Below are 144,179 nucleotides of genomic sequence, written 5' to 3'. Positions count from 1 at the left end.
CATTTACCAGCGGGGCTCAACCGGGCCAGTTCGCCGCACTGAAGCTCTGCATACCTAAGGGAGAAAAAAGAGACATTTTAAACAAAGGCATGCATGATGGCAACAAAACTAAAGAACAGTAATAAGACCTACCTGAACAATACAAAACGGGCCGGCGTCAGTGAAGTAACTGGACCGCACTCACCAATGAAAGACAACGCGCCCCTGCAAAGAAGGCAGGACTGAGAGCACGCCTAATTCTACCACAAGGCAGAACCTTCCCCGCAGACCACATCAGGGCAAAGCTGAGAAGCATACCAGCGAGTAACCCGGCTGGGTGGCGTCCTTGTGGATACCAGGTGAGCGTAACAGAACGCGAAGCCTCCCATAACAAATCCACCTGGGCGCCATGGAGACATCAGAAATGGACCAATTGGCCCAATTACTAGGAGAGCTTCGTGCTGAGGTTCATTCTGCCCGACAAGAGACTAATGCCCTCCGGAGAGACCTAATAGTGACCAAAGATCGCACTGAAGAGATTAGCAGGCAATACTTGCAATCACAGGCAGGACAGACGCCTCTACCTGGAAGCAATCCTACGATGCAAAACCCCGCCATACCACCCACTCCGGTACAGATCACGTTACCTGGAACAGTGCCCCTGGCACCACCAGAAAGGTTCTCAGGCAACCCACGGAAGTATGCAGCATTCATCAATCAGTGCCGCCTTCATTTTCTTTGTAGGCCTGGAGCATTTCCAAATGACCAAGCTCGGGTAGCTTTTGTCGAATCATACCTGAGTGGTAGTGCAGCAGATTGTTCAGGGTGCCGTTGGTAACCCATGACGATCCTCTATTACATGACTTTGGGGGGTTTCAGAGAGAAATGGAAAATCTTTTTGCTCGCCATACCCAGGAACAAGCAGTAGACAATTAACTCTTGTCCCTCCGACAGGGGAATCAGGACTTGTTAACGTACATTGCTACCTTCAACAGACTGGTTGCCGAAGCTAGGTGTCCAGAAAACAAAAGAACCACGTTATTCCATCAAGGCTTACGAGGCGAATTAAAGGGCGTCTTAGCCCAGGTGGTTGATCTACCCAGATACTGTGCAGAATTCATAAATCTGGTCGTGCAGCTAGACCACCGGTTGCAGGACCGAAAGGCAGACCGGTCTAAGACGGACCCTCGGTCCGTTTATGTTCGACCAAGGGAAAACACACTCCGTGTACCTGAAAATGCTGTAGAACCCATGCAGATTGGAAGGATAGAGCCTCCATTAACAAAACAAGAGTGGGACAAAAGAAGACAACAACAGCTTTGTTTGTATTGTGGGAAACCAGGACATTTCCTGAAGGACTGTCCAGTATAACCCCCAAGAAGAACAGTCGGGGGCACAGAGAAGGATGAAGCTAAGGAATCAGAAATCTACCAAGCTCGACAAACGTAAAGGTCAGTTTGTCGAGTGAGAAGAAAGAGTTGCTGACCTCGCACTTTGCAATACCAGTGATCTTAATTAACCACCAACAGTCGTCAAGAATGCATACCGTTGAAGCATACATCAATAGCGGAGCAAGTGGAAATTATATTGATCAATAACTGGCAGCAGAGATGGGGCTTCCTTTGTGTTCTAAGCCAACTATGGACAAGGTAACCACCGTGGATGGGACAGAAATCGCTTCGGGACCAGTAACCCAGTGCACAGCCAGGGTAACCTTGCTGTGCCAGGACGGACATCGGGAGTCTATTTCATTCGATCTCATCAAGGCACCTCAGTTCAGGCTAATACTAGGGATGCCATGGTTGGTTGCTCACAACCCTTTGATAGACTGGCGGGCACAAAAATTAACCTTCCCTGGTGACTACTCCCCTGCAAGAATGGGGCTAAAGACTTAGCGCCATTCATTACTACCTTGATCAACTCCTCTTTTAAGAACTCTTCCGTGCCCAACAATCTCAAAGAGGCATGGGTCCGACCTTTGCACAAAAAACCCAACCTAGACCCCAACACACTGACTAACTACAGACCCATCACGACTGTCCCCGTTCTCCTGAAAATATTAGACAGAGTGGCATATCTCCAAATACAACAACATTTGGAAGACAACAATCTCATAGGCCTGCGACAATCTGGTTTTAGACCCAGGCATAGGACCAAAACAGCCCTCTTGGACCTAAAAAATCCAAATGGATTAAGCTAAAGATAAGGGCAACCTGGCCATCCTGCTCTTATTGGATCTGTCAGCAGCCTTTGACCTAGTCGACCATCAAATCCTGACCAAACATCTTTCCTCAGCTGCCACATTCTCCCAGAATGCCACCAATTGGATTTGTTCCTTCCTATCTGACATAACGACCAGGGTCTTTGCCCCTTCCACGGCATCTGACCCTGTCCCAACTCAATGTGGAGTTCCCCAAGGTTCTTGTATCTCACCCACCCTTTACAACATCTTCACTAAGCTCCTCTTTGACTGCCTCAATGACTTGGGTGTCACATATACCAACTATGCTGATGATACCCAGGTACTCATTATGCACACTGGGAACTACGAGGAAGATGTTGAAAAACTAAATGAGATCTACCTTGAAATCCAAGCCTGGATGGCTACCCACAGTCTCTGCTTAAATGACGACAAGACGGAACTGCTCATCGTTGGCTCCCAGTCACGTCTCAACAAACTTGACCCCAGGTACCAATCATTCACCATTGACGGTAATGTAATAAAAGTCTCAAAAGAAGTCAAAACGCTGGGCGTGAATCTTGACTCCACACACTCCCTCAAAAAACAAATAAATGCTACTATCTCTTCCATGGCCTATACAAATAAACTTATCAATGCCTGTAAACTGTTTTATCAACGGCCAGTTGCCTTACTTTAGCCAGGGCCTTGGTACTGTCCAGACTGGACTATTGCAACACCCTTTTCATAGGCTCGACTAACCACAATTTGAACAGACCACAGATACTACAAAACAACGCCTTTAGATGTGCGCTTAACCTCCCCCGTAAGGCCCACATCTACACAATCAGAAAGGAAGTTCACTGGCTCCCTATCCGTGATATAATCAAATTTTGCACATTAGTCATTACTCACAAGTGCCTTTCCTTGGCAGCCCCTCGCTACCTATCGGATACATTCTCCAGACATAGCTCCTCTAGACCAACCAGATCCCCGTATCTACACCAACTTAACATCCCAATGTTTAACCTTAAAACAGTGGGGGGATCAAGATTCCCTGTACTCGTAGCAAAATTTTGGAATGCCCTTCCAATGACAATCAGAGCCAATGCATCATTTTGGTCGTTCAGAGCTAAGGTGAAAGAGCTGCTCTTAACTCAGCAATAACGTGCTGGCTACCCACATCATACTCTCGTCCCTCCTAACACTATTATCTACAACTGCGTACCTCTCTGTAACCTGGTCCTTTCTGTCAATTCTGTGCCTCCCTATTGTCAAGGACCATCCTGTAACCCAGTCCCATATGCTATTTTATCTATTGTATCCTGCCTTGTTGTGCAACCTTCTGTAACCATGTTGTTCTAAAAGATTAATGCGCCCATTTATCCCAGGGTTTGGCTGCGCTATACAAATAAACTAAACGAAACTGCTGCAACTAACTGTTGCACCTGTTGGTCCATGTTAGCGGATTACCAGATACCTGACTGTTGTAAGCTGGCGTTGCTAGCTGTAATATTAGTAATGCTTACATGACTGTCCACATTAAACATCAACTGTCAAGATAATTGATAAGCACTAACCTGTCTCTGTGACACATCTTGAGGTTATGAGGATCTACCTGGTCTCCCCTCTATGTCCCAAAAAATATCGTCAGAGAAGAGAGAGGCCGCCAGGGAAACCCTTGTGGGGGAGAAAACCGTGAAGCTGGGGTGCGCATCGGTTAGAGATGTCAGGTAAGTAGTCCAGCATCCTGTGACTCTTTCCTTCAGCTCAGCCTTTCTGTACTGCAACTAAATATACACGTTAAGAAGGGTTTATGGATTGCTCAAGCTCATTCATGTATTGTTTGTAGATTTACCCTGCTTTAGGAGTCCGTTGTTAATTAGAACCAAAGGAAAAAGGATTGACTTGTCTGCTTCTGGTAATTCGTCCTAACGGAAATCGATAAGAGGAAACAGATCCAGGTAAGTGTAAGGAATAGTGAAAGGGATTGGATGTGTCAAAGAATATTTGTAAACCTACGATGAAGAGAATGCCGTTCTGGCCCAATGATGAAGAATGTGTTTGTTAGAGACGCAGAGCAGCGGAGGGTGTTGGGTAATGTAGCCCAGAAATGCACCAGCCGCGTTAGGCTGTAGATAAGACAGAGATTGTGAATAGAAGGGGAATACTGAATGAAAGTGAATCGTAAAGTATATAAGAGTACGTACTTCACAGGACGATAACAGCTCAGAGAGTAGATGGTTCTGAAGGTCGGAAGTGTGTGAGTCGGGGACAGGTAAGGAAGCCGCGCCTAAGGTAGATGAAGTGGACCGATGAGAGAAACAGAAAAAGAGTCCCTATACTAGCTAAGATCCAGGAATCCTATAGTTGGAGGCCAAAACTCACGTAGCGTGGAGACTGTAAGAGTAGCAACGCACTGTTGCTCAGGGCTCGGCTCCTGAAGTACTGCAACTGGAACAAGGGTTGGAGCCACTCCTGCTGGCTCCTTTGCGATGCATGAACCGCTGCACTGGAGATCAGACGACATCTTGTGAGGACCCAATTGTAATCCCAAAACACGGCGCCAACGATGCCACAACAACCACTGTTGACCGGCGTCAAAGCATCACAGGCAGCCAGTTGAGCGGGAGGCAGTGGCTCAGTTGCTGGGAACGGTGAGTGGAGGACAAGTAAGGAGGCAGGCCGGCACATCGCAGTTCACGGCAAAGAGAAAGCACACAGATTGCCCTGGGCGGTGGCAGTGAATAGAAGTGCAGCGGCACGTTTGCAGAACCCCTCTGGTAGGTGGACCCAGGAGTAACTGTCAGTGCGCACCTGCAGCGAGTGGAGCAGAGGCATGAGGGCGCGGTACCCTCCTCTGTGAGAGCCAATGGTTGCTGAGAGACCCTATGCACAAGCCTGGTTAAAAGGCGCAACACAATTGCGCATGAGGACTCGAAACACATCAAGTAAGAGTGGGCCAAGGGAGAGTAAGCCCAGGGAGGGAGCAGTGCCGGCTGCTTTACAGAGTGCCAGCATAGGCTACAGGGCCCAGTGCCCATGTAGAGAGGAAGACTGAGGCAGACAACCACATTAAGGCCTGGAAGACCAGAGAGAGAGGTGTGTGCTGCATGGGAGCAGAAGAAATGGACATGCAATAGGTGATAGAGGGACACCCGGCCAGGCCTGGACATAATACAGAGCCACAGGTGACGGGAAGGAATCGCTGGGCAGCGCAGTAGACATCAACTGCAAAGATGTAGAGAGAGCCTGCCTCACTGTACTCACAGGGGTAGGCTTAAGATGGGGGGGCAGTGCAGGACTGCAAGGGGGAAAATAAAGAGGTGGACGGAAGAAGGGCCCAGCCCCTAGCACATCAAATGGTGCCAGGAAGCCAATGTGCGGCAGCATATAACACAAAATTGTCCCAACAAGAAATTTATTTCAATCCAAAAATAAATTGTTATTTTAAAAGGTATGCTGGTAAATTGGCGTATTCTCTATTTCATGCCTATCTAACAAGACCTTATAATCAATAGATGTTACTTTCAACTGTGGGAATTCATGAGCCTTTTCCCTCTTTCCCTAAATCTCAAATCGTATTCATACATTTGATCAGGTGTACATTTTTTATTATATTTGTCCAAGAAAAAATACAAAATTGTCAAAGTTCTAAAAATGTTCAACATAAAATTTAGAAAACTGATAAAGATTTACTCAGACAAGAGGAACAATCCAAGTATCAATCCAATGTAATCCACTGTCAATGTGCCGCTGTCTAGCTAATTTGGTGATGAAATTAGAAAATCCTGCCCACTTGATAATTTATGGGCTCTGGGGTCAAAGGTGCGGCCAGCGGCATTGGCCGGGCACCACCACAAGGGAAACCAGAGGGACCCAAGCGAGTCACTAGACTGAGGTGCGCCTGAACTCTGGGAATAGTTCCACACGGAAGGGAAGGCACCAGTACAGCAAAGTATGGAGGAGGAAGCACTGCACATGGGGAATTGAGCACTGCTTGGAGGCCATCCCCAGTAAGAGGGGGGGGAAGACATTGCAGGGCAGACTGGCAGTGAGAAGCAGGGTAGACCACCCAACGGAAACACATCCAGGCATAAATAAGCCAACAGAGACAACGCTGCAAGGGGGACATTGCACTCACATGCCAGATGAACAACATAAAGGGAATACCAGGTAGACCAGATTGGAGGCCTTTGAGCGCAAAGGAGAGGGTGGCGATGGAGCAGTACAAGGGCCCGGTAACGCGCAGACGGAGGCTAAAACAGATGAGAACCAAATGCTGAAGGCCATAGCAGCACTCCAGACCACTTTGGAGTTGAAGATAGACGAAGTCATAACGGATGTGGGGATGCTGAGGCAGGATGTCCGGATGCTGGCTGAAAGAGTGCAGACAGTAGAAACCAAAGCGGATGGCACCAAGGAACATATAGCAGGAACCATGTTGGAGGTGCAGGAGCTTAAATTGCAAGTGGTAGCACTGGAAAGTACGGCTGAAGACGCCGAAGGAAGGACACGACAGAATAATATAAGGATTCTGGGCCTGCCGGAGAGAGCAGAGGGAAAGGACCCCACGACGTCATGGAAAATGTGCTGCTACATGAAGTGGGTCCGGGTGCCCTGTCGCAGGGATTCACAGTTGAGTTTGCAGGTCCCTCGCCTGAAAAACCCCACCAGGGGCACCCCCACGACCCCTGATCACAAAAATCCTGAACTACTGACACAGGGAAACAATCCTGGCATTTTCCAAGCAAGGGGGAATCATTGAAAGAGGGTCAGCTGAAATAGTGTACCCAGACTACAGGCTGAAAGTGCAGAAGCAAAGGGCGACATTTGGCCCCATCAAGGACAGACTGCAGCATGCCAACTTCTAAAACATGTTAGTCTACCCTGCAAAGCTCAAAGTGCTACACAATGGCACCTGTCATTTTTTCGACAGGAGGGAGGCAGCACACACCTTGATGGACACGCTGGGGGTGGCCCCCTCTGAGAGAGACAAAACGCATAGACTTGAGGGACGATAGAGGCGCAGAAGCAAACAGCCCTATGAAGACATATAGTGGGGAATAAAGAGCTATGCAAAAGGCAGGGGGAGCAGATAATAGGCGGGGAAGCTGAGACAGTGATAGACTGACACTGCAGCAGCGGGGTTAGAAGTGTCGTCGTTATCACTACTCCTTCCTCACTTTCCCTTTGAGTTCTTTGGGGTGCCAGTTTTTGACACCCATCTGCTGCATGCGAGACCGCTGGTAGGGGGAAGAGAAGAACCAGTGGAGTGTGAGAAGCGGCGGATCCCGAAGGAACTGAAAGCAGTTGGACAATTGTTCGAATGTTGAGGTTTAAAGGGGAGTTTGAAAGTTTAAAGTTGAGTTACTATGCATGCTGACCCGCCGCAAGGCCCACACAAATGCACTGCTACACTGGGCACACACTGGCCGGGGAGTCACTCGAGGGGTGGAGGGCGGTTGAGGAAGCTGGACAGAGTGGAGAAGGTGGCCCGAAGCTGGATGGGGGTGGTCTTCAACCAGGCCTGCAAACTAGTGGGCTGGAGAGAGGGGAAGGGCGAGTGGGACGCCAAAGAGGAGGGGCGTACAGATAACCAGAATGAGCAACATTAAAGTTATCTACTGGAACGTTAGGGGACTCAACAGCTTTGTTAAACGGAGCAGAGTGCACACATATCTGAGGGGGAAGAGGGCACACATAGCCCTCTTACCGGAGACGCATCTCACCACAGCTAGGCAAGTCACAATCATCAAGCAGTGGGGGGTAGGGATTGCATGCATATGGTTTGCCCTATTCCGCGTATGCTCAGGGCACACTTATACGGGTGGCCCCTTCAGTACCCTTCAAGTTGCTGGAATGTAAGTGTGATAATGAGGTCAGGATCGTAGTACTGTATGGGTTGCTAGAGCTGCCGGAGATGGGAGTAGTTTCTTACCTGTAACTCCATTTCTCCAGCATTGGTATCTTTCATGGATTCACATGCTTAGAATATTCCCCGTCGTCAGACTGGGAACCCTCGGTACACATATATAGTCGTTTCCTATAGGAAAGAAAAAAAAAAAAACTTCCGACACTTGTGTGTCCTATCCACATCTACGTCCTCTCTGGGGCCGTCCACGCATGCCCCGTAGGACGTAGTGTTATAAAAGCCCCGCCCCCGCGGGTCCCGTCAGATTTCGGCCCCTCCAAAGTAGAAAGGAGAACCTGCTTATGCATATATCTTGCACGTTGCATTCCGGGGAGGCTGGTGGGCGCATGTGAATCCATGAAAGATACCAATGCTGGAGAAATGGAGTTACAGGTAAGAAACTACTCCCTTCTCCAGCATTGGATCTTTCATGGATTCACATGCTTAGAATAGATTGTATAGCAGTATCCTAAAAGAAGGAGGTGAGAATGCAATGCCACATACACCGCAAAAACACCCCAAAACCTAATTATATAGGCACATAAGCAGCAACATATTTTCCGATATATACATATTCATCATACATACATACATATATATATTTCTACTCAAAACCTACACACTAAAGAACCAGTATAGACAAGGCAAAAGACAAAAGCTTCACCGTTTTTGGCTTACCTCATTGAAACAGATGGCGCAGAACTGCCCTTCCCATCTGTACTTCATCCGCATACTGCCTTTCCAGGCAGTAATGGCGTGTGAACGTGTGTGGGACTGACCATGCCGCCGCCTGGCAGATGTCTGTCAGAGGAATTCCTGCCCACAGCGCCGTGGAAGAGGCTGTCGATCTTGTGGAATGGGCTCTAGGATGCCCTTGTAGGGGTCTCCCGGCCTTGGAGTGACTAAAAGCAATCGCCGACGAGACCCATCAAGCCAGTCCTTGCTTGGAAATTGCCTTTCCTCTCGTCGACGGACCATATGCGATGAACAGCTGTCTGGTAGTTCTGAGTTCTTATGTTCTTTGCAGATAAAATTTCAACGCCCTTTTCACATCTAGAGTATGAAGAGCCTTTTCCGCCGTCGATGACGGGGTCGTAAAGAAAGTAGGGAGGACAATGGTCGAGTGTTTGTGATAGACCGTCTGAACTTTCGGGACGAAAGTAGGATTAGTTGATAGCATCACTTTGTCCTTAAAGAATCTCATATATGGAGGGTCTATGACCAATGCCTGTAGCTCCGATACTCTTCTAGCTGATGTAATGGCAATTAAGAAAGCCAGCTTCCATGATAGGAACGGCATGGATGAAGAGGACATTGGCTCGAAAGGTGGCTTCATTAAAGCCGCCAACACCACATTTAGACTCCATGTTGGTGGGAACCGCTTTGTTGGGGGAAAGGTTCGAAAAAGACCCCTCATGAAATGTTTCACCAGTCTGTCGCTGAATAACGGAGAGGACTGTCTCCTCGTCGTGAACCTTGAGATGGCCGCCAGGTGCACCTTTATGGATGACAAGGATAACCCACTCTCCGCCAGGTGAAGAAGATACGGTAAAACCTGTTCTGGAGTTACTTCTAAAGGCCGTATTTCATGTTGCGTTTGACACCACATACAGAACCTTCGCCACTTGCAGATGTATGACTTGTTGGTGGAAGGAGCCCTAGCCGCCTCTAGAATTCTCCGGCAATCCGACGAAACTTTCAAAGTGCCAAATTCCGAAAAGTCAGGAGCCAGGCCGTCAGGTTGAGGCTGTCCAGATTGTGATGCCACACTGTTCCCTTGTCCCTGGACAGGAGATTCGGAACCTTCTGGAATGTTATTGGTTGTTCCAACGACAGATGCAGCAGGTCGGAAAACCAAGGTTGTCTCGGCCAATACGGTGCCACTATAATGACCCGGCATTTGTATCTGCGTATCCACTGTACTGTTCTCCGTATAAGGGGAAACGGAGGGAAGGCGTACAGGAACTTGTCTGTCCATGGAAATGAGAACGCTTCCCCTAGGGATCCTTTCTGAGGCCATCTGCTCGCGAACTGCTCGCATTTCTTGTTTTCTTTCGTTGCGAAGAGATCCACTGAGGGGTGACCCCATCTTTTGAAGATTTTCTGCAGCTGAATGGTGTCCATCTCCCACTCGTGTATCTGGGCCATGCTTCTGCTTAGGGAATCCGCTTGTACGTTCTTCACTCCTGGAAGATGGTGTGCCACTATAGATATGTTGTGTTTCAAAGCCCAATGCCATACCTTTTGAGCCTCCACGGACAGGGTCCTGGATCTCGTGCCGCCTTGTTTTATCAAGTAGAAAATGGCTGTCGTGTTGTCCGTCAGCACTCTTACTCTCGACCCCTTGATATGTGGGAGGAATGACTTCAAGGCCCATCTTACTGCCCTCAGCTCCAGTACATTGATATGTAAGAGTGATTCGGACGGGGACCATCTGCCCTGGGTTTGGTAGTTGTCCATGTGTGCTCCCCAGCCTGTCAGGGATGCGTCCGTGATGATGGTTCGCTGAAATTCGGGTTCTTGTAGAGGTACCCCTCTGCCCAGGTTGTGAATGCTTTTCCACCATTGGAGGGCTCGGATGATTTCGTCGTCGTCGACGGTTATCCTGTCTGACCACCGACCCGTGGCCTGCTTCCATCTGTCCGCTAGCAATTCCTGAAGTGGCCTCATGAATAATCGACAGTTGGCTACTAGATGGATGCAGGAAGCCATGGAACCTAGGATCGCCACATACTTTCTCACTGAGTTTGTGCAATGTAAACGTAGTTGACGCGTCAGTCGATTGATTTTTGACATTCTGTCTAGGGAAGGTTTCACTATTCCCGACTGGGTTTCGAATTGAGCTCCCAAGAACTTTAAGTTCTTTGATGGCCTTAGAGAGGACTTTCCGAAGTTCACTGCGAACCCAAGTCGTTGCAGAAGCTGTAAGGTGGCCTGTACGCTGTCGTTGGTCGACGCCGAGGAGGATCCCCTCACAAGCCAGTCGTCGAGGTACGGGTATACATGATGCCCTTTCTTTCTCAGCCAGGCTGCCACGGGTGCCAAACATTTTGTGAACGTTCTTGGGGAGGATTTGAGACCAAACGGAAGCACTGCGAATTGGTAGTGTGTCCGACCTACCATGAACCTCAGAAACTTTCTGTGTTTTTGACACATAGGTATGTGGAAGTACGCGTCCTGTAGATCCAGAGACGCCAAAAAATCTCCCACTTGAACAGACCTGATTACTTCCTGCAGCGTGAGCATTTTGAATTTTTGGCTCTGTAAGGTCTTGTTGAGGTCGCGCAGGTCGAGAATGGGACGCCACTTTCTGTTTGGCTTTTTTACCACAAAACACCGTGAGTATACCCCTTGGCCTTTCTGCGATGCAGGAACCAATTCTATGGCACCTTTTTGTAACATAAGTGCTACTTCCTGCAGCAAAACGTTCAGATGTGGTTGGGGTAGGAATAACGGTGGACATTTTGGAGGTTTGCATTTGAATAGTAGAGAATGTCCGTACCTCACTGTGTCCAACACCCACTGATCTGTTGTGATGTCTTCCCATTCTTTGACGCAGTTTGACACTCTTCCTCCCAGAACGGTGCGCTTCCCGTCATTGCTGGTCTTTTTGTTTGTTCGTCGACGAAGGATAGGCCGGTCGTCTCTTGGATGACTGGAAGTTTCTGCACCGGCTTGTGTTTTGAGAGGCGCGTCTATATCCCTGGGATGGGTATGCTGATCTGCCAAAAGATCTATCCCTGGATGCAGAGAATCTTGAATTGCCCGATGCCCCTTTAAAGGGACGAAAAGATCGAAACATTTTTCCACTTTGAAGGGCACCCAACTAGCGTGCCGTATCCGAGTCCTCCTTCATGCCCTTCAGGGCCTCATCCAACTTTTCTCCAAAAAGAAGGTCACCTTCGAAGGGCATGTCCAATACTTTATACTGAACCTCGGGCCTGAAGTTGGTGCACTTAAGCCAAGCCTGGCGTCTAAGAACAACCCCGTTGTTTACTTGCTTAAAGCCCGAATCCGCCAGGTCCACCGCTATGTTAATTGCATGATTCGACGCTTCTTCGCCCTCTCGTACCAGAGACATAGCCGCTTTTCTATGTTCCTCCGGAAGGTGGTCCAGTATAGGGGCTAGTCTGTGCCACATTTTCCCTGTCGTACCTGGCGACAATAGCCAAAGAGTTGGCTGCCTTCACAGTTGTAGCACCCACGGATAGTACCTTCTTACCAAACACATCTTGGCGCCTTGCCTCATTATCCGGAGGGGTAGAGCACTTGTGTTGGGCCCTCGCTTTCCTTGTCGCTGACGCCGACACCACTGAGTCAGGTGTAGGTTGGGACGAAAGACATTTCGGGGTAGAGTCTGGCGCTTTAAACTTCTTTTCAATGCGGCCTTTGACGGCCGCTTCAGAAAACGGGTGACGCATGGTTTGAACACCCTCTTTCCAGACATGATCTAAAATGGGTATTGAGAATACTGAACGCCTATTCTTACCCATATGGTCGAACAGAAAACAGTCCTTTTTCTCCTCCTGCTGCACCAGGCCAAATTCCTTGCATGCCCTTTCCATCATTGAATGAAACGCGCCAACATCGTCTGGTGGAGACGGGTGAGTGGGGCTCTTTGGTGTTTCCAATTCAACATCCGACACCCAGGATGGATCCCTAGATGGAGACAGGGAGATATCCGATACTGATCCTTGGTCAGATACAGAGTCCGACAGCTCACCCTCCTTGTGGACCACTAAAGTCACTGGAACTCTGGTCGTTTGGGTTGGACGATGTGACGGGCCTGGCTCGTCGACGGGAGGCGTTGACGGGTTCACTGGTAGAAGCCTTTCATCTAACGATTTCAGCAGCGAGTGCAATGAGGACAGAACCTCCATGGACAGGGCCGATTGTGAGCTTGAAAACTGGGTAAACACCTGAGAGCAGGTTGCTCCTGATGGTGACTTGGCTCGAAGCCCAAGATCTTCCGGGCCCGCAATCCTGAAGCCGTCGTCTTCCTTCGAGGAAATCGACACTGCCTGTTCCTGCAGTAACGAGTCCGGCAACACCAGATCAAAAACCTCTGGTCTCCAGGCCTGAACTTCGGTCGACGAGGACATCGTCGCCGTCGTCGTCAGCGGGTTGAGGATGGGGGAAACCAACTGCGTTAGCGGCAGTGAGGCCACTGACTGGTTCGTCGTCGTCGACGGTGGGCCTGCAGGTGGCTTAGGCGGTCCCGCCTTCACAGAGCTCTCCCTGCGCTTTTCCGACTCTCTACTCGTGGCAGATCTATGAGGATCGCCCGAGGAGGATTTTTGCCTTTCCTTTCCATGTTTTTTCAACGATGATGACTTTTTTGAAGATTCTTTTGAAGAGTCTTTGGAAGAGTGGCTTCGTGGAACATCCTTTTCCGCCGGTCGAGTTTTCTTTGCCGGTAGTTCCGACGAGGCTGAACGGCGCGGGGCCCCCGATGTTTTCGTTGAGGCCACGCAGCGCACGGAGCCAACCTCCGACTGAGGATATGCTCCCGCCCCGTCATTTAACCACGACACCAGCCGCCGACTCCGATCTTTCAGGGTTTTCTGGGAAAAACCTTTACATATTTCGCACTGGTCTGCCGAATGGTGAGGGTGGATGCAATATATACAATCTAGATGGCCGTCCCCCTCGTAAACCTTTTTCAATCCGCACGTGGCGCACGGGCGGAAGAGCGGTTTGCCTGACATCCTGGTAAGACCAATAACCTTTCGATCAAAAACGAGTAATTTCAACAATAAACCTAGAAAGTAGAGACTACGCGAGGAGATGCCACTATCTTTGGAGACGGTTGAAATCTGACGGGACCCGCGCGGGCGGGGCTTTTATACCACTACGTCCTACGGGGCATGCGTGGACGGCCCCAGAGAAGACGTAGATGTGGATAGGACACACAAGTGTCGGAAGTTTTTTTTTTTTTTTCCTTTTCCTATAGGAAACGACTATATATGTGTACCGAGGGTTCCCAGTCTGACGACGGGGAATATTCTAAGCATGTGAATCCATGAAAGATCCAATGCTGGAGAACTGTATTATCAATACTTATGCCTCTAACCACAAGGCAACCGTCAACTTCAAGGCATTAGTTCCCAGACTGGCACCGTATAGAGGCACCATGTGGATATTGGGAGTATTGGGGTGGGGATTTTAACTGCACACTTGACCCTGCACTAGATAGATTTGATGATGGACACAAGAAACGGGCACCAGCAGCTAAAGTGCTATGCGCCTTATTGCAGGAGCTGGGATTGAGAGACATATGGAGGCATCTGCATAGGGAAGAGAGGGTTTACTCCTACTATTCGAGCCCGCAATGGGTGCACACACGTATAGATTACATGCTTATGGACAATAAAGCATTAGTCAAATTGGTTATAACTTAGTGCAAAGCAAGGGTCCTTTTGGACCACGCACCGCTGGTTGTGACGTGATAGAGGCCGCGCGTTGGCCCCCAATACTGATATGGAGGCACTAGTGGACGAGCAGTTTAAAGCCCATATGGGGAGAAGATAGCAGAGATTTTTGCCCAGAACTCTGGGAAGGTGGACCGCACAGGGACCCTGAGGGAAACCTTCAAGGTAGTGATGAGAGCCAAGGCGATTGGAAAAAATGGGGGGCATACGGAGGGAATTGTTGTGCAGCATCACCAACATAGAGGCACGGATGGAGGCATTGGTAGAAGTGAAGGAACAACCTGGGAGGTTTGAGGGGGAGCTCACTGGGCTCTGTCAGACTTTTATTTGGCACTAGAAGTAGTGTGCTCCGGTGATCGCTTTGCTGAAAAAACCTTCCCTTGACCCTCTGGTTCCTTCAAATTTTCACCCCATATCGCTCCTCCAGTTTTTCATGAAGCTGTTGGAACCATTAGTCACTCCTTTGCTTGGCCAGTTTTGTGAAGATACTTCTTGGTTTGATACGTTTCAGTCTGATTTTAGACCAGGTCGAGGTACAAAGACGCTTTTGTTCTCAGTGCTTAATGACCTAACGATGATATCTGATCAGGGTGGAGTGATGGCTTTGATCCTTCTGGATCTCTCTACCACTTTTGATACTGTCAATCACTCCATCCTGATCAGCCGTCTCTTTGCTGCAGGGATCTCTGGCTCTGTTCTTTCGTGGTTTCACTATTTTCTTTCTGATCATTTACAGATGCTTTCTTTGCAACCTTTTCTCTCTGCTGTTTCTGCCTTGGTATGTGGGGTTTCACAGGGGTCTGCTCTTTTCCCCACCCTATGTAATATTTACATTCAGCCTCTTGTCGCTCTTATCCGCTCCCACGGCTTCAGATGTTACTCTTATGCGGACGATACGCAGATTCTCGTTCGGTGGGACCTTCTCCATCTCGTCCATGCCACTCAGCTGAGTGATTGCCTGCAGGCTGTGGGAAGTTGGATAAGCGACATTTGGCTAAAATTGAATGGGGACAAATCGGAGGTCTTGGTTGTGGGCTCTGCTCTCACTACGTCCCCTTGGATCCCATCACTCTGGCCCTCCTCGTTTGGTTCTTTCCCTGCTGCTGTCCCTGTGTTTAAGAATCTAGGAGTTAAACTGTTTGCTTCCCTGTATGTCATACCAGATCAGCTCAGTGTGTCAAGCTGGTCATTTTCAGCTGATGATTCTCAGGAAGGTACTGAAGTTTATTCCTTCCCATCTTCACGCTCCGGTGGTTGCTGCTTTGGTTCTTAGCCGGATGGATTAGTGTAATTCTCTCTATCTGGCGCAACCTGATTATCTGTTGCATCGCCTCCAGATTCTTCAGAATTCTGCAGCCCGGCTTGCCACTGGTGCTTGTTTCAGGGATCATGTTTCCCTAGTCCTGCGTGCTCTCCATTGGCTTCCCATAATTAAACGTGTGGATTTTAAATCTCTTTGTCTTGTGCACAGGGCGTTTCATGCGGTGGGCCCGAGTATCTGCAGTGGAAATTCCTGCCTTATTTTCTCATTCATTTGCTGTGGTCTAAGGATTGTTTTCTACTCACTCTGCCCAGATTCTGTTGTGCTAGGGTTGGTGGCCGCTCCTTTTCTGTGAGGCCGGCCAAACTATGGAATGCCCTGCTTATTGCTCTTCGTTCCATGGCTGTCATTCTGCAATTTAGAAAGGCCTTAAAGATCTTGCGTTTTTAACTCTCATCTACTAAGGGTTTGTCTCAGTCATTAGCGCCAGGTTGCTTTTTGGTGTCAGTTGCACTGTACCTTGGAATGTAACCTTGATATGAAATGGATAACATAACATAACATGATTATAGCAAGTACTTGGAGACTTCACGAAAGTGGGGACAAGCTCGGGAGTCTATTGGCCTGGCTATGTCGTGCAGAAGAGAAAAGGGAAAACAGCTCCATCAGGGACGAGTGTGGGGAGGAGTGGCGGGCCCAAAGCGAAATCAATGCGACCTTTGGCTGATTCTGCTGGCAGTTATATAGCACAGATGGGGAGGAAAATGCAGTGGAAATAGGAAACCCTGACAGACATAGTACTGTCACGCTTAGAGCAAGAACAGGCACAGATGCTAGATGCACCGCTAACCAAGGAGGAATTGAAGTCGACTGTACTCTCATTGCCTACTGGCAAAACACTGGGGGGCCAATGACGTCCTGTCAACATTTTACAAGGAGTATGTGGGTGAGCTAACACTGCATCTCCTACAGATGCTGGAACAGGCATTTGAGACCGGATTGCTGCCCACAAGTCTGTGAGAGACGACTATTGTGCTGATTCTTAAACCCGGCAAATCGCTGCTTCAATGCAGCTCCTACAGACTACTCTGTCATGATAAACTAGGATTATAAAGTCCTGGACGCGCTCCTAGCGAACAGGCTGCATAGTGTGATCAACGCCTTTGTGCATCATGACCAGACGGGCTATGTTCCAGGAAGGAGCACATCCTGGAATTTGCGCAGACTACACCATATAATTGACAAGACCAACGGACGGGGGAAGAGCATGCCTTGGCTTCGCTAGAGGTAATAAAAGCATTTGACTATGTAAGGTGGTTGCATGCAGTTTTAAGGCACTTCGGGGTAGGCCCGCGATTTTCACTGTCGGTGCGCCTGCTATACAGGAGTCTGATGGCCAGGGGGAGAACAGGGAAGCACATCTGAAAGGCATGGGAATTGAACAAGGGAACCACACAGGAGTGTCCGCTCTCCCCCATGCTATTTATCCTAGCTATGGAACCCCTGGCGGCCCTCCTTAGGGCGGATTTCAAAGAAGCAGGTATACCGGTGGGCGGTAACACGCATGTGGTCTCGCTGTATGCAGACAGCGTGTTGCTATACGTGCAGAACCCAGAGTTCAAATTGCTGTAAATGCTAGAGGTCCAGGATGGGTTCGCAAGGTTGTCCGGCATAACCATCAGCAAGGAGAAGTTGAGGCTATTCCCACTGGCAAGCTTTGCAGGACTGGAGTAAAGGTGCCTACCGAACCTGGGGCTGCAGTGGGCGGTTGATACCTTTTAGGTACCTGGGAGCAGATCTTTATCTTGATAATGGAAAGGAATATGAAATGAACACACAGAGGGCGCTTCATGGGGTCAAAAGACCAATGGAGTTCTGGCGGAGGCTACTGTTGTCTCTGATGGACCGAGCGCCAATACTATAGATGCGTGCCCAACGATATCCTGCACATGCTGCCTGCCCAGCTGAATCCCCTCACCAGTGAGTCTAGTTTACGAAAGAACTGCCCACGCACTACCACCGCCTGCTATACCATTTTGTAAATATACCCTTGGACATCCTTGTGCAGTTATTTCATAAACAATACTCACTGGTGAGGAGGATTCATCTGGGCAGGCAGGAGGTGCAGGATATCATTGGGCATGCTGAGCAGGGATTACAGGGATGGAGGGATCAGACTGCCGCATTTCGAGGCACATTACCTGGCAGCCAACTGCAGTTTGTCATGACATGGTTGGCAGATGAAGGCTCATTAGTTACTGGGCTATTGCAGGGAGAAGTTGGACCGTACTACCTGAAAGAGGTCCTTTGGGTAGGAGACGCTAGTCTGGGGGAGACATCAGAGATCATAGCACTGGGACGAAGACTATGGCGCAGACTGTGGAAGATGGTAGGGAAACGGGACCCGTACTCTGCCAATATACCCCTGACAACAATCTGCGGGAGGAATCTGGGGCAGGTTTGAATCATTCGGCTCCACTCCAAACCAAATGGGATAATTACCTTGGGAGACCTATATCAGGAAGGCGCGTGGGTGAGTTTCCCTGAATTGACAGAGATACGACATTGCAAGAGGCCAGTTCTTGACGTACCATAGACCGATTAAAACAGCGGAGGATAGATGGCCGGGACTGAAGGCATGAGGGAAATAGCATGACTTGGCAGAAGGGGGACATGTGATTTTATGGCTATGAGACATTAGACTCACTCAGGGTGAGGGCCAAGTGGGAAGAAGATGTGGGGCGACCTTTCACAGATGGGGAATGGGCCAAAGTACACCGAAAGCGTCTAAGAGCACTAGATTCAAGCAGATATAACTACACGCCACACACAGGGCATATATGACCCAATATGCCATTTTGCAATTTCCAGTAGTGGGTGAGCAAAGATACCCTGGATGCCCAAGCGTCACGGCAGGGATGCGCCACCTGTTTTGGTTATGCCCTATGATCAGGCCCTTTTGGCAAAATATAGCGGTCAGAGTACAAGGGGTGGGATTCACATGCGGAAGTGCCCACCTGAGAATTGCCTGCTGGGAATGTTTCCACGACGGCGTACAGAAGCACACCTAACCAAGATGAAAGACCTAATCTGCGTCTTGGCCAAGCGCAGGATTGCGCTAGCATGGATGTCGCAGAGGGCCCCCGAATAGGGGCATGGTCAGAGGACTTGAAGAAATGGGTGGAGTCTGAGACAGTGGTGTGTCACAGGGCGTGTACACAGGAAAAAAGGTCAGCAAATACGTGACGGCATGGAACGCACTAGTCCAAATGATGTTTGCAACTTTGGATGATAGACCACCCTGAGATAAACCGTTTTGGATGGAGGGTTAGGGCAGGTGGGGCGGGATGGGGAAGCATGCAAAGTTGGGTTCTATTTGTTACAAAGTGGAAGACTAACAACTAGACATTGCTGGGAGCAACTGGGCCTATGAGGCTTGTGAGGGTTTGGAGGTGTGTGCCAGTAATAAGCACTGGAAGGAACTGTGTGGCAATAATTGTGACAAATCAACTTCTGGGGCACCAGTGGTCCAGAGATGAATATCGATTTCTAAACCATCAATTAACCCCACACCTCTAGTACACCAGAAGGGATCCGAACAGATTAGAATACAAGTAAATTATAAGACCTCCTTGTCCAATTTCTGGTAACATGGACTGAACGGCAGGCTTATCTCTGCAAGGTCGTGGATCGTTGGTTAGTTGCAACACAGCGAAAATATAATTCTTACCCAATGATAAAAGGGACTGTCTAGCCAAGGTTGTATACAAATATCTACTTTATTATTACTACAACAGACAGTTCTAGCAAACTATAATTACAACCCACACTGTAAAGTAGCACAGAGGACAGACAGTTTCACGATGTAAAGGAATTCACTCTGGATACTGACACGAGGGTAGTTGGTAAAGTAATCAGTCGTATAGCTCAAGATTATTTGATTTCAGCATCAAAAGGGCAAAGGGTCGTAACTGTCTCTAGGGGCCTTCGGAGATGTACCATGGAGGCAGAACCACAATGTACCTGGTGCTGAAGAAGTTCCTGATGCTAGACAGCATTGAGGCAGTTCCAGGGCGCTTTGCAGCCCTTGAGACAGAGTTAGTGGCAGGAGACAGCTGCGGGTACCAGGCGGCAGGCAGTTGGGCAAGTGTATTCTGAAACTGAGTGTGGAAGAAAGGGGCCAGTATGAGTGCATGAAGTCTGCTTTGATTGCCAAGTTTGGCAAGCCACCTACCAAATAACTTAAAGGGTTCAGGGAATTTAAGAAAAGAGAGAATGTGTCTTGGGTTGACTGGGTGAGTGCTGCACATATGAACATGATGGGGTGGATTGATGTATACAAGGTGAAAACCTTTGTTTAATTGTCACACCTTTTTGTTTAATGAGCATTTTTCTGAAGTCTGTTCACCAGAGCTGTGTCAGTCTGTTGCTGACCAGAACATTTTAGATCCCTTTAAGCTGGCCAGGCTTGCTGACAAGTGGGTCTCCCACTGGGTGTCCCCTAAGGACTCCAGTGGGAAGGACAATGACAAAGAAAAGGGGACCTCTCAGAAGGCCGAGTCGTCCCAGAAGCATTCACAGTCGAGTAAACCAACATTTTCCTCTCCTAAGACCCAAAAATCTAGTGGGGATAAGTCATCTGTGGGTGGGAATAAGAGTAGTGGTCCACCTGCTGCAAAGCAGGCTCCCGGTGGTTCCAGTACCGTACCCCGCACGCCCGGCACATGTTGGGATTGTGGGGCTCTGGATCACAAGAAGGGTGACCCTAATTGTAAAGGTAAGGCACTTGGAGTCCAAGCTGTCAGCCTGACCTACCCATACCCCATGCCTGAGGTGGAGGCCACTGTCCTGCCCTCCTCTACAGGAATCATATTTGGTGCTCCTGCAGAGATTTCCCTAGTGTCCCTTGGGGCCTGGGATCAGTATGCAGAAGTATTGGCTACAATCCCACCGAGCAACCGTAGGTTTTTGCGAAGTGTCCTCTTGAATGGCCAGCCTTCTACTGGTTTGAGAGACACTGGCATGACAGTGGTGGACAGGACCTTGCTCAAGCCAAAGGACTATGTAGGCGCTCCTCTGAGAACTACCAGGTTAGCTGGTGGGCCTCCCAAATTATCGCCTGTAACCTTAGTCAACATTACGATTGGAGACAAGACAGCAAAGCTTTCTCTCCTGGTTCAGGACAACGTCCCTGCTAACATTTTGTTAGGCAACGATCCAGTGGAGTTAGGGATGATAGCAGATGGTCTCCCCCTGACTGCTTCTGCAGTCACTAGGTCACAGGTGACACCGGGTCTGGCTGTGAGTCAGGTTCATGAGCCAAATGGGCCTGGGCATAATTGTAGGGGGGGGACAGAGGGTTTTGTCCCCCCCAACTTCTGTGGCATGCCTTTTTGTCCCCACATCTTTTGGAGGGAGGGCAGAGGATCCGCAATCATCAATTATGTAATTGGACAGCGCAAGCCCGGCTGGGGTGCTCAGGAAGGCTTGCGCTGTCTCATTACATAATGCAGAGATGCCTGCCAGCCGCGCTGCAACACATTCAGGACTGGATGCCCTGCGTAGCTCAGTCCCTCAGCCTGGCTGGCCTGACACAAAGTCAGCAGCCTGGGTGCTGAACTGGGTGCTGCAGGGCCTGGCGCCTGTGCTGTCACGCTAGCAGCAGCACTTCCGGGGGCCAGCGGCACAGAGCATTGCTTTCCGGCTTCGTGTTCATGCGACACACAGACAGGAACTAGGAAGGTCATTCAGCTACCTGGCTTCTGTCTGGAGGCGCGTGAGTGCGAAGAGGTTAGGTCGGTGTAACATGAGATGTGGCCCGGGCAGCATTTGAAAGCAGAGCAGAGGTACTTTAAAAAAAAAAAGACATGTTTCATTGTGTTTCTGTTTATGTATGTTTGTTGGGGAGCTCTGTCCAAGCCCTATAAGGCAAAATACATGCAAACTTCCTAATTAGTATATGGATTGCACCAACAGAAGTGACTTCGCAGAAAAGGACATTGCAAGTCGCACCATCAGTCTTTGATACTTGGAGGCACCATTGAAGTGATTTTCGAATAAGTTGCCATAAATAAGCCAAGTGACAAATAACGTTGTGGTGCAAAATACCTAAATTGCACTATTGTTATATGTGGAGCAACTCTATAGTCATTAGGCTTTTCCATTATAATAGCATTATACATTAACATAACCTTTGAAGTGAATCAGAACCACTTAGAGAGCTGCAGATTAGGCACAATGTGATTAAATAATTTGCTCAGGATCACACACTTGGTTAAATGATGAAATTGGGATGTGGACAATTTAAGCGACAGTGCACATCTTTCCAGGCTTAGTTAATATAGATATTTATTAAGGTTTTGCTTTACATTTCATGTGCTTATTATTTATATAATACATATAATTATTTATAGTAATTCATTGGAAGCAAACCACATTACATAATAAACCAGCCTTTCATAGTGAACTAACCATACACGATGTACATTGTCAGAGAAATATGTTGAGAAATGGGAGTATGGCTTTAGTTTTATTCTCCCCATTCTGCATGCAAAGTCACAATAGCATCATGCAGAATAATGTGAGCCTAACAAATCCTCCTTGTTTTTTAAAGCCATGGTCATTATTTCATAAAGCATGCAACATTATGCACCCTTTTCACTTCTGGTCACTCCCTCCCATTCACATTTCTAAAGAAACGAACGTCCCTGCTCATAGTAACCCCCTCCCTCCCGTCAGTGCTTAATGACTCACATTGTAATACTCTGTTGATACAGAGCAACGTGAGGACCATCTGCTGCCCAGAACTCAATGGGACATTGTCCTTGCCGCGGGACACCTCTACCATTCGGAACGGGTAAGGTGTCCTGCTGCCAGTACAATGAGTGTGCTGAGCAGGAATTCCTCAGCGCATATTGTCCTGCCAGCGGGACACTTTTACCGTTGGGCACCCTCTTTGAGGTGCCGAATGGGAGAGGTGTCCCAATGACAAATGTCCTGGTCTGGCTCTTTAAAAGATCTACGGGGGGCAGCCTGAACACTGCCTTGCGACTCTCCCGCTTGATGCGCCACTGCTTGGAGCCATTTGCACACAGGAAAACATACCTTAATTTTAATCAGTCAGAATCTTATAGAAAAAATCTATCAGCACGTAGACATATAAGGTATTGTGAAGAACTCAAGTTTGGCGATATATGGCATTTAAAAATCTATACCAATCATACTTGGTCTCCCACTGCTCTGCATTAACCAATGGTTTCTGCCTTTGAATGAAAGGAAAAATCAGGCAAATTGCTGACATTCCAGTGAATCTTGTCCTTTCGGCCATGGCATTATAGTTCAGCTAGGACAAGTCAACGTAGCCCAAAATTTCAGGTATCAGTGGGTGATAACGTCTGGTCTGCTCAATGGACGTTGCACCACTGTTTCCATGTGTTATTGTAAATGTACAGATAAATGTTGTGTGCACTCAGTGTATGTCAGTGGAGATGCTGGGTGCATTTGTGTGTATGTGCAAACATATGTGTGTTGACTTTTATGTCTGAATGAATGATAAATAATGCATTATTTGTATGTTCTAGTGGAATTAAGTTTGTCAATGTTATGTTGTGTCACTGGGTGCATGGCAGGCCGGCTGAAGATGTATGGGGGCCCAATTGAATTTTAAAGAAAGCCACCAGTCTTATGAAAGTTATAACAGAGCATCAGCAATGGACTCTTGTGGTGTAGTAGTTTAGTGTTATCCCCCAGGGATTTAGGTTGTTTGACCGACGTACAAAAACATAGCGGAATTTACCGTAGTAATTTTCGCTGCAAATACGTTTTTACCTTGGTACAAAAAAAACAAACCCATGTTCCCCCAAACCGCCAGTACACCCATAACCACACCACTTACCTTTTCTCTATGCGCTGCATCTCCTGTAGCCTGCAGCATCAGATCCATCCCTTTAACGTGGGTCGGATCTGACGCTGCAGCGTCCCTTTTCTTATTTATTTTTTTGTTGGGTCCCCTGCCACCAATGCTGAAAAAGCAGGGGGAGCGAGGGAGACCCCTGCAACCGCCAAAGCCAAAAATACCAAACATAGGCTGAGGGGGCTACCCCTTCAACCACTGCTTTTCATGTTCGGTATCTTCAGCTACAAACTAATGGTGGTGACCGAATTCGGTCAAAACTACCCTTCGACCAAATTTCTTTTAAACAATTTGGCCGAAACAATCCCTCAGAGCCACCATCCATCCTCCCTTCTTCCCACCCCTTTCATTTAGTTGTTATGTCCTCCCCAACATTTTCAGCAAAGTTACTCCACTGCAAAAGGGCCACCCAAGGCAAGAAGATGGAAGAGTAAGAAGGCCACCTCTGCGAAGGAGGCCCCTTCTCTTCCCGCTGCTTCAGCAGCACCCACTGGGATTCATGCTCCGGACGGGCTGGGTTCAGTGGTAAACCCAAACTCAACTCCTGAGGGAGAAGAGGCAGAAGACCCTCCTACGGGAGAGGTGCTCCACCCAGAGGATCACCCCGACCTTCATTGCCTGCTGGCTGAAGAGGGGCCCTCTAGGGGTGACTTCTATAGGGGAAAGAGAGTGCGCCAATATCTCGAGGATCAGAGGAAACAGGCCCTGGCCCAGGCACAAGGAGAGGTGACTGGGTCATTCCAGATATATTGGGAGGGTGAGTTCCTTGTTAGTGAGCCCACAGAGCCTGAACCTGAAGCCCTCAAGAGGTTGGTGGTACCCCAGGTTTACAGGCCCTTCCTACTGCAGTTGGCATATGAGACGCCCTTAGCTGGCCATCTTGGGACCAAGGCAGAGGCTCTCTGCCTATTTCTAGTGGCCCCGGATCGGAATAGAACTGGAGTCCCACTGCAGGACCTGCCCCACTTGTCAGTTGTCTGGCAAGACTGGAAGCGTGTCATTGCCCCACTGTAGCCTTTGCCAGTGGTTGGCACTCCATTTGAGAGGGTGGGCATCGACATTGTCGGTCCCTTTGACCCTCCCACTTCAAGTGGACATCAGTTTATCCTGGTCTTGGTAGATCATGCCACAAGGTACCCTGATGTCATGAGCACTGGCCCAAAAACACACCATACCATCAAGTGATGGGGCGGGGGAATGGGACATGGGACAGATATAGACAGGGGGCCCGGCTGGCCTCAGTCCTGGCGCCTTTGGCGCCAGGCTCATGTAAAGAGATGAAATAGCAGGAACACTTTATTTTGGTGCAAGAGTGCTTCATTCACAGGAACTTGTCCATGTGCTTTTATTCAAGAACCCTTTCCATGAGCATTCCATTGGGTGTGGTTTCCCAGGTCCCAGGCTGCACGTGCAGATTCCAGGAGGGGCAGGGTGTGGCAAGTAGAACAGAACTCGTGGGCGTGGCCTCAGGAGCACAGCTATATAAGCTGTTCCATCCCCAACGGCAGCGCTTCGTGTTACTTTGCATCCTCATGCAATGTGACGCTCACCGCCGCTTGGACCAGCATACTCACCTTCTGGAAGCCAGCGTTCATCATCTCATCGCATCTGCATACTCACCTACAAGAAACCAGCGACCTTGATTCCGGCGCCGCGCTCCTCATCCAACGTTGCACCCATCATCCACGGTGTCGGGTCCTGATAAGGAGCAGAAAGACAAGGTTAGACAGTTAAAACTCAGCAGCGTGGAGTCGCGCCTCAATGGAAATACGCGTGTATCCTCATAGACCACTAACCTGTTGCCCGGCCATCGTGGGCTTGCTCCCTGTTTGCTCCGGCTGCCATCTTCAGCTCTGCAACTGCTGCCATGCATCATCTACACGGGGAGGAAAGACATTAAAGAAAGAGCGGACAACAACACCGGAACGGATGAAAAAAACACAGCAAAAGCAGGCTGAAAGCAAAATGGACTATACAAACAAAACCAGCACCTGGAGAAAAGTGGATTAGTCGCAGCCAGACTGGACTACCACACGTAGTGAAGGAACTCGGTCCCAGTCAGACAAGAAGTAGCAGGATGGAGAGCTCATCAATCAAGATAATCAGGTGAGCCTTCTAGGGGCAGCGCAACCTATGGGAACCACACCCTGGGTGGAAGGGAGCTGGAAGGGGACTCGGATCACAGATTGGCATACTTAAACGTCCTTTATATTTACATAGGAGCAGTCTTGAGCAGTATCACCACAGTAACTGTACAAGCGCAGAGGGAAAAAACAGATAAGGGTGCACTAATCCCTGGGAGGGCTGCAACCGTTCCCCAACGCCTCAGCAGAGACCAGGTGAGCGTAACACCTGAGGCTATAACCCTTCGCACTGTTACTGCCAAGGCGGTTGCCAGGGCTCTGCTGGGCTTTTTCACCAGAGTTTGATTCCCCAAGGTGGTAGTCTCTGACAGAGGATCCAACTTCATGTTGAGTTACATGAAAACCATGCAGAAAGAGTGTGGGATAACCTACAAGTTATCCACCTCTTACCACCACCAGACCAATGGTCTGGTCGAGAGATTTAACAAAACACTCAAGGGCATGCTGGGTACTTTGGAAGAGCCCCTTTGGAGGAAATGGGATCTCCTCCTGCCCTGCCTGCTGTTCGCTTACTGGAAGGTACCTCAAGAGGGTGTTGGTTTCAGCCACTTTGAATTGCTCTTTGGACATCCAGTGAGGGGGCCTCTTGCCTTGACCAGAGAAGGTTTGGAAGCCACCCCTACAGGTCCTGCCAAGCAAGTGGGAGACTATGTGTTAGGCCTCAGACAAAGGATGACACAGATGATGGGCCTTGCGACAGCGAACCTTAAGGCAAGCCAGGAATTGAACAAATACTGGCAGGACCTTAAAGCATCACAAGTGGATTGGACTTCAGGACAGGAGATCCTTGTGATGGAGCCTACCAAGCCTAGGGATTTGGCAGATTAGTGGACTGGACCCTTCAGGATAATCTCCAAGATGAGCGAAGTCAACTATCGGGTTGACATGGGAGTCCCTGGGGTAGCCCTTCAGGTATTACACGTCAACAGACTCAAGCCTTTCCATAGACGAGCAAAAGTCTCATGCCTCTTTCTAGCCTCAGAGCAAGAAGAGGATGAGAGTGAGCCCCTTCCTGATTTGCTGCATAGCAACCCTCAGGATGGCTCCGTGGAAGGAGTGCAACTCTCCCCAGATCTACAACTAGAGCAGCAGAGGGACTGCAGATCTTTGTTCCGGCAGTATGCCCCTCTGTTCTCGTTGACACCAACCAGGCCTCACCCCGTGGTGCAGGCATAAAATTGTCACTGGTGACAGCGTACCTGTCAAAAGCAGATGCTACATGATGTCAGACACTGTGAAGAACCACATCCAGGCTGAGGTCGCCATGATGTTGGATCCGGGTGTTATTGAAACCTCAACCAGTTCCTGGTCCAGTCCAGTGGTCCTTGTCCCCAAGGCAAGTTCCCAGGCAGGTACCAAGAATTGGTGGTTCTGTGTAGACTGCAGAGAGGTCAATGCCGTCACCAAAACTGATGCGCACCCATTGCCCAGGGCTGATGAACTTGTGGACACCTTAGATGCTGCCAAATTTGTGAGCACCTTTGACCTTACCTCAGGCTATTGGCAAATAGCTCTGACGGACCATGCCAAGGAAAAGACTGCATTCTCAACACCTGAGGGGCTCTACCAGTTTAGAGCCATGTCTTTATGGGTTGAAAAATGCACCTGCCACCTTCCAAAGATTAGTCAACCATGCATTCAGTGGGCTGGAGGCCTTTTGTGTGGCCTACCTAGACGACATTGCTGTCTACAGTTCCACCTGGGAAGAGCATTTGACTCACTTGGATAAGGTGTTGCAAGCCTTGAAAAGGGCTAACCTCACTATCAAGGCCACCAAGTGCCAGATAGCTCAGAGGAAAGTCACATATCTTGGTCATGAGGTAGGAGGGGGTCGAATCCAACCTCTCCCCACTAAGGTACATAACTGGGAGACTCCCACTACTCAAACCCAGGTGAGAACCTTTTTGGGCCTCACTGGGTATTATCACAACTTCATGGCAGACTATGGAACCATAGCTGCCCCTCTGACATTGCCCAAACCACCCTGGAAGGTTAATTGGACAGAAGACTGACAGAGGGCCTTTGTTGGCTTGAAAGAAAGTCTGTGTTAGGGCACCTGTATTGTGTGCGCGCCTGATTACAGCAAACATTTTATCGTTCAAAATGATGCCTGCGACACTGGAATTGGAGCTGTCTTGTCCAAGTTAGATGACAAAGGGAGAGAACATCCTATCATACTGTCAGGACCCCAGAACGGGAAGCCACTTTGTCTCCCTCAGGACGGAATCCTTATCCTTACACATATTCATCAGTAGACCACTCAAGGGTTGAAAACTCAGGTGGGCTACTGTTGAAATGGAATGTTTTAGTATAGTTTGGAGCATTAGGCATTTTAGGCCCTACCTTACGGGGTCTACCTTAAAGTTCCAAACTGACCATAAGTCCCTGAAGTGGCTTATGCCGATGAAGGGTGGAAAATCCGAAACTGCTCAGGTGGTCTATTAGCTTGCAGGAGCTAGACTTCACCATTGAGTACAGACCAGGGAGGAAGAGTCATAATAATGCAGATGGCCTTTCCAGAAGGTGTTGACCGTCTGGACGAGGGTGTCAATCTCATGGGAAATTAGACCACCCTAACCTCAGTCTGGGGGGCCCACTGTGATGCTGGTAATGCATCGGAGGGACAGGGCCTCCGAATCCTTGTCCTTTATTGCTTTATCATGTATGTTCTGTCATGTTTTCCGCGCAGGAGTTCACGTGGGACTCCTGACGGTGCGGCTCTTCCTCTTTTTGGTTTGGTGTACAGACCCTTGGGATACCCTTTTGGCACCCATGGGTGGGAGTACGGGCTGGTGCGGTGCAAGGTATGGGCTGGTGGTTGCTCTGTGCTGAATTGACAGGTGATCTGAGTATCCTCCATTTTGGGATACCCAGGCCCTGCCATTGGAATCAGTTGATTCCTGATTGGAGACAAGATGGCCCCTGTGGCCTCTTGCTTTCTATCGCCTGTTACGTTGTTTTCCCCAAAGTCCTGGGAAGCCCTGACTGTCCCTTCCCCCTGACTGGCTGTTGGGTGGAAGTTCCAAATATGGTATTGAGGGCAAGTCCAGGCCAGACTGGCTGGAGCCTTCCCGGTGACACTTTGTGGGTGCTTCGGGACTACACTGTACTTAAGAACCAGCCTGCATCACCTCCTGAGAGCTTAAGTCTTGATTGCTCGACCCTCGCTACCCTATAGAGAATCTTGGCTGGGGTGCCCTGTGCGTCCACTCTGCCATATAGAGAGTGGGAGTACAGACGCTCCCCTCCAGTCTTTACAACCACCAATCCATGAATAAAACCTGGCGGCCTCACACAATTAAGCTTTAATCATCCATGCAAACACCCACCCAGCCGTAATGCTATTACGTAACCCTTTACCCCTCACAAATACAACCAATCGATATGGGTCCTCGTCATATGTGTTACGATGTAGATGGATGTGTACATGAAGTCCTGTAGGTGGAGACTGCATACCGTGAATACCACTAAATAACAAATGGAAATCATGTGAATGTCTAAAGTTCCACTGTATAGGCACAGTCCATTTTCATTGTTAACACATTTGAGAGATTTACATCCATTGGTGTCAGTTGTACGATATTTGTCAGAGGGCAGGTGGACAGTGAATGGTCCGTGATAGCAACTGCACAAACCCCCCGCCCCCAAATGCATCTGGCCTAAGTTCCCTTAGGGGTACATAGGAAAGAACCTATGCCATGTAAAGTATTAGTTCCCGGTGCATGGCAGTCTTCTCAAATGAACACTGTACAGCCTGTGCCAACATGAAATGACCACAAAAATCACATGTACCCTTTCTCTTGCTCCCGTGCAGGTTATGCCGGGTATCCCCTGGTGGCATGGCTCATGACCCCCATCAGGCAACCCCACAACAGGCACGAAGAGGCGTACAACCATTGAGCAGACGTTTGGCCTGTTGAAGGCCAGGTTCCGCTGCCTCAACAGATCTGAGGGAGCCCTCATTTACGGGCCAGGGAAGGTGGGCAGAATTGTGTTGGTATGTGCCATGTTGCACAACATGTGCATCCGGTGCAACGTCCCCCTGGCCCCTGACATGGACATGCTGCCAATAGAGGCTGAGGAGAGGATGATGAAGATAGGGATAATGCACTGCGCCACGATGGCTATGATGGACGTGCCAAATGGCAAGAATTAATTCAACACTACTTTTGATCAACTATTACAGACACAGCACTGGACATGGATCACACTGGGCACTGGACATGGATCACACTGGCACTGGACACTGTACATGTTTAAATGCACTCGAACTGAATAAGCAATGTCCAGTAATGTTTGTCTTTTAAACCCCAGGTGTCGTGTGATATGAATAACTATGTACAAATGTGATTGTCATTGCCTACCACTACTATGCCGTAATACTGACCCCACAGCCCCTCCCCAACTATCCCCACCTCCCCAACTACACCCTTCCCACACGCACCGGAATCCTGACCTATTTACGCCCCCTTTTGCTAGGAGGGGGGTGCCTTTCTGCCTGGCGATAGTGCCGTTGGGAACGACGCACAAGGCTGCTTTGCATAGAACTTGTGGGTGTTGTGCTCGAGGATGGGGCCAGTGGCGTGGTGATATGGCATTGTTCGGCAATTGCCTGAACCAACACGCTAATTGACTCCACCAGGGATGAGATGGTACCATTGCCCTCCCTCACATGCCTCACCAGGTGGTACACCCCCACCGTTGTTCTGCCCAGCATTCGTGCAGTGTCCCGTGAGGTGTCCTGCATCGTCTGGCGCATGAGTTGTGCCTCAGCAAGGTATTGCTGCACCATTGCGTGCATTGCCTGATGCCGTACCTCCATCCTGTTGAGGCACCCCTCAATGTAACGTACATTACCCAGTCAATGTTGTGCATTGGTGGTGGGCTTTGAGGGCCCATGGGACTGAATTCAGCACCATCCCAATAGCTAGGGTCGCTGTGTATGTCGTGCACACTGCCCTCCCCAATGCTATTAGCTCCAAACCATTGTGTAAGTGGCGCAGGTTCATCCTGCTGGTGGGGGGGCCGGGGCAACAGGTTCATCCTGCTTAGGGGGGGCCGGGGAAACAGGTTCATCCTGCTGAAGGTGGGGCAGCGAAACAGGTTTTCATTCTGCTGGGGAGGGAGCAGGGAAACTGGTTCATCTCGGGGCTTGGGGGGGCAGGGAAACAGGTTCATCCTGCTGACTGGGCTGCTTGGCTGCAGGCGCCTTCTAATGGTGGGGCTGCTTGGCTGCAGGGGCCTCCTGCTGACAGGGCTGCAGGTGCCTCCTGCTGGCGGGGCTGCTTGGCTGCAGGTGCCTTCTGCTAGCGGAGGGGCTGGCCCAAAGGTGGTGTTGCACGCTCCGGTCTGGTGGCGGATGTGCTGGCATCCTGGCTCGAGGTGGTGGTTTCCCTGCGGCGGGCCGTGCCCTGGTGCCCCTGGATGTGGTCGCCAGTTCCCTGTTATTGTCAGATGTTGTGCCTGTGGGGGACAGTGAGGCAGGGCATCAGTACTAGGACTTTCAGAATCATGTGCATTGTCATGTACATGGTGGAGGGCATGGCGTGGTGCACGCATGCATGTGTGGGGGATGCAGTGTGGGTGCATGTTTGGTGTGCGGCCATGGTGTGCGCTGTCTTTTGACTGGGGTAATGGTGTTTACCGGTTTGGGTGTTATGTGCATGCCACACAAGCTGTGTGACATGTTGTGTTTGATTGTGAAAAAGATGTGTTTCATTTGTGACTGCTGCCTATGGCTGTTGCTGCATTGATGGTGATTCAGCGTAATGGGACATGGTGGGTGTGACAAATGTGCCACATGTGTCATTGATGTGTGCATCTTGTCATGACGTGGCTTTGGGCATGTGGTAGCACGGCGGTGACTGGCCATTTTCTGGGTGATGTGTGTTTGTGTGCATGAAAATGCTACTTGTGGGGCCAATACAGGTGACATGTGGGATGTGTCAGTGGTGTTTGTTTTCGGGTTGTAGGCAAGTACATTGTGCATGTGTGCAACGAGGTTGACGGTGGGTGGAATGGCAGCAGGGATCAGGTTCCACAAACTTGACATATTGACCTAGCCATTTGCATTGGGGCTATAAGGTGTGTGATGTGACTTTGGGTTTACGGGGACTCACCGGCATCATCCGAAGTCACATTTCCTGCTTCCGCATCTCCAACTCCCTCTATCTCCTCCATGTGCATGATGGTGCTGCACGCTTCCTCCCACGCCTGCAGTTTGATAGGGGATGGTGGTCCCCTCCTGTGGCCATGCCCTGGCTGTGCTTTGCGGCAAGGAGGTTGCGCACACAGAGACGTAGGACATCCCACCTCTTCTTGCAGTCTCGCACAGTCCGGGGTTTTGTCCCCACCACCGAAACTTTACAGGCAACTTCATCCCATATATCCTCCTTATGGATTTGCGTTTGGCGCAGAAGATCGGTGCAAAACACTTCATCTGAGTGCTCAACAAAGGTGTCGGCAAGCATGTTGAGTTCAGGTTCACTGAACCTTGGCTTGCAGCAACGTACTGCAGGTAGCCTTGCAGACACGTCTCTCGGCGTTGGTAGCTGCTCAGGTTTTCACTCACACTCCTGTGCACTGAGGATTGCAATGGATTGTGTTTTTGTAATGGGCGCCGGTACATTTCCTGTTGCAGCGATGACTTTATTTCCGGTAACGGTAATACCGGTAACAATGGTGTTCTCGGAGTCAGCGTCAGCGAGGATGCCGGTATAGGGGGTTTTGGGGCTGTTACAGGCATGCCTGTGCTACTGTTTCTGGCATGCCGGAATGCGTGTGCATGCCGACTCGGAATCTACTGTTGATTCCAGCAGCAGTGCTACACGGACATGGTAGCACCGACATGCCGGTGATTTTGTTTTTATACCAGCAAACTCGTAATGAGACCCTATGCGTTTGGTGCAGGAAGCAGATGAAATGGGTGCGGAATGGTCACACTCATTTCTTGAAGGTTGGTCTCCCATCATTTATTTTCATTTAACCAAAAGTCATAAAAGCCCAGGCGAGCACACTCTCCCTGTGCGGATGGTTGAATTCCTCACAATCATGTTCGCAAAGACGCTGGCCAAACAGTAGCAATTCATGATTGCACAGAGTAAGATGAATGTTTGATTCCCACTTCCTCCCATTTATTTTTTATTCTTCGTTGCTGTGTAAGGCCGATTGTCTGGTTGCTGAAATGCAATAAAAAACGTTAAAAATCAATAATGTATATGTGTATATACATTAATTATGTATACAGACATAGATATTTATGGGGATTGTGAATCACGTACTAGGCATAGACCATTATCAATGGTTGCTTTGTTTCTTCTTGCAAAGTAAAAGTTGGGCAATGTCAATGTTCCTGTCATACTACCCCAAAACTGCATGTGCGGATACCCACAATAGTCCTCTGAGTCGACACCCTGAGATTTATTTTTGCCATCAGTTATGTAACGGAGCGGAGGAGGAGAGAAAAGACAATGCTAGCGAGGAAAAGGTACTTCCGTGCAGACATCATGATGTAGTGCCTGAGGTGCAGAATAATGAAGATTACCCAGGCCTACAGCCCAGCGGAGTTTGATTCTATTAAAGACCCAGAGGAGAGCATTACGCATAACTTAATTCCGCTCCTCCGCAGCATTTTAAAATGTAAACTATTTTTGTTTTGTTTTTACTATTTAGACAAAACAAGCATTCAAAGGACTACAAATCTCCAGAAGTCCCTTGTTCTTTGTAGTCCTGTGTCATCAAAAGTCCACTAATTATAGCTCCGGCTTTCCTATGACCAACATCCTGCCTGTGTCCCTTCCTTTTTCTTTTGGCTTTGAATGATCGCCCAACTCTTGAGGAAAAACTCAGTATCCCAAACAACGGAAATACCAACGAAATCCTGAAGCGAGCAACAGCTGTGCTAAAACTAGACGCTCTCCTCTGTGTAGAACCTCCAAGGAGACCTCAAAGCCAGCATTCCGGCACAGCTTGCAGACTCACGATTTCTTCTGCTCATCACCTACGAGGCAAGCACAAAATCATGCCATTAGGGTGGGGATACGCTAGCAGTCTCTCAAAACACTCTATTATTGCATACTAACAAAACAGTTTATGACCCCAGCATATCATGAGTGGGATAATGCTCGTCTCTGTGTCTTTAATAGAATCAAGACTCCCTTGGGCTGTAAGCCTAGGTAATCTTCATTCCATGTGACGACCAGAGGCGAGGATTATGCTTGTTGAAAGCTACTTATTACATCAATCTCTGACACTGTTTTGAAATAAAAGGTCTTAAACATTGTATCCGAATACCAGTCTGCGGATTTCATAATATCCTGCAACAACACTCCTGCCGCAATTGCTTTAGATGCCATCATACCTATAGCGGAATGTGTGCCAAACACACTCAAATCAATACCTGCCAATTGCATTACCTCCCTGACCCACCTAGCTATCGTGGCAGAGGCAACTGCATGATAGGGCTTCCTGCGTGCTATTAGCAATGGGTCACCCTTACTGGCCTGACGCATGCTGTCACTTTATCATAGTCTTTAATGAACTGTGCTGCACAGAAATAAGGATAAGAGATCACTTTGGAAGCACACTTTGTATGCATAGCTATACTGAATGCTACACCTTCTGGATAGAAAATCTGTCTGTCCAGCTCCAGCGCCTTCACATCTGATACCCTCCTACAGGCTACCAAACAGAGCAGCATCGCTAACTTTCCTGACAACCTTGAAACTGGCAACTATTGAAATAATCAAAAGACCTCCTCTACATTCCATAGCACCAAGTATCTAGGTGTGGGAGGCTTAAGCAACTTTGCACCTCACAGCAGACGCACTACTACATGATGCTCCCCTACTGGCATGCTGCAGTCTATCTTCTCGTGTCCGGCTGATATTGCAGACCTATATGCCCCGATGTTCCTGAACAAGTGCCCGTCCTGTGACCGATCAGCTAGGAAAATTAGAACTTAAAATACAGGTGCTCAAACAGGATGAAAACCCTGTTGGCCGCACCAGAAAGGGCACATGAATCGCTGATGAATTCAGCAGCAAGTTGCAAGTCGTCTAGCGGTTGTGTCTGACCGGACGGGTTCTGCAGCAAGTCCCGCCTGTACGGAATCATTCTCGAAAAATCGGGAGGAAAGTTGCTTCAACACTGGAAACCAAACTGAACTTCCACAACGGCACCACTACAACTAACTCTGCCGCTTCCCTCCGAACTTTCGCTAATACTCTCATCAGCATGATGAATGGGGGGAAAGGTGTAATAGACTGCCCCTGTCCAGCTGTGGAGAAACACTCCTACCAGGAGCTCCCTGATCCAGTCTCCAACTGAAATACTTCGGAGTCTGCGTGTTCAATCTGAACACAAAGAGATCGATGCTGAATGGACCCCACATCTCCTGCAGCTTAAAGACTGCTGGGTGCAACCTCCAGTTGCTTGAAATGTACGAGGTAGTGTGAATTCCAATCTGCTAATACGTTTTGCTCCCCCGGAAGGTATTCCGCCGTCAATACTATGTTCTTCTCCTGGCAGTGGTGCCAAGTCTTTTGCCAATTCCACCAACATTTTGGACTTCGTACCTCCCAGCCAGTTTATGCACCGGACTGCCGAAATATTGTCTATCTTTAGCAGTACGCAGCAATTGACTTTGTCCCTGCAAACGTCTGCACTGCGAAGGAGCCCGCTAACAACTCCAGACAATTTATTTGCAGCTTTAACTCTTCAGATCCTTTTCCCCCCATGTCTCTAGATCTCTGCACCTGGCGCCCCAGCCGGCGCTGCGCACATCTGATTCTATCACAAGCTCAGGAAACGTCGCTGAGGATGGTTCTGACCGCACCTCCTTGCCTAATGGGACTGATTGGTGTCTGATTTTCATGTAATGCAGCGGCCCAGGAAAGATTGCCTGAATTGACTCTGCCAGCAGACCCACAACTCTGACTAGACTGCGAAACGAAATACTCTTCTCTCTGATCACTGCTCTTTTTTGATGGCTTACAACTTCTGTGCCGGCAGCTCGAGCGATGCCTTTCTGATGTCTATCGCAAACCCTAAAAACTCTAACCTCTGTCTGGGCTACAGCTCTGATTTGTCTAGATTGATCAGAAAACCCAGGGAAGTGATCAAAGCGCACACCCACTGCACCTGTTCCTGTAGCGAGGTTCTATCCTGCGCCAAAATTAGAATGTCGTCCAGGTACACAATAATCCAGATTCCCCTGTCTCTGATGGCTGCTGCTACCAGCCTCATCACTTTCGTAAACGCCCAAGGCACTGAGGCCACGCTGAAGGGTAGGAATTTGAACTGCCAACTCTCCGTGTTCCAGCGAAAGTGTAGGAATTTCCGATGCTCTGTCGTTATCGGAATGGTGAGGTAGGCATCCTGTAGATCCAACCTCGCAAACCAATCTCCCTGCCGGAGAAGATCTTGGAGGAGATGAATCTCCTCCATCTTGAAATGACTGTAAACCAGCTATCTGTAACTCTTTCAAATTGATGACTGGTCTTGACTTTCCGTTTCAGTGGACCAGAAACCTATTGCTGTAAAACCCTGGTTTCTCTAGTGTACTGCGCTATCGCTCCCTTGCAAGCTAGACCGCGCAATTCTGCTTGAAATGAATTCACTTCCTCCTGCGCCATATGGATGGGGTGGGGATCTGCCCTCTGCGCGGGCATACCCGTGAACTCTAGGCGCAAGCCCACTACTGCTTGCATTACCCAGGAGTCGTTTAACAATTCCTGCCATTTGCTTAAAAAAGAATCTTATCCTGCCCCCTAGCGCAGGCAGGCGTCCACATTGCGCACTTACCGCCCGATGCGCTCTGCTGCCTGTGCAACCTTCCTAATGCCGGTTAATTGTAGGGAAAACGGCGTTGTGCTGTCTGGTTTCCCAGTATTGGGCCCGGGGACACCGAGGCCTTCTCTGCATGCCAAAACGACCGGTAGATTGGCCTCGCTGTTGGACGGTCCCAGGAAAAACTTGTCCTGGGAAGATATTCCGTATTGGAGATTGACCCTTTTCCAAGGCCATATAGGTCGTGACAAATCACAACATCTCTCTTGTGAAAGATTCTCCAAATAGCACCGCTTGCTCTCCCTTGGCTGCCTCGTAAGTGGCCAAGTCGCTGAGCTCACTGTTTATCTTTAGATGGAGACTCCTCTTCCTGTTCGCGCAGTTGGCATTGCCCAAAAGGCAGACTGTGCGCTGCACCCAATTCGCAAGGGTCTGTGGATCGACGAGTTCCCCTGTATCCTTGGCTCTTTCCACCAGGTCCATAATTTTGGCCAAGGGCCCTGCCAAGTCCAAAACCTTGTCCTGACAGCCCTTCCAGGCTCGATCTATGCCTTTCCTTATGTCCCTGGCAGTCTTCGTGGCAAACATCACCATCTTGTTATCCAGCTCTGGAGTGTCCGTGACTTTGCCTGGCAAGTCCGATCTAGGACACTCCGCTCTCATGCGAAACCGCACCTCATGTTCCAGCGGCTTTCTAATCCACTGTGCCATGTACGAGGCCACCTTTGGCAAAGGCACCCACTCTGTTGATTTGGGGTGCCTGATGGCTTCCAGGTCAAACATATCGACTGTATTGTCCTCCTCGTCCCCTTGCACTGGGGTGGACTCTGCTGGGTGCTTGTGCAGGACCTGCTTGCTGTGGTGCACATCCATGAAGGCCTCGTCTTTCTCATCAACATCAATGTCCAGCGAGTATTCGCGGTCATCATCCCCTGTGTTGTTCGCCCCTGGGGTAGGGGGTAAGAGGTGTGGCACTGTTGGCTTCTGTAAAAAGGCACTTTTTAATTTACTGAAGGCGTCGACCACCTCACAGGTTCTTCGTTATCCCCTTCCTCTGGTCTGGGGTGTCCTGCAGATGTACCCTCTCTCAGGCTATTTGCCCTCCTTTTTCTGTGCACTCCTTCCCCTCCTGTACCCTTAGTGCCCAAAATGGATTCCAAAACTTCTAGCCGGTCCTAAATATGTCTCACTCCTTGGGAGACTGCCAACACTAGGGAATCTCCCAGGACCTTTTTGAAATGTATGGCCGGCCCCTATCTGCATCTGGGGTGTCCTCCATCCACTCCTCCTCACTCCACACTGGGGGCATGCTCCTGGATTCCATGGGACACTGAGGGGTACATGGCAGACTATATCCATAATGGGCTTGTACTCCGCAATCTGCTATAATCGACCGTGCAAACTGTTCTGTTCTGAGTGCCAGGTTCAGTGAACCGGGTGTTGCAGTGATGTGCCATCCTTGTGTTTAAACACAGCAAGCTGCTTCTGATGGCCACCTGCTCACCCATTATAATATGTAAATATTGCCACAGATTAAGCTACTCGCTGTGTAGCTGGTGCCCCAATATCAATATTTGGAGGTTAAATGTTGTCAATATCAGCTTGCATTTGGCTGCGCTACTCGCGTTATAACTGTTCACCCGCAATACAGGATTTACTGCACCCCTTTAATGGCGTTACTCTGGCCGCCTGTTCGATCACTCCAAAATTCCTCATTGCGACGGGCGATGCGTCACTAGCGCTGTAGGCGAATTGCACTACGCGCTTCACAAAGAGGCTTATGCCTTGCTCGAAAGCTTGACACCTTTACGCGAGCGCAGGATCGGCGGCCTGAAGTGAGTGCGGTTGCTCATGGCTCCATGCCGCGAATAACATGCGACTTCTCCCAATATGTTCTGATGAATGAATTCACTTTCGTTCTACACAAAATTGATTGAGCACAGCGTGCTCTGCCAAACGCACAGATATCACAACCAATGTATTTCCAGACATGAATGAAATCTGACCAGGCACGCTCTGCCTATCGCGCAGACCTGGCCAGAAATGCATCTACTGACATATACAAGCACATATTATCCACTACAATCACTGAGCACACAATCCCACAATTTAGCTGCTGAGTGAGCAGCAAAAAGAAAGAGGAAGGGACCCGGGCAGGATATGGGTCGTAGGAGAGCCTGAGCTACGATTGGTGGACTTTTGATGACAGGACTACAAAGAACAAGGGACTTATGGGGATTTGTAGTCCTTTGAATGTTTGTTTTGTTTAAATAGTAAAAAAAAAAAAAACAGAAAAAGTTTACTTTTTGAAAGGCTGCTGAGGAGCGGAATTAAAGAAAGTTAAGGATAATGCTTGCCTACGGTCTTGACACAGAATGATATATTGTATAAAAAATGACATATATGGTTAATACCAAATTTGCGGTCTCGAGTCTCCAGTGCTGCCTGTCCACATGGAGAAAACTGCTTTTAAATTCTGCCCAACTTGCAACACAAAGATCTTTTGGGTTGACATACAGAGGGTGTGCAACCATTGTTTGCTCAGAGATCATGTAAGGCTTGACAAAAGTTCAAATCTAAGACTTTAAAGAGCAAGTACTGGCCTGCTTACACAATGTAAGCCAGGAAAGTGAATGCCTTGGAGGCTGGAGCAGAAGATCTCAATGAGGTAGGAACTGGGGAGGCAACAGACCTGGAGCAGAACGAATACAGAAGCACTCCAAAATTCAAGGAAGCATAGTTCCTACCCAGTAGCACCCTATATCCAAACGGCCCCCTGAAAAGACAGCTCAGGACACAACATATTGTTGTGATGATACATGTAAGCTAAGTACCCCACTGTTGCACACAGACCTAGCCTACTGCCACATGCATTTATGCCTCATTAGCTGCTATTGAATTAGCCTGCTGCCACATGCATTTTTGCCTGATTAGCTGCTATTGAACTAGCCTACTGCCACATGCATTTTTGCCCGATGAGCTGCTATTGAACTAGCCTACTGCCACATGCATTTTTGCCTGATTAGCTGCTATTGAACTAGCCTGCTGCCACATCATTTTTGCCTGATTTGCTGCTATTGAACTAGCCTACTGCCACATGCATTTTTGCCTGACGAGCTGCTACTGAACTAGCCTACTGCCACATGCATTTTTGCATGATTAGCTGCTATTGAACTACACTACTGCCACATGCATTTTTGCATGATTAGCTGCTATTGAACTAGCCTACTGCCACATGCATTTTTGCCTGATTAGCTGCTATTGAACTAGCCTACTGCCACATCATTTTTGCCTGACTTGCTGCTATTGAACTAGCCTACTGCCACATGCATTTTTGCCTGACGAGCTGCTACTGAACTAGCCTACTGCCACATGCATTTTTGCATGATTAGCTGCTATTGAACTACACTACTGCCACATGCATTTTTGCATGATTAGCTGCTATTGAACTACGCTACTGCCACATGCATTTTTGCACTGAATAGCTGAACAACCCACAATTTTTTTTAATTTTTTTTTTGAGTATTTAATCAAAAATTTGATTTTTACAACATCGTTTCTTTTCTCTTTCTTTTGTCTGAATTTGGACATCTTAATCATTTTATTCTGTAGGTTAGAATTTCTGGTCGCTTTACAAGGAGAGTCTTAGTTTTCATTTCGTTTCGCAGTGAGTTTTTCTGTTAAAGCGTCAAGGATTTTGTATGTCGCTAGTTGCCACGATGTGCGGTCACCACTTATCATCCTTTTCCACCATGTATCTTCATTTGTTACTGTGGAGTGTTGGCAGATGTATTTCATATAGGGGCGGCGGATATTTGTCAAGCTTGGGCAGGACAGTATAAGTTGGCGAATGGTCTCTTTCTCGTTTCCACAGAATCTGCAGGTGCTAGTCAGCGATTGCTTCCTTATGTGGCGGATTTCGTTGGTGTCCACAAGATTCAGTCTTGCTCTGATTATAAGATTGCGTGCCGCTCGGCTGGGGAATCTTTTGATGTAGTTCTGTAGATCGTCACGTTTTTTCCATAGCGGTGGTAAGTGAAAGACAAGCTTGTATTCTGAGGCTGCATCTAAAGTGCGAATCCAGTCCATGTCTTTTAGTTTTTTTTATTATTCTTGTAGGATTATTAATCAGATCTTCTTCTGTACATTCAATGATTTTCAGTAGAGCTTGGTTTTCGTTTTTCCATTGACTTAGCATGATGCAGCTTCCCTCTAGAATTTCTTTAGACACCAGGCCGTGGAGAAAGGAACCGTTTGGTAGAATGTATTTCCTATATAGCATCAGAGTGTTGCAGTCTACAGTGCCTTGAAGAGAAAGCAGACTGAGTTCTCGCCGGATCAGTGTGATTGGCGTTGAGTCCTGAAGGGCAAGGGTCGTCCTCCAAAAATAGGCTTTCAATTTGGGCCAAAGAGTCTTGGGTACGCACGGCAACGCTTCTGATCCATATGTAACCATGGGGACCACTTTTTGCTTGTAGAAGTTCAGTAGCGGGATGGTGGAGAATTTACCAAATTTTCTGTCTATTGCTTTGCCTTTTGTTGCCAGGCTTCGGATCTTATCGAACAGGGATTCTTGCATAGACATTTCTTTTGCTGAATTGTCCAGAGTTACGCCAAGATATTTGAAGCTGTTTACTCTTTCAATTTTCGTTTTTTCGAGGAACCAGTTGTATTTGTCCCGCGCTCTGGTTTTGCGCTCCATCACCATGATTTTGGTTTTGTAGGTGTGGATTTCTTCTCGTTACAAAATAGTTGTAGATCGGTGAGTTGGCACTGGAGACCTATGGGTGTTAAATCCAGCAAAATAAGGTCATCCGCGTAGAGCAGTCTAATGATGGGTGTTTGTGCTATTTTTGGTGGGAAGGATCTGATTGAGGTTTCGGAATGTTGATAATCTCCCATGAAAGCGATAAAGAGGGCCAGGGCCAAAGGGCAGCCCTGTTTGACTCCCCTATGCGTGTTGATCTGAGTGGATACGTTGCCTTGCTGATTTAGTCGTACTTTAATGTTGGTATCCGTGTGGAGTGCCTTAATCGGATTTAGAATGTCGCTTGAGCAGCCCCAGAAAGATAGTTTCTGCCAGAGTCTGTTGCGATCGTCTCTATGAAAGGCTTTGGAGAAGTCTATGAAGGCTGAGTACACTTTTGGGTGGCTGTCTTTTATTTTGCTTTTCAGGATGGTTAGGAGGAAGATGTTGATCGTGGTTCCCAGTGTTTTTTTGAATCCGGCTTGGAAGTTGTCATTGCACAGAGCTTCTGTGGCCCAAGATTGGAATTTTTTTTAGGAGAAGGGACCCGAAAACTTTCCCTATAGGGTCTAGTAGCGCAATAGGGCGGTAGTTTGTAGGGTCTTGCTTGTCGCCTTTCTTATAAATCGGGACCACTATTGCGGACAGCCATGTAGGAGGTATCGATTGTGCAGCCACGCATCGTGTGAACACGGATCTTATGAATTTGGCCCATTCGATTGGATGTGATTTCAGATCAAAGTTGGTAATACCGTCAGGTCCCGGAGCTCAGGATTTATTAAATTTTTTAATGATGTTACAAATGTCATCTAAATCGTCCAGCTTTGTCCAGGTGTTAGTTTGGTTTAGGCGATTCAGGTCAGTCGACAATGGTTTCGGACACTCGTATTTGGATACAGTGTTTGGCAGCTCGAAGAGTGATCTAAAGTGGGCGGCCCAAGTTGCTTCATCGATTGAATTGGTAATTTCTGGTCCGGTAAACGAAGATGTTTTATTGAGTAGAGACCAGAATTCTTTCGCGTTATTGGTGCAGATGGCCTTTAGCATGGTTTCGGCATCTTGTTGATGTAATGTCCATCTGTGTCTTCTCACCCAAGATTTATATTCTCTCGTTAGTTCTTTGATGGTTAGTTCTCTTTTGGACGGGGGAAGTGTTGCTGCTGATCTTTTTGCTTTCCTGTAGGCACGGCATCTGAGAACCAAGAGTTTGTCGTATGTATGGATGGGTGTTTGAGTGGTTTTGCTTGGGTTGGTTCGCTGTGTCATGTAGGGGATAAGCAGGGGAGCATAATCCATGGTTTCGTGTTCAGGTGAATCGTTAGTTTTTGAGTAACGATTTGTCAAGTCTCTTATGCTTTGAGCTGTGAGACAGTCTATTCTTTTTTTTTTTTTTAGCTGAACAACCCACAATATGTCTACCATCATACCTCCCACACTCTTTCTACCGCCACTCCCCTACACCCCCCCACCCCACACAAGTTCACCCCATCTCACCCAGAATTGACTTCCACACACAACAGCAAACCTCTGAGCAAAAAACCACTCACACTCCTCACCCCAACCAAACCTACCTCACGCCCCAGGCCAACCACACTTAGAAACCAGCTCCTAAGCACACGCACCAGCCATATCCATACTACCACACCCAAGCCCAAACCCATCACACTCACTTCCAGCCCCACACCACCCACTACACCTCACACGGACAAACTAAGAAACACCCGCCACTCCAACCCACCAGCACACAACTTAACTGCGCCATGATCAACACACGCTCCCTCCCACCCCATGCCACTGAAATCCGCGACCTAATCACTAACCTCGACCTTGACATCCTCGTACTCACTGAAACCTGGCTCAAATGCCGCCGAAGGCTCCTCATCAACCTTGCTCTTCCCCCTGGTTACTCCCTAATCCCTAAAGACAGAACCTCTAGCAAAGGCGGTGGAGTAGCTCTCATCACTAGAAACACCATCACTGTCAGACTAATCAGCTCCACAATAGATAATCACACTGACTCACTAACAGTCAAACTTGCCCTCTCCCCCAATGATACCATCACCCTTCACATTATATACCACCCCCTGGCCCTCCACTCGAATTCCAAGCCAATCTCCTCCATCTGGTTGGAGATAACTTGAAAAAAACACTCAAGCCATCATCCTAGGAGATCTTAATCTAGGTCTAAATGACCTTAAAGATAAACAAAGCAAAGCCCTGAATAAATCTCTCCTCGACATGGACTTCACCCAAAGAGTTACCGATCCAACCCACAACAAAGGTTGCACCCTTGACTGGATAGCTGACCACAACTGCTCTATTGACATCAGCTCCAACACCCCATGTCCTTGGACTGACCACCACCTAATACACTTCTATATCCCCACAGGAATCAAACCCCAACCTAATAAACCATGTCCGCCAGCCCTCACAAGATCCTCCAGACAACTCCCAAAGGAAAGACTCATCCCCCTCCTATAAGCAGCACCAGTTCTCAAACCACCCTTCTCCTCTGACCCAGTGGAACTAGCAGACTTTACGAAAAAGACTATTAGTACAGCCATAGACACTATTGCACCCCTTCTGCCTAAAAAAGCTAAAAACAAAAAGCATGCTAACTCATGGTTCTCTCAAGAGCTACTCAAACTGTGAGCCAAAAAAAGAGAGACCCTCTTTCTGTGGTAATCCCAAACGTGCCCCTCCTCACTTGAGGCCTACAAAACTCTTGCCTCCCAGTACAAAAAAGAAATTACCACAACCAAATCATCATCATATAACTCCAGAATAGACAACGCTAAATCTGAATCCAAGGAACTGTTCGCTATCTACAAAGAGCTGGCATCCCCGCCAGTCTGAATAATGAAAGCAGATCATACAAGTATGGTATAAACTTCTTCAGTGACCACACAATAGCAAAACATTCACGTTCTATTGTTGCCCACCTTTTCTCGGGATCCTTTAACTTCCTGCTGATGAAACAAATGGGATGTTCCCTACTTTTCTCCTCCAGTTGACTAAGGACTGCACCTATACCTGTATTTGAAGCATCAGTTTGCACAATGAAGGGTTGGTGGTAATCAGGAGCTCCTAGGACTGGAGCTTGACAAAGGGCTTTCTTCAGGCCTTCAAAGGCTTGAGTGCACTCCTCATTCCATCTGACCTTTTTAGGAACGTTTGGAGAGGAGATAACATTCAAGGGAGAAGCTATGGTCCCATAGTTCTCTATGAAGTTCCTGTAGTACCCAGTGAGACCTAGGAAGGCTCTCACCTAGGTTTGAGTTGTAGGGGTGGCCCAGTCTTGTACAGCTTGTACTTTGCTAGGCAATGGCCTTATTTCACCTCCTCCTACCTCATGTCCAAGGTAGACCACTTGACTCTGACCAATTTGACATTTACTTGCCTTTATGGTCAGATGGGCCTGCTCAAGAGCCTGCAAAACATACCCTAGGTGATCAATATATTCTTTCCATGTAGGGCTGAACACTGCAATGTCATCCAAGTATGCCATGGAGAACTCCTCCATCCCATTCAGAACTTGATTGACCATCCTCTGAAATGTAGCAGGTGCATTCTTTAGTCCAAAGGGCATTACCTTAAACTGGTAGAGGCCTGCTGGGGTGGAGAATGCAGTTTTCTCCTTGGCATGGTCTGGCAGAGCTATTTGCCAATAGCCTGAGGTTAGGTCAAATGTGCTGAGGTACTTGGCTGCACCAAGTTTATCCAGCAGCTTATCTGTCCTAGGTAAAGGATGGGCATCAGTCTTTGTGAATGCATTTAGAGCTCTATAGTCCACACAGAATCTCAACTCTTTGGATCCTGCCTTTGGTACAAGCACAACTGGGCTAGCCCATGGACTAGTAGAGGGTTCTATAACCCCGAGATCAAGCATCTTGTTGACCTCATTCCTTATGTGGGTTCTTACATTGTCTGACATTCTGTTCCCCCTGCTTTTCACAGGCAAACAGTCACCAGTGAGGATATCATGCTGGCCCCAAGAGGTCAAGCCTGGTGAAAGTGATAACAGGGAGGCAAACTGATTCAACAGTAACTTGCACTCATCCTGCTGGTCAGATGTTAGACTGGAAGAGAGATTAACTCCTTCCACTTTCTCATCTAAAGGGAAGCCTCTGAGGAGGTCAGGCAGAGGTTCACTCTCCTCCTCCTCCTGAGCTGAAGCTAGAAGCAAAGCTCCTATTTCAGGTCTCGAGACATAAGCCTTTAATTGTTGGTGTGAAAGACTCTGGGAGCCTCCTTAAGATTGCCTAAGTCCACCAGATACTTCACCTCTCCAGGTTTACCCACAACTTTGAAGGGTCCTATCCACTTGTCCTGCAAGGATCTCTGCATTGTGGGCGCCATAACAAGAACAAGCTGGTCTTGAGTAAACTCAACCATGTTAGCCTTCTGGTCATGCCAATGTTTGACCCGAGCTTGACCAGCCTTCAAGTTATCACTTGCCTCTGCTATCATATGTGACATTCTCCTCCGGAGACCTATCACATAGTCAGTCAGTCTGACTGGCTTGGAGGAAGGAGCACTCTCCAACCCCTCCTTAATCAGGGCTAATGGACCTCTGACTGGATGGCCATGGAGAAGTTCAAAGGGACTGTAACCTACTCCCTCCTGAGGGACTTCTCAATATGCAAAGAGAAGGCATGGCAGTAGAAGGTCCCACTTTCTTTTAAGGGGTTCTTCTAAAGCACCTATCATGCTCTTCGTAGTTCTATTAAACCTCTCCACCAGTTCATTTGTTTGTGGATGGTAGGCAGTAGAGAACTTGTAAGTGACCCCAGTTTTTCCACATGGCTTGCATGTAATGGGACATGAAATTGGATCCCCGGTCAGATATCACTTAATTAGGGAAACCTACTCTGGTAAAAATACCAAGTAGGGCCTTAGCCACAGCCTGAGCCGTAACAGTTCTCATAGGTATTGCTTCAAGATACCTAGTAGCATGGTCTACTACCACCAGGATAAACCTATTACCTGAAGATGTGGGAGGATCAAGAGGACCAACAATGTCAATCCCGACCCTCTCAAAAGGAACTCCCACTACTGGGAGAGGCACCAAGAGTGCCACATTCTTGGCTCCACTCTTGCTAGAGGTTTGAAAGTGTGACAGCTCCTACAGAATTTGTCTACTTCTGACCCCATCTTAGGCCAGTAGAAGTAAAGTGAGAGCCTTTCCTTGGTCTTCTTAAACCTTAAGTGACCAGCCAAAGGTATCCCATGGGCTAACTGTAGGAACTGGAGTCGGTTCACTAGAGGTACTACAAGTCTTTTGCAGTCTCCAGGGGTTGACTCAGTCGGTTCACTGTAGAAGAGTCCACCTTCCCAGTGCAACCTATACTTCCTAGGCTCTTTCCCATAGAGCTGAGAAGCTGCCTGTAGGCGAAGACCTAGGACACTCTCTTTGTCCTCTGCTGAAGTCTGCCCTGTTGGGTCCACCTTCTGCCAGTAAAGACTGCAGGTCAGGATGTTCAACAGGGTTAAGATCTCCAACCAGAGTAAGATCTTCTTCCAGATCCGATTCCTCAGTCTCTGGTTGAACCACACAGGGTTGGAACTCACACTCAGCCTCAGCTGGTGGAGGAGTCATAGGTGTGACTTTGGACAGTCTCGGTGATGTCCTTGTGGGCACAGGGGTGCTTGCTGTTTTCTTGCTGGCAGACTTGGGTTTCCCCTTTTGTCTCTTTTTGTCTTACAATTGCATTAAGTAAGTCCTGTGGACTTGGGGTGATAGTTTCTTCTATCAAGTCCCCAGGCGAGCCTCTCAAGGTTCTCTCCCTTGCAGGCCTTGTGAGTGCCTGCTTCCTCTTACTGGGAGGTCTGGGCACAACTCCAAGAGTTTTCAGGTCATTGCCCAACAGAACTCTCCCAGGTACTTCACTCTGCACACTAACAGGTATTCTGACAGTCATGTCATTGCACTGGATGAGAGCTGGTAACTGGGGAACCATTTGCTCAGGGCCTCCAGCTAAATTGATTAGGTATTTGGGTGCCTTAGCAACATCCTCTACCTTGAAAAAACATTTATCAACCACAGTTATGCAGGATCCAGTGTCTCGGATGGCAGGGGTCTCCTGACCATTCACAAGAACACTATCTTTATAATACTCTTTAGTATTATCTGGGATTGAGTTATAGACATCTAAATTATGTTGTTCTCAAAGAACCAAGGACACTAAAGAAACACTAGCTGAGACTCTCATGGGTTCATCAGCCAGTAACTGAAAGTTTCCACTTGCCAGAGGTACTTCTTCCACCTGGGAGAAGGCTAAGGAGACGGTGTGGACCCCTGAAGGTTTACCCTTACATCTGGGATCCCCTTTCACACGGTCAGTAGCTTCACAACCAAAACATTTACCAAATGTCCTATTGAATGGAGGCTTATTTTAACCTCCACCTGGTTTAGCACCAAATGGTACACTAGCCTGATTCGGTTTCCCTTGTGGATTACCCTGGTTCTGTTTGGGGCCCTCTTTTGGATTGGAATTATTGGAATTCTCCTTGTTATCTTTCTTTGGCTGCTTTCCCTCATCCTTCTTCTGAGTTGCCCCAGAATCCTTGTGAGTAGCCCTGTTGGCAACCCACAAGTCAGCGGCCATAGCTAACTTCTTAGGATCTATCTCATTTGAATCAGCCAAGTGCTGTCTAAGCTCAGGAGAGCAGGCATCATAAATTGACTCCAACATAACAAGATTCCTCAAACCTTCATAAGTGTTCACTTTGTAACCCTTAACCCAACCATCTAAGTTTTTCAAACAGTCATACACCCAGGTAGCCCAAGAGGTACCAGCATGCTTTTTTGAGGGTCCTTAACCTCTTAAGGTACTGGGAAGGGGTCTTCCCAAATCTAGCTATCAAAGCTAGCTTCACACACTCATAATCCTGTTTATCCACCTCCTCCAATTCCATTACAGCAGTACTTGCAAGGGGGGTGGGGGGCATAGAGAAAAGACAAGTAATCAACTGATTCCCTGAGATACCCTGAATCCCATGATTATATTCAAACATTGCTAACCAATCCAAAACATCAAGCTTAGTCTCATACATATCAAGCATTTCCTTTGGCCTACGGGGTCTCTTCTTAGGACTGGAATACCTAGAACATCCTCGGAGAGAAGCATTTTCTACAGACTATTTCTTCATCTCTAAAGCATGAGCCATCTCCATTTCCCTGAGCCTTAACTCTTGATGTTTCATGGCAGTTTGTGTATCAATACGTTTCACTTCCAACTCAAGTCTCATTTTCTCAAGTGCAATACATTCAGGAGTGAGTGTAGGACCTGATGGGGTCCCTGTGGACAGAGGTTGTGGTTTCTGGGCAGGGAGAGGAGATGTAGGGCCTACTGGCATAGACTCGTCTACTTCTTCTAATCCAACACTCTCAGAATCAGAAGCATCAGTATCCACATTTGCTGGAGGGGTCGGCCCTTCTGACCCACTCTCCAGACTTTGTTTTCCCAATAACCTAGCAACCAGTTCAGAATGTTTTACTTTACCAAAGATGCTCTGTTCCCTATACATTGTTCTTAAAACCTCAGCAGTTTAGTTTATGAGGCTCTCCTCATTTTAGTTTTCCATATTTTACATGATTTTTAAGTTAATAGATTATTGTGGTATTTAGCCTTGTGGTTAGTTGACCCAAGGTAAAAGCAGCACTCCAAGTGTAATCTCTATACTTAAAAATCCCACCGCTGTACACCAGTGTTGGGCAGAATCATCTGCAGTACCCTTAGGGAACACTACAGACAATTAAGACTACAAGTGATAGTACAATTTCAACTTTGGTACAGGCCTGTACTACACAGTAAAGTGGTAGCGATGGCTGAGCAGCCAGACTTATCTCAAGAGCAAATGAACAGTGGTAGGGATTACACAAAGGACTACAATTACTATGACTCAAGCAAACACTAACTCATGGTTTCTGGTTAAAAAATATAAGTACATTTATTTTTAAACCATCTGTTCACAAAACACTTCACTTCTATTAGATAAAACCATATTCTAAGTATACTACACACAACCAATTCCTTTTGTTCAGGTCAATTCAAGGTAAGTACATTAGGATTTGACAGACCGGTGTTTTGAATCAAAGACGTTACCGTGGGTTAATACGCGATCACTTTTTGACAGTAATGACAGTTCGGTCTTCCGAAAGAAAAGCATACCCGCGGGAGGAAATATAACTCTAGTCAAACACACTTAGCACATAGAATAAAACAAGGGAATAATGGATAAAAATCAAAGGCAATACTTTTGTCAAGGCAATAGAATCAGAGGACGTGTTCTAAGAGGCAGATAAAAGTCAATAGGCCTGCGCCAGTGTCAAATGGAGCAGGGGCTCTGTTGTCGAGGATCACACGGTGAGAGCAGCTCAAGATTAACGTTGCCAGGAGTACTGGATATTGTCAAAGGGAAGCAAAAGTTATAAGAGGGAAGGAAGAAAGGACAAGCCTTCGGAAAGGAAAAGGGTTCACCCCGATTCCTCAAGGTTAGACGGAGAGAACGACCAAATGGACACAGTACCTTATTCTGATGAAGAAAGCTGGTGCTACGGCAGTTGTTCCTGGTAGTTCCTCAAGACTCAGTCGTGAGGACTAGAAGGAGGACATCTGGAGCGATCTGCACTACCCAGGGATGAGGCCAGCAGCAGCAAAGCAGCAATGAATAAAAGGTGCGCTCCTTAAAAACAGGAGAGGGCTCTTCTGATGGCTATGCGGACCACTACAGCTCAGTGCAGTGATTTCGACCCAGAAGACGATTCTCTGGCTGTAGAAGGTGAGCTGGTTGATCCCACCAGGCTCAAGGGAAGAAGACTCCGGATCTTCTTTGTCGTTGAAGGGTAGATAGCTCAGGACTGCAGCAGGGCTTCACCAGGATCCAGGAGTTGCAGCAGCCGTCTACTTCTCCACTTCTCTTCAGCTCTTATAGTTCCAGTGGCAACTCTGACTTCCGGCCCAAGAGTCCTGCCTTTCATGCCAAAATCCCCCATTTACACAGCCTGGCTGTCAATCACACAGCAGGGAGGTTGTCCAGCCCGGACAACCACCCCAGCCATTGAATACAAAGTGCGACTTGGGTCGCCAAGGAGACCCTGTGCAGGGGGTTACTAAACCCCTCCCTCACATTCAGCCCACCTAGACACCCAGAAGCCAAAGGAGGGCTTCTTCACAGAAGCCCGCCAAAGGATGGAGAACAAGGAAACCAAACCTGGTTTGGCGTGAAAAGCAAACAACAAGAAAGACCTTTCCAACACGAAATGGCAAAGAACCACGCTAGGACCCAAAATAAAAATGATATGGGGTAGCGGGTTTTATGTTCAAGTCTGTCACCATAGCCAGAACACTAACACGGGAATCCGTGTAAAAATGATAGTTACCACTGCCACCAGCCATGTCGAGTCGGGAAGAGGGACACAAAGTGCCCCTTGAGGTACAGAAGGACAGGGGAAATATATTCTCCTCCAGTACTCCATTGTAAAATGGTTTGTACTGGATCTGTATTTAAAAAGGACTAGTAAAGCCAATGGTGACTTCACATGTTTCTGGGGGACAGTAGTCATCCCCAGAAAATGGAGTTCACAAGGGAAGTCTAAAAGACAACCATGTGTCACTGCACTAAAGGTGCTGTGTGATACACAAGTAAAACGATGATGCCTAGAGAGTTGGTGACACTCCATAGCCCATGAGCACAAAAAGTGCAACACACACAAAAAATACACTGTAAGAGTGGGGAAAAAGGCTCACACTCTTAGCAGGTGGAAAAGATAAACCCCAGAAATCCAGCAAAGCTGCTGAGGGACTCACTAGGTAAGGGAAATTAGCCATAAATGAGAATTCTCCCTAACAGTGGCACTCAAGAGAGTGATGACGAAGAAGAGGACAAATACAAGGAAATTCCTAATATCAAGGACACAATTTCTAGAACATCGCGTTTATGCGTGACTAGACAACTAGGATAATGAATTCAGAGAGCCATTGGTAATGCAGACAATCTCAGGAGAGAGAAAACGGCAAAAGAGAAGAAACAGAACAACGAAAAGTCCCATGTAGGTCTAGGAAATCCTCCTTGAAAGGTTTCAAGGGTTGAATGCATACACCCTGATGATGTACAGGGAGAGGACACAGAGGGGGATGATATGCAAAATGACCACGATCAAGGGGATGATGGCTTAGATGTGTATCCTTTAAACTCTACTGATGACATGGGATTTCCCATGTCAGCCAGTCGTTCGTGTTCTAAAGGGTATTTGGACAGTGCCTTGCAGACGCCCTGTTAGGTTTGATATTTTCTTTCATGCTCACTCTCTCCTCTGATTTGTGTGTTCCTCTTGCCACTCCCTCTCCACTCCTGCCGTCCTTCACCTCTTCTGCCCATCTGATGACTTTCACACTCCCTTGATCTCGCCTCCACCCTTTGATGTTACCACTATTACTCTTCCTACACTTCTACTACCTCCTCCAACTACAACTCCCATCGCTACACTACTCCACCTGCTCCCTACTCACACACCCTTCTTCTACTACGTATCATACTCTTAAGAGTTCACGCCTTGCTGTAACTCACCTAACCACAGTCGCCACACTAACATGCACAATCACTCTGCACTACCACTTGCTCTCCATTAACAACACCTCATCTAATCCAGAAAACGCTGTCACAGTTCACTGTTCCTTCCGTCCTCCTGCTGGTCTCTTGGTGGTCCAACACCTCAGAACTCGCTGGAACAACGCACACTTCATGCAGTCTGTGCAGGTCTATTATCCCCCTGCCTGGATTGGGCTTCTGTCCCTGACCAATCGGACCCTGTCTTCCCCACCCAGGAGATGTTACAACGTCCAGAATGTATAAATAGCAAGTTAAGACCCGCCCATGAATAAGTCCATCTTTGGTGGGGGTCCGTGTACCTTAGTCCCTGATGGCTTAGTAGAACCGCCAATGGTAGCCGCATATGCTATCGAAGCCTGGGAGTGCTCGGCAGCTCCTGATGCCACAACGTTGTGTTTGCTCCGCCGGCATTATTGCTTTTCGCAGGTTCTTTTTCATGCGAAGTGTGAGGATTGTTAGTACTGCTTTGGGTCTGGTCTGTTAATGCTTCGCAGATGTCACTGGAGGGCTTTGCTGCTGTAGATTTTTTTGTCTGCTGGGCCTCTCGCTGACTGTTAAAATGGATTTCTAACCTCTGACCTGGCAGGCAGAAGTTTAGGAGGCCACCCTCGGTTTAGTGAAACAGGGGAACCTTCTGGACAAGCCAGACCAATCTAGGTAGCTTGGCAGGCAGTCAAGACTAAGTCTCAGGAGAGGTGAGAGTGATTGCAAGCCCATAATGAGCACACAGAGCAATTAATTACTCTTAGACAAGTGTATATGAAAAATATCTACACATTTATTGGCGGCCGGACCAATAGACAGAAGTAAACTTTAGTTATATCAAACAGTTACCACACAATATACTCTACTATATAACAAATATAAAATAGTCGTTCCCTTACTTTTGTGTGCAGCCCTAAAAAGCGGGGAGCCTTGTGCTCAACAGTACAATTGTGCGTAAAAATGCACGATCTTGTAGGCAGTACAAAAACGGGTCTTCTTGGGAGAGCTGTAGCAAGTCAGGAAGGGGCTTGAGGCGATGAAGAATTGGTTCACACTATTTGAGCAGGATCTGCTCCTGGAGGCAGAGCAGTTTTCAAAAGGTGAGAATAGCTAGGGAGCACTGGCTAACTGTTATGTACAAAGGGAGGCTTTCACATAACCAGTAGTTTAAAGGTAAAGAACCTTTTATTTGCAAGTTGATGACATAAGACGACCCCCAGCAGGAGGAGTACAATCTTCCCACTAAGGCCCTGCTTCTTCACTGGCTCTCCTTGGAACCCTGCTACATAAGATGCAGTTCTATGTTCTATAGTATCTAAGTGACAATAGACATAGTGAAGGAAATATTATACACTCATGGTTTAACAGGTAAACATTGGAAACACTGCACATCCTAACACCTCTCCTCCTTAAACATAACAAGTAACTGTGTGGGTGAGGACCCACTAAAATTGAAACCTGTAAAACACATATTGAACAACTGAAATTGAAACCTGTAAAATAAATATTATACACTCGTGGTTTAACAGGTAAAACATTGGATGCGCTGCAAGTCCTGGCACAAATCAAGAGCATAGATATATGACATCTAGTGGTTGATTAGGTAGAGTCACAAGAAAGTCCCTGTCTCCAACTAACTGAAGACAAATTAACATTGAAACGGAAAAGCCACCCTTTCCTTATTCCAAATAGCTCCTCCTTTGACCAACACTGACGAACCCAAGTCTTTCACAACTTGCTTGGGTTCAGAAAACAACGAGGCTCCTTTACGAACTTTGGTGGGGAGCTTGACTTTAATCCAATCACCCTCTTTGACCTTGAGTTCCCTACAACAATTCTTCTGATCATACCTCTCCTTGGATCTAACTCCAGCTTCAAAAATTCTCCTTTTTACACTCTCTAGATCCACATCCACCATTTTTGATTTGCCCATCCAACCTGGACATAAATGAGTATTTGGTTTTCTTCCTCTCAAGATCTCAAATGGACTCACGCCTGTGACACTATGGGTAGTTAGCCTATACTGGAACGTGCGTTCCATCACTGTTCTCACCCAATCTCCTCCAGTAGCCACCGCTATCCTAATAGCCTCCATCAGAGTCCTATTAAATCGTTCCACACACCCATTACTCTGGGGATGATATAAAGAAGTATTCACCTGCTCAATCCCATGATTCTCTAAGAATTCTTTAAACTCTCTGGAAACAAGTTGGGTCCCATTGTCAGACAAACACTTTCTTGGAAACCCTTCTCTCCAAAACAGTTGTTCCAAAAATCTGATTATACTACTACTGGATATGTCCTTGAGTACACATACCTCCGGCCATTTTGATAATAAATCTATGACTACTAATAGGTAGCTATCTCTGCCACCACCAATATTAAATGGACCGAGGAGATCCAACGCAATTTCGTCCCAAGGGACACGCGGGGACTCCCTCACTACCATGGGAACTTTTTGCACTTTCAAGCCTTTGTTTCCCTCAATACATTCCACACAGTCTTTGACTTGTTCCTCTATGTCCTTGTCGATACCAGGCCACCAAAATTCAGACCTCACAAGTCCCTTCGTCCTGGCCAGACCTAAATGCCCAACATGGGCCAACTCCAAGACAGACTTCCTCATACCGACTGGCACAACCATCTGGTGACCCTTGTATAAATAACCATCCTGAATCCATAGCTCCTCCCTCACTTTGGCAAAACCATTCATCTCGCCCCTGTGGCTCTTAATTTTACCTTCTGCAACCAGAGCAAGTACTCCTTGATATACAACATCCTCCGTGCAAGACACATCCCACTCACTTTTCTTTAATGTTTCATGCACCTGGAATATTTCTGCACTCTCCTCTGAACTTGTAAAGTCACTATCGTCAGAAATTTCCCTCTGGACAGATCTAGACAAGGCGTCTGCAACCACATTAACCTCCCCCTTTACGTGGAGCATGGTATACTGTAACCCTTGCAATGCCGTGACCCATTTCATAATGCGTCTTGACACTCCCTCCAAACCACCTTTTGTAAAAATTCCAACCAAGGGTTTATGGTCAGTGCAAATGGTGAAACTCCTCCCCCACAAGAATCTTTTAAATTTCTCGACACCCCAAACGCATGCTAGAGCCTCCTTCTCAATAACTGAATATCTAGATTCTGGGCCCTTCAAAGACCTGGACGCAAAAGCCACAGTCTGTAAACCTGTCTGATCCTCCTGCATCAGAACAGCCCCAACACCATAATCACTGGCATCAACAAAAAGCAATGTGGGTTTACTTTCCTCAAATATTTTCAAAATGGGAGCATTGACAATAGCCTCTTTTATCATCAAAAATTCTTTCTTGCACCGGTCACACCATTTAAAAACGACTCCCTTGCGAGTGAGAAATCTCATATTCCTCGACATTTCTGCTAACCCCTTGACAAATTTGCCGTAAAACTCCACCAGTCCCAAAAATGATAGTATGTCCCCTTTAGACTTAGGCTCCTCCATTCTTTTTATGGCCTCAATAGCCTCCTCCTTGGGTCTAACCCCTTCCCCAGTGATCTCATGACCCAGGTACACCACTTTGTTGGCTTTAAAAGTACATTTTTCCAAGGCAACGGTGAGGCCTGCCTCCTTCAAAATATCCAAAACTCTTTTCAAACGAACATCATGCTCCTTCTCATCGCTCCCACATACAAGAACATCATCCTGATAACACATCACCCCTTTTTCACCCCCAAGTAATTTATGCATAATACTCTGAAACACACTTGCGGCTGAGACCAAACCAAATGGCATGCGAACACACCTGAACAATCCAATCGGGGTGATGAAGGCGGTGAGATCCCTGGAATTAGGGTGCAATTCAACCTGATGGTAGGCCGATTTAAGATCTAGTATGGAGAACACTTTTGACCCAGCTACTCCCACCATCAGATCCTCTATTCGGGGAAGGGGAAACCTGTCTGCCACAACCATGCTGTTTAGATGTCTAAGATCTATACAGAGCCTCAAAGACCCATTGCCTTTTCTGACTACAACTATAGGACTGACCCATTCAGATGCTTCTATCTTTTCAATGACACCATCTCTTTCCATTCTCTTGAGTTCTTCCTCTACATCTCCTCTAAGAGCAAGAGGAATAGTTCGCAGTTTTGCAATCTTAGGGACAGCTCCTTTCTTTAGGCGAATTACATGTACAAAGCCCTTGAGACACCCCAATTTCCCAGATAACGTGGTTTGTATCTCTGTGGGCTCTCCTCCCGCAACAGACATTACCTGCTCGGGATGACTTGCCTCAAGCCTTATCTTCAATTCAGCTTGATCACTCCATGACAACAATTCACCCCCTCTGTTGGTAACATACACACAACCTTTGGCCTTCCTGTCCTTAAACTGTAATTCAGCATCAAAGCAACCTATAATATCTATGGGAACATCTCCATAAGCATTTGCTTTAACAGTATTTTCCCACAGAGTACAACTATCGAATTTGTTCCTCCACACTTCCGCACTTATCAAGGTGTAGTCAGCACCACTATCCATTAGCATGCGTACGGGTACACCTCGAATTACAACCTCAGCATAAGGTTTCTGCATTTTCACTCTGCCATTGACAGCATTCACTGTAAATACCACTTCTCTGCCATCCTCACAATATGACTCATCTTCATAACTTGCACTTATTTCATGCACTTGATTTGCCCAGCATTAAAATTTCTACAACATCGGGCAATGTGCCCTCTCACACCACACTCATTGCATATGATATGAATAGCAAAGCAATCCTTATCAGAGGCTATATGCGACAAGCTTCCACATCTAAAGCATCTTCTCCCTGGAAAACCTCTGGATTGTCCTGAATCCCTAACCATCTTGAAAGAATTCATGTCTTTGGGAATCCCTCTGCTATCTTTTGCAGGAACCCATTGACGCCATCCTCTGCCAGTTGCCGGTCTGTTCTCTTCGCTCCTTTTAGCATTCTGCGAGGCGCGTCTTGGATTCCACGTACTCTGCCTCTGAACAACCTTTGACACCTTCAGCACTGAACCCTGACTCTCATCCAACTTGGGTTTACCATTGTTCACAGTATCCGATTGAAGAACTTCAATGCACTTATCTGTGTGTTCCACCATTTTCGCTATCTCAATTGCTCGATCCAAAGTGGGGTTCCTCTCTTTCCATAGTTCTTTCCTAATACTGTCATTGGAACATTTAATCATTAGCTGGTCTCTCAAGTGCTCATCCTGACAGTGAGTGAATTTGCATTTCACTGCTAAGCCCCTTAAAGCCGTGACAAAATCCTCGATACTTTCCCCATTCTTCTGCTCTCTCGTGGCAAATTTATATCTTTCCAATATAATGTTCTCCTCCACTCTAAAATGCCTGTCCAGTTTGGCTAATGTCCTTTCATATGGACCAGCATCCAAAATGTCAGAAGGCTCCGGCAATCTCTTTAAGACCTCTTGGCCTGCAGTTCCCAAACAGTGAAATAGCAATGCCTCCTTGCGCTCATTGGAGTAGTTGGCACCAAACACTGCTAAGGCATATTTGCTGAATCCTTCCTTCCAGTCTTCCCATCTAACCCTGGGTTCACCTGGGACTGCCAGAAAAAACACAGGAGCAGGCACATTTGCCATGTCTCAAAGTTGCAGAATAGAATAACAAGCTTGCAATTCTGGTTTAACCAATAGAGCTCCCACCCAATCAGGTAGGTGACACTAATTAAAAGATAGCTGCTTGGTTATGTACTCACCCTGGAGCGCCTCACCAGGGTCATCGGCGGCGACTCCTTTCTCAACCTTGCTCAGTGTGGGGCCAGGGTGTCCAATGGCCGCTCAGAAAACACACAACCCAAAATCCAATTATAAAAGTGCCAAAGCCGTGTCTTTGCCAGCCCAGTCTCCACAAGTTCAACAAAATTGCAGGGGTCCAATTCCAGCTCCCACAGACCACGGAGCCTCCAGGGGTTTTCCTCTGGCGCTAGCAATGTCCCTCCGGTGGATGCCACACACTGGATGTCAGGCCGTCAATAATCCACTGAAAAAGGCCCTCCCTCAGGCAAGTCAGGCTGGCTCCGCTCCACAGCCAGCACACTAGATCTGTAGAAAAGGCGCTGGGGGTCGTCCTCCGGGTCCCAGTCAAAATCCTCGTCGCCAAATGTTATGTACAAAGGGAGGCTTTCACATAACCAGTAGTTTAAAGGTAAAGAACCTTTTATTTGCAAGTTGATGACATAAGACGACCCCCAGCAGGAGGAGTACAATCTTCCCACTAAGGCCCTGCTTCTTCACTGGCTCTCCTTGGAACCCTGCTACATAAGATGCAGTTCTATGTTCTATAGTATCTAAGTGACAATAGACATAGTGAAGGAAATATTATACACTCATGGTTTAACAGGTAAACATTGGAAACACTGCACATCCTAACACTAACCCAGCCAAAAGCGAATACCTTTTAAGGGATATTCGTGCGTAAAAGAGATTGGTTGTGCCAGGGGGCCACCGATAAGTGATGCAACTACTCACCGACCCTCTGCACAGTCCGGACCAAACTTTGCCAGTTTAGTTGAGGTCGCTAGTAGGTTCGAGTCCTGCAGTTTCGCGGCGCTCGCCTTTCAGTGGCAGTGGAATAGAACAATCATCCGTGATGGGACAGTTGCCTTTTCTCAGCTTCCAAAAGAGGCATCAAGAAAATTCCTGTGCAGCAGGTTTCGGGGCACAGGAGAGCTGAACAGCAAGGCCTTTGCACTGACCATCACCAACAGGTAGCGATGCGGCAATCACAGTTGCAGGCAGCATTTCGCACTCTCCTAATTAGGGACATAGAGGAGCTAGGCGTAAATTGGCAGGAGAGGGCTCAGGACCACAAGCAAGCAATGTCTCAAGTGTCAACTCGAGACGGCGGCGGTTCTGCAGGATACCCTGAGGTAGAGCTGGACAGTACACTGGATGGCTCAGGAACACTTCCGAAGGGGCTCCTTTGGTGAGTAAGCAGAATCATCTGCAGACAACTTTGCAGTCGAGAGTAGTTGCCACTACTCCAAAGGGGCGAAGCGCCTTGGCAGGCCGCCTTGATCAGTGAAGAAAACTGAGGTCTGATGAGACAGGAGAGGTTGAAAGGTGACAAACCTTCCAAAGCATCTCTGGCGGTTCCACAAGTCTGTTTCTTCGTTGCAGGATACTTGGCTCTTTCTGTAGTTCGGAGAGAACTATGGTGATCAACCTGGAATGGATGCAGAGCCGCTTCTCTTATCCAAGATTAGCTTGGCGCCAAAATAGAGGACTTCCAATCGAAGATCTGCTCTCATGCAGGCATCCTAGTCGTGGACCAATCACGTTCCACGGTGGTCCCAGTCATTCAGGCACTCCAGACATCCTGGCACCAGTAGTGTGGATTGGGATCGGACAGCCCCAACCAGCTTCCTGGGCACATGCACATGACAGGCAGAAAAAGAGATTGGTTTTCGCGGCAGGCTGCATGTTCAAATAAGGAAAACCCGGGTTACTCGACCTGGGTAAAGGCAAGGGACAAAATAGCCATGGGATAGAACAAAAAACATGGCTCAGCCATTTTCGGACCTGGCCAGTCTTGAACCAAAAGCGGTAAACGCGATGTGATTCAGTAAAGAGAAGTAAAACACTTAGTTCAAGGCACGCTCGTACAATCACCCAAAAATCCTTCGAGGGTGTCTAGGGCCATAAAACAAAAAGGACCACAGCGCACAGTACTAGAAGGTACATTTTGCACTGTTAGAAAGTTACCAAAAAATGGCAAACTACTCGAAGACTATGGGAAACCTAGTTTCCCAGTACTGGCAGACTGAAGACCGTGTCCGTTTTCCCATAACAAGTGAGCAAAAGCCCAGGGGAGCGCAGCTGAAGGCTGTGCTCCACTGATAGGACAGCCTAACAAAAGCATAATGTTTGGGTGGGTCCACAAATGGAGGGATAAATACACATTGATGAAATCTTTTCTTACACTGACCCTAAAAGAAAGTGTTTGCGTTATGGTGTTAGACAATTGTGGACTGCCAAGATACACGCTGGCATCATGGGGAGGGGAAGGGAATAGGGGCCCTTTCAGCTCCCTTAGTACTCAGGGTTACGTCTGGCTCTGGATTCCTCCTTATCCCTCCCACGTTTAATCGAGGGGTGTTCTCAACCTCTCTTGAAAAGGCCAGATTACTGGCCTTGTAACCACATGCTATGCAAGCAGCAGCTAAGTAGCGAATGGGTGCATAGAGTGGAAGTATAAACCCTTCGCCCAGGATCCCTTTTACACAGGGATCTGTTTTAAACCAGGCTATCTGGTAGTATCAACCTCATGGAAGAAATGCAGCATGCCGGTGTCAAGCACAGACCTGCCAGCTGCTAAAGAGAGCAACACATTTACATGATGGGAAGTAAATGGTCAGCAACACTAGCATAAAACATACACATTGTTAATGCAACAGCATCACTCAGAAAGGGTGGCAGGTCCAAATCACATGAAATGCAAGGTCACCTCAAAGATATGCCTTGAGAGTTCATTGCCCAGGCTCAAGTAAGTATTTGTGAAAGACAGATTGCCTTCAATAATACCATTAACAAGAAGCATGAATGTAGTGGAAACCTCAGGGAAACAGCCTGGTAACGCTCCTGTCCTCAAGTGTTACTCATAGCTGGGACAGTCACAGGGTTTAGGCCAGAGATACAGGCAACTCTACTCAATGTGCCAATAGATGGTGAACATTTGTATTGGCAAGGCAAATGCCATAGAAAAGCAGAAATAGCATGTGACTATGAAGTCTCTCGGACCTCTGTCAGGCAAAACATTCTCAAGAAGTTGTTCAAACACAGCAAGGATACAGTGCACAACTAATGACTCATCATAGCATCATCACTTTTAAGGTATTCAAACTACTCACAGCTCCGAGCCAAAACGCAAACGAGGATACTGAAACTCCTCTATCACCAGAGTCAATACCACCTAAACAGAAGAGACTGATCATGAGGCTCAAGTAGCTCTGCCAAGGACAGAAGAGTCCCAAATCAATTACTCAAGACATCAGTGCGGCGGGGAAAAAATGATCACTCATAATTCTGGTGGATTGGGGAACAATTTATTGGTAAAAAGCAAGAACAGAACCACCGCCTGCCCAACACTTTGGCGCAAGTGATGAACCCCTCTCCCTCCATGAAACCCCCTGTTGTTCAATATTTATATTCTTCCGTTATGTATTGAGTTGGAATCCCTTGGGATCTTCTTCTGTAATTATGCAGATGACTTCCAACTAGTACTGAAAATAACAGGGAACTATGAGGCTGATCAACAAACGGTAGCCGAAGCATACAACATCACAAAACAATGGATGTCAACTAATTGGCTCTGTTTGAATGCTGCTAAAACTGAGCTGATGCTTTTCGGCTCCCAGCATGCCCAATCCAAACTTAGCCAAGACTATGGGCCTCATTACACGGTAGGCGGTAACCATGGCGCTATTAGCGCCATGGTTGCTGCTGGCATTTTACTGTGTCCGCCTTGGTGGATGGCGGAATTACCGCCCTACTCCAAGGTGAGCGGGGGTGGTAATTCCCCATTCACCAAGGCCCTTCCCCATTCCCATTTTTGCCTCCATAGGGCATAATGGGAATGGGGAAGGTGCTAATTACGGTACTGCAAATTGTGGTACCGTAATTAGCACCAAGGTCCCTTTGTGGGTTGGTTTTTTAACGCCTGCTAAAAGCAGGCGTTAAAGTACCAACCCGCAAAGGGACCTCGTAATAAGGCGATAAGGGTTAACGGTCACCGGTACCCTTACCGGTGACCGTTAACCCTTACCGCCTACTGTGTAATGAGGCCATATAACTGCTTCATGATAGAAGGTGCTAAAATTAAAACCGTGAAGAAAGTTAAGACCCTAGGTACTTATGTGGAGGAGAGTCTTGATAGTGAGGCACATGTCACAGCCATCTCTACCAATACCAACTACCATCTAAAGGTACTTAGACAAGTAGCCCCATTGATATCGGTAGAAAATCGTATAAAACTCGTAAGAGCAATAATATTGGCTCGCATGGATTATTGCAATGCACTGTCGGGGGGGAGCTAACAAGGCTGACATTCAACAGCTACAGAAGGTACAAAATGCAGCTGTCAGAACCATCTTCCAGATGAAAAGCTCAGAACCCACCAGTGCGGCTAGAAGAAAACTTCATTGGCTTCCAGTGGCATCTCGGATCCAATTTAAAATACTTACTATGTGCCACAAGTGTATTTTTGGAAACGCTTCTGCATATTTGAAGGAGAAGATCAACGCTTATCAACCAACAAGAAACTTACGCTCTTCGGCTGGATCTTTGTTGATCTTACCCCGGATAAAAAGATCTCGTGGTCTAGGACGAACCTTTGGTGTCCGAGGCGCGCAAGCCTGGAATTCTCTACCGACACAGATGCGCAAGATTGAGAATCATCTTGTTTTTCTTAAACAGTTGAAGACAATCCTGTTTAAATAGAATAACCTTAGCTCTGCCTTCTGCTACTTCTATCCCTCGGCACCTGGATGCCTATGGGCTTTGGCGCCTTATAAGTGTAATTAACATAACATAACATAACAATGTTATCTTATACCTAAGGAAATGCATGCGTTTCAATGGGAGGGTTGGTCCCAACAGGTCAAGGAATCATACTGAAACAATGTTGCTGGCAGGAAACAAAGCCTCATTATACAAGCCATTGGTACCAGCTGCGCTCTTTCATGTCAGTTAGTGTTATAAGGGAGGACAGTATACCGTAATCCATTTACACATGCTCCGAGGAAGGCGAGAACACTTGCAATATGACGACTTCTGTCTGTTAGTACAGATTTCCCCAAGAAAGCGGGAGCCTCAAACTCGCTATGCCAAAAGGGAAACATGTCAGAAGCGAGAGATGTGAAGGCAAGCATTACTACACGATATGCGAAGAGCCTTCATTGCAAAGACATGTGCAGTGCAATCACCAGTCTTGCCTCACAGAAGCAAGAAACAGTTATTTAAACATGGAAGTTTGCAGCGCCTACCCAACATTATTATGCAATAATATGCATGGGGAGTACATAACATTTTGAATTCCCAAACTTCACCCCACACCAGTTACCCTTCCATTAATCCCCATTGTTGGGTGGAAGGACCAGGTTTTTCTGAATTTGCTAGCCTCTTGTACTTTGTGCTGTATTTTCTGTGATTTGGACTTATATTTTTACCCTCAGCCAGGCTTCATCCGAAGCCTGAATAAGAGTGACTCTTTTTGTTCGGTGCCTTAACAGTCCTTATGATTCCTAAAGCAGGGGTACCGAAAGGTACCCAGTAGATTCCCAGAATGGGTACCTTGTCTCTTGTTAGTCACCTGCACATGCTCAGGCGAATCATCCCATATCTCACCTGCACACACCAAATCTCTGCTGTCCTTGCCATCATCCTCTCCTGCATAGACTATGCAAACTCCCTTTACTTAGACGCTCTGGCATTCCAGCTCAGGAAACGCCAAAGAATCTAAAATGTTGCTGCTTGTCTCCTCATTGTCCTCTCACCTAGAGATCATATTAGCCCCACACTCAAGAGTCCTACACTGCCCCCATATCGGTCGACGGACTACCTTTAAAGTCATGTGCATCATTCACCATGCCCACCACATCGTACCTGAATTCCTCCAGGATAACCTCATATGCTATGAACCCACCAGGAACCTTGCATCTAGTTCTACTCTTCTCCTCTTTATCCTCCATTACAACTCCAACAGATTGGGAGGATCCTCCTACTCCATCCAAGGCCCTGCCACCTGGAACTCGCTTCCTCTCCAAATCCGCTGAATCGATGACCACCTCTCTTTCAGAAAGTCCCTCAAATCTTGGCTTGTTCCTACTATAACCTGAAATCCTCTTCCCGAGCCCATTCCCATCACTACATCAACATTCGCAAGCCCTAGCCCCACTTATCGACACACCAACTAGTCACGTTTGCAGTGAATGCCGGCTGTTGTTGCGGCAGCCCCCCCTACAAGGATAAGATTTTTAGGAAGACCTTAAGATTTTAGTTCGCTTGTGCAAATTTTGTATTTTAATTGAGCTTTGCTCTTTCTAATAGGGCTTTGTTAAATTGTTCTTCTGTGTTTCTAATCTTGCTACTCGCGTTGTATTTCACACGACCGTAGTTCCAAGCAGAATACCCAGCTTGAACGAGGGTATTTTCAGTGCTTTGCCTTCATCGCATGTGTGCAGCGTTGCTCTGAACTACAACACCCATTAACATTGTAGTTCAGTGCACGCTCTTATAGGCACGTCAGGCGCGTCACCGCCGGCGCGTCTAAGCCAGTTTACCCCGGTTCACCTCGGAAACCAGGAACCAGAACTAACCTAGTTACTGAGTCCCTTGGGTGAGTGTCCTATCTCTGTTATATTTTACATACCTTTTAACGTCATGGGTGTTAAAGAAGCTTTGGAGGCCAGAGATCGTATGGACGCGCTGAGCGTGGAGTGGGCGTCTAGGATTAAAGCCAGTCCTAGGCGTCAGGCACAAAATATTGGGACCCATACCCCTCTTTCATGTCAGCCACCCCCTAAATCCTTTAAGGTGGTTATGAACAGCTCAAGCACTGACTACACTCCTAACCCCCTTGTCCCTTTGCACTCAATAACCTCTCAGGACTTTTCGGTACAGGAGCCAGACACACATGAAACCACGTCCAATCCTACTTCTACCATTAGTAACAAGGACCAATCTTGTATGGACCTCCCTAATATGAGCATTTGCTCTCTTAAATGTATGTTGCTCAATACGAGATCCCTTGTAAAACATGCAACTCAGGTAGTGGCAATAATCCAGGACTCAGACCTCGACATCTGCGCCCTTACTGAGACCTGGAGTCACGCCGCAGCGGATCCCATATTGGAACTGGCTACCCCTGCAGGGTATCACATTGTCAGATTGGATAGGATTTCGAGCAGGGGATGGGGGGTTGCACTTATTATTAAATCTCACTTTAAAACTTGGGAATGTAAGATCGACCCTATACATGGTGCAGAACTTTTGACGGTTAAGGTGTCCATTAATGCGGAAACTACCGTGACTGTTGTGATATTATATAGAGCTCCCTCAACTGATCCCAATTTCGCAGCGTCTCTTAATAGCTCATTACTGGCTTTCCTCAAAGCAAAAACTAAACTTCTTCTTGTGGGTGATTTTAATTTGTGGTTGGGATGTGCCACGGATGTGTTACCCAAGAATATGATAACTATCCTCGATTCTCTTGAGATGTTTCAACATATTCGAGTTCCAACTCATATCAAGGGACACACCCTGGATTGGGTTTCGACTCTGAATCTCAACCTTACTGATCAAGAGGTGCTCGCGTGCCCTTGGTCTGATCATTTCTGCATCTATTTTTCAATTCAGATGGATTACTCTGAAAAGAAAGCTCCTCCTCTCAAAATATCCATCTTGACGCGTAACCGCAGGAAGTTAAATCTTACACATATGGCGGAATGGGCCGCTTCTCTTAACAAACAGATTAGCAGCACGGACAATTTAGATGAAATGTCTTGTACTTTCTCTGAGGCGCTGAGCTCTATAACAGAGACTTTAGCACCATTGAAAACTAAATCAATACCCGTAGAGGTATGCAACTCATGGTTCAGCAATGAGCTTCAGTTACTTAAATCTAAGAAAATCAAGCTGTTACACACCTGGCACAAAAATAATAACTGCATAGACCTTGTTGCTTATAAAAAAGCTGCAAAGGTCTATAAAATAGCAATCTACTCTGCTAAGAAGGAATCCTTTGACACCAGGATTACAGAGGCTAAGTCTAACAGCCGCAAACTGTTTAAAATCTTAAAAGAACAGGCTCATGCACCCAGACCTGCTCAAGCTACTTTCAGTAAAGATAAGGCATGGTGTACGGAGATTCAATCCGCCCTATCCAACAAACTGACTAAAATTAGAGAAGGTATCGAGATGAAGAAACTTGGGCTTTCGACTCAGGTTTTAGAAAAGAGCACCCTGACCCCCATTAGTAATCCAGAGGATCAAGCTGCGTTCAGCTTTCAACCCATCTCAGAGCAAGACTTGTCTGAGATAATTTCTAATCTAAAAACCACAAGTTGTAAAGGGGATCCTTGCTCCTCGCTCATAATTAAAGAGTGTTCTCCGGTCCTCATTCCAGCCCTAACCAAGTTCGTCAATGCCTCCCTTTTAGCAAATAAATTTCCTGACAATATAAAAAAAGCATGGATCACTCCCTTGTTAAAAAAAACCAACCTCTGCCCTCTCACCGCCTCTAACTATAGGCCTATCACTAACACCCCGTTCTTGTTAAAGATCCTGGACAGGGTGGCCTATAATCAGATCGCCAGTTATTTGGAACAAAACCAAATCCATCATAAATTTTAATCGGGATTCCGTTCAAATCACGGCACCAAAACAGCTTTGTTGGCACTCAAATCTCATCTCCTACAGAGAATGGATGGTGGTCATATTTCCCTTCTCATGATTTTAGATTTGTCAGCTGCATTCGACCTGGTGGACCATAACATTCTGTCCAACAGGCTAAGGCAGAATGCCAATTATTCTGATGAAGCAGTTGATTGGGTCATCTCTTTTTTGAAGAATAGACTAAATAGAGTGGCCAGCGACATTGCAGAAGCAGAACCGACCATACTTACGTATGGGGTTCCCCAAGGTGCTTGCGTGTCGCCTTGCTTCTATAATATATTTATGATTCCCTTTTTTCAGATGCTCGAGAATGAGGGGATCATATTTGCGAACTATGCGGATGACACCCAATGTGTCATCCCCATATCAGGTTCTCATGCAGAAGACGAAGCAAGGATTAACGAAATATATAAGAAAATCCAGGAATGGATGGTATTGAATGGCTTAGCTCTTAATAGCTCAAAAACTGAGCTTTTAATTACTGGCTCAGAGACCAAGCTAGACAAATTAGGTCCTAGCTATAAATCATTCATTATTGATGACTGTTACATTGAGGTTATGAGCAAGGTGAAAACCTTGGGCATTTACCTGGATAAAAACCTTAACATGAACGCCCAAGTGAACTATTTGGTCTCCTCTGCCTCATATTTTCTCAAATTGTTTCGTTGTTTGAGACCCTTCAAATCAGAATCCAATGCGGAAACTTTGGCAAGGGCCATAATCGGCTCTAAGATCGACTATTGCTGCAGCCAACTCATAGGGTTGCCGGTTTCTGACATCCACCGGTTGCAAGTTATTCAGAATGGAGCAGTCAGGGTTGTGAAAGGCTTATCAAAAAGAGACCATGTGTCGGAGGCTCGGTGCAACCTCCATTGGTTACCGGTAAAAGCAAGGATTATGTTTAGATTGCTTCTTATCACCCAGAAATGCATACATGGAGTTATGCCACTATATCTAAAAGAACTAGTCTTAGTAAAAAACAAACACTCTGGCCATGCCACGTGTGAAAACCAAAAAAACCAGAGACTCAGCCTTCATCTCAGCAACCCCTATGAATTGGAACTCATTGTCTGTTACATTGAGGACTATTACCTCCGTAGAAATCTTTAAAAAATGGCTGAAAACTGCTCTCTTTTCGTAGGTTGGATTCTCATCTGTGCTTTCACTCTGTATACAAACCCTCTGCTTCTATTTGGGTTTTACCCGCCTGTCTGTTTGTGTATTGTGAATGTTTCGTTTCAAAGCGCCCTTAAGCCCTAGGTGCGCTATATAAATGTTAAACATAAACATAAACATACACACATCAAACACCAACAACCTCTTCTACATAAACACACAGGCAGATGCCGGCCATAGTCGCGGAGGCCCGTCCTACTAACTCACCCACAGAACACTCTTGTACAAGATCACACACCAGACCTCCGGGCCTCCTTCACTCAAGCTACCTATATACAACACTTGACAGTCTGATGGTAGCATGTACATTGGCAAAGAAAACTTTCAGGATATTCGAGCAGGACACTAAATATGTACTTGGTTCCAGTCCTTACACCTGCCTCGGCTGCAGGCCTAGAGGACCCATGCTTGTAGCCCTTTTCATGTCAAATGTCCAAGGTGATTGCCATAAAGTTCTCAGAATGTTCATGAAATTGGGAATCACAAGCTCATGGACAACAACCTATTACAATTACAAGGTATATTAAGCCAGCATGCCCGGCTCCAATCTAGAGATAACGTATCCTTACAGATAACCTCAGCACCACCAACTACTTCAAAGTCAACGGCATATTAGAAATGTAAAGACCTGCACAGGTACGGCTCTAGAAAAGATAGTGTTAATGTTAATGGCTCTTACACCGCGCACTTTTGCAACCTGTGTGGCTTCTTGGCGCTGTGGCGGATCTGTAAAGCAAGGGGGAGGAGGAGGGGTAAGTTAGTAGGACTGAGCGGGAGAAAAGAGAAAGAGAGCTGTGATGTGCTGTTGGCAGCTTCATTCGGTTTACACTGTTCGCTAAACGTAGGTGTGTTTTTCGGTATTTCAAGATCTGTGAAGATTAGACAGATTGTGGGGTGAGCTAGATACTGCACCCGGGTTAAATCTAGGAGTGGTCATTTGGCAGCACCTTATAATGTTCATCCCGTCCATTGCATTGAAAAATATATAATGGTAATCTATCCTTTGCAATTACAGTATCTCTTAGTCACCGTGACTCGTAATGATATATGCATGTATCCTTGATACTGCACTAGAAGAGGCCCAATCTTAGCCTATTATGGAACTTGGAAGATATAGAGTAAGGCTATCCTGTTTATTGCACTAGAAAATCATAAACCCCTGGCAGAATGGCCTCCACGCTTAGAAGACGGTGAAAATAGCCGACCTATTTGTGCTTAGGGTAGCCCGTCTATAGTGCCTAGAATTAGCTTATGAGGGTCGCTTGTTTTCTTTGCACAGACGACTGGATCACACAACGAGATCAAAGATAAACTGCACCTGAGCTTAAGGTATGTATAAACACACCACTTCCGTGTACATCTGCTGCAGGCACGGCTTTCCATCCACACACTTTTGGCAGGTGGCAGCTGTTTTCTTTGTGTAATATGCGGTCCATCTCATGAGCCCATTGTATCTGGCTGGGGTCCGTTTTGACACTCTTCCATTAACAAAATGCAGGTAGTCTTAGTTTGCCTCGAAGGCTTGACAGAGTCCTATAGTGTATGAGGGCAAATTGCCATGTTAAATCACAAAATGCAATATGCCAGTACAGGTGGGGGGTGTGTGTGTGTGTGGGGGGGGGTGGGAGTGTGTGTGGGGGGCTTTGGTGTGTTTGGAGGAAAAGTCTGCCATTTGCTGATCCCTTCTCTGTTTGAATGTTGGGTGGATGCTAAATTCACTCACTGCTTCCCAAAGGGGATAAAAGCAGATCCCCTTACCAACTCACCTTGTCTACAGCTGGAGCACTGAACCTGCACTCCTGGAGGGCGTGCTGCAATGGGGAATATCGAATCTCTGCACCAGCACCTTTCAGGCTCCCCCAAATCAGACACTGAACCTCTGCCTCTCCAAATTACCATAAGCAACAGACACTGGCCTTCATTACCCTCATCCAGTTGGGATGATGATCACCTTTCCTGCACCAAAGGCCTTGTCTCCCTGAATCTCCTGACTGCCTGCATCACCGGACCAAGCTGCTATGACTCTGAAGGAATTTAAATATTTGGACTGAAGTTTCATCAACCAAGAAGCACCCTGCTTCCATCTCGCTCATATGGCTTGTGCTCCCCTTTGTTCTTCAACTGCACCATTGATCATGCTTCCCAGAACTTCTGTGGCAGTCCCCTCTCCGGTGTGACTTTGTGAGCAAATCCTGAGAAATCGTCCTACCCTGGAGTCTTCTCAAACCAAACCCCTCCTCAGAGACCGAATTCTGACCCAGAGGATGACAGGGGAATCCTGCATCGCCAACCACTTTGGCTTTCTGCTCTTCTTGCTTGGACCTATAAGCATAGGAGGTGCTTTATCCTCAATACTACTTCTTCCCAAGGGTCAAGGGGTCCCTCCATGCACTTCAGTGTCATCATTGGAAACTGCAAAATCGTCTGCTGAAGAACTGCTTCACGGACCCACGGTATTGCTCTCTCAACTCTCCTGCTAAGCTGGCAAATCCTTTTCTTCATCTAGATCTCAAATCTGGTGGCTTCCTCTGCAAATCCAAGGACTTCTGCGAATCAATCTCTACCAGAACTAGAATCTTCTCCTTTGATAATTTTGCAAAAAAAAAACTTTTCATGCAAAAGCCTGCTCAATTCTGCATAACTGATTGCCCTTGGACTCCTTATAAAACCTCGACTCCCCTATATAGGAAAAGAATGAAGATTATCCATGTGTATAGCGCAGGGAGTCTTGATTCTATTAAAGACACAGAGGCAAGCATTATGCTAGACCTTCTTTAATACTACTATCCATTAGCTTTCAAATCTTAAGTAAACATTTTATAAACGCACGTGTAAACACTTTTCCAACAAAACGCCTGACTCGTAGTGGCCAAATCCCCTAGCTTATTGTCAATTTTCAGTAACATACTCCTCCTATTTTTTGAAGACAAGGCACAACTTGCGTTGTACAGCATTCCAACTTCTCTTTGCCTCCAGTATGCGAGTGTCTGCACGTCGATAGACTCCCCTGTGTCTTTTGCTCTCTCTGCGAGTTCCATGATTTTGGCTATGGGACCCGCCATATCCAGGAGCTTGTCTTGACATCCCCTGCAAGTTCTATCCATACACTTGAAGGCATCTATGGTCGCTTTGGTGAAGAAAATGAGCATTCTCTGGTCCAGCTCGGGTGTCTCTGCTACCTTACCCGGCAATTCAGGTCTGGGGCACTCTGCTTTCATTCGGTATCTTGCTTCCTTAATCGCTGGGTCATATTCGCAGTCACGTTTGGGTAAGGTGACCACTCTTAGGTCTTTTTGAGGGAACTGCTTCTGATGCTTGGCTGCATCCAGTGCCCGTGGCTTTGTCCCATATATTTTGCAGCCCTGGTGCAGGGGCTAAGAGGCTGGTCTTTACTGATTTCAGTAGGAAAGCTTCCTTAAGATTTTGAAATGCGTTGGCTGCCTTATGGGGCTTCTTTCACATCCCCTTATTTTGACCCGGGGGAGTAGAAGGGGTCTCCGTCTTCTGGGTTGCATTACTCCCCTGTTGTTGAACCCTTTCTTGCGGGTGTATATGGGATAGTCCTTCCCCTGGACTCTCGTCTCCTTTCTCTTTGCCCATCTTGTGCCAAACTGGCCTAATGAGGGTCTCCAGTGTCTCAAGCATGTCCTGGAGGGGTCATGTCCTGGAGGGGTTTGCACCAGCATGTCTCCTAAGACTCTTTTAAAGCTGATGGCTAGGTCAGCATCTTCCTCACAGATGAACTCCTCTACTTCCTCTGGAGCCTCGAAATTCATCTCACCCTCTTCTTGGCTCTCCTCTTCCCGAGTGCTCTCGCTCCAGGAATCCACCATAATGCAGCCAGGCACAGTGTCCTCCACCTTCTGATGACATTAACTCTTGAAAGCGCTGCCAAATAACCTTTAATGGTTCCAATCTGGAGCCCCAGATTTGCCAAATGTAGCAAGAAAGACAAAACAATAGGTGTATTACATTGAAATGGTTCCACATACTTATCTCTGCATTAGTTGCAAAACCTGTCCCAACGACAACGGTACAAAGATTTAGTTGCTGGCCTTGAGGCCGAAAGCAAAATCTCCATTACGTCATCCGGGAGGTCCCAATACTTACATCTCAAACTTTCAGAAACCATGCATGAAGGTTGAGTGTCTTGACCGCTGGATGGAGAACCCGACCCTCCTCTCGCAAGAGAAGGTCCTCTCTTTGCGGAAGACGCATTGGACATTTTCCAGAAGGTCCGGGTACCACGTCCCCCTGGTTCAATCTGGAGAAATTAGGATCATGGATTTCCCAAACTTTCTCAACCTGGCACTCTGGAATTTGGTGACCATCTGCAGAATGTGTTGAGCCTCACTTCAGGTGGCCCTCCCCCAGGATGCATGCAGAACAGCTCTGATGTCTTTGAGATGGTATTGTGTGGGACGTCTTGTAATTGAGAGAGAAACTCTGTCTGTGGAGAGAGTGGCAGGTGATGCTGAGATGTTCCAGGACCTGTTTGGGAGAACGGGCCCTGATCAGTCAATCGTCCAGGTAGGGGTAGACGTGAATCCCCCCCTCTTCTAAGACTTGCTGCCACAACCGCCATTAACTTGATGAAAACCCTTGGGCGAAGGTCAGCCCAAATGGCAGAACTCAAAACTGATAATGAGAACCGCCAACTGCGAACCTCAGGTACCTTCTTTGCTTGCGATGGATAGGCACATGAAAGTAAGCATCCTGAAGGTCCAATGACACCATCCAATCCTGAAGCTGGAGGGCCTGAAGGATCTGAGAAAGGGTAACCATCTTGAACATGTCCTTCCTGAGGAACTTGTTCAAATATCTCAAGTCCAAGATGAGTCTCAACCCCCCCCCTCATTTTTGGGGATTAGAAAGTATGGGGAATACCATCCTGTGTTCCATTCCGTTACAGGTACTGGTTCTACAGCACCTTTCTCTAGCAGGCTCAAAACCTCCTGCACAAGGAACAGATCTGGAGTTTTGAGTGAGTGGTTCCCCAGTGGATGATTCAGAGGTCTTTTTATGAATGGGAGACAGTAACCCTGGACTCCAGTTTCTAATGCCCAAGCATCTGAAGTAATGCCCTGCCATTCTTGCAGATGCTGAGTCAGTGCCCCCCTTGGGGCCCTATGGATTAAGACCTCAGAGAGGTTTTGAGGCAGCTGGAACAGTGGCTGATGGTAAAGCAACAGCTGTTTTGGTGGACTTAGTACCTCTCCCTCGTCCACCAGGGGGGGAATCTTCTTTGGACTCTATAACTAGCCTGTTCCCTCGCTCTACAAACTGAGGAATAGAAGCGAAATGACTTACCCCTCCAGGAATATCAACTGGGGAAAGATTGTTGTGGCTGTCTGATTGTAATGCTAAGTGATTTTGCTGCCGCTTTGGAGGTCTGCAGCATCTCCAGGCTTTCGTCAGCCTTGCTGCCAATCAGCTGAGAGCCGTCAAAAGGCATATTGAGATGTCTGGACTGCACGTCCGGTGCAAATCCTGACTTTCTCAACCACGCAAATCTGCATAGTATGGTACTTGTCGCCATGGATGTTCTGATGCTGTCAGAAGTATCCAGTCCTGACTGTAGAGACTCGCACATAGCTTTTCCATCACTTATGATGGCCAGGAAGCCATCTCTTTCTTCCCCTTCGGGAATGGGGTCAGTCTCCATTGCTATGCAATCCGTCAGGGTGAATGTGAATTTTGCTAAGGTGCAAGTGGCATTGGCAGATTTCAATGCCATGCTTCCACAGAAAAAAACTTTCTTTCCCAAGTGTTGACTCGCTTATCTTGTCAGGAGCGGGCCGTTTGGACAAGGACGTTGCCCCTGAACCACCAGGTTTTCTGGTGTGGGGTGTTTTGCCAAATATTCAGGGTCACTGCTAGATGGTCTATAGTTTTTGGTGAGGTTCTTGTTTACCGCAGCAATTGTCTCGGGTGCCTTCCAATTTGTTTTAACCCTTTTTTGAAGGGCAATGTGAAAGGAAAGGATCGGATGCTTTTGTGGACCCTGGTCCAGGATATCCCTTAAATCGTCTTGCTCAAATGGGGGAGCAGGCCTGCTCCAACCTAGAGAGTCAACCACCCTGATCATGGGTTGCCTACACAAAGGTTCTTCATGGTCTGAAGGGTCTGAATTTGCAAATTCCAATTCAGGTGATTTATCCACACCACTGGCTGTGTGAAGGCTCTCATGTAATTATTTCATCCTGGACTCTTCCGACTCCAGGGCCTCTGGTACGTTAGGGGTACCGAACTCTAGGCTAAAGGGTGGAGTGTCCCCCATCAGCAGACTCATGCTCTTCTTAAATCTTTTCTCTGTGCAGGTTTGTAAGTTTTCTCCACCTGCTTTGCTAAAGGCATTGACGGCTTCTTCGAGATCAATGGCGTCGACGTTCTCGACACTGAAGACAATCAATGATGATGGTGTTGATGAAACCTGTTTTGCGCACAATGCCCTCAAAGGGCTAGACCCTCGACTTGAAGGCCTCATCGGCTCTCACAGGGTCCATGACTTACGTCCCGGGCTCGAGAGCGCACAGGATTTTGCCTTTACTTTGTTGACTTTATGGAGCACGGCCGGAGCATGGCTTCTCTCCGTTTCCTTCGCAAGGGACGGGGCCTCCTTCTCTGTATCAATTCTCCTTCTCCAATATGCTTAACATCTCTCTCACTTGGCATGAAAAGAGGATTTAGTCGGACATGAAACTCTCTCAGGAGAGGAATCACTAGAGGATGATGGAGATCTGTAACACCTCTTTTTCCACTTCTTAGTCGAAAATGAAGAATGGTGAGACCCACTCCTAGAGCAAGATCGTTTTTAGGGTGATTTTTCTCTGAGGAAAGTCTCCGCTTGACTCGTCAGAAGATCGGATTTTAGATTGGTATGAAGAGAATTTAAACAGGGTTCTACCTGCTGCTAGTTACGCTTTATGCTCTTTTTGAGCCTTACTGGTCATTACCTGACAAGAGTCGCAATCAGTCGTTCAATGCTCTGTGCCCAGACACCACAGACACACTCGATGAGGGTCAGTGATGGACATTTTGGCACCACAATCGTAGCATTTCTTGAATCCTAGCTTGGATGTTGATGGAGCTGACAAAGACATTTCCACTAGAGTGTCTTAGTTTTCATTCAAAAACCGAAGCACGCGTAATTCTTTCGAAGTGATAGCTGCGTCGGAAAAACAGAACTGCAGCTAACGGGCGCTGTGCATGCTATATATATTGGTGATGACATTGACCTCGAGACGGAGGCACTCGAAGGACATAGAGTCAACGGAATCGACAGACAGTTCCCTCTGCCGAAAAATATTTTCCGAAGCAGCTGGAGCTGGAAAGGAGATATATCAAAAGATGAGGAATACCTGGGAGGATACAATCCATTCGAAATGGTGTGCTGTGTGTATGTATAGAATTGAGGTGGCAAGGGACTTTTTTGATGGCTTGCTAGGAGCTTGCACCTTGATTTTCTGCCCCTTGGATGCATATTTGTTTTATAAAGTTTACTTATCTGACTCGCAGCTGTGGCTATGCGGAGCTACCAGGAGTGTCTGTGTCCACTGATGATCTCCCACCAGCTGGCTCTGTTTTCTCCATGACAGCCTCAGGAAAGGAAAAGGCAGAGATTCCTGAGAAGGACGTTAGGTAGGGGCTGGACACTGGATCTAGATTGGAGAGGACGTAATCCCACCCAGTCCCCCTACAATGTTCAAGTAAATAGCTGTATCAGTTCCCATACATCCAAATTGGACAAGGAGATGAGTAGGGACCAGACGCTGCACCTGAATCCAGGAAGAAAAAGGAACACAAACTAAGGGCACCCCAGCGGCATGAGGGCAAAGTAAATAAGGTCCATGACCAGTTACAGTGGTTCATGGGATGGTAGTGCAGGTCAACTGGTCTAATATCCAACTAAGTGGTAAGGGTTCCAGGCAAGTCAACACAGTTCAATGGATGCTTGGGTAGACCAATCTGTACATTAGGGAAGACTGAGCGCAACAAATCTAGGTAGATAAGGACAATAGGGCGAGACACGCAATCAAGTAGTAAACAGGGTCCAGAAAACGAGGACGTCAATGGTAGATTCAATATGCCAACACTACAAGAACACAGGGAGGATCAGTAACAGTTCAGGAAATCTGAGTATAATCGCTAATGTAAGAAAGGCATGGTATCAACAGTAAGACGGACACAAGTGACCACAGTTCAAAGGTGTTTATTGAATTTCAAAAAGAGTTTGAAAAACGCCTATTTAATCCTAAATCTAAAGGTGGGAGCAAACTATGAGCATCAAATAATAACAGCAAGACCAGGAAACGAGGCTGAAGAATCCTGAATTGTGTGTCGGGAGGTCCAAGCAGTCCTAGTGGTGTCTTGTCAAAATAAAAGGGCCTATACTAAAAAAAAATCGATTGCCAATCCTTACCTTTAAATACAAACAGTGTGGGGGTAATGATTATGAAAAAGAAGTGTTCACAAAAATGATATGTCAGGATGTTCAGGACATTAGTCTCCCTTCCCCACGTTTTCAGCACGGGACAAGGTGGTTCACTCGAGCATAGCACAATCTCTGGCTTCTTTAGCACAAGGATACAGTTCAATCATTAGTATCAGGGCCTTCTGTGCCCAAGTCTCTTTGCTTATCTAAGTCTCTTCATGCAGACGGCCTGATAAGACAAAACAAACTATAATTTATTTTCTTCTTACAAGTACTGAATTCAGGTGACTATTCACCCCGGATCCGCTTGAGCCGGGCTCAGATCCTTTAATACGATTGTCACCTTGGATCCCCCTCTTCCCGTGACTCATGGTTAGACCCAAATCCCCCTCAGCCGGGCTCAGATCTACTTCTTAATGCATTCGAAGACTTTCGAATATGCACATGGTTTGGCTTGACCTGTTGCAGGACCACTTCAATTTCACAATTCCTTTTACATTTACCACTTTTCAGTTGGATACCTAACAGAGACTGTCAAATGAACATCTGCGTGGTGCCAAACCACTCTGTTTATGGTATCTGTCTTGGCTTCAAAAGCTCAGTCACTCATCTGCGGAAATAATTATATTTGTGTCTCTTCTCTCATACGTTTCACACACTGTTCTCTTCAGTTTTCTCTATACAATGTTGCCGCTTGCAACCCTGGCTTTAACATAGACAGGTCTGGTATCAGTCTCCCCAAATCACTGGCTGAGCTGACTTTACTGGTGCTGCTTTGTTGTAGGAGCCAAGGACAGTACCACGTCGGCAAACGATCCTCCTGCCTTGGCTATCGACACGGGAGAGACCTGGGTACCTTCGACACACAATGCAGGTTTCTTCAGCTTTGATTTGGGTCTTAGATTTATTCTTCTCGAAAGTTCATGAAAGTAATGGTCATTCTCTGAAAAAGTCAAGGGCACTTTCCTCCTTGCAACTCTCGTCGGTTTTACCGTCTTTCTCCTTGTATTAAACTGCCATCTTGGAACTGCTGCTTCCTCATGTGTTTTACCTTGCTCAGAGTGTGCTTTTGTGCTCCCCCTTTTATCCGTGTGGGGAAGTGTGATGGAAGTCAGGGGTGTGCGCGTCTCGCTGTCTGGTGTCCTACTTCCACTCCACGAAGACCTCTCATCCAGTGGATCCTCCTGCACTGGTCCACCCCCAGGAACTGGATCCAAAAGCGATGGCCGTGTCCTGGCCACTTGGATGACAGATCCCCGGGGACTAGCGGGTGAGACACCTTCAGGTTTCTCACACCATTTAGTGGAAGGTTTGGTAAGACACCCTCCCGATACCATGAGAAATTTGAGGAGCACAAAAGGAAAGATAGTGTGACTTGGTCCAGTTGGGGGACTGCTTCCCCTTTGGACGTTGAAATAGGGGGGAGTTGTTACAGAGTGGACTCCTTTAAAGGACTTTAAAGGTTTGAAACCTTTTATAATGACAGAGCACATTTTGGGTGGTTATTCCATGGAGATACGTTTGAGCCTTGCGGATATTAAGGAACTTGACCCAAAAACGGTGGCAATTTCAGCTTACCTCTGGGTCTCCCACAGAGTGTGCATGAAAGATAGCTCTGCAGAAAACCTGGGCATAAGCCTATCCCTAAAAAAGATCCATCCAATCAGGAACACAAAATAAAGGGGGCAGGACCCATGGTGGTAGTAGTAAAGCTGGAGGGGTTCCTGCCAGTAAGCAGGGCTACAAGAAGCCCTTACTTAGATGTCCACTTATCTGTGGAGATTGTGGGTCCTCTGACCACAGGAAAGGGTATCTAGGCCACAAGCCTTTTCTAGGTGAAAAGGGAATCTAGGCCACAAGCCTCATTTTTGTGCTGGAGATAGAGCCCAATGGGACCTGCTCCGGGCTTATTTGTGTCTCCCTGGGTGCTGGGAAAATGTCTCGGCCACTGCGGTAGAGGTTCAAAGAAACATTTAAAAACACATTTCAACGGTCTCTATAAAAGGCCAACAGACCACTGGCTTTAGACACTGGGTCTAGTCAGACACTAGTGAACAATTCTCTTATCTGGCCTGGAACCTATCTACCCACAGAGCACCAGATCACAAACCTGCTGGTGGGCTTGTTAAAAGAAATATCCTGTTGCTCAAGTCACTGTAGAGGTGAGTGGATTATCTGCCCTATTTCAGTCAGTGTTCTAATGGTGCAAAAGTAGGAGACTGACACACAGGTGGCATGGTTGTTGGCATAAACATTTATTTAATCGAAATACAGAGGACATCTACCCCTCCCTAACTATAAGAGGGGTTTCCCTGCCTCAACAAAGGAACAAAGGATTCTGTCAGAATGTCCAAGTAAATGGACATTCTGACAGAATCACTGTCGTGTGGCAAAACGCCTACTTCTGTACCTAACACTTGTAACTAATACTTAAGAGGTAGTGTATCTTCTTGGTCCAGAAGAATGGCTACCTTCTTCTGGACAATGCAATATAGTTCCAAATGCAAGTGGGAACTTCGCCTGAGAGAATAACTCCCGTCCGCAGGTCTCAGTTCCTATCCAAAATACACAAATTTCCAGCTTGTGATGCTGTAACATTCTCAGTTCCATCTCAAAAGTAAAGTTCCAACTCAAACATCATTCCTTATTGTCCATAGTGTTCTTCACTATTGGGTTCCTGGAGAATGTTCTACAGGCATCTTGTTCGCAGTACTTCCACAGTACCAGCGAATGACTCCCTTCCCCGGGCCTTCGTCGGCTTGGCTTCACGGCACACAGCACCAGGGGGTATGGCTTCCTTCCCCTGCTCTCTCTTGGCTTCAGAGTACGTAACACCAGGGGGTGTGGCTTTCTTCCCCCAGTCTTTTATGGCTTAAAAGTACACAACACCAGGAGGTATGACTTCCTTCCCTTAGTCTTTCTTGGCTTCACAGTAAACAGCACTAGTAGCTATGGCTTCTTTTCCCTAATCTCTCTCTCTCTTGTTACACAGTACACAAAGGCTGGGGGATGGCTCCCTTCCCCAGGCCCTATTCAGGCTCCTTGTTACAGTTCACAAAGTCTGGGGTAATGAGTCCCTTCCCCAGGCGCTTCTCAGACTTCTTATTTTTGGTGCGTGTCTCAGACCCATGCTGGCAGACCTGGTTTACCTCCTTGGCAGATACTGCGACTATGAAGAGTGATTTAGATGCTCTTCCTATGTGGGTGCGAGTCCCAGAACCCTGTTGGCAGACCTGGTTTACTCCATTGCCAGGTACTGCCACGGGGGAGAGTTGTTGTGATGGCCTCTTTCTTTGTTGCAGATCCCAGACCCTTCTCTGTTCTGTATATCTTGTTGATGATAGACCTGGTTCACTACCCTGCCAGGTACTATCGTGTTTCAGATTACTTGAGGCAGTCTCTATATGGGTCCCCGACCCTAGTTTCCGGGCTTCTCTTACCCTCCTTTCTTCCCCCAACAGCCCTTGTACCTTTTGCGTCTCCTGTCTGGTCTTGTTCGACAGTTCAAGTATTTGTGTTGCTCAGCTCAGCTTATCGCTCTCCGTTTGCTTCCGCAACTACTGCAGCGGTTCTTTAGCGTTTGGTAGTGGGTTGGTGGCGAGTCTTTCCATGACTGCTCTGTTGTATTTCCGCTCTTCTAGCTCTCAGGTTGATCTGCGTACATCAGACCAGGTAGGGGAGCCTCGTCTCCCATTCTCGCGTCCCAGTCAGCGGCATCTTCCCTGCTCCACCTTGGATGTCCTCAAGGCTCACAGATCCTCATTTGTTTGGTTTTCTCTCTTCTATTTTGTATTGGTCTCATGAGGCCAGGGAAGTGAGGTCGATACCCGATAGTCACCCTGGGGGTGGTATTCAGCAGGAGGATCTCAATGGGGGGGAGGAGGGGTTTCACCCTCTGGGATACAGGGAGGACATCATAGGCACACGTGGTACACTTCACCGCAATCCCCCTCACCTTACCCGCCTTTACCTTGTCATCCCATGCACATGTGTCATGGGCATAGTAGTAGCAGTACTGAGACGAACCAGAGTCAATTCCACCTTAGAGAGAGCTCTCAGGGAAACACTGGGACGAGGAGGTGGTGCAGAGGCAAGAAGAGCACTCCTCAAAGCACTAGTCCCCAGGGGGAATATTAAGCAGTGGCATCACTTCCCTGGCCTCATGAGAAGGACGGGTAGAGAGGACATCACAGAATTCGTCAGTGTCCAGGCAAAATGTCCCAGCAAATGTCCTTTTGGAGAATGGCTTGGGTGACCTTAGCATGGTGGGGGCCGCCTCCCCAGCTCTCCTGTTGCTGCTGCTGTGATCACAAAGTCACAAGCAAAGCAGGGACAAGCTGACTATGCTGGCCCCACACCAAAGATGTATCAGTCCTCTAAGGTCTCTACCAAGGCTAAGAGGAAACCTAAAGCCACTAGGAATAAGAAGATTAGTTTGTCTCCTGTAGCTAAGCCTCTGTGTAAGCCAGAACCTACTTCAGAATTTGCTCCTTTATGGGACACAGCTGAGGACACTGTAGTGGCAAGACCATTTGACTATGGAAACTACCCTGAAATACAGAGACTTCTAGTATAAGGGGGAGGAGTCTCGCCAGGCATATAACCTGCTAGGGCCAGCAAGTGTATCCTACTCACAAGGCCTTACAAACCAGTCTGCTTCAAAGTCTCAAGAGTTAACTCCTGGGAAGCACATCTTCTTTTTGGCAGAATCGGATCCTTTAAGGTGAGCCTGTTGCCCACAAGAGGTTTGGTGGTGCCCAAGACCTATAAGAGTTTTCCTACTTCAGTTAACCCACAGGGCACCTTGAAGTGAAGATCACCAAGGAGAAGTTAACCCTTCACTTCTAGTTGCCCGAAATGGGGGTCAAGATAGGGGGCTACTGTCATGCTAATCACACCTGCCAAAATCCAGGCAAGTTTTGTGTCCCTTTTTGCCTGTAGAGTGAGGCACTTGGATTCAGCCGTTCTGAGTTGCTCTTTGGTATTGTGTGAGACGTCCCCCAGCCTTAGTCAAGGACGGTTTGGAAGCCCCTTCTCCCTGTTAAGCCTTGAATGTGGTAGACAGTCCTGGGCCTGAGAAGAAGTTAGTCCACATAATGGATGAAGGTAAGAGCATTATTGCAAGCCAGGCTTTAATTAAACACTGGTTTGATCAGAAGGATACAGGGTGGTCTAACAGAAGAAGAAGAAGTCCTTGTCATGAAGCCTATCCAGCCTAGCACATTTGAGGACAAATGGACAGGCACCTATTATTTGGATAAGTTAATTATCTGAAGGAGTTTGGGATTCCCAAGGAGTCTCCCAGAGTCCGACACATAAATAGGTTAAAGCCCTACTTATCTCTATCTCTGGTGGAATCTGTAGAACACAGCTTAACACCCACATTCAGGTCAGGAAACCTTTTCTTCTGAATATCACTACACCTACCATTGCATGATAAAAACACTAACTCAAGGGCAGGACATGTACCGTGGGTGGCTCAGTAGTACACCAACGTCATTTGTTACCACCAACTTGGCAGTTTGCATGGTGCAGGGTTCTCATCTGTCGAAAACACCTTCGGCTGAATTAACTAGTGATATAAGGGCCTCTACCTGTTTGGTGACAGGTTTGTTGCAATGTTCAATACACTATATAATGGGTTGACGGCTAGGCCACTCATGAATTACAAAATCTCTAACTTGATAGGCATGCATCAGGGTTCTAAAGAGCTGGGAGATTTTTAAAAAAGTGTTAAAGAAGTGGAAAAACCTAGTTTCCTTAAAATTGACTACATGTCCTAGAATCCCTCAGGGACTGTGATGAAGAAGAGGGCTAAAGAGGCCTGCAGAGGTAAAGGACAGGCAAGCAGGTCTAACAACCTTTGCCAGGGTAAGGTAATTAACACCAAGGGCCCGCACCTGAAGCCAATTGCCCACCTGAGAGGCATAACAGCTTGCAGCAGAAAGAAGCTGGAGCAGAAGCTGGAAGGCAGTAGTAGCAGAAGAAGCAGCAGAGCACGAGGCTGGTAATTCCCAGGGAAGTCTGACCACTTAAGGAACGCCGGAATGGGAGAAGAGCAGATTTCACCTGAGTTGGTCCTTTGCTCACAACCCCTGTTTGGCTATGGCTGCATTGGAAGAGACTAGGAGAAGTTAAGTCTTTCCAGGTGCACCTAATTGCTGTGAATGCAAAGCTGAAACCGTGCAACTACTCGAACCCATGTGCAGAAGCAAGCAGAGGGAAGCAGAAGGGAAGGAGACTCTCTGAGGTTGAGGTCAAGGCCCGCTCGTAGACACCCATACTGCAGATGGGTGTTGGTCCCAAGAGTGCCACCTTAAGGTGTCTCCCAAACTAGTCCCCGGGGATCTGTCATCCAGGTGGCCAGGACACAGCCATCGCTATAGGATCCGGTTCCTGGGGATGGACCAGTGCGGGAGGATCACCTGGATGGGGGGGGTTCTCAGGGAGTGGAGCAGGAACACTGACTGATGAGACGCGGTATTCCCCTTCTGATAACCCCTTTTCCCTATCCCACTACATAGGATACTCAACCTCTCTACCGCTCCCTTCTAACACAAACACTTGGGCACACCACGAGAGACAACAGACTCATTTTAGGGGCAGTTACCTGACAATACCCGTCACGAAGGTCAGGCAAATGACCAGAATCACTCACACCTAACGTCCCTTTCCCTTTACCACAGAGATAAAAGGTGGAGCACAAGAGCACACTACGAGCAAGGCAGACCGCACAGCTAGAGAGCTAAGCCATCACAGCAGTTCAAGAGGAGGAGAAAGACGGCGAGAATCGAGGGGTTGACGAGGTGCGAAGCAACCTTGCCCTTTCTGCCCTAGGGCCTTAAAACCTCAGCAGAAGGAATTATAAGACCAGCAACAATAGCCAGCCTATGTTGCAGCAGATGTCAAAGGTACACAGGCCCTCTTCCGCCGGGGAGAAACACTTGCCACTGTGGTATCGGCCTTGACTTCAAAAGACAATAAAAGCCTAGCGGTTCATCACAGCCGGTGAGTCGAGGGGAGAGGCGATAAGAAACCAAATTGTGTTGAACAAAAGTAGCAAGCAGCTGATTGAAGAAAATACAAAGAACTGTTAATGTGAGAGGGGAAAACCAGCTACAGAGGAGTCAGTCACCCTGCGGGTGCTCACTTGGGAAACTCTTGCCGATTACCCTATTGTGGAAACTACCGTTATCAGAAGGCCTTGGGAAAGGCACGATAAAGGGGTCAAAGTGGTCATACAGGTGTCTAGTAAAATCCTCTGTAGAGTGGAAAATCTTTGACCGGCAGATGATTATAAAGCTAAGGGAAGTGAATCTTGCATCAAAAAACTGTTCAAAGAATTGTGTGATTAGCAAAGTTGGCAAGAGTGCACCCGATGGAGGAATGTAGATAAAAAGAGGGCTAAGCCTAAAGTCCCAATTAATATTGTGTTGACAAGAGTGAACACAGCAGAGGGATGTCCACAGTGAACTGTTTAAAAAGACATTAAGATTTTTGAATGTAATGGAGAAGATTGTTTGAAGTCCCTTGGAATACAAACTATAGTGGACCCGGTGGAGGGAGGCTAACATTCGAGAGGGGTCTGAGGCCGGAAGAGGTGGATCTAGGGGCTGAAGAATTATCACCCCAAGTGCAATCAGGAAATAACTTTTGTTTATTATTTTGAGCTCATCAGGCCCTCGGAAGCAAGAAACGTAACTACCAACGGTCCTGATATTGCCAAGAACATTTTGTTGATGTGAGCCCGGAAGATGGGGATCCAGGGGTGAAGGTCATCACCCAACGTATATATGGAAAGGAACAGTTTGTTATTTTGGATACATCAGGTTCACGGAGGCAAGAGACTTTTTGTAGAAAAGAGACTTGACCACTGAAGGCCCTGATAGCTGAAAGAGGAACTGTCGGCTTGTGCTGGGAAAGGTCCAGCGTGTGCTGTGCTCCAGAATCCCCACTGGTCATGTGCTGAAAACGTGGGGAAGGGAGATGTTAGGGAGAATTCTCTGTAAAGGCTAATTTCCCAAACCTAGTGAGTCCCCCAGCAGCTTTGCTGGATTTTTGGGGTTTATTTTACTCTCCTGCTAAGAGCGAGACTCTTTTACTCCCACTCTTAGACATGATTTGAAGTGTTTCTTTGTCTTTCCATGTGTTTTATGAGCTATGGGGTCTTTTACTCCACAGGGTCTCATGTGTTTTTGATGTGGGTTACACAGCAACCTCTGTGCCGTAACCCAGGGGTGTCGTAGCGACCCCCAAACAGACTCCATACCCTGGGACTGACTACTGTCTCCCAGGGCATGTAAAGTCACCATTGGCTTTACTAGTCCCAAATTATGAACAGAAACCAGTACAAACCATCATATTGTGGACGTACTGGTCGGGGCAATTCGATTTCCCCGGGGTCTGTTGTTTGAGGGGGCACGTCTCCGTCCCCCCTGATCAAGTTTTGGCTGGTGGCAGTGGATACTACTTTTTATATTCGACCGCAAATATATCTCAATGTGATTTACCCATTGTTCGAGGCTACCAACTTTAATTATTTAATTCTTATAGCCTCGAACATACCGCCGGTTTATTTATTTAATATTAATTCACCGGTTGGTATTTTTTGCCAGAACTCGATTCTAAAATGGCGTTTGTGTTCTCTTCTGTGACTTCAACCCAAGTCGAACCCTTTGTTCCACTTTTTGGCGGGCTTCTCCACTGAAGCCTCCAAAAGTGGTGCCACTCTGTCTGGGTACCACAGGGGGTATCGGAGGGGGTTTAGGCACCCTGGACTGAGTTGCCTTGGCAACTCAAGTCGCACTCTTGTGTGATTGGCCCAAGTGGTGAGCCGGCCGGCTCACCACTTAGCATGTTTCATTGACAGCTAGGCTGAATGAATGGGGGTTTGCTGCATAAAAGCAGGGCTTTGGGGAAGGGAACTTCAGAAGTCGCCACATGACCTAAGAATCTGAGGAGGGAGAAGCTGAGCCGACCTGCAACGACGACACCACCGGTGGAGCCCTGCTGAACCGTCTCACCACTTTTCCCGACGACAGAGGAGATCTTCAGTCCGGAGAGTCTTCTTCCTTTGACTGGTGGGGATAACCAGTTTTGCCTTCTTTTCACCTTCCTGGAACATCTCGTGGCCGCCTTGCCCGTGCCAAGCACCCCGGCAACCGGAATACCACGGCTTACCACTACCGCGAAGAGAAGGCTGGTACCTTTTAACCAAAGAACTCCACGGCTAGTTTCTTCCCAGGCAGTGAAACGACCTTCATCTTTCCTCCACGGCGAGACCTCCTCTTCCTCTGGACGAAACACCGACAAGCACCCGCTGCCAGGAACAACTGCCCCCGCTGGAGCTTCCTTCACACTTCAGGTACTGTGTCCCGTCTGGCTTCCCTTGCGACAGATTGTTCAGGGTGACAGTAAAGCCTCGACTTTCTAACCTGGGTTGGCCTGGGACAACCTAGCTAACTTTTCCTGACTTTAATTTCATTCTTTGTGTGCGAACTATCTACAAGACTCTTTGGGCATAACCCCACTGTGTGAACCTGGACCCCTTCTGCTTGCTCTCTCCAAGAGTGGGCCTTGCAATTGACGTCCTTGCTCTCCAGTAGAACTCTGCCTATCCTGCCTTACTGTGGTTCTTTAAAAGTATTGAAATTTGTGTGCTTCCATAACTCTGCCTTTTTCCCTCCCTTTTTAATAACTTATTAGAGTGCCATTGTATGTTAAGCGCTCACCTCTGTCTGAAAATAAGTGGTGTTTCTCACTAAGACTTGTCTAATAAACAATTAGGGTTGTATATATATAATAGTGACTGTGTGCTGAATTTACTTTTCTCTTTATGCTAGTGTAATTTACAAGTGTGTCTTTAAATAAATAATTATATACTTATACACCAAAGCTCTGGTCAGTGTTTGCTTGTGCTACTGTATCTCTGTACCTATTGTATATACTGCCTAACTCTTCTTGAGGGAAGTCTGACTGCTCAGCCACAGCTACCAAGTGAATCCATGTGGTACAGACTGCTACCAAGTGGGTTTACTGCCAAACACCTGTAGTCTTAAGTCTTTTGCAGTGGTCCCTAAGGGAACTGCACAGGTTTCTGCCTAACAGAAGACCCCCGGCTACTACATCCTGACTTCTCATTTGTGAATACTACTTTCTTTGTCAAGAACCTTATCCCACACTCTTTCTGTATTTAGTTGTAAGGATTGGCAATAATTATTTTTTAGTATAAGCGCTTTTATTTTGACAAGAGACTGCCTTATTTTTATTTGATGGTCATAGTTTGCTCCCATCTTAGATTTAGGTTTAGATTAGGCCTTTTTCCAATCCATTCATACAGTTTAATAAACACCCTTGAACTGTGATCACGTGTGTCTGTCTTTACTGATGCCACCATGACTTCCTTACAGCCTGAAGCAGTAGAAGCAGAAAGAAAGTTGCAAAGTGGAAGCAGCCTGCCACTGTTGTGACTTTGGAGCCGGGGAGCGAAGCTCTGTACTCCAATTCACACGAAATACCTTGCCGGTAACTGTAATCGACGAAATTGACACTTGCATAGAAGTGGGAGCGAGTAAAGGTTGTTAGCTGAAGTGAGAAGTCTTTACAACAAAGAAATTGTATCCTGCGCTTGTGGAGCACAAGTTAAAAGTGCTCGCGTAGAAGAAACGCCTTTTAATTTGCATTGTTGTATTAAAACCATTTCCGGTATGGTCGCGTGTCTCCTATTAAAAGGAAGAACGTTAAAGGTAATCACTCAAGAGGTAGCAGTTCACTGTCCTGAATTGTTACTAGAAATATTTTTTTAAAAGAAAGGTTACGTGTAAGCAATTGTGATTCCCGATTCACGTTGAAGCCAATCTCTATGTAAATAAAAGGGAAAGCAAATCTTTAAGTGGAAATTATTCGCCAAAGAGTGGTCGCGTGTACCTAATTTTGTTTCTCTAGTAAAACACGATTCTTGTAACATTCAGAACAAATACATTGTAGTTGTTGAAGTCACGAGAACACGCATTACCAAAGTCAGTAGATTGATCCTTTCTAAGGTGAACCCAGCCCTATTAAGACCTAAACACTGATGTTTTGAAGTTGCTGAAGCTATTATAAATCCAGAGTCCTCTGATAAGAGTGACAAGGCTATCCAAGGTTGGAAGTGTGGCAATACAGCTTTGGCATACCAAATGGAAACAAGAAGGTGTGCACAAAGCTGCAGAAGGGAGCTGGGTGATTGTTAAAAGAACTGATCAACAATCTGTGAAGCAGAGACTGTTGAAGCTGAGAGAGAGATGCAGTCTAGAAGCCAAGACAGATTCTAGTGCTAGCTATAAGACCGAGAAGAGGCAAAAGAGGCTGCCCTTTCTTATGACATAGGAAAGCAGAGTGCCTTGCCAACCTGTAGAGGTCCAAGAGTCTGGTCTAAGTTGCATGATACACTCCTAAAGGTTCAAGTTGCAGCATAATCAATAAAACTGTGGTTTTGTCAGAACACTTTATATTGAATGCAGTTGAAGTATTAGTGGACTGTGAAGCAAAGGAGTCTGCTTTCTCAGTACCATTCACAGAAGGCAGTTGTCAAGGAGAAAGAAACCATCTTAGAAGAAGCATCCTGACAAGTTATATCCAAGACGCTGCAGGGGTTACAACAAGAAGGACAGTTGTTGAAGCAGAAGTTGTACTTTTGTTTTGAACTTTATCAACTCTATCCTGGAAGTAGGTTATCCAGGATTACTTGGTGCTGTTTTCTTTGTGGAGTTTGGAAGGGGAACTTTTCAACAAACACAGAAGGAACTGTTGTTACCCGTGGATTTTTGCTGGGTGAACCTTTGTTGCTTTGGAACTTTTCAAGAACTGATTTAAGACTTTACTTTTCTTTGGAAGAAATTTACTTTGGACATTCCTGGGGAACAAGATCTACCCGGGAAAAGTAGAAGTCATCCAAGATACTGGTTATTTGGTCATCTTTTATTTATGTATTTATGCTTTGCTTTGACTGTTTTGTTGTTTAGTGTGATGGCCGGTTTTGTGTATGGTAGGAGATTGTCCCTTAGATTCTACACTAGTTAGGGAATTCCCTAGTAGAGTAGGATTAGTTAGGCTTTCTTTGCAATTTCTGTTTAAAATAAAATGTCAAATACAGGAAAAACTACAAGCAGCGGTCCGCCTCTCATTACTGACCCCTCACAATTCACAGAACGGTAAAAACAAAGAAAATAATGCCAATAAACATTGACAGGATAGCTACCAATATATGGTAGGTGGAAGAAACTGCACCTATTAATTTCGGCACAAATGAAGGCAATGCTTTGATCCGGGAATCAAGGGTTAGAGGCATTATCCTCCTTGATACAGAGAAATAGTATAGAGCTTTTATACTGTGGCCTGTACATAAGATACACATTTGGATGCTGGCTTAAAATATGCAATACAAATCTGTTACATCAATTCTAATGCATCCCTGTGGATTCTCCCAGTTCAATTAGGCTGACAAGCTTCTGACTCTAGTCAGAAGATCCAACTTAGGTCATTCACAATCTTGGTCTTGCTGACAACTCACATTACCAATGGGTTTGGCACAGAATTGTCAACCCAACACCACATAATATGGTTCAGTGGTCGAGAAATTCCTAAATTCAACATCATCTACAAATCTCTCAAAGTTTTTGCAGTGAACTCATGACATTCTTTTCCATGAACACAAGGGGGCCGATTCATGGAATTTATTGTGCAGAAAATAGGCTACTTGCACCCAATCTGCACGCGCAACTCTGTTTGTCGATTCATGGAATTGAATGTGCAGCACATTTTCTGGACTTGCATGTATTCGCGCTGGCCTTGCATGCCTGTGTGATCCGTCAAGGGCCTTGAGCGAGATTCCGAGCAGAGGGTGGGCGTGGCCTGCGCAGAGGGCTGGTAAGGGGCAGAACAATAGAAATGGGAAATAACTTTTGAAGAAGTGGGCGTTCCTAGGGACAGCGTGAAGGCAGTCCCTCACACGCGCACTATTGTATGGCAAGAGACGGTTTTATGGAAAGGATCGCGCAATGTCTCGACTGGAAAATGCCCACTCAAATCCTTCTTATGTAAACAGGCTCGTAGAGTGTCCTTCTCGGCGTGCAGCCCTTGCACGATTTCTGTGTGAAATTCCATGAATCAGCCCAAAAATCACTGTTTTCTAATATTTTACCAGCTCTACTGACATCCAGTTTTATATTAAACAATCATTAATAAACTGAAATTGTTGGTACCATCTACACTGAAACCATTCGTGCCATCTACAGACAGGATTAACGCAAAGATCATCAAAGCCTGCTAGCCAGCTTTGACTCCCGCTATCACACCACTCATCAATGTCTCACGTAATTTCAGAAAAGTACCACGAAATCTCAAGCATGCTTTTATCATTTCATTGCTAATACTATCTTGACAAGGTTGGCTAACTACAGGCTAATATAAGGCCTATTCACATAACCAAGTTTCTTGCACACATTTGAACACATTCTTGGATAAAATTGCCCCCATGAAATCTAAGGTCATGAGAGACAGGGTTCGCAATCAGAAATGGTTTACCGCAGCTCTAACTGACCTTAAAAGGGAGAAGAGATAAGCCGAGCGGGATTGGGAAAAAAGCAACTATGAGAACAACAAGGCAATTTGGAAAGCACTGGAACAAACATACAAAAACAAAATCGATTAAACAAAAAAGTGTTTTTTCAGCGACTAAATTGAAAGTGGCAACAACATAATAATAATAATTTTGCATTTATATAGCGCTACGAACCCTTAGGCATCTGAGCACTGCTTATTATTACCCATGGTGTATGGTGCTCACAACAACAACAACTCAAAGAAACTCTTTGAAATCTACAGGAAACTTGAAATGCCTAATTCACAACCACAACTCTTCACCTCCTCGAACGAAGATTGAGTCAGGGTTCAGCAGGCCTTTCTAGACAATGTGCCTCATTACAAGTGTGGCGGTCCCTAAATAACGTGCCAGTAGTTCCGATTAACAGCACTCTTTCTGGACCGCACCGCTAAGAGAGGGAATGCCGGTAATAGCCAACACTGTGCTACTGTCGCCGATAAAACAGTGAACTGAAATAGGACCCTCTGTAAGCCGTGCCCGAAACACTGGCACTACAGTAACAAGGCGGCATCACAACATCAGTTTTCCTGGAAATACTGGCACAAAAAGGCTGGTTCAACAGGGAGAACCGTGCCGGAAACACCAGCACCGCAGAGCAGGCAGTAACCAGGCCCAGGTGTGGAATAACAGGCCACAGGTCCACCCAATGACCCAGCTGCATACAATGAGCACTAGGACTGCTGAAAACGACCACGCCCACACCACACACACTGGCCACCACAACCATGCTGTAACCATACTTATTAGTCTATTAAGTGCTGCCCTTCCCAGTATTTGCTATTAATTATTTGTACACCTACCTGCACTGCATGACCTATCTATTCCTTCACGTGCCACCCCATCATCCCTGACCACTTACCTTTACCTGATACCTGTACTCTAGCCAGTACTCTTAAGTCGGTTTAACCTACTGGGTCCCTCGCACGCCAACCTACTTACCATTTGCATACCACGCCTGACTCCAGCGCTTACGCTAAAACTGTGGAGCACACACAAACTCCTCTGCACCATACAATCCACCTACTGCCAGCAATCGCACTTGCCCTCACCGCCCTTTGCATCGTTACCCTCCTCATAATGACCCATTACAGACTCGACACTCCCACCGAACGGCCAGTTCCACACCACATCTGCACTATCATCACAATCTCCAACACGAAGCTCGGTCAACACACACATCACAATTACCACCACATGCCTGCCACCTATTGCATCACCTAGATTACTTAGGCTCAGGGCACGCACGGCACCATCGCTATACTCTAGCACTCCTAGATCCACTGCCATTAGGAATACTAGCCTCAGTACCCACACTCAGCCCACCCACCCCTCTAAACACATTGTATACCCTAAGATACAAGATGTTTCCAGGGTCTATTCCCAGACTACCCAACTGCCAAGGCCCAAGCCTCAAGCTCAAATGCACACAGTACACCCCCCCGCCCCCACAACAGACCAGCTAACTCGACTTCATCCCTTAAGAAACCCATCTCCAAACCGTTGCACCATATTAAATCCAACATCGTCTCTCTGCCCCCTCCTCTTAAATGTGCTCTCATTAATGTGCACTCGCTCGCCACCCATGCATTAGAAATCCATGATCTGCTTTCCCTCCACGATCTAGATCTATTAGCCATAACCGAAACCTGGCTCCACGACGCCTCAGGTCCTGCTATTGCCCTAGCCCTCCCAGCCAACTACTCTATTCTGAGGAAAGACAGACAAGAGTCCAGAGAAGGAGGCGTAGCCCTCATCGCAAAAGACTCCCTCTCCATCAGGCAGCTCAACCACCACTGGGATAGTCATGCAGACTTTATCTCTGCCAAACTTTCACTATCGCCCAGCTGCACCAGAAATATTCACACCATCTATAGACCCCCTACTGCCACCCCTGAATTCCAAGCTCAACTCCTGCACCTACTAGGGGATAACCTGAATAAAAACACTAAAACCGTGCTACTAGGAGACCACAATCTTGCTTTCAATGACCCCAATGACAAAAGGGCAGCTGCTCTTGACAGAGAGGTGTCTAACATGGGATTCCAACAAAATGTCACCACCCCCACACATTGTAAAGGCCACACCTTAGACTGGGTGACAGACCACAATTGTCAGACCATCATTTCAAGACTTTGGCTGTGAAGCCAGCGGTGCAAGCTGCACTGCCTTGTCCACTACTGTGTGGTATCTCTTGCTTTATAGTGAATATATCTGGAGTAAAAAGAATAGTATATTCAGTCTGTTTCATCTGATTTTTCTGTATTTTTATTCATAGAATTCTGAGATTGTAAATAACCAGGTTATTCACCGTAGTGACCACCTTACTCCTAGTCCATAGTCCCCTTTCCTCCATACTTATGGGACATCTCTCTGTCCTGTAGGACGGGATCAGAGCACTTTGTAAAAAGCATCCACATTTTTTTTCCAAAAATGTGTCCTTCCTCTATTTCTTGCGCAGGGCCCGGCACGCGGCCGTAACCCCACCCACCTTGGCTCTGCCCCGCGCATCGCCCATCAGTCCTTTTCTATCGCCAGGTCAGAGACCTATTAGCAATAACAGAGGAACCTTATTAGAGGGGACGGCGGGCGGGCGTATGGAGCAAAGGGGACTATGGACTAGGAGTAAGGTGGTCACTACGGTGAGTAACCTGGTTATACTCCTACGTCCCGTCCCCTTTCCTCCATACTTATGGGAGATTTCCAAGCACTCCTAACAGGAACTATAGGTGGATGGAAATACCCCTTACTGAAAAAGGTTCTTCAGCACAGCCTGACCAAACTGAGCATCAGCTCTTGAGCTCATGTCAAGGCAATAATGCTTACAAAAAGCAGATGGGGAGGCCCAAGTAGCTGCCCTAGCGATGGACTCCCAGGGGACATATTTCTGAAAAGCAACCGCGGCTGCCTTGCCCTGCACCAGGTGTGCATGAATACCCTTAGGAGGTTTCAGCCCTTGGACGGTGAAAGACTCCGTAATGCAGGCGGCAATCCACTGAGAAATAGTCGCCTTAGACGCCTGCTTACCCTGAGGGTTACCAAAAGTCACAAACAGTTGAAAAGAACTCCTAAACTCGGAAGTTCTGTCCAGATAGAACTTAAGAGCCCTTCTGACATCGAGACAATGCAGAACCCTTTCTGCCTCTGAGGTAGGGTTCGTAAAAAAAACCGGCAGGGAGATCGACTGATTCAGATGGAATTCAGTTACCACCTTCGGCATGAAAGCAGGATTCATCCGTAGGACTACCTTATCCTTGTGAAAGACCAAAAAGGGATGCTTCACCGACAAGGCCTGGAGCTCACTCACCCGCCTTGCTGACGTAACAGCGACCAAAAGGACACTTTCCAGGACAGGTACTTGAGGTCCACTGAGGCCATTGGCTCGAAAGGCTAATGACACAACGCCGTCAGGACTACATTTAGATCCCACGACGGGTGCGGACTACGAATTGGAGGATAGAGGCGTGTCAAGCCTGCAAAATGCCTCTTAACCACTGGGTTACTCAGAGTAAGAGCATTGGTCCGTAGAAAGGTAAGCGGAAACCGTTGAAAGGTAAGTTCTGCATGACAGAACATGGACACCCGACTCTGCTAAGAAGGACACAAAGGACAAAACCGTGCCAACTGTAGCCCCCCTTGGGTCCAACTGCCTGTTTAAACACCAATGACAGAACCTGAGCCATTTGCTTCTGTACTGGGACCTAGTCGAGGGTTTTCTGGCTGCCTGGATAATACGCATGTTATCCGCAGACAAGTTTAGATGTTCTAAAGACTTGAACTACGGCACCATGCCGCCAAGCTGAGCGATTGTGGGGAGGGGTGCCACATCTGCTGTTCCCCCTGATGAAGAAGATCGGGGGTCACTGGTAACCTGATCGGCGGATACACTGACAGGTGTTGAAGTTCCGAGAACCAAAACCTGGCCGGCCACCACAGGGCTATGAGTAGAAGGGAACAGTTCACCAAGTTCTTCAGCTTCCAAATTGCTCGATGGACTAGAGGCAGAGGCGGGAAGGCGTAAGCTCTCATGCTGTGCCATAGAATCTCAAAGGCATCCCCCACAGAGGAGGCTCCCAGCCCCCCTCTGGAGGCATACTGAGGAAGCTTCTTGTTTACCGCCGTAGCGAAGAGGTCCACCTCCGGTGTGCCCCAACGCAAAAAAATCCATGAGAGGACCTCTGCCTTCAACTCCCACTCGTAGCTGAACACTGTCCGCCGGCTGAGGGCATCCGCTGTGACATTCAGCTGGCCCGGGATTTGCACTGCAAGCAGCCAAACACCATGAAGCACAGCCCACTCCCAAATCTGGATGGACAGGTCCACGAGAGGGGGAGACTTGGTTCCCCCTTGCTTGTTGATGTAATACATCGACACCGCATTGTCCGTGCATATGCGGGCCACCTTGTTGGCTATGATTGGTCTGAACGCCCTGAGCGCTAGGAAGATCGGCACCCCACCCCAGGAGGAAGGAGTCCGTCGTGATCGTCACCGTAGGGGCTGGGTCCTGAAACCCCGCACCCACCGACAGGTTGCTGAGAGATGACCACCATTCCAGGTCCACTCTCATGGAATCCGGAATCATTATCAGCTTGGAATCCAGGTCCACAGCCTGACGCCAAGAACTCTGAAGAGCAATCTGAGTCTTCTGAGTCTGCCTCATCTTGAGATGAGCAAGTGGAAGAGCCAACACGCACGAGGCCATGAGGCCCAGAAGCCTCTGGAACCACCAGGCCGACATGCTCTCCGACTGCGCAAACATCTGACACGTGGCTAACAGATCCGCCATTCTGTCCCCGTTCAGGTATACTCTGCAGTCGATTGTGTTCCAGTGAAAACCCAGGAAACTCAAGTCCTGCGAGACCGTCATGGAAGATTTCCACCAGTTCACTGACAGCCCAAGAAGGAACAGGAGCTGAAGGAAAGACTGAAGATTGCCCGCTGCTTTCAGCGGGCAAGGACTGCGTAAGAGCCAGTCATCAAAATACAGATACACATGGATACCCTGCAGACGAAGATAGGCCGCAATCACCGACATCAACTTCGTGAAGACACGCAGCGCAGAGCTGAGGCCGAAAGGAAGCACTCAAAACTGGAAGTACTCCTCTCCCAAAGAGAAACGGAGGTATCTCCTTTGTGGATTCCAAATCAGAATATGCATGTACGCATCCTGAAGATCCACCACGCTGAGCCAATCGCCCATTTGCAAGGAGGACCGTATCTGGCCGGGCGTGATCATCTTGAATTTCTCTTGGGGTAGGAAAAGATTGAACTGGGAAAGGTCTAGGATGGTGCGCAGGCCAGCCTGGTTGGGTTTGGGAACCGTAAACAGCCGGGTGGGGTAGGGCATAGGGGTAAGCGGAAGCCCGCCCGAGCGACTGACAAGACCCATCTGTCTTCGGTGATGGTCTGCCACGTCTCCCAATGAGACGCGATGCGTCCTCCCACCAGGGTCTCGTGCGGGCGCAGAGAACCCTCATTTTGTAGGTTTCTCGGTGGTGTTGCCACCTGAACCTGAGGAGGAGGCTGAGGAGCGGGAGACAAACCGAGTACGTTGTTGCCTCCGGCGATTATTCCCCGAAGGGGTATCCACTCTGCGAGATTTCTGGTCTAGGAAGCCCCTAAAGCCAGAGGAGGGTCAGCTTTGCGACAATGGTCTCTGGGTTTTGAAAGGGGCTTTAACAAGGACCGACAAGGATTTAGCTGTCTGAGTGCTATCTTTCGTCTTGGTCAGCTCTACATCTGTTGTAGAATGAAAGAGCACCTTACCATCAAACCGAAGGTCTAACACCTTGTCCGGCCCCGAGCCGAGGTGTCTACATGATGAGCTGCAGCCTCCAGGAGATCCTGGGCCAAGACCCTGGCGTAGGATAATCCCGCTTTGAAGTCTTCCAGCTTCTCGACCGGAATGAACTCCTCAAACTCCGACAGACCTTTCCACATCCGCATATTAGCCCCCGCTAACACCAGATCGGCATTGGCCTGCCTGAGCTGCAAAGCCGAGTTGGCGAAAATCTTTCTCCCAATGGAGTCAAGGAGCTTCTCCTCCTTTCCCAGAACCTGAGAAGCCGTCATGGAAGAGGATGTAGCAGGCCTGGACTGCAAAGTGGCCGCAGCCACCACTGTGGAGGAGGGGGGCGGACAAGACGACAGGGCCATCTCTTCCGAAGAATGCAGCCTGTGTTGTGCGTCAATTTTCTTATTGATGAAAAGTCCAGAGTGTGGCTTTTCCCAGACCCTGCGGACCTCGGCCAGAACATCCTTCTGCAAGAACAGGCAAGTACGCTCCAAAGGAGACAGGGTGAACCCCCCAGAAAGCACGCCCTCCTGCGGAGCGAGTGTCTCGGGCACTGGAACATCCAAGAAGCACATCATGTCCAGTACCCGGTCATGAAAAGCTCTGATAGAGCGGGGCAGGTCCTCGTTGTCCTGATCGCCTTGCGCGTCATCCATCATGTCGGGCGCTGCCTTGTACACAGGGGACAAAGGGGAAAAAAACAGAAGAGTCGGGGGACTGTTTTGGAACCAGAGGCGGCCTCTCATGAGGTGAATAATACCATGAACGTAACGGGGAAGGGTGCCACACCGGCCCCTCCACTAACGTATACACATAAATCAAGGGTGCCGACCCAGCAGGCAACAAAACATTGTGCGGAAGGGGCATCCGGGCATTCCAATCATAAACTGGCCGATAAGGATGTGCACAAGGAACTCTGTCCACCCACAGAACCAAGCCCTGCACCTAAGGCCGATGGCGTAGTTGTAGGGGTAACACCCAAAATGGCCACCAAATGGCTGCCGCGGTAGTGGCGGGAACGGGCTCCAATTTGTCATCACCTGAGGGGAACTGCGGCAGGGGTCCCCGTCTATAAATCAGGGGTCTTAACTTTAGCCTTGACACAAGGAACCCTCGGCAGAGCCGGTATATGAGGCCTGGAATGTTTCTGCGACATACCAACTGCCAAAATAGCTTTCCCAGGAAGGACCTCGGCACTGCCGGTAAAAGAAGAATTTTCCTTCTTTGCCCCCACAACAGATCTGGTGTCGCTGCAAGAGCGGGATCAGTGAGAAAAAACCTTCACCGATAAGGCCTTGTCAGGCCTCTCAGAAATGTTGGTAGCTTTAGCCTCTGTACGAGGGACCTCGGACCCAGGTCCGGTAACAGCCTTATTCGCACGGGCCTCGGACATCCGTTCCTATCGGCTTCCTTTTGAGGGAAACCAATAGAAAGGCCTCAGAGCTAGCTCTGGTACCCCACGACTCAGTAGAACTGGGCCTACAAGCAGCACCCACAGGAGGGGCCTCGGAGCGTGCTCTGGTATCCACAGGCCCCTTACGGAGACCCTCAGAGAAAACTCTGGTACAATTATTAGGCCCAACTGGCACCTCAGGGCAATCCCCGGTGACAGAACGATCAACGCCCCTCCCGGTTCGGGAGGAACACGGAAAGGTATCCCCCGGCCCTGAAAAAAAAAGTAAAGAACTTACCGGGCGTTTCTTCTTTTCGTCGATGAACGCCTGAAAATGTGAAGGAGGAGTTCGTCGAAACACCTCCTCCCACCGCTCCAACCGACATTGAAGTGCCCGGACCGAAAGGGAATCACAGTAAAAACAGGAGTCCCAAAGGTGATCCGGACCTAAACACTCTAAACAAAGAAGATGGGGATCCGCCCTCGCGAAGCGTCAGTGACACGATGAACAATCTGGAAAGTCTAGTTTGAACAACATAGACAGACTAGTACACGATCGCTAGCGAGAGCCAGAGAGGAAAAAAGGGAAGAAAATCTTCCGCGGATGCAAGTGCGTCCAGTCCCGAACGAGTAGAGAAAAGGTGGGCGGCGTTACGGCCGCGTGCTGGGCCCCGCGCAAGAAAGAGAGGAAGGACACATTTTTGGAAAACATTTTTGGATGCTTTTGACAAAGTGCTCCGGTCCCGTCCCACAGGACGGAGATATGTCCCATAAGTATGGAGGAAAGGGGACGGGACGTAGGAGTAGTCTCTATTCATGCAGGTGCCATTAGGAAGGCCAATGCATTTCGGAATTAACTTCCTTGATCAGGGCCTTATTTATCTGGTTTCCATAATTATAACACAAATTAGTAATCACCAAAGTAAAACAATATTCGAATAACCATATTTGGCCACAGCCCATAAATTGATGTTACACAATTAAAATAATGACCATGTTCATTCAACATAAATATTCCATTCCAAGAATTCTACATTTACGGTAACCATTGTAGTCACATCCCCATCAGTTGATGTTATAAGAGTGAATGTGTCCCCATTAGTTCAATGTGTTGATCCCATATTGTCAGATGTACCACCATAAATTATATAAACGGCATGCATCACGGTATTTTGTAAAAGAAAATTGTAAGTATACATACAGGTCAGAATGATTAATTGAAGTGATGTGATCACGGAGTTAGCAGAAAATAGAGGGGAAAATAATAATACAGTACAATTAGCACTTTCGTCCGTCACGAATCAAGTGAAATATATTGGATGAAGCTTAGACTGACCTCTACTGTTAGTTGCATGGCTTCTGCACGTGTAACGTGTATATTAGAAATTTCTGGGTGCTGCTTATTGCATCCGTAGGCGCTTTAACACAATCTCTCAAAGCAGATCTAAAAATGTTATAAGTATGGGGGATGGTCACTCTTTGTGATCAATATAAAAAAGGTTGCAGGGTTCTAAAATCGTCTTAATCGTACCTAGTGTCGGTTGAAATGCTGTGAAGCCGTGGGATTGCGCGCTTCACTACGAGTGGCAATGTTGTTATAGGGTTGCTATGGGAACGCCTTGCAGACATATGAGAGATAGGTGAAATTGGCAGCCATGTTGTAATGTGAACCTGGTCAGTTAAAGTAGCCGTGCTGTGTACATTAAGTGCATTATTGTGTGTGAAACTCTCGCTGAAATATCACGCTGGGTGAGTCTACATCCCAACAGAAATCACAAAACGTGAGATGTTAAAAAAACGTACAAAACGTAAAACGTTGAATGACAAAAGGGACTGTGATATTGGTACAATTCCGAAAGTCTGTAATCAATAGTTGTCAGACCCTCATCACCGACATCTCAGCCCTCCCATGGACTGGCCATAATTACATACAATTCTCGATCCATGCATCTCAACCAGCCAAACCTCCCATAAAAGCACCTCCTGCTCTAGCCAGAAGCTCAAAGAAACTGACTAAGGAAAACCTCCTTCCCTTCTTGGACACCCCTGCACTCGAGCCTCTCTTCTCGAATGACCCTGCCACCCTGGCCAACATCTACGCCAGTACACTGACTAAAGCTATTGAAACCATCGCCCCACTTGAAAACAAGAAAGAAAAGAAATCACTTCACTCCAACGCTTGGTTCACAGACGAACTAGCTACTCTACGATTAGCCAAGCGTCAAGCCCTGACTACATGGCAATCCAACCCCAACAACATTACCAAAGAAAATTTCAAACAAATATCGTCACAATACAAAAAAGCCATCACCCATTGCAAAGCCATCTCTTTTAACATACGCATCACCAAAGCCAACTCTCAATCAAAGGAACTCTTATCCATCTTTAGGGAACTCATCTCCCCTACTACTACTCCCGACGACATCATCAAAGATGAAACCTGGTGCTCGAACATTCAAGCAGCCATGCTTAAAAAAATAGAACTACTCCAGGACAAAATCCTAGCACAAGGCAAAAACCTCCCTAAGCTTAACCCCATGACACCATTCTCCCAAATCTCCCAAAGTCTCAAGGTGTCACGCCGCCCAACCCGGGCTTGTTCCAGCCCACTTACCTGATGCGGCGTGCCACGCCTTGGAGGGTTTACCCCCGCTTTCGCCTGGGGGGTACGGGGCGGTCCTGGGTACCGGTTGCTCCTGGATCTTCGGGACGCTTGGTCTCACGCGTACTCGGTCGGCCGCTCCGGTTCCCGCGCTCTTCCGGGTTCCCGGGGCGTGCCGTTCCGCGCATGCGCGGCCGACCCCTTCCGGCTTTCCGCGCATGCGCGGTACACGATGCTCTCGGCTCCCGGCCGGTTTGCGGCCCAAGCCTCGCTTTGGGCCTCCCAGCACCTGGGAAACAGCACGGCTTGCGTTCCAAGCCTCCCGGGTGTGGGAGGCCCTACTTAAGGAGCCCGGCGGTTTGATCAAACCGCGTCTCAACGTGGTCTGACCGGATCGTTGTTTTGCTCCTGCCTTGACCTGAGTTCCGCTCTGTCCTGCCTGGTCTTTCCAGTCCCTTCTGTATAGACCTGCCCTTCCTTGCCCGGGTAGGGGGTCTCCCTGGTTCCCTTCTCCTTGCTCCCTTCCTGCTGGGGTGGTTCCCCCCTTCTCAGTTGTTCTCTGTTCTTCCTCTGGGTTCTTGGTCCTCCTTGGTTCCCTTACCTTCCCGCCTTCCCTTGCATTCTGCTGCCTCCTGGATTCCTGCTCCTGGATTCGACTCGCTACTCTTCTTGCTCCAGTTGTCTGCAGAGAACTTCTAGCCAAAGACTATCAGGCTCCCCCTGTCAGTGCTTGCACTGTCCTGATGCCACATTAATCAGGGGTGAGCTAACCTGTGGCATCGGGAGCTGGTTCACCTCCAGTCCAGTATCCATTTGGACGGGAGTTGGGCTGGTTCCTTGTGTCACTCTCACATCACCACAGAACTTCTGGCATTCTGGCATCGTCTACTAAGCCGACTTCCGGACGAACAGGTACGCTGCGCCCTAGTGACGCCATCTTTAACACAAGGATGCACACAAACAGCTCTTCTCCTTCCAGGATGTCACAGACATAGATGTCATCAACATCCTTAAGCAACTTAAACCGTCCATGTGCAAAGGCGACATCTTCCCCCCAACCTACTCAAAGAATGCTCCAAGGAACTAGCACCACTCATTAAGGCTTTCATCAACGCCTCATTCTCATCCATGTCCGTCCCAGCCAACCTCAAAGAAGCATGGGTACACCCACTAGACCCTTCATCACCTAATAACTACTGCCCCATTACCACTGTCCCCTTCCTCTTAAAAATCCCAGATAAAGCAGCTCAAAACCAAATCTAACTATTCCTGGAAACTAATAATATTCTTGGCAGAAGACAATCAGGATTCCGCAAGGGCTCTGCAAATCGCATCAATCATGGACAAAGGAAAGCCGGCTCTCCTTCTACTCTTAGACCTCTCAGCCACCTTTGATCTTGTAGTTCATAAGACCCTCACATTGCACTTCGTAAACTCAGCCCAATTCTCAAACAAGGCAGCCACATGGATTACTTCTTTCCTAAATGGCAGAGCCATGAAAGTGTTCTCTAATCAGGCAAACGCTTCACCCACTACTATACACTGCGGAGTCCCTCAGGAATCCTGCACAGCCGCCACACTATACAACCTCTTCACCAAACCGCTTTTTGACAAATTGGACGCCCTCAGCATAGCCTACAAGAACTATGCCGATGATACTCAAGTCCTCCTCCCCCTAACAGGTTCATATGACATAGACGCAGCGGCAATTCATCTTATATACAGCACAATCCAAGCCTGGATGGCTACTAATGCACTCTGCCTAAACAATGACAAAACCGAAATCATCATCATAGGTCCTAAGGAAATCCTAGCCAAACTTGACCACCAATACTGCAACTTCTCCATAGATAACACTATCATACCTGTCTCTCAGGCTGTCAAAACTTTAGGTGTCTACCTAGACTCCACCTTGTCCATGACACGACAGGTTAACGCCATTGCCTCAGTCTCTGCACACACCACGAAACTCATCAATCAAGTGAAGCCCTATCTATCTAAACAAAATTGCCTTACTATAGCCAGTGCCACCATAGGAGCTAAGCTTGATTACTGCAACGTCCTCCTTGCAGGCACCTCCAAACTCCAAAACAAACCTAAACACCACCCTTAGAGCAGCGCTCAACATTCCCAAAAGGGAACACCTCACCCAAGCAAGGCGCGAAGCACACTGGCTCCATATAAAAGACCAGATCACATTCGAGACCCTCACTCTCACACAGAAATGCCTCACACTCAATGCCCCACCTTACCTCTCTGACATCATAGCACGTGAGGCCTCCACGTGCCCAAAAAGAATCTGTCATTCCAGCAAACTCTGCATCCCCACCATAAAAAGGAACAGAGCAGGAGGCATTGGCTTCCCGCACTTTGCTCCTAAACTCTGGAATGCCCTCCCCAACTCAATAAGAGCTGAACCTTCCCTCCTAGCATTCAGGGAAGCCTTAAAAAACCACCCTCTTCAACTAACCCTTCCACTACAGATAGGCTCACTTCCTCTATATGTTTAGCCTGCCTCTGTCTCTGATTTTCCCTTGTAACTAAGAATGTACTGTTTTTTGCATTTCCACTATGCTTTATGTACTATGTAACCATGCCTGTACATCCTCTATGTAACCAGTGCCACGATGCCTATGGGGTTCTGTGCGCTCTACAAATGTGAATAAATAACTAAATAGTCTGTGGACGTGGCAATGTATCTGGGTAGCTGGTGGGGGGTGGGAGGCAGCGGCCGTCTTGGTAGGCCACACAGATGTATGTCTGGGGCCGCCAGCTGTGCCTTTGTGGGTGCAGGTGTTGCTGCAGGGGCAGCTAGCTGTGCCTTGTGGATGCGGGTGCAGCTACAGGGGAAGCTGGCATGCTCACAAGGCCTGTAGTTTGCGTTGGTGGGGCTGGCGTGGCCTTAGCAGTGGTGGCACGGGGTGTGGACCTCCTCCTCTATGTCAGTGGCTGGGATGTACTTGGTCCACCATGCTTGCTGTCAGGCGAGGTGCCTGTGGGGGTGAGATGGGCATGCCGGGATCACCTCTGTGACATCCAATGGCCTGCAAAATGCAGTTTCAACATTGTGTGACATGTACCTGTGAATGGAATCATGACGGCTTTGTTGCATGCATGCGAATGTGGTACGGGGGCACATTGCTTGTGGTGCATGCATGCCACCTTGGTCTGTTGTGTGCCTGGTGTATGTATTCCTTCTCATGTCTTCACTTTGTGCACATGACCGGTATTCATGTGGCGATATGTGTGTTTGGATGTTTGGGGAGGGGGGCAATGCTTGAGTACCCCTGGGCCACGCCATGGTTTTCGGCCATTCTATGAGTTGGATGTGGTTTGGTGGCATGCAGTTGGCCATGTCGCCATGCAGTGTGTGCTGCATTTCCCTGTTCACTGTGTATTGTTGTTTTGGTGTGGCACGTTGTACTCATCGCCCTATGCATGTGTCCCAGCACTGGCCTCCGCCGCTCCCTCGATTCCTTCGAGGTGCAGCACACTGCTGCATTTCTCCTTCCACAGCATCAGCTTGATTGGGGAGGCCATCCCACCTCCAGTGGCCATGCATTCCTTCCTGTGGGCTGAAAGCAGGTTACAGACCCTCAAGCAGAGGCTATCCCACCGCTTCTGGCAGTCTCTTTGGGTGTGTGGGACAGGTCCCACCGCCGACACCTTCTGCGCCACATTCTCCCATATGGCATTTTTGCAGAGTTGGCTACTCCGCCTCTGGTCGGTGGCAAACAGTTCCCCTGCATTATCCACTAGGGTCTCCATCAGAATGGTCAGTTCCTGCTCCGTAAAGCGTGGCTTCCACTGGCGTTCATCGGGAACCCTGGATTTCATGGCTGCAGTCAGGATGCCGGTATCACAGTGACTGTATGGCAACAGGATGTTTGTGATTTCATGTGGATTGGGTTTTTCAAAATGGCCCCGGCGAGCTTCCAGTTCCTGCAATGATGTTGTTTCCAATCCCTGTGTTTCTGTTGCCAGTGTTTATATCAGATACATGCCAGTAATGATGCTATGGTATTTTTGATGATGGTGCCACTGACTTTAGTGGTCAGTAACAGTGTTTCCGTTATGCCGGTCGCACTGTTTACTGGCATGCTGGATTGCACGCTTCCGCAGGGTTGTGATGTGCCAGTGATTCTGTGGTTGCGGATGCTGGAAACGGTGCCATCTATTTCACAGAATCACAGAGACATTACTGGCAAACTCGTAATGAGGGTCAAAGTCAATCAAGTTAGCACCAGAAGAGTAAATAGCGCAAGTAGAGTGGCACAACCTGGAACTCTGGTGGTTGAGGATAGTAAAGCACCCAAGTTCCACTTTAACCCGGTTACTGAGGCAGAGATAGAAAAAACACAAAGGTATGCGGCCCACATCCTGCCCAATTGACAACTTCCCATCTAAATTCATCCTGGTAAATTTAAATGCTTTCACCCACTTTCTGGTATGCTTCATCAATACGTCCTTTAGCCCCATGTTAGTCACAAAGAGGAACCTGAAAAGGATTTCTCTCGAGGATCTCGACCAGTGCTTTACATCGATCATAGAGAATACTTCCGAGAGGGACCCCCGGAGACATTAGTAAACGCATACGATAGTCATGTTACCTTGGTCCTGGACAGATTGGCCTCTCTGAAACTCAAACTAGTTAGGGACAGAAATTGTAAACAAGACTGGTACACCCCAGACTTGACTAAATTGAAAAGGGGGAAAAAAGGCAGGCAGAACGTGCCTGGGTGAAACACAAATCTAACGAAAACAAAATGGCCTGGAAAGCTCTACAATTCTCACATAAAAAAAAAGATTCTAGAGGCAAAACAAACTTTCTACAACAAAGAGATTGAGAAGGCAAGGAAATATTCCCCAAAACGATTTGAAATTTATCGAAACCCTTACTTCCTCCCGAAGCTCATGTCCCTACCAGGGAAGACTGTATCATGGTACAGCAGGCATTTGCTAATAAAATCTCCTCTGCTAGAGCTAAAATCTCCCAGGCACTGGACAAAGAACCTGGCTGTAAAACTCAGTCTGGAATTGAAGGGGACGAGTCACAGCCCTTTCACTTTCACTCAATTACAAGCATTGAAATGTGCACTTTCCTTAGATCCATGCGCCCTACTCAATGTCGAGGAGAAATTCTCCCCTCTAAACTTATGCTAATTAACCCTAACATCGTTGCGCCTTTTCTGGCTCGCTTCGTGAACTCCTGCTTCCAGCATGGCACAGTTCCTGATAAGATCAGGCAGGTAGCGGTTACGCCTTTGTTAAAAAAAAACATAACCTTGATCCAAGTGATGCTAAGAATCTGCGCCCCATTACAAACTTGCTATTCCTATTAGAAATCATTGACAAAGTGGCGCCTGTCTAATTCCAACAACATTTGGAAAAGCAGGTCATTCTGCATCCTATGCAATTCGGTTTCTGTGCACAACATCGTACGGAAAGCGCCTTGCCAGACCTACAGTGACATATGCTAGGCTTTCTGGAAAGTGGTAAAGTCGGCTTACTTGTACTTTTAGATTTATCAGCGGCTTTTGACTTATTGGACCATGAGCGCCTACTAGAAGTACTACGTACCACCGAGGAGTGCTCCAAGGAAGCAGTAAACTGGGTAAACTTGTTCCTGAGCAATAGAGAATCTCGAATATGCTGGGGCAGTGCATTATACGACGGGGAAAAAATACTGTACAGAGTACCGCACGGAGCCTGCCTATCACTAGCACTTTTCAACGTATATTTGAAGCCCTTCTGTGACCTACTTAGCAACTAGGGTGTCTATTTTGTCAATTACGCTGAAGACACCCAGCTCCTGATTGAGCTAGTGGTGACTATAAAAGAGATTCATTCAGGTTAGCATCGATATACAACTCTATAAAAGAGGGCATGTCCAGAAGCCGGATGTGTCTAAACCCCGCCAAGACGGAACTTCTGATCTTTGGCCCTACCAAGGCACGAGCAAAATTCAGTCCAGAATATAAAACCATGTACCTAGAGGGAAATGCCATTATAATAATAATTTCGCATTTATATAATGCAACAAACCCTCAGGTATCTGAGCGCTGCTTATTATTACCCACGGTGTGTGGTGCTCATTTATCGACCTCGAAAGGATGAAAGTCTGAGTTTGGCCCTGCCCGGATTCAAACCTGTGTTGGCAGGCTCTGCACGGATATCAAAGCGAGTGCTCTACTCTCTGTGCCACTTGACCGGCTCGCCCATTCACACCCTCGGGAGAGAGTTAAGACACTAGGGGTCTACATAGAAGCTTCCCTCAGCTCTAAGGGACATGTCAACGGGGTGCTTAGTAGCATACAATGCCATCTGAGGTTACTAAGACATTCCAAACCCATTCAAACTCAGAAAAACATTACTGGTCCGAGCAATCATTATGCCCAGGATGGACTACTGTAATGCCCTTCTCATAGGAGCTAACAAAAACAAAGCCTTTCCAGACTACTGATGATTCAAATTGAGGCTGTCCGAATCAACTTTGACATCCCGAAAAGGGAGCATATCTCTGGGGCCAGAAGGAAATTACACTGGTTGCCGGTTGCTGTGAGACCAAGGTACAAGGCCCTGACAGCTGCCCATCGGTGCATTCACAGGAATGCCCATTGTATCTTAAGAAACGCATAACGCCCTATGTTCCCGCCAGACATCTGTGTTCGGGCACCCAAGGACAACTTGTGGTCCCACATGCTAAAAAGGACAAAGGATGTGGGTGCTCATTTGATGTCCTTTCTGCCCTTTTCGGGAATGATATACCTCCGAAGATACGTCTGGAGAAATGCCATTTGGCTTTTAGTATATAGCTGAAGACTTGGCTGTCCGAATACATTTCTCTTTTTCGATGTGTCCTCGTATTTTGTTCATGAACTTCAGTCTTTGTGTTTAAGTCTGCGCCCTCATGCCTTCGGGCTTCGGAGCAATATAAATAAATACAAAAATAAAAAACAATTGGTCCCCAACATCATTAGGAGGTTGTAGTAACCCCACTGGCAAAGAAACCTGGCTTGAGCCCCATAGAAGCAAGTAATCTACGGCCTATCACTAACACCCCTTTTCTCTTGAATATAGCGGACAGGATCGCTACCACCCAGCTACAGCAACAACTTGAATTCACTGGGATCCTCCATCCCAGACAATCAAGCTTTCAGGCAAACCATGGGACAGAAAGCACCCTACTGGACGTCCAAACTCATATGCTAGACACCCTAGATAGAAGCAAGTCAGGGCTGCTAATATTACTAGATCTGTCGGCAGCGTTCGACTTGCTAGATCATAAATGCCTGTTGGAAACACTAGCAACCAAAGGAAATTGCTCAAGAGACGTCACTGAATGGATCTGTTCTTTCTTGACCAATAGGAATGCCACTTCAGAAGCAGAGCAAATACACTGTGGAGTTCCATAGGGTGTGTGCCTATCGCTAGCCCTGTTTAACATTTACATTAGGCCCCTCTGTGACCAACTGTCAAATATGGGTATTCAATTTACGAACTATGCAGATGATATTCAACTCCTGATGGAGTTTAGCAGTAACTACATCTGCGACTCAGATAGGCTAACCAAAATATACAAGCTCAGTAAAGATTTGGATGTCAAATAACTGGACGGGCCTTAACAGTGCCAAAACTGAACTCATGATCTTCGGATCTACGCAGGCCAGGGCAAAATTGGACCCCAAATACACAAAGCTAAATGTGGAGGACCGCTGCATCTCTGCGTTGAACAAGGTGAAGACCCTTGCAGTCTTCCTAGAAGCCTCCATTGGAGCAGATGCACATGTATGCAGGGCCGTCAAGAGATCCCAGTACCGTTTAAGAGTGCTTAGGCAAATCAATGCTTTCATGACACCCAAGAGCTGTGAAACCTTGGTCAGGGTCATCATCATGCCCATGCCCGATTACTGTAATGCCCTTCTGATTGGCGCCAACAAAGACTGCATCCACAGGCTCCAGGTGATCCAAAATAAGGCCGTCAGGATTGTGTGCAGTGCTAAGAGAAGAGAGCACATCTCAATCGCAGGAAAGAACTCCAATGGCTGCCAGTGGCCGTGAGAATACACTTCAAAGTCATCTCCCTGACCCACAAGTGCCTCTATGAAAAGGCCCAATCTTACCTCAAGCATAGTCTCAAACTATATGAGCCGTGCAGACCCTTCCGCCCAAGTAACGCCCAGCACATGGTTAACCCAAGAGCCAAAAGAGTGGTGGGGAATAAGCGGTCGTTCCCGGTACAGGCAGCCCAGGCCTGGAACACTTTGCCTATAGATCTTTGACAGGAAAAACACCTGCTGGAATTCCGAAAAAGCCTAAAGACTCTCTAATTTGAGTAATAGGTTGCCTAGGCCTGTCCTTGTGCTTTGTCCCATCTACTTTCTGTCCTGTGTTGATGTGTGCCATGATGCCTGCGGTCTAAATGAAGATCTTTTTTTAATTAATTGAAGCCATGGCGACCACCCAACTTGCATCGCACCTGAAAAAATGTGGCTTTTAAGTTACTTGAAATCAGCTTTATAGACCAAACGAGGTACGTCAATGGTACTGACGAGCTTCTTGGTTGAATTGCCTATGTACAAAGACCTCTTATCGACCTTCAGTACAGTGGACCAGTCTTTCCTCAACCGGCTACAGGTACTAGGACGAATTACTAGATAAGCGCAGCATACGTTCTAATCCTTCCTTATAAATTGCACTTGCCATGTTACATTTTGCCTTTCCGTCCAGGGCTTGCGAAATCTACTAACCCACTAGGATTGGCGAGTAGATTTTATGAAGGGTGAGTACCATTTGCCTGGCACTCGACCATGCCGCCGAGTATGGGGATGTTTGAAACTTTTATTTGACATATACTGCAAACAAACGTTCATTGCAATAAATGGCAAATGCATGTTTCACTGTGCATGGCTGGCCTTTGGGTGGCAGCATTGCATTGTACAATGAAGTGCGATTAGGGGAACAGGCACCATTTTACAGAAAGCACTGATAAATATTTAACCACCCATCTCCGCGGGACGATTGAATTTCTCCTAAGTCAAATATGTAAAGTAAGGAACTTGCCCCACAGGACTAGAAGGATTTTAAAGAATGCGAGGCATGCCTTCTCTTTAATCACAAGCCTGCAATGTATTCTGGGCTCATCCCTGTTACCAACACTATTCGATGTGCATATGGCTCCACTATAGATAGTCTTCCAACTAACAACATCGTCTATTGGAAATATGCTGTTGACACAGCACTACATCTATTTGAATACCGACAAATGACCATCACCAATTCTACTGCCTCATCCATGTTTAGAAATGAATGGAATCTAATTGTCTGTGTCTCAACGCATCCAAACTGAGGCCCTACTCCTTGGCTGTGAAAATACTACCACCATGACATTGGACTGCCCCATAAACCGTCCAATTTGGACCGCAACTTTGGTTTCATTTTCGAGAAAAAGTGAACATTCTTACTCTAGATAATGAGTACCCCTTACACACACTGAAGGCCGCTGCAATTTCTGACTTTATCTCAAAGGATTTCCCTCCTTCTAAAGTGGCGCTCTCTTCCATCAATTCTTCCAAATTAATTTAGAGTGGCCTACCCGCCAAAAGATTTGCCAAGCTCCAAAGAGTACAAACCGAAGCCACTCACCTCACCAAATGATCACATGCCTGAAGTCTGCATCCCACAAACGATTCCCTCTCACCAGCTGGAGAGGCAAATGCTTTAGGGTCACTTACGCTTACAAGGGTCAACCTGATGGAAAGATCTCCTTTGCATCTTTGGCTTGACTATTCTCGAAATGCCTGAAAATCCTATGTTTCTTTGAAACATGCAATGCACACTAAGCCCAACTTCCTACAAGACAATGCCTTCTTGATAAGCCCTCGTTCAGTTCACATTCTCCCAAAGTGCTTCAAATCTGGTGAATGGTAGTGTGAGATGAAGTTACAAAAATGTGTCAACAAGAAATGTACCTCTGTGTTATTCTCGGGGGAAGGGAAGGTATGGTTCACTAAATAGACCCATCCATTTGGGCTATTAGTTAGTCATAATGTCGGGTCTCTTCAGTTGAAGATCCTCGAATGAGGGTCTATGAGTACCCCCCAATAATTCCTAATAAAGCAGGGTTGCAAAAAGTCAGAGAAAAAAAGTCAAAGACTATTGTTGTTTTACTCAACAAAAGATTTGTTAGAATGCGAACATGAAATACAAATCCCGATTTAATAAAAATCATTACAATGGGCCTCATTACGACGAGTGCAGCCGCGGAATGAACGGTGCCGGTAAGAGACCATTACGAGGTCTGCAGCGGGTCTCGCTCTTCACGCCTGGTCAGACCAGGACCCGCTAGCAGACCAGGATGCTAACAACGGGCCCGTCATTAACAGGCCTGTTGTTAGCATCCTCTCCATTCCCATTGAGCCCTCTGGGGGCTCAAATGGGAAAGGGGATGTACCGGGTCCGGGTCCCGTGAAAGGGAATTACCGGGCCCTCCAAGGTAATTCCCTATTTCTGGGACTCGGACCCGGTTTGGGGGTAGCCATGCAGCTAAGAACGGCATGGCTACCTCCAAACTCGTAATGAGGCACAATGTCATAAAATCAATAGTCATAAATATTTTACAATTGTTTATAACAATTCGTCCAAATTAATCGGTATGGTGAGAATTTGTTTCCCTGGCACGGAACCATATAGCTAAGTGTACAGTATTAAGCATGAACTAAAACATACTCATGAGACTTGTGTACGAGGCAAAGAAAAGAAATAATAAACTCAAATGTATGGTGTTTCATCATATTTCTGAAACTCTTATTCTTCAATGTATCGACTTATTAATCCTCTCTTGTTTTCGCCCTTAAAGGAACTAATATAGACCTCGAGTGCTTAGGTCTTTAGTTAGACAATGTGTTCTAGAATTTAGTGCAAAATTAAATGCGAGCTGGTGGTGAAAAGGCGGAATGAAATAGTTGACAATATTCCTTTATGTCGACCTATGTTCAATTAAAGTCATTCTTGTACCCTGAATAGAGGCTGTGTTCTATATACAGTATTTCTCCAGGGCCATTATTGGCACTGGGATGATTAGGAACATACTTCTACCCTAGTTATAAGCTATGTTAAGTGGGTAAGTATTATGTTAGGGTCTTTTTTTCTTTCAAAGCCAACGTGGAAAGATCTGGCTTAAAAAGATCTCAGTGTAGGAACAAATCTGGGTCAAATTGTTCCCTATGGGCATCACATTTCAGCGGTCTCTAGATGCTTGAATGCCACCTTCATCAGGGCTCCATACCGAGGACCCTGTAAAAAGACCCATATAATGTGTAAGTGGAGCGTACTTCATAGGGTGCCGGGATATCCTAAACACCTAATTCGAGCTTTGTTCTGTAAAACCTGTCTGTGCTCCGGTAGTTGACTTACCTACCAGTGCACAATCCCAATTATTGAGTCTGAACGACCATTTGGAGCGGCACGCAGCACTGTGGTAGTCGCGTTGCAGAAATTGTTCAATTGAAACTGCCTGGTGGTTGCAGTAGAGGAGCTTGTCCATGTGTTCTCTATTAAAGTCTGGGGGACCTCGAGGACTCCTTCCTTAGATCCTATATGTGATCCTATAGAAAAATACAAATGGGTAATTAGGTCTCAAATAAGTGAGAGGTGAAGGAGCCGTATGGCCCAACCTGCTGGGCCTTGGAGAAATGCGTGGCCTTGTGGATATGTATACCTGGCGCATGCATATCTCAGAGGTTACCTGCGAGTGTTCGCAAACTCTGTGTTGATTCTTATTCCATTTTTCTGATGGCAGCTCATTAATGTGTCAGCGTGCTCCTCCCTCTAATCTGGAAGGAGAAGAGTGACACAGATTCATTGTAAATGGATTGCCGGGTAAATTGCCCCCAAGATGTGTGCTTTACAGAATGACGAAGGGTGCTGATTAAGCTAAAAGACCTCGTGATATCTCCGTTAAACTGGTGTTACTGCCTGAACATTGTTGTGCAACTGTCTCTCCTAGTGCTATGGAGATTAAATCTATATCTTCAGAGAGGGACAGGAACCAGTGGTTCCAGGAGCCGTGTCATTGCTGGAGCACTGTCTGACTGTGCATAGTCAAATGTAATAGGGAAAGGCTAATATGTATGACTTCTGTCTCACTCCATTGGACAGGTGATAAGCCCCAAAGCCAAACAATCACTGTGTTTTTCAATATATGCAATTGATCGTAGCATCAGGGGGTTTATGTTACGTCAGATTACAGACCATGATCGATTTCGGAGGGTTTTGAAAACGCATCTGTTCCAGCTGACTTTTTCCTAGTGAGTTACCAGTTTCTTTGCCTCTCAGCGACTTGATGCCTTTTCTAAGTATCTTTACCATTCCCATTTATCAGGTGTCAAGTGCTAAAAATTAAAGTGGGGGCTCATCAACAAATGCAATGGTATGTGATGTCACCAGAAATTAACATCTCAAGGTGAAATATGCACATTTTATAAATTGGCTTTCCATAACCACCCAAATTGCAAGTGTCCGTCCTACAAACCTTACCACTGTGGTTCGATCCCTGTGGTCGGCTTATGCATACATTCAAAGAAAATATTCAATGTTTCTCATTTTAGCTGCGGGGGGGGGGCTGAGTCCACCCTCTGAAAAAGTGTACCCTCGACTTGAGCCCTGCCATTTATGGGCATTCCACCCCAGGTGTACTCCGTTGTCGGATTAAGATAATGATGTTGAATCTGAAGCTGTGTGTCTGGATCAGAGCTGTGATGACTTGCGTTCATCAAAGCTACTGCTGGTCTCTCGATTGCAATGTCATTCGGTGGCTTTGAGCTGTGATTTGGGGCTCTGTTGTCAGATAGGGGCTACCCAGCAGGCAGCAGATAAAGGTGCATCGGTTGTAGAGGCAAGTTCACCTCCAGTAACCCTTTTTATAAGCAAAGTTCCAATCTCCATGAAAAGTGCTGATATTGGAATTGTTAACTGCGATGGGCCATGTGCATTTTAAAGTTAAGACGCGACCACAGCACCTGTTTAGTCATTTGGGAAAGAACCAGTAAACCAAATAGATTAAAAAAAAAATGTACAAATCTGCCTGCTTGTTCGACATGCAAAAAGATTTTACTCTTTTTGCGAATCGCCACATTTTATTCACATAATGCAAAACATGCTGCATGCATGTTTCAAATAATTAAAAAAGGTAAGTGGCTGTAATTGGTACTACAACCAACACAGCAGCAGACTACATACACATTTCATGTTCTGCCAGTGTCACATGCCAGTGGGGCATCCTGTCCCTGCCTTCTTTTCATGCATTTTGTAATGTGGAGACCCACACTTACAATGGAAAAGCAAAGAGTGCCAGAATACAGCCAAACTCAGAGCAGGGCACGCTAAACACGCTAAACACACTAAACATGGGGGTACAGTTAGAGCTCTATTTTAGGTTTATAGTTGCTACGGGGCGACTGCCACATATATAGTTTACAAATAACATCATATAAACTAACAGTTCACCTTGCTGCTGAACATACCATCATTTGATTTGTGTTATGCACCTTGACATGTAAATACTACAGACAACTCTAGTTGTCCAATATAATGTGTGAGCAATTGAGGCTTCACGTTGTATTTCCATAGTAGTACCAGTATTTCTGGTTTTATAGCATACGGTATGAGTGCAAAAATGCAAAGAAACTAACACAGGTTCATGATGTGAATTAACCTATCTATGTGGGTTGCAAGCACCATATAGAGAAGTACGAACCAGATGGGAATGTTTGTCATCATAGCTTTTCAGCCAATAATGCTTTACATTTACTGATTCATAGGCCAAAACATATAGGAAAAGCCAAACCACAATTCATAGAATGCAAACTATGCTTGGCTGAACAGCCAGGACTAGATGGAGGGGTGAGACATGTAATTATACCACTAAGCACCACTTAAAACTAAACTGGATGTAATCTTCTCTCTGTGGCTCTATCAGACTGTTCAATATCAAGTATTAAGATACTCACCGGGCGGTAGTGCAAAAACATTCTTTCAATGCATTTTTGGACCAGGGCAATGTTTGCCTTAGTCCTAGTCCTTGGTCCACGTGCACAAATGCACATAAAGAATGTGAGGATTCGAAATTGAGGGGCGCTCAGAGCTATTAAGCTCCTGCTTCTTGCAGCCTAGAAGATCCTGGTTTGCTTGATGCCAACAGCTACCGTGAGCTACCTTTGGCATGCCAGGCCAAATGATGTTGAACAAACGCACCCATGTGAATTTATCTCAATGCGTTTGGGACAATCTATACATAAACGTTATGGCACATCTATAAGCCATTTAAAGCATAAGGGGTCCTAAATAATGATCTAAAGGATAGGTTTGCAACTTATGTGGAAGTTAGATTTGCGGACACCTGTGTACTAGCTCCTCCTTCCCCAGTGGCAGCTCCTGGTCACTGGTTAATGCTGGATACCCAGGAGCTACTTTTAGCTCCTGCTTATCAAATCTTATTTTCAATCCCTGAATGGCGTGCTTCACTAGAGTAATTTTTCCCCTAGTGGTACTAGCACCTGCCCCGGTGCAGTTCCTGTGATATATATATATAACCCTACCACCGTGGCCTGTAGGATCATGTCACCCTTCAAATCTTTTACTTTGCAAAATTAAACTTCACTACATTGTAAGGGTGCAAAGTGAAATGAGCTGCAAAAAGAATAGTACCGGCAGGAAATCTCATATCTGTCATCAGACAACACAGTAGCTACGGTTCTGAATATTGAGTGTAAATGAAGAAGTAAAGCTAGATGACAAGGCTGGCCAGCGGCTTGGCAACTTTACCGGCCTTCAAAATATTCTTAATCAGAAGTCATTTTGCACAAAGACTACTGTGCAGCTGAGCAATCCAATATATACCACTTTTCCACATAGCTACTTGGGAAATCTAATCATAATTAAATCTCTAAGGTTTCTGGCTAAGTGATATCCTTGGCAGTAGCTTGTAACTCCATAGACGGGCGTGCCGCTCTTGGTTTCCCCATGAACATGGAGATTAGGTCTAATAGATGGAAGATAGTGGTAAGACATTTGCAGGACATTAGTGGTAGAATGTGTGCACATTATAAACCAGCCAGCACTACTCCAGATAAGTATTTTACTCCCTTTTTTAAAAAAATTGGATGTACAATTATTTTTTAGAGAGTAAAAAAGGTAAGTTACATTCCTAACTGGAATATTTAATAAGCGAGTAAAAATAGGTAGGTAGGTAAATTATTTCTTTCGGATTGACAAGAAATCCATAAAAGATACAACATACAAAACCATTACAACCATTAGACATAATATATCAAGAAGGAAGTTCAAAAATAAAATCATAATTCATTCACTACAATATCGATTACATGACAATTTCATTCTAGCAAAATTATAAGATGAACCGGCTGAAATCATTACAGAGCACAAGTTCATACTAATGAAGGTATAGATAGGAGTAGCTAAAATCTTTTCACTAATAATTTCCCCCACCCTACATAGTAAAAACATCAGTTGATTTATAAAATTGCATAAATAATATAGTTTAGAATTATTTATATTTAATACATTATTGGAATGTTTATCCTTACTGTCATGAAATATTTAATTGGCTCAACTAATTTCATTATTACTTTTTGGACTTGTATCTAGATTTATGCCCCTTTTTTGTATTCGCCAAGTTTCTCTTACATATATGGATAGGTTCCAGGCTATGGCTGGTGAGGATGCATCCAGCAAGTAGTACAGTGTTGGCCTATGCAGGGAAAGCCTCTTCCTACAAACAGCAGTAACAAATACCTTTTCCTTGGACCACTAGAGGCTGAACCATGTCCTCAAACCCTGCACGACACATAGGACATTTGGATTTGAATGCTGAGCCCGATCTCCAACCTCGAACCTCATCCAACTCAAGGCACCCTTGTGATAGATGCCGTTTGGCACTTCGAGTTCGTCCAGACAAGATACTCCTTTCTATTGTTTGACAACATTCTAATCAATTCTCTATTTGTTGGTTTCATCAGCTCTTTTGTCTCTCTGGTGTCATTTGCCCGCTCTATTAATCTCTTTGTAAGAAAACAACATCTGCCATTTACTAATTTTGATGAAGGGTCAGGAATTGTACTACTGGCATTGACTTTCCCCAGCATTTTCTTAACATGCTCTAACCACCCCATTTTGTTAGCACCCTTTTTTCCCCAGAAGGTCCTTTAACGATTTCTGTGTGATCCCCACTTTTTGATTAGACCATATACGCAACCATAACCTTCAAGGCGCCAAGACCAGTTGGTCCTCTAAAAAGGCCCAGCCTAGTTCTCTATGGGAAGGAAAATTTGGCGCTGCCATGGGTAAGCACAGCAGAGATTTCACAAACCTATTTTCCTCTTTTTGCAACATCTCCAGGTCTTCATACCCCCAAATTGCTGCACCATATTTAATTGCCCCTTTAATGCGGGAATTACAATAATACCAGTCACCAAGGCTGAGCCAGCCAGGCTAGGAGAAGGGAGCCATTCATTTTTGTTTCTGAATTCTTTTTGATTAGTGGTAGGTTCAGAAGTAGGTTCGTTTTTGGACAGAGGACAGAGTTTTTGCCTTGGACAAACTACCCTGACGTCAAGCTCCCTAGTTAGTGTTCTGTTGGGTAGGGCTCACCCTTTAGAATAAGGAAAGGTAGGTATTTTTAATTATTATTTTCAATAAAAGCCTTGTGTAAAATGATTGTCCAACTCTTTTTGACTTCCATCACACTTCATGACAGAGTCCAGCCTCTAAGCATGGGACTGGGTATTGAACACATGCTGCTCACTGTTGTCTTGCTTCCAAGACAAACATGTTGTCCCCGAACTATCCTCCTGACCCTTTAACCAGTAACATTCATTTGTGAGACACTATGTGTACCACTAGTCCAAACATATCCAAGAATGTGTTAGGATGAAAGCATGCAAAAAACAAGGGGGATCCTGGAAGTCCCTCTGCCGGACATTAGTCCTGGTTACGAGAGACTTACCCAGAGTCTTTAGCTCACTATCTTTCACAGAGGAGAAATATCTAAAACATATCAGTCTTTGTCCTGCCCGAGGGCAGTCCAGCACCAAAATGCTAAGCAATTCTCCTCTGGACAAGAGTACCAACCGCAACCCCATACACGTATTTCGGTCAGGTTGGACCTTATCAGTAGGGTGGAGCTGTGCCTCTCTAAGAATAGTGAGCAAGGGGTCCACGTCTGGATTCCCCTAATAACTTAGGGTGAAACGCAAAGTTACTTAAATATGCAAAAAACAAGGGGCTCCTGGCAGTCCCTCTGCCGGACATTAGTCCCGATTACGAGAGACTTACCCAGAGTCTTTAGCTCACTATCTTTCACAGAGTAGAACGATCTAAAACATATCAGTCTTTGTCCTGCCCTAGGGCAGTCCAGCACCGAAATGCTAAGCAATTCTCTTCTGGACATACCAACAGCAACCCCAGGCACGTGTTTCGGTCTGGTTGGACCTCATCATGCTGTGCACGATAGCCTGGGGCCACACATGATGCCATGATACTGAAGAACAGCACCCTACCAGCGTACATGGACAGACACAGAAGACAGCTCACCTGGCTTGTGGGTAAATAGTAGGCAAACCTGATAACAATCACTGTCACACACCTGGGGTGTGTAATGAGTAGCAATGTGAACAACTACAAGTCCCATGAAGCAACAACAGAAATGCACAGAACGGGCCTAGAACCCTGACTGAGCCACTCCAGTACACTGACTGTACTCATGTGACACCACATGACATCCTGCCATGCAAGGCAGCACAACATAATTAGGGCACCTGTCACACCCACAAAAGCATTGCCATGGTCCGTACATGGCCTACTGCCACACCATAAGTGACAAGTGCATTGCTGATGAGTAGGTTAAGTCCCCATCACCCGCAATGCACACAAGGCGCACCATACACATGCACTGAGTTTTGCACATGGGAGTGAGCACATCCGGACCATATACATGTTCCCTGACCCACACACCGCCATCTCACACACAGTCCATTCATGTCTGGCAGGTGACGCTGGCTATCTCCAGTTACCATGGCTGATGACACCTATGAGGAATCCTGGAACACCACAAGAGACAGCCTATCATGAAGCCCAGAGGAGGATCAGGTCATACATGGAGCGCACATTTGGATTGCTGAAAGCCAGATTCAGGTGCCTACACCACACAGGCGGTGCTCTCATGCACTGTCCGAGAAAGTAGGCAAAATAGTAGTCATATGCGCAATGATGCACAGCTTGTGCATACGAAAGAACATAGGAATGCCTCCAGATGAGGACCATTCCCCTACAGCTCAGATGAGGAAGACGTTGAAGGTGTAAACAGGGCACCACAGGACATACGTGGGGATGTGAGGAGGACGAATGGTCTGCCAGGACCTCATGGACAATTTCTTTTAACTTGGGTCACATGCAGCCTATACTGTTAAAATGATCATAATTCAACTGTGTTTAATGATCAGAATAAGGAAACCCCAGCCACAACACCATCACCCACCTCACACCCTAGCCCCAACACCATCACCCACCCCACATCCTAGCCCCAACACCATCACCAACCCCACCCCCAATATCAACTCCCAGTAGCGCTTCCTCTTTTCCCCTTTGTCTGCAGGCTATGCAGCATGTGATGCACAGCCCTGTGAGTGACTGGGTGGGGTGCTCGTCAAAGATCCCTCAGTAGGGGTAGCAGACTGCAAACTCCCCTGCACGCTTCCCCAGGGATGGTCCATGGTGAGGTGAATGGCTCTGGCCTCATGTGAGGCCAGCTGTTCTGCCAGCTCCCACACTCTGGCTCGTGAGACACTGGCTAGCATTGCTGCGCATTGTGCTCTTGCACAGATGATCTATGGACCTGGACAACTGTCTAGATGCCCCCTGTATGCAATCCTGCATAGCCTGGGAATATCCCAATTGTTCTTGAGCTATAGCGAACATCTTGGCCTGCCTTTGCTCCATCCTGTCTAGCCGATCCCAGATGGCCTGCAGTGTGGGGTCTGGCACTGGCTGTGGTGTATGTCCACTGCCATGGACATCATGGTGCACTGAACGGTGAGCAGCCATTGGGCTATTCAACGGAGGAGGACTCCTGTTCATAATGTAGAGCACGGTGGGATGGCCGATGGGAAGGTGGTGTGTGCAGTGGGGAGAGGCTGCGCTTTGGGGAGGATTCCGGGGAGAATTGGCGGACGGGGGAATGTGGCTGGTTTGAAGAGGGGGATGCAGACTCAGTCAACACGCCTGCAGTGCTTGCAGTGGCCTGCTGCCATTGTAGGCTGTCATACCCGCTCTGGCTCACGTTTGAGTCCACAATCGGAACCAGCTGTGGTGGTGTTTGTCCCAGTTTCTGGTGGGGCTGCTTTCATGATTGGGTCCTGTGGAGGCGCTGTGTCCTTCTCGACAGTCGGTGTGCCCGTAGATGGCACGCTTACATGGTGCCTTTTCTTTGATGGCACATTCCTGCTCCCCAAACTGTCTTGGCCTGGCTGCTTGCTGACAATGGTTGGTACAGGTCACCTTAGTTGTTTCTTAGGTGTCTTGAATGCCTGTTGGGGCAAAGTTAAGTGTACATTAGAACTTTGGTGCTGAGGTGCATGGCGAGTCAACATTCACTGTCACTTGTACTATGTCATCACAGTTTGTTGTGCCTCCTGGCAGGGCATGCACCATGTGTCAGCAGCATGCATTGCATATGCGCGACCAGGTGCCAGGTCTGGGGTGCCTTGCTTGCTTCGGACGTCCAACCGTGGGATGGGTTGTCCTACAGGGTGACCTATCCAAATGCGTGTCGGGACTGTTGATGCTTGGTTTCTGGTAGTGCACTCAGGTTATTGCAGTGCATTTAGTTGTGTGTGAGTCAGGTGGACGTAATGTTGGGCATGGATTTGACATTGTATGTCTATATGGAGTGTTGCAGTTGATGGGCTCGTAGATCTGACACACACATCCACTGATGTGCATTCCTGGACATGGGCTTGTCAAATGGTTACATGATGGATGTGTTGCCTGTGCATTTGTGACCAGTGTGCGGGCAAGTGGTGGTTGTGATGCGCAACGTGGATGTGCATTGTGCCTTCTAACTTGCGTTGCAATGGTGATTCTTGGATATGTCATCCACTCCCCTTCCTGCCTGGGTGTCATGCGAGGGATGTCATTGCTTCGGTGACTCATGTCATTGTGGCCTGCTGCCTCACATGGATTGTGTATGCTTGCTGGGGTTCACGGCGCTTGCATGCATGGTACTCTGTGTGTTTGTGGATATCTGCAGGATTGGCCATGTGTGGGAGCATATTTTACTCAGTTACTCGCCAGATTCCCCCTGGCTGCTGGCACCAATCTCGGTCGTGCCCACACCCTCAATCCAGACCATGTGCAGGATGCCTCTGACCATGTCCTCTCAGGGTGTGAGTTGTAGTGGTTCTACTGTGCAACCTCCAGTGGCAGCGGTTTTCCGGCGGTGGAAGGAAATTAGGCTCCTCACCCTGGCCATGAGGTCATTCCAACGCTTCTTCATGTCATCGACCTCACGTTGGACGTGGCCGACGGCCAACACCTTGTCCCTGATCTCAACCCATATATTGTTTTTCCGCTGTTGGCTGGTCTTGCGGTTTTGAGCCCCATATAGATCCTCTGATTGGGTCACCACCAGTCAGCTCCTGCTCTGAGACTTTTGGCTTACGCATCCTCATATCGCTCACCCTGGTTTTGTCCTTTCCTCCTGACATTTTTGGAATTGTCTGGGTGTTTGGATGGCACTCCTCTGTCCAGATATTTGACGGATTGTGATTTCCAAAATGTCCGCCACTCTGCTTCCTTTTCTCGTGATGACGAGTTTCTGGAAAATCCGCTGACCGGCATGGAGGTAAATTCTGCAGATTTTTGTTGGTAATTCTGCCATTTACTCAGTATTTGGCTTTAACTATGCTGAGCGCAGTTACCATTACCGCTGTTGTGCGGTGCGCACGCCCGCCAGGTTGAAATATGGCAGCAATTTCACTGTTCCACACAGCGGTAACGCTTATTCCGCTACAGCAGAGTTACGGCCAATTTTTGCCAGCACTCGTAACGAGACCCATAGTAAGTGTGTAGCTTTTGAAAGACAACTATTGTGATGAATCCAGGGAGTATGTCCTCTCTCACCAAAACTGAGCCACACCGTTTGTGACTAGGGAGGTGAGCCTGCTAAGCTCCCCTTAGAGCCCAGGAATCCCTTAAACCAGGATATATGTTATCATCCCTTGTCTCAGGAGCCTAATAGTTTTGTTGATCGTATGGGAGTTAAACTGTATAATAACTTGCAACTTCCTACACAAATGGCTAGTATGTTTTCTGACCCTTTTATGGCACCATCCACATCTCAGAAGGGAGAGCCAGGAACAGACATGGCCCGTCCCCTGGCTGTGTGGAGGATAAAGACCCAATAAGAATTGGAAAAAAGGAGAGTAGCCCGTGGAGCTGCAGAGGAGGAGACGCCTCTTCCTGAGAGGTGAGGCACAAAGAAGGGAAGACACACCCATGCAGAACCTGCAGAACGTTCATCACACTGCCGAGACACGAACCGGTAAGACCCAGCGCCGAAAACTGTCAAGCAGTGGAAACCGCCTGAGTGGCGAGGAGAGGCGCAATGAGGAAGGAACCGAAGCCCTGCAGGAACACAGCTGGAAGTGCCAGCTCAGTCAGATGCAGAATACTGGGAAGAAGCCTGAAGGGAAAGCAGTGTCTGTCTACCTGAACACCTGCCCAGAGAAGCACTGCCCAGAGGCTGAGGGTACACTGTTTCTCCAGGGAAATGGGATAAGGGCAGAAAGGCCAAACCAGACCCCAAGGCAGGTTGAGAGAAAAAAGACCCCAAGGCAGCGTGAGAGAAACCAGATTCCCAGGGAAGGGTGAAATAAACCAGACCCGAATGGGGGTGGGTGAGAGAAACCAAATCCAAGGTGGGGTGTGAGATCTAAGACCCCAGGGAGGGGTAAAACCCAGGAGGTAACTAACTGGGCTCCCCACCAAGGAATCTTGCACTACTTTCTCCAAAGAGAGTACCTGATGTGGACTTACAAACCAGAGTGCTGTCAAAGATGGAAGTAGACCAGAGATTGAGACAAAACCCTTGGTAACCCAGGGAGAAAGAGACTAGCCAAAGACTGACACGTATCCCGAGGAGGGGAAGGTGGAAGAGACATTTGGTGTCTTTACTTGAACTGTGTAATGGGACAAGAAACCCTTTTTCTGATAGAGACATCTCAGTGAGCTCAGAAACCAAGTACCTATCTTTTGTTTGGGCAAAACCTTTGGTGAAGTTAGGCTTTTTTCGTTTATAGTGGTAGGGACAGAAATACGGCTACAACAGGTTTCTGGATGGCAGACTTTGCTTATTTTATAGAACATACTGATGAGCATTCTTTAAGACTCCAAGGCCCTAAATCATGGAATTGTTTGCGTGTAAAAAAAGGGATTTGCGTGACATTCTGCCGACAAATTCATTTTTGACAAATGGGGATTTGCGGGCAGAATGGCACACAAATCCCTGTTTTACACGCAAATAATTCCATGAATCACGGCCCTTTTCATTCCCTTTAGAGTGGGGCTGAGAGACTTGGGGAAAGCTTTCGGTTTTGGGTGTTCCAATAAAGAAATCACCAACCCAAATCTCCTAACTCACATCACTATGCAGAAAGCATTATGCACTAATTATGCACGAGGCCACCAACCTCTTGAGGGCACCAGGTTCAGGCTTAGTGGGCTTACTAACAAGGACCTCACCCTCCCAATAAATCCGGAATGTCCTAGGCACTTCTCCTTGTGCCTGGGCCAGGGCCTGTTTCCTCAGTCCCTCGAGAGAGTGGCACTCTCTCTGTCCCTTACAGAAGTCTGCCCGGGAGGGTCCCCCTTCAGCTAACAAGCATTGAAGGTCAGGATGATCCTCCGGGTTGAGAACCTCTCCCACAGGAGAGTCTTCTGTCTCTTCTCCCACAGGAGTTGAGTTTGGGTTTTCCACTGGACCCAGCCCGTCCGGAGCATGGATCCCAATGGGTGCTGTCGGAACAGCAGGAAGAGAAGGTGTTCCCTCCACAGAGGTGGCCTTCTTGGTCTTCCTTCTTCTTGCCTTAGGCCTCGCCTTTGGCTCGGGTACTACCTGACCCACAGCCAGACCCGGTGTCACCTGTGACCTAGTGACTGCAGCAGCAGTCAGGGGAAGTCCATCCGAGATCAACCCCAACTCTACTAGATCATTTCCTAACAAAAGTTAGCAGGGACATTGTCCTGAACCAGGACAGGAAGCTTTGTTGTCTTGTCTCCAATCATGAGTGTGACTAAGGCTACAGGTGATAATTTGGGAGGCCCACCAGCTAACCTGGTGGTTTGCAGAGGAGCACCTTCATAGTCCTCTGGCTTGAGCAGGGTCCTGTCCACCACTGTCATGCTTGCCCCAGTGTCTCTCAAACCAGTAGAAGGCTGGCCATTCAAGAGGACACTTCTCAAAAACCTACGGGTGTTCTGTGGGATAGTCGCCAGTACTTCTGCATACTGGTCCCAGGCCCCAAGGGACACTAAGGAAATCTCCACCGGAGCACCAAATGTGATCCCGGCAGAGGAGGGGAGGACAGTGGCCTCCACCTCAGACACGGGGTAAGGGTAGGTCAGGCTGACAGCCTGTACTCCAAGTGCCTTACCTTTACACTTGGGGTCACCCCTTTTGTGATCCAGAGCCCCACAGTCCCAACAAGCGCCAGGAGTGCGGGGTACGGTACTGGAACCACTGGGAGCCTGCTTTGTAGCAGGTGGACCACTACTCTTATTCCCACCCCCAGATGACTTATCCCCACTAGATTTTTGGGTCTTAGGAGAGGAAGGTTTTGGTTTACCCGACTGTGACTGCTTGGGGGACTCCTCAGCTTTCTGAGAGGCCCCCTTCTCTTTGTCCTTGTCCTTCCCACTGGGGTCCTTAGGGGACACCCGGTGGGAGACCCACTTGTCAGCCAACCTAGCCAGCTTAAAGGGGTCCAAAATGTTCTGGTCAGCCACATACTGACGCAGCTCTGGCGAACAGGCTTCAGAAAAATGCTCAAAAAACAAGAGGTGGGACAATTCAACAAAAGTCTTAACCTTGTATCCATCGATCCACCCCATCATGTTCATGTGCGCAGCACTCACCCAGTCCACCCAAGACACATTCTCTCTTTTCTTAAAATCCCTGAACCTTCTAAGGTATTGGGTAGGTGTCTTGCCAAACTTGGCAATCAAAGCAGACTTCATACACTCATACTGACCCCTTTCTTCCACACTCAGCTTCAGAATACAGTCATATCCGGTTTGAGGCACTCTGCTTAACAAACACTTAGCCCAATCTCTTTTATCAACATCATGAATCGCACAACCCATTTCAAACGCTTCGATCCATTGGAGGATATCTGAACCCTCCACAAATACACCAACCAAATCTTTCATAAACTTGGTGGCGGGGGACCTGACACTCTCACTGGTTTTAGCTGAAGTCTCCACTCTAGCTTTCTCTAGCTGGATTCTCTGACATTCAGTGTCCTGGCTCTTGAGTTCAAGGTCCTTATTTCTGAGTTTAAGATCCCTATTCTTGAGCTCCACTTGTTGAGCCAACTCCTCTTTCTTAAATTCAGCATCTATTTCCAACTTGCGGTATTCAAAGGCCAATTTCATCCTTAATAACTCAAGCTCCAAGGAATTGCTGGGGTTTGGAACAGAGGCAGCAGGAATGGCGGCATTCCCAGAAACAGATTCAGCAGAAACCCCAGGGGCAGAGTCCTCATTGGTTGCATTCCCCCCCCATCAAGAGTTTCACTATCAGTCTGGTAGTCCACCAGGGCAGCTATCATCTCAGCCCTAGACTTATCCACAAAGTCTAACTCCCTGGCTTCACAAGCACTCTGGAGAGCCTCCAAGCTCATCCGAGTTAATTTGCCATTTGCAATAGACTCCATTGTTTGTAATGCCGTTATCTTGTACACAACTAAACCTTAATTTAATAAAGGGCAGATATCCTTTGTAAGTGGCACGGTTATACACTGATTCTTAAAACCATAAGCATCCCACTGCTGCCACCAGTGTGAGAGAGGGGCCTCAACGACCGGTGGGGGGTGTCTGTACTTCTGCTCTCTATATGGTAGAGGAGAGGCACAGGAGACCCCAGCCAAGATTCTCTATTTCGGTAGCAATGGTCGAGCAATCAAGGCCTAGCTTCTCAGGAGGTGATGCAGGCTGGTTCTTAAGTACAGTGTAGTCCCCAAGCCCCCACAAAGGAATGTCCACACACTGTATTGGTTAGAACACAGTCTTTATATAATCAATATTCAAGGTTATGTACACTTATCATGATAACTCACTTTGTACTCAGGAAAATCAACAATGACAAATATATACAATTCTAAAGTGGTACCACCCTTTGTACTAGATCTCATTAAAGTGCATGAACAATACTGTAACAATGTCACACAGACCAATAGAGTGAAACCAGCAATAGAGAGAGGAGAGAAAATAAGATGGTTGAGCAATAGGCAGAATACTGGCCCCTACCACTAGACACAGTTCTGTGTGGAGATCCCCCCACCTGGGCAGTCCAGTCCATATATTGCTCTGCAAGTCTTATTCCCTCCTATAGTGTTTTTAGCCCCCCAATGTACCTGGTGGAGTCGAGTTCCTTGAAGAGGCGTCGACAGATCCTTCTTGAGCGACCCCCTTTCAAGCGGGAGTCACGGATCGTCGAGAGGCGTCGAGAAACTCGGCGTTCGGTGACGGGGAATCGACGGCCCTTCTTGAATGCCTTCCCTTTCAAGCGGGAGGCACGGGGCGTCGAACGTCCGTCGACAAACAGGGTAGAACGGCGTCGATGAGGCGGCAGCTTCGTCCGAGCGGTGCTCGTCGGCGTCTGAGCGTCGGCATCCTGCAAGGCAGAGGCGTGCGGGGCACCTCGGTGACAATAGTTCTGGACCGCAAAGATTGTGGAGACGGAGGCCCAGCAAGGGCGTCGAGTCGTTCGAGTCTTTGTGGTCTTCGGGTGGCGGGAAACCCACCGGCAGGTTTCTCCTCGGCGCGTTGGTCGTCCTCGACTTTCTCCGGCAGGATAAGCGGTCGACGATGCGGTCGAGAGAGTCCTTCGATTGAATGTTCTTGGGCAAAGGAGCGGACGGCTCCGGTCGTCGGCGGCACGGCGTCAAGTGGTTCCCACGGCTGGGCAACACAACTTCGACGGGCCTCCAGCGGTTACACAAACCTGCGAACCCTGGTCGACGGCAATGGACTTCGACGGCGTCGATGTCCGGGTGCTTCACTTCGATCTCCTCGGCGGTCCCGTCTCGGGTCGACAGCCTTTCGAGGGTCTGTCTTCCAGGGCGCTTCGGCGAAGATGGAGCGGTGCTCGATGGTCCCTCGGAGCACGGGAAGAGGGCGCCTTACCAGGTCCTCTCTCGGGTCAGCCTTATACGATTTCGATAGCCTTCGAATCGGTCGAAGCAAATGCCACAGCAAATCTTCTTCTTCCAGCTGGACGTCGAGGATCAGCAGTTCCAGTTACTCTTAGAGTGGAGACTCAGCTCCAGGATGCTTCTGAACGTTCCTGAACGTTCCTGAACCTCTGGCTGCTTCTGAAACCACTACCAGTGGTGAGAGGTCCCCAGATATACTATCCTGCCTCTCATCCACACTGCTGGCACACACTCAGCAGCCAATCATACAGAAGGGCATTCATGCAGTCAGTCAGCCAATCAGGCACACAGTGCATTCAGGCTACACTCCTCCCTTTCAGACACTCACAACAAGGAATGTGGATTGGGACAAGTACCCAGCCATTCAACACTACACACTGCATTCAGGCCAGTTTCGGGCAGGGCTGTCTCAGTCTTTGTCTCTCATGCCAGAAACCAGACAACCACAACAAGGAGTGTATATTGGTCACACACTCCATTCACCCAGGTCCCACCCACAGGAGGTACCCACAACATACAGTCACTGGGAAGGCTCCAGTCAGTCTAGCTGGGCCTTCACAACAACACCATATATGGAATTTCCACCCAACAGCCAGTCAGGGGGAAGGGACAGAGACAGGGCTTCCCAGGACTTTGGGAAAACAAGATAACAGGCAATAGAAAGCAAGAGGCCACAGGGGCCATCTTGTTTTCTATCAGGAATCAACTGATCCCAATGGCAGGGCCTGGGTATCCCAAAATGGAGGACACCCAGAGCACCTGTCAATTTCAGCATGGAGCTGCCACAAGCCCATACCCTGCTCTGGGGCCACCCACAGGTGCCCAAAAACATACACTAGGGGCACAGGGTTGTACCCCTACCCATGGGTGCCATAAGGGTATCCCATGGGTCTGTTCACCAAACCAAAAGAGAGAGCTGCACTGCCAGGAGTCCCACATGGACTCCTGGGCAGAAAACATGACAGAACACACGATAAAAAGCAGTAAAGGACAAGGATTCAGAGGCCCTGTCCCTCTGATGCATTTCCAGCATCACAATCATCCAAGCCTGCCGAGTCACGTATTAAGAGACCGTGTTTTGGGCTCCTGGAGCTCTGAATTACTCTGCTTTATGAGGAATTATCCGCATTTACAGCAGCTGGTATTAATGTAGTTCAGGGAATGGCATGTCACTTGTATTTGGTAGCCTTGGCAGCTGGCCCCTATCCCACATGTTTGCTCTTCTGTTCACTCTGAACTCGGCTAAGCTCAGCTCTTCCGAGAGGCTTGTGGCTTACTGTGATTTTTCTAAGCAATGGCATGACTTCTACATGTTTGTGCTATTCTAGTGTCTCCATAGGCCAGTTATGCATGGCTCTGTCATGTCCCATAGGTGCTCCTGCAGCTCCATAAGCTTAATTGCATTGAAGCATCTGCAAGCTTGCTTGGGATCTCTTGCTTCTTGCGGTTTCTGCATTGCTGCAATTAAGCTAATGACAAAATAATAAAGCAAAAACAGTATGTGTATGTATCTCTCCTCTAACTTATAGAACTGTTCCGCATGTGTTCTTCATGTATTCGGGTGTGTGTTTTGTGTCCCGATGTGTGGATGTCACGTGTGCTTCCTGTCTAACACTGCTATGCTGTGGTATCTCTAACGATGTCAAGTGTGGCTTTGTGGCGCTTTAATCAATGCTGTCAATTGAAGTCTGCTTAGTGGCACCCTGAGGCTCCTCGTCCAATCTAGGTAGCATTTGTTCTGCTCCTGGGCTGTAGTGCTGGCTGAGTGGGTACCTCTCGACATACTTGTCTATCATAGGAGCACTAGGGATCAGTCTGAAATAGTATGGGCGATCACGGTTTCTTTGGTTCTTCTTCCGGGCCATGTATCTTATAGGCGGGGGAGCCGGGGTGAAATTCGTCCATCCCTCTTCACTGAGATACATTGTGCAAACACCGAGATTCCTTTTCTAAGCCCTAGAGTGTAAAGGTAATGTGTAAAACCAATGTGTACGCTGTTTATGCCTTACGGTTTATAGATGGCGGGGGGTTGAAGCCATTTGGTGGGGAGGGAGGGGCACAAAGAGCAATTCCTCCTCTGCTTTCCAATGCCTTGTGGTCTAAAAGTCATTTGTTCATTTTGCCTGCCATGGCAAACATCATTTACAGTTTTGTGAAAACAGAAGGTGTAAAGACGACTTTGCTTGTTTTAACACTTTGGTTTTGCACTCAGTTTTAGAATGAGGAAAACTGGAAAACTGCATGGAGACCCAACGATGGTAGGAAATGGGCTGCACAAGACGGAGCAGAGCTCTGGCAAAGTTTGTCTTGCGGGAGCACTACTAAAGCTGTTCCGTCCCGATATGCAGGGGTTAGCCCAAGAAACTCCCCAGCCTGTTCCCGAGCTAAGCTCTCAACCACAAGCAGCCGCGCAAGACTGAATGCAGAAACTTGCATCCTGTTCAGACGCTGTCCAAATTGGTATATATGTTTTCTAATTTAGACTTTTTTGTTTTGTTAGTATTAGTATTCTGACCAAAGAAGAGCAGAGTCCAACTGCCATTACTCGCTGATCACATACATGCTTCAAATTTAAAATTGTGGTCATATGTTCATAGCTCTCAACTCACATGCTTTTGGCGGGTGTCACCTGCCTTGTAAACAGCTGACTCACCCGCCAGGCCAACTTCACGCCCATTCGTTTCAATGGGCCTCTCACCCGCCAAAAATAAAATCGGGTGTTTTCACCCGCCATTGTGACATAAATGGTTGAGAGCTATGTATTTTCCCAAACTGCTCTTTGGATTTGTGCAAATCGCCAGGCTAAGGCTCCATGAAGAGGATACTGTGTGGTGTGACCTGGCCTGGGACCATGCTCCTCGGCCCAACCCCTCCCTCCAAAAGAGGAGGGGGATCCCAGCGTAATCATTTTTCCATTTACAGCACTAGACTCAACAGTATATAAGCGCTAATGTTGGCTGTCACCAGCTCCCCCGCGCTAAGTACCACTTCTTATAAAATGCCCCCATATGGTATTACAATGAACAAAATGAAGGCACAGTAGTCGCATACTTGCCAATCCTACGGATTTAGGCGGTAGGCTACTGCTTCTTATGCAGACCTACCGCCTGCAGATTTTGGTATCGGTTCCTACTGCTATTTTTAGACTCTCATGTTAGTTTATGGCTCCACGGGCTGCTGCCTCGCAGCCCAGTCCCAGGAGCCAGCAGCAACAGAGCAAGAGTTATTCAGTCTGTTCTAGGAGGCCCATTACGGCAATGTGCTGCTCTGAGTCTGTAGTATGTTCATGTGCAGAGGACTTCAGGTCATCACTGGGGCAGAGTGACTCCACACATTGCATGCCTGCTAGAGAGCTGTCTAGATCTGTATTGGTGCAGTCACAGAAATAATCATTGCCCAGGCTATGCTGCCACAGGGTGCCCAGCGTTTCTTGCGGGTTCTGTGAGGACCTCTTGTGCCATGGTAATTTTCAGTTTTACATAAGGTGTTATGAGATCAGATTGACCAGTTCAAATCTGTCCACTAGTGTGTATTGGAAGCTACAGTGAACAGTGCAACGTCCAAAAGACACAGCCCTTCTTAGGCCAGGCTAGTAATGCTTTTCAGTCCAAGACTGCAATTTTAACACTAACCATCACGTCACCTACTAATGAGTGCAATCACACAACTGAATGATGTTAATTTTTATAAACCTCTGAACAATGAAAAACTGTCAACCCAATACCTGAAGGCTTTGCAGAGCTCTCTACAGCAAATGTGTTCACCTCGTTATCTATCTTATCAGTAGGATATCGCAAGTGATGTAATCTTTGCAACAATTGCAAGTAAACAGTTTTCCTGAAGGTTTCCTGAAGTGTGGGTCTAGACTGGCCAGGGGGTGAAGGGAATAATTTAGAACCTGGCACGTTCTTTACATAATTTTCTTTCCACATTCAAGAGTACAGTAATCTACTTCCTAATTGTCATTCATAGTTAGTGTTTCGTTTATCTGTAATAGCAGTCAATGCATCTATTTAAAAATATATTTGCTGGTGCACAGGTGAAATACAGGTTGTCTTTTTCTCTTAGTGATTGGCTCATTTGTGGTCGGACATTTTCCTGCGGGGACTGCGATGCTCCGATCAAAGTGGCATGTGATGCCATCACTAGGCTAATTACTATATTTGCAGCTTAAAAATCCTACCTGGTTTTGGCCAAAGAATGTTGGCAAACATTTAGTCTTAGTAAAGTATATAGCTCTTTTAAATAATAAAAATAAGCGTTGGTTCCCAAATCATTGTGCTTTTCTCTTTAGTTCGGTGGCGCACATGGCATGTTGGGACACCTCAAAACCTCCTCCCTCCCCCAATATTGACTAATCTGTGCCCCACCTCCCCGGGGATATGTTCTAAGAGCTGTGGCGCCGGTTCACTGCGGAAAGCCGAAGCCCAAGCATAGCCTTTGATGTATCAAGCTGTTCTCTCCGTACCTCCGCAAGGCAATGGGAACCGTCTGGCTCTGTGTGGATTATGTGGCGCAATCCTCGGTGAACACCTCCCTCGCCTCATGGGTGCACGTGCAACCGCCAACTGCCACTCAAACGGCAGGGCGCGTGCTAGCCTGAAAGCAGAAAGCGGACTAGCGTCAACCGACAACTGCCACTCAAACGGCAGGGCGCGTGCTAGCCTGAAAGCAGAAAGCGGACTAGAGTCAACCGACAACTGCCACTCAAACGGCAGGGCGCGTGCTAGCCTGAAAGCAGAAAGCGGACTAGAGTCAACCGACAACTGCCACTCAAACGGCAGGGCGCGTGCTAGCCTGAAAGCAGAAAGCGGACTAGAGTCAACCGACAACTGCCACTCAAAACAGCAAGGCACGTGCTAGGCAGAAAGCGGACTTGCAACACGCGGGCCTTGTCTTCAACACTGAAAGGCAGTGCTGCCAGGCACCGTGTGACGCAGCGGCTTTTCAATATAGATTACTATGGAACTAGATCCAACTGGATCGCGTAGCATATAGTTCGATAATATTCTCGAGCTTCTTATGGCTTATTCAAATATTAGACCTTAAGTATTGGCTTCGTTTTCTAAAAATGGATTTTGAAAAAATGTTTAATCATTAACAAAAGACAAACTTCACACTATAAAAGACTCAAAACCCTAGTAACGTGTCAACATCTAGTATAGTCCCCCCTGCCTACTTTTATATCACACCACTTTATAAAGTGAGATAAGCAAACACGGTGATTTTAATTTCATAAAATGCTCCCACTTTACTTAAAGAGGACTAGTCCTTTTTTATCACAATTATGCAACCTCTGGCCAACCATGCGCACTGTGCCTGTGAGGCATACCACCATAGCTCTCAACCATTTGTGCAGCAAAGGCGGCTGAAAACACACGATTTTATTTTTGGTGGGTGAGAGGCCCAATGGAACGAATGGGCGTGCAGGAGGCTTGGCTGGGGAGTCAGCTGTTTACCAGACATGCCAACATTCTGAAGCCCCTGAGGGGGAGATTTCACCTTAGCAATTGGGAAAATGCATTTTCCCCATAGAAATGCATTGGGGATATTGTTATTTTAGGCGGGAGGCAGTAACAAATAGTACTGTTTTTAGTGAAAAAAACAGGAGTCTCCCGCCTAAATCAGGAGGGTTGGCATGAATGGTTTACAAGGCGGGTGACACCTGCCAAAAGCGTGTGAGTTGACAGCTATGTACCACAGGCTGCCCTGCAAGGTTACTTAGTGCTCACATAGAGTGTAAAAGCGCAAGCTTTCTTGCGTAGATCATAATATTGCACACTTTCTTGCACAACAGGCACACAACAGGCAGCTGTGCGCGTTGGCTATTAACAGCAGTCCAGGTACACCACAAGCATTGCTTTAATTGGGGGTAGAAATTGAGGGGGGGCCCTCATTTTGGAGCGTGGTCTGCCTGATGGGCGTGGCCTAAAGAAGAACATGTGAAAATGGACAGAGGTGGTGGGCCTACATAACTAAGTGCATATCACTACACAGTCTGCTTGGTACCACCAAAATGTGTGAATCTGGGCAAATGTTTTAATTGCACTGTGTCTTATCTGCAGCTCTGTAAGTGATTATGGTTCACTGCAAAGCTTATGTTATTATATCGTGCTATTATTAAAAAAAACTAATGGCTATAGCGTTGCCCCATATAAATAATAGGTCTAGTGGGTTTGAAATCCTATGCTAGCCCATATGCATTGAGGGTATGCAAATCTGCTGCATATAGCTTTCCATCAATAAATTACTACTGCACACTAGTTAGTGGCAAAAACTTGTTTTTAATTCAATCTAATCAGTGTATAAACATGCATAATTCAGAGCAGTTGCATGTTCATTTATAACAGTTTGTGCCAACACAACTCGGTTAGGAGGCACGTGCGTTTGTTTCACCCTTTCTTGGGCTTTTTCAAGGACTAGTACATTGGTTTAATAAATTGTGTATTTGTAATTATCATTTCATTTTTATTTTTAAATGTTTTTATTGGCATTTATATGGTTACAATTGTGCAGTTCAGTTTCCATTTATCATGCCTGCATTTAAGTTAACAACAACAAACAACTTTAAACAAATAACATCCTACGCGTGCTATGTGCTTTTTATCTTCGATTGGGGCTAGCTTTCCAGTGTCTAGGGCCCAACCATTTCGTTCCCCGTGCCATCAGTTGGGCAGTGTCACTTGGGTGCCATGGGGTGGTTGGTTTGGCGCACCACAGGCGATCCTTGCGTTAGGTGTTGCACTCAGGGGGGTTTATCGTTGGACGGGTGGAACATGTCCCAAATCAATGCCTTCCATGCCATACATTTATCAGTGCCATCAGGATCCAATCTATTCGCTCTCTCTACCCACACCTTGGTTTCTGCCTCTGCCCACCTTTCAAATTCCTTGTGCCACCTCTCATATTGTGGCCCCATGGCTGTTTTCCAAGACATGGGGATGGTTCTTTTGGCTATTATGCATGCCAGGTCCATAAAATTAACCACATGTTTGTGCTAGCTGATTCTGGGGTAGGCACCAAGCAGGTATTCTTTCAATGTCCACTCATACCGCATGACACCAGCCTCTCTACAAACTCGCTCTATGCGTGCCCAGAAACTTCACGCTCGCACGCACCCCCAGAACATATGTAGCAGGTCAGCACCTTCAATCTTGCACCAAGGACATTGTGTAATCGCTTCTTTGTGGAACCCAGCTATTCTGTGTGGGGTCATGTATGTGCGGTACAACACGTTCAGTTGTATTAGTTTAAAACACTGATTCCTCGATACAGCCTTAGGGAAGTTCAATATTCTCTCCCATTCTTTCTCTGTTATGTTTGCACCTAGGTCTTTCTCCCATTGTTCTTTTAGTGTATGCCCTTGGTATTGGGTGTGTCTATCAACATGCTGTACAGCCGAGAAGTCGGTCTCCAGCCATCATTTAAGTTGTACATCAGGGTCAGCAGTGGGTTCGCCTGTGGTTCTTCTGGCCAGCCCTCCCATCTTTCTTAGGTCGTTTCCCGGACTCTGCGGTACCAGAGAAACTGCCACTCGGCAGCTCCTCTTTTTCTTGCATTGAATTGAATTCCCTGAAGACCCCGTCTTCGTATACATCTCCCCATGTGTATATCCCTTTCCCTTCCCATTTTCTTGCCACCACCATATCTGTGCTGTCTTTGTGTGTGTTGGCTATTATCGGCACCACTGGTGAGTAGGGTTTTACTAGTTTCAGTAAGGTTTGCACTCTCCTCCATACCTTCCTACCCAGTGTTACCATCAGTGGATTGTGTTCTGGGCCATCCTGTGTCACCAACAGTGTTTCTTTTAGTCTAATGGAAGCTATTAGGTGTTGTAATAGGTTCGTCTCTGAGGTGACTTTGTCCGCCAGCCATTTAACTACGTGGCTGAGCTGTGCTGCTAGGTAGTATGTCTCTAGGTTTGGCAATTTCACCCTGCCCTTGTCGTATGATAGGTATAGGATTGCTAGTGAGAGTCTATGGCGGTTGGCGCCCCATAAGAATTCTCTGAGTAGCACCTCCAAGGAGCGGAAAAAAGGCACCCCAACATAGTAGTGCACGTTGTTAAAGAAGTACAAGAACCTCGGGAGTATGATCCTTCTGGTGATGGCTACCCTGCCTAACAATGAGAGTGACAGCTTCGACCAGAATTTCATGGACTTCTCAGGCCCTGCACCACCTTCACTGTGTTGTGTTCGTATATTTGTTCCGGTGTGTGTCTGATGTTCAACCCCAGGTACTTAAGTGACTCCACCTCCCAGTTAAGCCCGACCACTGCTAACTCGCTGGCATTTCTCCCTCTCAATCCCGCTAATGGGAATATGCAGGATTTGGTTATGCTAAAGTGAATTCCTGACACTTTGGCGTAGTTGTCAAGTATGTTTAGGCGCGACGGCGCATTCAGGTGTGGATCTCTCATGTACAGTAGTACATTGTCTGCGTAAAGTGACAGCAGGTGTCCTGTTCCCTCAACCCAGATGCCAGCCTCTAGGTATTGCTTCCTAAGGTATATTGCAATGGGTTCAAGGCCTAGCACGTACAGCTTTGGGGATAATGGGCATCCCTGTCTCGTCCCTCTCTTAATTTCCCATATTGCTGACACTATCCTCCCAGTTTTGACCCTGGCCTTTGGGTTTGTGTGTAGTATTCGCACCCATCGGATGAACCCTTCCCCAAATCCAAATTCTCTTAGCATTGCTACCAGCCATTCCCAGTATATTGAGTCAAATTCTTTTGTGGCGTCCAGGGAGAGTATAGCATACTGTTCTTGTGATGCAGCTTTTTGCTTGAGTATGTGTTGTAGTCTGCGTAAGTTCAGTGCTGTGCTGCGCCCTGGTATGAAGCCATTTTGGTCACTGTGTATCAAGCCCCCCATTATCTTATTGAGGCACTTGGCTAGCATGGTGGTTAAGATCTTGACGTCATAGTTCAGCATCACCAGTTGGCGATACGAATCGCATTCATCCATTGGTTTCCCGGGTTTAGGTTTCGGTATGATTAGGGTCTCCCTCATGGATTCCGGCAGTTCCCCAGTGGTGTATGCCTCCCGGAAAACCTCAAGCAACATCAGTTTCAGGGTTGCTTCATATGTTTTATAGAACTCCAGGGGGAGCCCGTCACTGCCCAGTGTTTTACTAGAGGCGAGTGAGCGTATTGCCTCGGTGATATCCTCCCCTGTGATTTCCTCCTCTAAGGATTCCCGTTGTAACACATCTATTTTGGGAAGACCTATTTCGTCCAGTGTGTCTAGTATTTCAATTTGTGGTACTTGATGGTCATGACTGTAGAGGTGGGAGTAGAAGTCTCGGAAAGTGTCATTGATTTCCTGTTGTGTTTTACGTATTGGACCCGTTGCATCTTTGATCTCTGTGGTTGGAGATCGTGGATGCTCCCTCCTACACAGCCACACCAACAGTTTGCCCGCCTTGTCACCCTCAGCATGTGCCCTTGCAGTCTTTACTGAGTAATCGAACTTGTAGAGCCTTCCTCATGCTTCATGGCAGTTCCCTCGTAACCGTGCTAGCTCCGCCTCCTCCTCCCTTGTCCCTCTTGTTTCTGATTCTTTGTGTTTTATTTCCTCCTCCAGTTTCTCCAGTTCGACTCAGTTTTTTCCGTATGCCCCCCAGTCCCGCAATGGCTTTGCCCCTCACCACCACTTTAATTGCCTCCCAGACTGTGCCCCATCTTTCTACACTACCTACGTTCTTTTCCACATATTCCTCTATTTTGTTGCGCAGCTCTTCAGTGAAGGCCGGATCTCTTAGGGCGTCTGGTGCCATACGCCACTGTGGTATGGGCGATCTAATCCCCTGCGTCTTCCAATTCATCAGCAGTGGTGAGTGGTCTGATATTGACCTGCCTAGGTACTGTGGCGATTCTATTTGTGTTTGATGGCCCCGGGCCACAAATAGGTAGTCTATTCCCATGTGCAAGGAGTGTGGTGATGAGAAGTTTGAGTAACCTCTGTCTGTGGTATGTAACTCCCTCCACACATCTACCAGGCCCAGGGCTTCCACTAGTGTGTTGGGAGCCCTTGTTGCGGCATCGTTTCTGGTTGCTGTCTATTTAGAGCTATCCAGCTCCCAGTCTCTGACATAGTTGAGGCCCCCCCCCCATATGAGGAAACTCTCCCGCCATTGGGCTAATTTGCCCACCAGTGTATCTTGGTGTTTTGGGATCCCATGGTTTTGGAAATATGAGCTTATTATGCATATTTACACCAGTTCAATGCATCCTTTCCGGGTCTGCCTCCCAACTCAGTAGTTTGAAAGGGATTGCTGGACCTATCCAAATGAGCACCCCCTGGCATATTTTGAGTAGGGGGCACCGGAGCACTGTCCATCCCAGTGTTCCGTTACTGCAGCCATAGTTTTCTTAGTCAGGTGGGTCTCCTGCAGCAGTGCAATGGTTACCCTTTTTCTGTTAATGAATGATTTCACCCTGTTTCTACGCATGTATGTTCCCAGGCCCCGGACATTCCATTGCAATGTGTGGTTCCACCCCACTCCCCTTACCCCCCTGTTCTCCAGTTACTTTTTCAGGCTTTTCTAGTTGCATCCCTCCCTTGGTGGTTTCCGCCCCTGTTCCTTTGGATGTTGTCGCATTCGCACATTTCCTAACACATACCTCGCTCCATGTAGGGTTTAAACCGTCACAAACTCCAAACCAAACCAGAACTAAAAAACTGTACTCAGCTGCCACTTCCCAACTGTGGCGCTCAAGCACCCCCGAATCTGCTTGGCCCATCCAGGCTTCAGCATGCGGGCTGTGGTACATCAGCAACTGGTCGACGCCTACCAATTTGTGGGGTGTGTCTGTTCGCTCAGTTCGAGATTCCGGTCCCGCTCCTGCCGTCTGACAATATAAGCTGCTCCATTATCTCGTGTTGCTCACCTGTGGATTGCTGTTGAAGAGTCTCTCCCACACCCCGTTCTTTCCCCAGGCCAGTATTCTTCACGTTTTCGTTTCCTGGCCATCGTCCAAATTGTTGTGTTCCAACCACATTGTAGCTGCCGCAGGCGTTTCCAAGAAGACAGCTTGACCTTTGTAGAGCACCTTGAGTTTGGACGGGTACATCAGCATGTACTTGAGGTTCAGTTTCCGAAGTTTAAGCTTAAATGGTACAAATGAGTTCCTTGCTCTTTGCACTACAGGTGTGTAGTCCGGATAGATGGCGATGCTGGCATTGTCTTGGCGGATCTCCCCACCCTCTCTGGAGAATTTCAGGATGGTCTCTCTGTCGCGGAAATTCAGTATCTTTGCTATCATGGTGTGAGCCCGGTGGCGGTCTCTTTTGTAGGGATCTGTGCGCCCTTTCTACTACAAATCCCTGTGACAGTGTTTCTGCTCCAATTTCCTGTAATATCAAGTTTTCTACGAAGTCTGTCCAGTTGGATCCTTCCATCCCTTCGGGGATTCCCAGCAGGCATATGTTGTTGCGCCGGGCACACCCTTCTACATCGTGCACCCTGGCTTCTAATGCCGCGTTCCTCCTTTCCAGTTCTGTCAGCCACTTTTCCAGATCTCTGGCGGTTTCTGTCATCTCTTTTTGTTCAGTTCCGGCCGTTGTGAATCTTTCTTTAAGGTTGCGGACATCTTGCCTCATCAGCTGCACGTCAGATTTAACCTCCTCTATCTTGGTGTCTAGGAAAGCTCTTAGTGCTGCAATTGCTTCTAGTACCTGGCCCTCATTAGCGGCAGTGTCCTTGCTTGGCTGTACCGTTTGTGTTTCTGGGTCGCTGCGCGGCTGCCCTTCGATTTGGCAGCGTTGAAGGAGTCCATGATGCTAGCGTCTTTCTTATTTTTTGTTGTGGGCATATCTTCGCTGGCGCCTGGTTATATGCAGGGTGCTGTGCTGGCGGTGGGCGCACCTACGGTTTATGCTATTGTCTCCCCCTTGCAGGATATCCCAAGATTATTTAGTGCCTTGTTGTGATGTGCCCTGTCTGTGCACACTTCCGTGTATGTTCCTTGTGTCCTGGCTTCGAGCTTCGGGGTCTCTGTTCTTCTTGCTTGTTGTAATGGCGCGTCTTATCTGCGCTGTGTGCGTTTCGTGCGGCGTTGTGTTATTATTGTTTGGCAGGTGGCGTGACGTCGCAGGCCCTGTTTCGCCCTCACCAGTCCTATTCAGTGTCACTGCATACTCGGTGCTCCTCGCCCGTCTAGGCTATCTGGATGCTTGCTGCTGATTTGCGCTGTTGTCCCTCCTGTGTGGGGTCCCTCAGATCTGTTCAGCGTCCCTCCTGCCCAGCTTCTGTTTTAGCTTCTCTACATTTGTGTCCCCTTCCTCTTTGGTCGCAGGCTGCAGGGGTCTCTGTTCTTTTATTTGGGGTCCCAGCAAGTACTACCAGTGTTGTATATGTCTCATGCAGCACCGTGTTGTGTGGCGACACCAGTATTGCAGCGTTGTAGGCTCTGGAATGCTACTCTGGTCCCCGGCAGTGTCACTGTGTGCGCCCAGCTCCCCTTTCTTCCAACTGTGCCTTTCCGTTGCACCACTGGTCCGCATTGCTGCCCCTCCTTCGTGTGGGCACCTTGGGCCTGACTATCACTTTGCTGCCAAGTCTTTTGCTCAAGTGACCTTGGGCCCGCGTTCCAGGGGCCTTAACCCTTCTGTGCAGGGCCACAGCGCGTTTTCCGTACTGTATGTGTCTTGTTCTGCCCCGTGTGGTTGTTGCCTATGGTTGCCGCAGTGTTATGGGTTTTGGGTCTCTTCCCCAACTCAGTCAGTGTCTCTGTGGGTGCCCCCAGTGGTCTGGGACTTGCCTCCACAGTTGGGGCCCTGATTCAGTGTGTTTCCACTGATATCTGCTACCAGGTCCGCAATTTCAGCCTCCCGCCGTACTTGGATCTGTCCTCCGCTGCTTCGTGGGTCTAGGGCGAGTTGCTTTCCTTCTGCCTCTGCGGCCCCTCCTCCCTTTTGTCCTGTGCCACTGATCCAGTCTGTAGCAACCTGTGTGTGCCTCCGCCATCCGCCGGTCTTCCCTTGCTCTTCCTCTTGTCCTGCTATGTCTCCTGTGGGCTCTGGGCTGGTGCGCAGGCTGTATGCGACTTGTTCAGCCCGGAGTGGTTGTGCTTGTGGGTGCCTTGGTTCTCCACCCCAGCCAGATCAGTGCCTCTGTGGATGCCCCAGTGGTCCGATCGTGCTTCCACAGTGGGGGCCCAGGCCCAGTGTGTTCCGTTGCAGTCTGTGGCGTTCGTCGCTGCGGTCTGCCACGCAGGTCTGCCGTTGCAGCCCGCCACTATGCCTGGATCGGTCCTCCAATCTATGGCACGTCGCTTCTTTCAGCTGCCGCAGTCCAGATCTGCAGTCAGCCTCCTCCTTCCTTTCTGCGCCTCCTGCCCAGTTCGTGGCAGCCTGTGTGCACCATCGTCCGTCGGCGGCACATGCTCCCTTCTCTTGTCCCGCTGTGCCTCGTGCAGGCTCTGGGTTGATGTCCTGGTCCCTGCTGCTGTGGTCTCGTCACCTTGCTTCCTCAGCGGTCCTGCCGTGCACCTTCAGCCCTCCTAACGCTGCCGCACTCGGTCCCAGTTCCGCTCGCCGCCTCCTCCGCTACTCTTCCTGGATTCTGGGTTCGCCTTTGTGTGTAAGATGGCCCTATGTTCGCTCCATGCTTTCAGACTTGTATATGGGATCTTTTTTTCAGCCACAGTTGGGTCACTGTGTTTACCTCATGTCCTCGACTACGCACGGCTGCTCTTATCTCGTCACCAGGGCACCGCGTCGCCATTTTAAAGTCGTAGGGGGTTCAGTTCATCGTCGCCTCAGCATGCCGTTTCTCACAAGTTTTTTCTGCTGCTTAGTTCTGGGGACGGGAAATCGGTCGCCGCGTCCACTGGTGTGCTTGTTTTCAACTTTGGTTAATTTATTACCCATGTATGTTTAGGATCTTGTAGGATCTCGGCAGGAGCTCAGAGTGCACGCAGCCTCATGGTATGAGCTCAAGCCACGCCCCCCTAATTTTATTTATCACAGGTATAGTGCAGTATATACATGGTGTAGAAGTTCGCCATCAACATTCACATATATTACTGTCAGTAAGAGGGAATAATTGTGTTGTGCGCCAACCAGTTTCTAAACATTTTTATAAATGCCAGTTGTTAGTTTAGCTAAATGTTATATTTTGACAATAAATTTGCTTCTGTCTTGATGAATGTTGGTTCCAAAAAAGAAGGTGTTCATTTAGAATCTCTCAACACGTGTTTCACCATTTACTATTCAATGGCTCATCAGGCGAGATATTTGAAATTGTTACACAAAAAATAATAATTTTCAATGTGTTACATACTTGTAGGACTACTCGCTCAAAGAGACAACAGAATATATTTGAAAATAAAGGCTTACGTTGATAGTTCACCCATTAGTATTGTAATCATGTAGAGATATTTCTTATTTTCACTTTCAGTCACAAATTTGGCACACCATTCAGTCAGTTGAATCTTCAAACTGGCAATGAAATGGATACACCAGAAAAAAACAGAGTAAAGAGAAACTATTAAAAGCTAGTGAAGTGAAAGAGGGATTTGTGGAGGAAAAATTAGATCTTTAAGTAAAGAAGAGTCCTCTGTGAACTCTATATGGGAGGCATAAAGTGGCTATGTAAAGCTTACCTTATTTTTCGAACTCATTTTCAAAATGGCCTTGGATTGCCTGTCCGCATCCTGATGCTTCCTATTGGAGGCACATTTACTAAATGAAGATTTGCGCATTTTATAGTGCGATCGTCACTCTGTGCGCGATGACGTCATGACGTCATGTTTTTGCTGCCATTTTGGATGTATCTTGTTAAAGTGCGCTTGATTTTAGTTGTTTAACCTTTCTAGGTTATTTTCTCCCTATCGGAAATAAGTCGAACTAAATTTACACACAATTTTATGTTTCTTATAAACAGGTTTCTTGTAACCTCATATTTAGAGGCAGAATTTCATAATCAATTTAGGTATATATACCTGTTGAACCTATGCAATGGTATATTGAGAATATCAAAATTTGTAGTTGTTAGAGGAGAAAGGGAGGGAGGTGAATAAGAAGGAAATAAAAGGAAAAGGTATTATAGAGACAGAGTTATTAAGAATACAGAGGCATTTCAGGTTGCCAAAAATAAAATTATAAATGACTAATTAAAGCTAATTATATATTTCTGTGTCACAGTTTAGACCGCTTGTACATGTGTCCATGACACAAATCCATCATGCTTCCTTTTGACGCAGAATAGTTTCTTTAGTTCCTCCTCTTGGAGGCTTCCTAATACTTTCCAATCCGAATACTTGAAGGTTTTCAATTTTAAAGTTCTCATGATCTGTGATTTACCTGTTAGAGGATATCTAAGATCTTTGTTCCTTATTGACCTTAGATGCTCAAAGACTCTAGTTTTGAGAGCTCGTATAGTGCTTCCTATGTACATTTTAGTACATGTGCATCTGATCCCATAGATAACAGGTGTGGTATTACAGTTAATAAATTGTCTGATGTCTTTCAATTGTCCATTAGGGAGTAAAATGTTGTTCATGCCATGATTCATCAATGAACACAGTTTGCAGTTTCCGCATTTGTAGTTACCCGTTATTGGGTTCTGTTTGAACATTTCAAATGGGACTGATCTTGAAGTTGGGCTCAGGATTTTGTTCCTTATTCGTGCCCAATGGTAACAGATATTAGGAAAGTCATCCAGTTTTTTTTCTCTTCACATTTGGATCTGTTTGAAGAATATTCCAATGTTTTTTAAGTATTTTAGTGATTATTCTAGCTTCCGAGTTATATGTTGTAATGAACTTTGTTTTGGCTTTTGTGGTGGCCACCTTTAGTTTATCTGTAAGAATAAAATCACTTGTAATATTTTCCGCATTGCGCACTGCTTCTCGTATGATCCTTGGGTTATATCCTCGTTGTTTAAATTTTGCCCGATGCTAACAGATATTAGGAAAGTCATACAGATGTTTTTTCACATTTGGGTCTGTTTGAAGAATATTCCAATGTTTTTAAAGTATTTTAGTGATTGTTCTAGCTTCTGAGTTATATGTTGTAATGAACTTTGTTTTTGTTTTTGTGGTATCCACCTTTAGTTTATCTGTAAGAAGAAAATCCCTTGGAATTTTTTCCTCTTTGCGCGCTGCTTCTCGTATGATCCTTGGGTTATATCCTCATTGTTTAAATTTCGCTAAAGTTTTTACTAGATCTTCTTGATATGTTGTGTTCGTACTAAAATTCCTTTTAATTCTCAGAATCTCACCATATGGGATGTTGTTAATCACATGTTTTGGGTTGTTAGATGTTGCAAATAAGAGACTGTTTCCGGCAGTTGGTTTAGAATAAAGTTTTGTCTGGATTTCTGAATTTTCTACATATAGTTCCAAATCAAGGAATTCTATATTTGTTGGGCTCTCTTTTTTTGGTGAATGAAAGGTTATAATCATTATTATTGAGATTGTCCATATATGTATCCAAAGTTTTAATACCTCATTCCCAGATGCTCAAAATATCATCAATGAATCTGCCCCAAACTTTAATATTGATTGTGAACGATTCATGATTCCAGATATGCTTAATTTCAAAATACCCCATAAACAGGTTGGCATAGGAGGGGGCAAACATTGACCCCATCACTGTGCCTTGGATTTGCTTGAAAATGTCTTTATCGAAACAAAACATGTTTTTGAGCGAAAATTTGAGCTTTGTTAGAATCATTTCATTCTGTTGTCTGTAAGATATTGATCGTGATTTCAGAATCTGTTTTGCACTAGTTATTCCATTTTCATGCTTGATACTGGTACACAAGGACACTACATCAAGGGTGACACATCGATAGTTGGGGTCCCAAGGTATAGAGTTTAGCTGCTGAATTATGTGGCCAGTTCAGATGTAAGTGGTTCAAGATATGGTGTCCAGTCAAAGGATTGAAAACAAAAGGATCGAATACAATAGGGTCAAGTCAAAAGGACCGAATAAAAAGGTTGGATGCCTTTTTTTAAATATATATTTTTTTCTTTGGTTTCCATATAGGAAAACAAGTGTTTTTTACACCAAAAACTGGGTTTGGGGGGCACCCCCAAAAAGATTTTTTAAAAAGAAATGCAACCTTTTTTTCGGTCCTTTTGAATCGAAACTATTGCAGTTCGATCCTTTGTATTCGATCCTTTCACCCATAACCCGAAGATATATGTCTATGTATTGAGAGATTTGTTCTGTAACTGACCCTATTCCATTTATTATTGGTCGAAATGATGGAAGGTTCCTGTATTGCTTGTGAATTTATGGTAGGAAATAAATAGTAGCCATGATGGAGTCCTTCCTTTGCATGTAGAGATATTCTTCCTCTGATAGTTCATACCACGATTTACTTATATGATTCCATTCTTTTTCTAGATCAGGGAGAGGATTATTAGCTAATTTTTGATAGCAGTTTGTGTCATATAAGTGGGCTTTGTCTTCTCGTATGTAGTCCATCCTGTTCATTAGAATCATTTTACCACCCTTGTCTGCTGGTTTAGTTATAATTGTTTCATCTTTGGCTAGTGTTTCAAGAGCCAGTTTTTCATCTTTAGTTAAATTACTACGTGTCCTTGTTTTTTTATTTTTGAGATAATTCTCACGTATGTCATTACTAACTGCCTTGTGGAATAAGTCAATGACATTCTCTAAAGATAGACCCGGTATAAATTTGAATTTTGGTCTTAATGTTGTTTCCTCTGATAAACATGTGATATATTAGTTCCACAATCTTGTGTTCTTGAATTTTTTGATTGATCGTATTTCTGTGCTTCTTTATAATTTTGGTAAGTGGTTCACAGTTGTGTGATCTTGTTAGAGTTGAACACCCTGCAACGTCTTGCAGTCCATGTTCGGTTAATTTTTCTGCGTTCTGATTGTAGGCAGCATGTACTACTAGCAATGTACTAGTGCCTTGAAAAAGCCCAAGAAAGGGTGAAACAAACGCACGTGCCTCCTAAACGCATCTTTATACACTGATTAGATTGAATTAAAAAATAAGGTTTTTGTTACTAACTAGTGTACAGTAGTATTTTATTGATGAAAAGCTATATGCAGCAGATTTACATACTCTCAATGCGCATGTGCTAGCATAGATTTTCATACCCACTAGCCCTAGATTACAGACCGGTAGGTGAATACCGGCCCCTATGTAGCCATGCAGCCACAGACCGCCATATAGCCTGGAGTAATTAGAAATCCATGTAAACCAGTAGAAATCAATACAAGGCAAACAGGTTTGAGCGCGCAGACCGATATTATTCA

Source organism: Ambystoma mexicanum, chromosome 5q (genome assembly GCF_040938575.1).
Source record: "Ambystoma mexicanum isolate Mex_15411 chromosome 5q, UKY_AmexF1_1, whole genome shotgun sequence".
NCBI classification, from domain to species: Eukaryota; Metazoa; Chordata; class Amphibia; order Caudata; family Ambystomatidae; genus Ambystoma; species Ambystoma mexicanum.
Note: the sequence above shows the minus strand (reverse complement) of the source record.